This window comes from Ceratotherium simum, chromosome 19, assembly GCF_057802395.1.
Source record: "Ceratotherium simum simum isolate JZ-2026a chromosome 19, ASM5780239v1, whole genome shotgun sequence".
NCBI lineage: Eukaryota > Metazoa > Chordata > Mammalia > Perissodactyla > Rhinocerotidae > Ceratotherium > Ceratotherium simum.
Window position 1 is genome coordinate 5,544,927 of NC_141918.1, and position 144,179 is coordinate 5,689,105.

General features: G+C 38.7%; 1 protein-coding gene and 1 pseudogene across 3 annotated transcripts; one reads left to right on the forward strand and one right to left on the reverse strand.

Annotated features, from left to right (window-relative positions):
• Positions 1-43,842: 43,842 nt before the first annotated feature.
• On the reverse strand, positions 43,843-107,668 carry LCA5 (lebercilin LCA5). 3 transcript variants are annotated; one of them, XM_087443801.1, is made up of 9 exons: positions 107,448-107,668; positions 104,686-104,820; positions 92,208-92,596; positions 86,562-87,091; positions 53,724-53,861; positions 52,097-52,193; positions 51,243-51,385; positions 48,920-49,052; positions 43,843-47,020 (listed from the first exon to the last, which is right to left on the reverse strand). In XM_087443801.1, the coding sequence occupies exons 3-9, from the start codon at positions 92,404-92,406 to the stop codon at positions 46,161-46,163; spliced, it is 2,100 nt and encodes a 699-aa protein (XP_087299927.1). In that variant the 5' UTR covers positions 92,407-92,596; positions 104,686-104,820; positions 107,448-107,668; the 3' UTR covers positions 43,843-46,160. The 3 variants fall into 3 exon arrangements, with proteins under 3 accessions (XP_087299927.1, XP_004422112.2, XP_087299928.1); XM_004422055.3 differs by lacking the exon at positions 104,686-104,820; XM_087443802.1 differs by lacking the exons at positions 104,686-104,820; positions 107,448-107,668 and adding an exon at positions 107,016-107,100.
• Positions 107,669-121,323: 13,655 nt separating this feature from the next.
• On the forward strand, positions 121,324-125,538 carry LOC147914492 (thiamine transporter 2-like; annotated as a pseudogene).
• The last annotated feature ends 18,641 nt before the right edge of the window (positions 125,539-144,179 follow it).

Consider the following 144,179-nt stretch of genomic DNA (forward strand, 5'->3'; position numbering starts at 1 on the left):
AGCTAGCCTCAAATAAGAGAATTTTTTTAAAGCTGAAGGGAGACAGCTCCTTTAGTGCACGGCTGTTCTGATCATCAGATCCCAAGACGAGCTCGGCTGCTATTTCAAAAAAATAGCAGATGCTGCAGGTTAGCTCTCCCCCGTGATGGCTATTCACATTGATTTGCTGCATAGATTGATTGCTTTTGGCGTTTGCAACCCTCGTGAACAACAGGGGGGAAAAACCCAGTGGCTGGGCCAAATGCACAAATGATGAATGCATGTAGAAGACACATTTGGTGTCACTTTGACTTGCTTTGGATAACAGCACTTAAAAGTTGTAACAGCTGGATTCGAGTTTTTAGAATTAGGGCGTATTATTAATGGGGGAATTTGGACCATGGGAGTCTGAGAGGGAGAGCAAAGCTTATTTGAATGAGGGGGTTTTATGCTGTACCGTGGGCTGGCGGCAGCCAGGCGGACATGACACACTGCTCTGGCCCCTTGTCGCGTGACTCGCACTCACCTCGTCTTCAGCATCCTGCCCTAGCTCACAACGAGGGCGCTCTAATACGCGGCAGCGCAGAACCTCTTTTGTATTTATTGTGGGGATTCTGCAAAGTATATTGCCCAATAAATCTCACTGCCTTCTTCATGAGGACGTCCAGGAGAAATTCCTCACAGACTTTAGCAACAGGAACAGCTATGTGCTCTAGAGGAATGGTGAGATTTCTCCCTTAGGCACACCGCGTCTGGAGACTGCCCGGGTCTCTCTCCTGCTTTGGCCCCTGTGGAGCAGGCGCTGGGTTTAGGGTTACGATAGGACCTTCCATATGCCTTGTTCAATACTTAGATTCCTGGTTTCATTTTGCTATCTTTCTCTTGTTTTCTTTTTAGTTTCATCTCTTTTTCTCATATTATATGCATTTTTTTGCAATGTAGCAGAGTATAAATGTACAGTAAATACAGATTTTATTTTTCTAAGTGGCAAATTGTCATTTAAAATTTTGCCCAAGTGGCATTGTAGTTATGGAAAAAATATCCTTAATTTTTAAGAGATGCATACTGAAGTATATATGGGAGTAAAATGATGTCGGGCTGTGATTTGCTTGAAAATACTTCAACAACAATAAAAAGGATAGATAAAGCCAAGAATGGAAAAATTTTGAAAAGTGTTGAATCGACGTAGTTTGTTTACTGTTCTCTCAATTTCTGTGTATGTTTAAAATTTTTAATTAGAAAGTGTTTTCCATTTGGATCAAACTTCTGACGTAGCAGAAGGCCAAGCTATTTAACTTTTAAGTTTCCATCAGAAAATCCTTTGTTTATTAGTTGTTCATGTATTCTTCTGAACTTGGCTTGATTGTTGGGTTTTTTTCCTGCCCACTCAGTTGAAGCTTCAAGTGATAAAATTCCAGACAGAATGAAGGCAGCAAATCTAAAATTCAAGGCTACACAAGATGTGCCAAACTGAATGCAGAAGCCGTCACACGTGCTGAGACACATGCTCTGCTCTCCTCCAGGGTTAACCAAGTGTGCCTTTCTCAGCTTCCGCTTCTTCTCCCCTCCCCACCCAGATCCAGATCAGGAGGTTTAAGTCTAAACAAGCAGGCAGGGCTGCCTCGCGCTGCCCTAACTCGCAGAGTTGAAAGCACACAGCATACTTGTGCTCTTCACATGTCGTCGATGCTATTCAGTTTTGTTACTTTCTCTGTCTCTGTTTGGTTTCATCTCTGTATAAGATGTAAGATTTGAGATAAAGACTAGAATTTAAATGAGTGTTGGGAAAGGATGCATCTTGGCTTAAATATAAGAGTCTGAAAAGTCCATCGTGGGCACTAAGCTACCTTCTGAGGGAAACGTGGGTGCTAAGAGAAATTCATCATATGGCCTCAGAGCATTGTCTAGCCACTGAAGAGAACAGAGGAGGAGTAAAACAGCATCTGCTTTCTCTCTGCCCCACCCTGATGAAATGGTTGAATAAATGCACTCTGCTTATGGCCATGAAGAGCACAGGGGACTTCACCCTCCAAGTGCTTTCATACAGTGCTCAAGGCTTATTCTTCTAGTCCTGATGTTTTATTTCTTAACACCTGCTGGATCAACAGGCACCCTCAGGATCGTTTCTCAAAATTGTCTGAAAGGCTTCTGACTATGAACCATTATCACAATGCAACGCCTTAGGCTACTAAAAATAAAATGTTCTGATTGTTTTCAGTATTATCCACTAACTTTTACTTTCCATTTCCAAATTCTTCATTCTGGGTGAACTTTTTAAAGAGTCTGAAAGTGCTAGTTTTATTATGATTCACATTGGTAATATTTCACTTAAAAACCAGTGCTGTGCACGTTGTTGGTTAATAAGCTATGGGGAAATATTAGGTTGAACCATAGATATTGCCATTTTTATACTTCAAAAATGGCCACATATTGAAAATTTTATGTGGTTCAACTTAACAATGACCTCTCTTGCACACAAATTATTCTGTTTGTTATTTCAGTTTTCATGACTTTATTTCTTAGGTCAACCTCAGGCAGTTTCTATCAGTTATGGCCTTATGGGCACTTGCCGATTTCCTGTGTGTCATCAGCGTTCCTGAGCCATGAGGCAGGAGCTGCAGGAGCCAAGACAAGCACTTTGTCACCTGCCAGGTGGGAGGCAAGGAATGGAGTTCCCTAAAATTTTCAGTGAACTCTTTGGTGTTCATGTTTCCTGATTTCGTTCTCTCTCTTTGTGTTTGAGAAAGATCTAATAGCCACATAGAAGGCCAAGGCTGTTAATCTCTAGGGAGATTACCTACCTCACATTTGAAATTCTTGTCATCATAGGCCATGTTTCTCAAACTTGTATAAACGTATGTGTCATGAAAAACCAGAAGACCCTCGGTGAACATGGTCAGTTTTACTCTATGATGAATGATTTAAATCACCATTTTTTGTATTAAAGGAAACATAAATATACTATGGAGTAAAATGCAAAAGTCACATGAATTTTTAAGGTGAAATATGACACTTGAAAGACATGTTCTGCTTTTAGAGCTATTGCCAGCTCGAGAACGATGGGATGGGAGTTCACCATCCTCTGCTATTAGAAGGATGTTAGTGGAAGGTTAGAGACCCTGCGTAAGGAAATTCGTAGATGTGACCACAAAGCCCATGCAACACTTGGAGAGCTACACTGTAAAATTAGCACACAGTAGATCTATAATACTCTGTGGAGTGAGTGAGTGGATGTATAATGATGATGATGATGATGACAAAAAAAAAAAAGCTAATATTTATTGAGTTCTTACAATGGGCCAGGCGAAGTGTTGCTGCATGAGTGTCTCAGAGGTTGGCGAAATATGTCCCGCAGGCAGTCAGCCTACTGCCTGTTCTGGTCAATAAAGTTTTATTGGAACGTAGCCACACCACATCATTTACGTATTGCCTATGGCGGCTTTCACTCTACAGCATCATACTCGAGTAGTTGCAACAGAGACTACGTGTCCTGCAAAGCCTAAACCATTTATAATCTGGCTCTTTACGGAAAAAGTTCGCCAGTATCTGTATTAGTGCGTTTAATCCTGAAAGCAAGCTTATGAGGGAAATTCTATTATTAACTTCGTTACTGATGAGAAAACTAAGGCACAGAGAGGTTATTTAACTTACCCAAGGTCATAAAGCAAGTAAGTGGTAGGGCAGGGATTTGAGTCCGTCAGTCTGGTTCCAAAGCCCATATGTCTTAACTCATTATAGAGATCCTTCTAGATAAGAGGAAGCATATTCAAGGTCGCCTGAAAAAACAGACCCTAAGTTGATAGCTCCCTAGTAGATGATGTTAATATATCTATAACTAAGAAAGGTAGTGCCAAATCATGAGGAGGGCCAGCAGGAAACCTAGAAAACAGAATAAGGGCCGGCCCCGTGGCTTGGTGGTTGAGTGAGCGTGCTCCACTGCTGGCGACCCGGGTTCGGATCCCGGGCTCGCACCGACGCGCTGCTTCTCCGGCCATGCTGAGGCCGCGTCCCACATACAGCAACTAGAAGGATGTGCAGCTATGACATACAACTATCTACTGGGGCTTTGGGGGGAAAAATAAATAAATAAAATCTTTAAAAAAAAAAAAAAAAAAGAAAACAGAATAATAACGTCTAAGAAGATCACAGCCCCGTCCACTTGATGCCCACTCCTTGTGTGCCAGTGGCAAGTTCAAAGAGTCTGGGATGCCTTAGAGCCCTGTGGAAACCACTACTCCAGCTGTAGCCATCTCTTCCTGCATGTTTCATAAATCCCAGTTCCGTGCTTGTGCTTCCCCAAGTTGTTCTTTTCTACTTTAATGCCTTCTCGATACCCACAATGAAAGAGGCAGGGAATTCAGACATTATCTGGGAAAGTGTTAATAATGGTGAGGCGTGTCAGGTTTATACTGTGATGGTCATGACAATGGTGTTCTTCAACTTAAGATTAGAGGTCCTCAGAAGGCAAAGGTTATGACAACTTTGTAAAATTCTTAAGGTCCTGCAATGTGCATGTGAATATATCATAAATAGAACAAATGATCTTGTAGACGGGCTTCTGTTAGTTGGGATGCTCTGTTAATTGGTATTCCTGTACTTGTATAATGATCTCAGGAACTGTTGAGGTTGCTTCTTAAGTATTCAAAACCTGTGAATGAACTATGATGAACCGGGTTCATCATAGTTTTAATATTAAATGTACTTAACTCTGCCTGATTCTTTTAAAAATATACGATACACATATCGTACTATGGACACCCGTGGCTGAGTCTGTGGAGGAAGGAGTGTCCTTCATTGCTTGCCAAGGAGCTCTGCATAGAAGAGGGACAATGATAGTGAACACGGTGGACTGCCCTGTCCACCTGACTTTCTGTCAGGGAGTGAGGAATTGGGGGATGTCCGGCCTTGGGGGTTAGGGGTGGTGAGGATGAGGGAAGGTGGTCACAAGAACCCCTCTTACAGGTGGACGCAGATCTTGACAACCTCTGACTTTGAGCGATGAGAAGTTCTGCTCATTATAATTCTCTAAGTGATATTATTTTCTCACCCCACTGTACTGCAAATACTTCTCTGTACGTGAACTCTGGGCCCATTGAGTACTATTCATTACTCGCAATCTTTGAGGTTTCCTTTCTTCCAAAAAACCCCAAATAATCTGTTCCTTTAAAATGTTTGAGTCATGGGTCTACAGTTGTTTTGAGGGGCTTTACAATATAAAATTTATGTTAAATAGAGTTTAAGGATAATTTTTCCTTTCCACTGATATGGGGTGTGTGTATGTGCATGTAAGTTTGGTTGACAAAGGGATCTTATTGAAATAGTCAGAAATCTTAAGCAGATAAACCTCTTCATGTACTAGCCAGTAATAATCTAAAATATTTGCTCCCTCTACAAAAAATTATATATATATATATATAAAAAATCTATGTTTAGTTGAGCCTAGCGGTGTAATCCAATTATTTTCTGATTGTCTGATATTCTATCAGCATGAATATGGAACCACACCTTCAGCTGGTAGTTCTGTTGACAGTCTTTGGCCCTGGCTGTTCTCTCTCTTCAAGCACTGCTGCCTAAAGCTGTCGTTTAAATAAAAATAGCCCTTCTTCTTCATGTCCAGAAAGAAACTGCTAGCTATTTCTCTAGGAGTTAAGAAATTACAGTAACAATACAGTCAGGATTCTCTCCTCCTGTCTTTTCCCCTTACCTGCAAAAATCTTTATAAAAGGACATCTTGCTTAGAAAAAGCAGAGATTCCATAGCTGTCCCTGGGAGGGTGAATAAGTGAAGAGTTTGGAGCAGCATCCTTTTACAGAGAAGCCCTGTTTTATTGATCCCTGCATGTCCCCAGGGACCAGCAGTGTGCCTGGCACGTAGAAGCCTCTCACATTTGATAAATTGTCCCATTTTGCACATGATCACAGCTGGATAAATTTTGTCTTAGAACTCATTCAGGTGCAAGTGACAGAAAAACCCAACTTACACTGACTTAATCAAGAGATGAATTTCTGGCTCATGTAATTAAAATTCCCAAGACCAGGTCTGCTCTCTCTGTCTCTCCCCCCACTCCCCTCTCCCCCACCCCTGCCGTATCTCAGCTCCACTTCCCTTTTGGATGTTATCTCCATGTGTAACTCCAGCAGTTTCTAGTCAAGATAATTTTTCTCTTTTGCTAACAGTTCTATAAAAGTTGCCAGATTTAGTTTCACTGGACCACTTTGGAGCACGTGCCCTTTCTGAACCAGTCCCAGTGAGTAGAGGAATTTGATTCTCTGACTGGCCAGACTGGATCACAGGCCCAACCCTGGAGCTGTCAGTCTCACGTGGGTAAGAATGGAAAAGGGTTGGTTCCCCAAGGAAAATATGGGTTATTTTACTAGACAAAAGACAAATGGATACCAGGCAAACAACAACTGATTGCTCCATAAATATTAGAGCAGGTTGGTTTTTTTCCCCTTTTACAACACGTAAACAAATGTCTATGCTTTTCCCAAGTTTAAGAATGATTATAGTCATTCTTCTATTTCCAAAAGAGGGAAACTGTTCACATAAAGACTGTACAGAAAAGGGAGACACAAGAGAGGCGAGAGTCGTAGCCAGGCTGAGTTCACGTGCACACCCACCTATCCTCTTACCATGGAAAAGCCCTTCAAAGTTCAAGGCTCTGATATTTGGCCCAAATTACATATTTCAACACCTTATTGTTTGTTTTTGATGTCTGGGTTAGTAATATTAATGCAAAAAACCATCTGGGAACTTTTTCTTCTGTCCAATGTAGGTTCTTTATGGATAAGTAAAAATGTTAATTATTTAAGCAAAAATGTTTTTTAATAGGGAGATGCAATAATACATTTAATAAGGAGTTACATCACTGTGCTATCTACTTCTAGGCCCAAAAAAACAAAGCAGATTGCTTTGTATTCCTGAGGAAAGTGTGGAGATCATTGCTAGAAGTGCATTTTAGAATTTGCCCCAAATATTAATCTATAAATACCATTCTTTGTTATTAAGCTTTGTTATAGCATAAGGAAAAAAACCCTCAGGAAACCCTTTCAAATGATCTTTCATAAGATTATAAAATTTATTAAAATATTTTTACTTTTTTTTTTAACTTTTTTTCTTTTTTTTGAGAGGAAGATCAGCCCTGAGCTAACCTCCATGCCAATCCTTCTCTTTTTGCTGAGGAAGACCGGCCCTGAGCTAACATCTATTGCCAATCCTCCTCCTTTTTTTTTCCCTTTTTCTCCCCAAAGCCAGTAGATAGTTGTATGTCATAGTTGCACATCCTTCTAGTTGCTGTATGTGGGACGCCGCCTCAGCATGGCCCGACAAGCAGTGCTTCGGTGCACGGCCCAGATCCGAACCCAGGCCGCCAGTAGCAGAGCGCACGCACTTAACCGCTAAGCCATGGGGCACCTAAAATGTTTTTAGATCAAGAAAGTCACAGATTCACATTATTAACAGGGAAAAGGGAATTTAAAAAAATAATTCTTGACAATAACACATCAGCATAGTTAAATTAGCTGAGTTCTAGTAATTACTAAGAAATAAAACACCTGGATTCAATAAATCTTAAAGCATTTAAGCATGTAGTAAAGCACAGAGAGATGGGATAAAATGTGTAAATTTGAATTCTTATCCAATTTAAACTCACAAAAAAGGAATCATACAAAATACTCTTGGCTTCCTAGGCAGAAATGAGTACATCAACACCACAGGCTACGTGATGAAATGAGTACATCAACACCACATGGCAACGTAGTACATATTAATCCATTATGGATAACCAGTTAAAGGGCTTGATTACCAAATAGAAGACTATGCAAAGCAGCACTCTTCAAACTGGGGTGTGTGCATATCATAGAGTTCACGGAGCCTGGCCCTGTGAGACCTGGAGTGGGCAGCTTTAAAGGACCCAGATCCCTGCCCTCCGTGTGAACTCTTTCCTAAACCCCATCTGCCTATAGGTGCCTGCCTTTCATGTGCTCCTCGCCTACCTCTCAGCGCTATCATCTTTCTCCCAGTTTACTGAAGAAGAACAAACTTCTCCTCTTGAATCCAACCATGTTGCATTCTCCCAGGGTAGAAAAACCTTTCATCAAACCAAAGAGACTATTTAACATATAAAATATTGCCAGAGAAAAAGAAAAAGAGCATCAGTGAGAAATACCGAAGGCCTAGATGCTTTATTACATCCAAGTGACAAACTTATGAAATGATTTTTTCATCAAAGGTTTTTACCTATTTACCATAGAATTAGAATATTGAACTGTGAAAAGCGTGCTGGGAAGTTCCAATCAGCTAAGAAGTGTGTTCTCTCTGCATGTTTATGATTCTCAATAGTGACAATGAACTTGGTGATTTGTGTTATTGACCTGCGTCTCGACCTGTGTCTCCAGTTGCACATTTTGCATGGTTTCAAGGAAGAGATAAAAATGTCCATGTTTACTTGCATCATCAACTTTTTTCAAAATATTGTTGTATAACAGAAACCTGGTTTTTGTGTGTGTGTGTGTGTGTGAGGAAGACTGGCCCTGAGCTAACATCTATTGCCAATCCTCCTCCTTTTTTTCCCTTTTTCTCCCCAAAGCCCCAGTAGATAGTTGTATGTCATAGTTGCACATCCTTCTAGTTGCTGTATGTGGGACACGGCCTCAGCATGGCCAGAGGAGCGGTGCGTCGGTGCGTGCCGCGTGCCAGGATCCAAACCCTGGCCGCCAGTAACAGAGAGCTTGCACTTAACTGCTAAGCCACCAGGCCGGCCCCTGTGTTTTTTTTCACATTCACACAAATCTCCCGCTCATTTCACTCAGTCATTCTGTTTATTTATGTACTTAACATTGCTGTGCCGCAAATGCCCTTAACATCTATCGTTAATTCACTTTTCATAAATTCTACAATTACAAGGGACTCAATACCTTGTCTTTTCTGTGCTATTAATTCCCAATACAGTAAACTATACTCTTAAAAGTAGAACATCTACTTAGGTATGAGTGTATAACAAAATATTCTCAAAATGCAATCTAGGATGTAATACCCTGAATTTTAGAAAATCATCTTTATTTAATTAGGATTAGTTCTTCCACTCAGATGTTGATATTTTAATACTGTCAAATGTGCAATTATAAACTTAATAATTTTCAACCATAAAATGAAATTACTAAGCAATCCATATGTAATAATTCTCAAGTGTTTGTCTTTAGAGCCATCTGTCACACCTTTTTAAGGTCCTTCAAGTCAACCTAGAATATTGAACTTGGCATAAAATAAGCCTTTTGTTCACAGGTGAAGGAAAAATTTTTGCAATTTCCAGTTTTATGAGGTTGTTTTTATTAGGTTTTGTCCAAATCCAGCTCCATAAACAAGATGTCTCTATAAGAAAGTATAACAGGTGTAACTAACCATCAATTGTTAAGTCTTGATATAGCTTCAAGGCATATTTACGAGAAAGGGAGAAACTGATAGTCTCTTAGTCTGCCTGGCAAAATACTGGATTATAGTCTCGGCATCCCATCCAGTTTAGCATTTATCCTGGATATTTTAATATTTTACCCAAATATTATTATCAGTGGTTGCATTCAAGTCACCTGAAATGGGTTTGGTAGACCTCCGCTTTGTACTTCCAACTTCTGAGAGGCATGTGCAGTGAAGAGAGCTGTCACTTTAACACAGGTTAAATTGGAAGATGCCCACCAATAACCCATTCTCTCTCTATTAACCCTTTTTAGACTCAACACAACCAACATTTACGTATCCAAGACAGCACGCAGAGTATTTCCTGATGAAACAAAGTGTTCTAGGACACAAGAGGTTTAGGGACAACTAACTCCTTTGTAGTCTCAGGTGATGGTTAGGAGAAATATTTGATGCTGCTGCTCCCAGCTAACCACTCAATTTTCTAGCAACTTGTGCCATAATCTGTGCCATGACCTGGAGGATGCATGAAGCCTAGTCTATCAGTCAGCAAAGGCAGTGGCAAACGTGGTGTCTTAGTCTGCTTGGGCTGCCATAACAAAATACCATAGACTGGGTGGCTTAAACAACAAAAATTTGTTTTTCACAGTCTGCAGACTGGGAAGTTCAAGATCAAGTTTCTGGCTGATTTGGTTCCTGGTAAAGACTCTTCCAGGCTTGCAGATGGCCACCTTCTCACTTCATCCCCACATGGCCTTTCTTCTATGCTCACGTGGAAAGAGTTCTCTGGTGTCTCTTCTTATAAGGACACTAATCCTATTGGGTCAGGGCCCATATGACCTCATTCAATCTTAATTACTTCCTTAGAAGCTTTCATTCCAAATACAGCCACGCTGGGGGTGTTAGGGCTTCAACATGTGAATTTGGCGGGGACACAAACATTCAGTCTATAACACATGGGAAATGATAATTAGGTGTATGTCAAAAACATGCAAAAAATAGAGACTGAGCAGTCCTGCATAACAAACCACTCCAATCCTTATTGACTTAAAACAACTATTTAATGCTCACAATTCTGTTGTTCAGAAATTCAAGTCACATTCAGAAAAGAAAGCTCATTTCTGCAAAATGTGGTGTTGGCTGGAGAATCCATGATAGCTTCACTCATATGTCTGCTTTCTTAGCTGGTTGACCGGAATGGCTGGGGGCCGGCTGGGCCTCTCTCTCTCTTTCCCTTCAAAGGCTCTTATACTCCAGGGCATCTTTTTCTCCACATGCCCTCTCTTTACATGGATTCTTTAGATAGTTACTGGTTTCCCCTGTGATTAAAAACAGAAGCTATAGGGGGGCCAGCCCCATGGCTTAGCGGTTAAGTGCTCGCACTCCGCTACTGGCAGCCCAGGTTCGGATCTGGATTTTGCCCTTGGTCTCTAGGAGGTGATCTCTAAACCCTTGGAATGTCATCTCTGATAAGAGTGTCTGAGGGCCTTTTATATATAATACATATAAATACAAAACTTTTTAAATTGTATAATTCCTATTGAGATAGAAACATACAGTTATTTGGAAGGAAATATACCTAAATGTTAATGATGGGGTTTTGGATGATTATTATTCCTCCTCTTGTACTTTCTTGTATTTATGAATTATTCTTTTATGACTTGAAACATTCCTAAAATTCATGACATGGTTTCCCCCCTTCCCATGCTTGTAATGTACTGAGAGGATAACATTTTATACATCAAAACTAGCTATAAAAGTGACTTTTCTAGGCTTCCCAAAATTTCTGTCTTCTGTCGTCTTTTTTCTTCATTCTTTTCAATGATCTCAGTCAATGTCATAGCTTCAACCGCTGATTCTAACCACAGAAATGCCTCAGTTCTGTGTATCCGGCCCTCGCCTTGATCTTCGGTTCTAGTCCTGCAATGCCGACCACCTGCCAGGTAGTCAGGTGGAGCCAGGAAGCTCCATATGGCTGTCTTGTCAGCACACTCACTATACCCCAAACAAACTCACGAATTGTCCTCCAGGTCCACTTATCCTCCTGCTGTCTCTGTTCCCCTTCACGACACCATTTTCTCTAGATCATTAAGAAGGGATTCTCAGTTATCTTTACCCTACCTTATCTACTACATACAAACAGTTGTGATCATGTTCTATCTTAATGTTGCTCACATTTAATTGTTCCTTTCCATTCCTTCTGGCAAAATCCTAATTATACCTCTCACTTGGGCAATAGCATTGTACTTACCAAGCATTTCTTGTTTATTAACCTTAACCCTCACAACAGCCCTAAGAGGTAGGTACTCTTCTTAACATCCCTATTTTACGTTATCTTACCCAAGGTCACAGAGTTTATGAGCAGAGCTGGAGTTGAGCCCAGGCAGTCTAAGGCCAGAGACTGTACCTTCCAGCCCCACAGCCTCTAGAGCAGTAATGGCAACAAAAGTTTCTCATTAGTTCTCGCTACATCCCTATGTTGGTACTACCCCTATTGTAAAGATAGGAAAATGAAGGCTCAAAGAGGTTCAGAACAGAAACACCTCATGAGCTAAGTCACCCACCTACCTCCATCAAGATTAATCTTCTAAATGCACTGTTCTGATTATTCCTTTAAAAAGAAAAATATAAAAACCAATGCTCCTCATTGCCCAGAGAATAAAACCTGAATTGTCTAGTTGGGCATTCTGGGATTCCCCACTTGATGCCCACTCACCTTTCAGCTTTATCTGCCACTCCCTACTCCTGCTGGATGAGTCTCCTGGCTGACCCTCATCCGTGCCCCCACGTCCTGCCTCCACTCATTTGAGCTCAAACTTCTATTTTCACTTCTTACCACCAATTTCAACTGCCATGTGTATATTCTCCCTTGCAAAGGAGAATTTGGAATTTTCACTCAATGGGAGCCATATATTCAGTACATTCTAAAGACTATCAAGACTTCTCTGCCATTAGACAGACCCTGGAAAGACCCATGTTTCCAGGGAACCCATGTTTAGTTTTTCCAAAGTGCAAAAACTAGGCTTGACAGAGCTATCCGGTTGCTTTCTCTTCTGCAACGGTGCCCCATGGTGCATGTTATCAGTTCAATAGTATATATACAGAGAGTAATAAAATAAAATAAGAGGATTGTCAGTGAGTGTAGTGGAAGCAAAAGGCAGATTGAGTGTCCTTTAGCTATTAACCCTGAGAAGGATGACTTGGATAGTCCCAGCCTTGAGATCTCTTGTGCCCACATGGCTCTTTCATATTGGTCTTCTACTGTGGGCTAGGAGCAGTGGTTTTCACCTCCTCCTCCTCCTCCTCCTCCTCCTTCTTCTTCCAGATCTTTCTTCTTCCAAATCCTATTGTCAAGGAAAATCTTACCAGGAGGCTCGATGTGAACAATAGATTTAAAACAGGGCTGCTCTGCTGGAGGTGGAGTGGGGAGCCTGAAGCCCTTTTCATTTGCCCCCCACTTACCAATCCCCCTCCCTGCACCTGAGGAATTCACATAGACAGTTTTCAAGGGCTGTGTGGGCAGCGTGGGTGTGTGGTCACGCATGCTTGTTTAGAGGCGGAGTGGAGGGGAAGGTGATTCTCTCGTTCATAAAAGCATAACATGTTCCAACCCCTCCCCCCTTTTTTCTAAATTAATTTTATATTCTGGGCTCCTTAGAACTTGGACTGAATTGTAATCCAACAAATAATTGTTTAGGGCTTGCTGAGCTGCTTGCATGATGCGAGTTTCAGAGAAATATATGGAGCGGCCCCTGCCCCCAGAAGTTGTATAATCTAGTTGTGAGGCCAGGATTGGCATCTTCCTGAGAATGACTCCACATTTTTGGATATTCAGTTCTGATTTCTTGTTCAAAATTCAGTTCTAATACTTGAACTATCTGTCTGCCTCCTGGACAGTCTCTGTTTACTTGTCCCACTATCGCCTCAGCTCCACATATCTAAATCTAAAACTAGGCTCTTTCTCAGAAAATCCAGAGAGTTCACAGCATCAACATCAGAGTTGTCTAGTAAAAGAACAAAACCACTGATGCACAGTGAGAGGCAGCGGGGATCATCAGAGTGCCCAAAGTAACACAAATAATTGGGGACAGCCATGGGTTACTATTAAATATGTGAAGCCCATCATGTATGAGAGGGAACAGATGTGTCCTGGAGGGAACATACACTTACGTTATCTCAACTGGTCTCAGCTCCCTGATGCCTCTTGTTTTGTGAGCCTCTCTCTATGTTAATGTGATTACAGTATTAAAAAACAGGTATTTTATATATAAATGGCCTTTTATTGCAAGATAATGACTACGTCTGCAGTTCAACCAAAAAAAATAGAAATCTGTTCCAAAAATGGAGGAGAAAACTAGCCAGGATGGATGTTCTAAAAGAAGGGACTATATACATAAAACCATATTTACTAGAATTTCTAGACAATGACTGGAATTTCCAAGGGTAATAGTGAACTCATCCTGTCTGCCTGCTTTAACGACAAGCCCCTGCCTAGACTGTGACTTCATTGTATTTGTGCTGTAGAGGACAAGCCGAGGTTGCAAGGTAGCAGGCTGTTGCTCGGTGTAAAGGGAGAATGCCTAACAAGACAGCAGTCCAAACGCAGACTGGCAGTCTGGGAGAGCAGTGTGTATCCCTTCCCAATTCAGACATGGGCTCAGATGAATTCCTGCATTAGGAGGGAGGTTGAATTGAAAGGCCTCTAAAGTCCCTTCCAACTAAACATTTTATGAGTATATGAATATAAGTTCATTGGGAGGTCAGAGAGGTGAGCAACTGTAATTAGAAGGCATTTTAGCAGAGGGGCCTTCCTAATGGAGGAGGTTACTGGTGCTTGCTTTGAAGAATTGCTAGGTTTTGGAGATGGGGGGAGGAAAAGGCATCATTCTGGATGGGAAAATACTATGTCAAAGGTATGGAAGAGGCTGGGCAAGTGCAGGGGAATGAAGAGGGCAGCCGATGCTGATGGAGGAAAAAGGGATTACGATAGAAAGAGCCTCTGGAGAGAGAGTAGGAGTTGAACTGTGTTTGAGGCAGTGGTGAGCTTAGCAAACACCTGACAGCTGTTCGTACATCCTCTGATAACCTGACAGCTGCCTAAGGACATGTGAACTTTGCAGCAGCTCTGAAGAGAGGTGGAAAAGCTGGATGCTGTGTTAAAGCTTCTTCCCCAGAGCTGAAGACCGGGGTTTTCCTAAATGCAAGGGTGGGGCTGACAATCAGAACTCCCAATAGATCCAAACAAAGCAACCTGCTTTTTGTAGGTGTCTCGTGTGTGTACTGAGATGAAAGGGCCGCAAGGAAAATCTGTAAACATCCTTGTATTTCCCCACAGAGGTGAAAAAAGACTTTAAAAAATATTATAAAGATCCTTTGTTAGTGAATAAACCACCACCAATATGGTACAAGATGATTTATTAAGGAACTAAAACACTGGAAGCAAGCCTGTCATGGAATTGTTTCAAAGGGATCTTTAAGGGACTATCCATTTTGTAACTGTACCATTATAATTATTATATAAGTTCTATTATATATTTATATATAAATTATAATATAAAGCCATTACAGGATGGTTTGCAGTAGTGTGCAGCTTGGAGTGATGGTATATCCTTTGGACTTCAAGTGGCCAATCCCTGATGTCACCAGCCCCACCTGAGCCCTAGGGATAGGGCTGTGCATATTATGGCAGGTAGCCAAAGAAATATCATGGTGGTCCCATCAGCAATGCAAAAGCTGTGATGCTTCTAGGTAGTTTGCATGTTTCTATGTTTTGGGGTTATTGGGTTACAACTGTGTAAATCTGTATTTTTATTTTATTCCTTAAATCTAAACAAAGAAAAGAGAAAAAGGCAAAGAATGCATTCAGGGGCCGGCCCCGTGGCTTAGCGGTTAAGTGTGCGCGCTCCACTGCTGGTGGCCCGGGTTCGGATCCCGGGCGCGCACAGAGGCACCGCTTCTCCGGCCATGCTGAGGCCGTGTCCCACATACAGCAACTAGAAGGATGTGCAGCTGTGACAAAGAACTATCTACTGGGACTTTGGGGGAGGAAATAAATAAATGAAAAAAAGAATGTATTCAGAAAATTGGTAGTGGGACAAATTATGTTTCAACCAATTCATACTTTTGTAGTAAAGAGACCTCAAATCCAGAAATATCACTAACCTAGAACAGGTGAAGTCCCAAACAGTCTACCACTGCCATCCCCTTGTCTGGTGGGGAGGGAGATGGTGGTTGCGGGCACAGAGGAATAATCACAATGCTCATCATGTGGATAATGAGAATCCCCAGTAGTATAAAATATTAGCAACTTACGTTCATTCTGAAAAACAGACAAAAGACTTGTGGCTTGGGTTCTGGTGATACCAGTGTTGTTTCTATTCATTACCTACCACTATAGATTATTATCTCTCCCTGGATCCTGCCAGTTTATAACTGACCTTGAATTTACGGCAAATAAATTTTCCAAGACATTGTAGTTCCCCCCTCTCTTTTCAAATGTTTATACAGGTAGGCTGTGGATGAGATGAGGGGAAGGGGACACTCAAGGCAAGGGAAACAGCCTGCATAAAGACAGTGTATTCACGAAGGAGGGAAACCTGAGTGGGGAGCAGCCAGGCTGGAACAGATGATTTCTCCCAGGGAGGGGATAGTGGAAGGTTATGGAGGGATATTTTGGTGGGGCAATCTTGTGTAGTAGTGGGCATGCTGGGCTATAGAGTGGTGGGGTAGGGGCCAAGGAGGAGAAGTTGACACAGCTCACAGGTGGGTCTGTATGAGGAACAATGGAGGGAACTGGGTTGCTGCTGAGTGCAACAGTGGGGAGCAGCCCACAAGACCACCCTCACTTCTGACACCAGGTGCAAGTTTGGGGGTCCCCAAGACTACCCTCAATTTTAATAATTTGCTAGAAGGACTCACAGAACTCACTGAAAGCATAACCATCATACTCATGGCTATGATTTATTACAGTGAAACAATACAGATTAAAATGAGCCGAGGGAAGAGATGCATGGAGCAGAGTCAGGAAAGTGCTAAACTCAGAGTTCCAATTATTCTCTCTCAGTGGAGTATGGACAGTGTTAACATATTTCAAGATAATATGCAGGAAGTATTGCCAATCAGGAAAATTCACCCAAGCCTTGATGTCCAGAGTTTTTATCGGAGCTCAGTTACATAGACCTTGGCCACCCACATTGCTGGCCTCATATCCAGCCCCTCTGGAGGTCTTGGTGATGCTGCCTGACCCAAAGTCCCCACCCTAAATCACACTGTTAGACTACTGGTGTGGCCCAAGGCCCTCAGACACTCTTATCAATCAGGGATGACATTCCAAGGGTTTAGAGATCACCTCCCAGAGACCAAGGGCAAAATCCAGACCTCTCTTTGGGTAAAGTTAATTCTTTACTACACACTGAGGTAATACCATTTTCCCCTTTTTTTCCTTCTCTCTCTCATTTCTGTCCCTTCTTTCTTCCTTTCCCAAAATCTTTTAAGGTACGAAACAATCTATGTCATGAACAGCCTCTTCTCAGCTGCTGTCAAGTCAGGCTACAGCCATAGTGACTGGGCTCTAAGAAATGGGAACAGGGTCAGTGGTGTGTCTTAAACCTCAGCTTGACAGACTCCACAGAGTGCACTGGGCAAACCTCATGTGCCAGGTCCCTGGACAGTGTTATTCACAAAGACGACCTCTTCTCACTTGGAAAATTATAGCAAACACAAGTCACCTCAGAACCAAGGACTAACAGTCTGATTTCCCTGATGACATAGGGAGCGCCCCTCTCCACTATGGATGGAGCATGTTGAAGACTTATTCTGGGGCCATATATTCTCAAACAATGAGGTTTCTAAACAATATTAAATTACCCCAAAGAAAGTGACTAAGTGATTCAGGCAAGGCTGTCTCAAAGCCTTAGCACAGTTCCTTTGAAAGCTCTCTCAGGTGGCTTTTTGTTTTACTTGAGATTTCCTTCTTGCCTGTTTCCTTCAGTGACTGCTTAGCCAGAGAAGCCTTCTCAGATAGCGGGAAGATGTTTTATTTCTGGAGATTTTGCCACCTTGAGTCATAGCTCATCTTCAGTCTTCCTTAATCATCTTTAGAGATTTCTAATAGGGTTGCCTGCCTTAAAAATTTTTTTAATTCTTTGGAAAAAGCAGATTGGGCCCAGCTTTGGGCTTATGTGTACATTATAAATGCTAATGGGCTTTATTTGCAAATAAATTATTTTCCACAAGCACTTGTCTAACTAAACAATACAGCAAAAAATGAAAGGGCTTGAATTGACAAAAACAATCATTATTTGCAAAGTGAACCCCTTTCAAATGTGCTCATACCTACCCATATCTGCCTTTTGATGTTGGGGCCAAAAACCCTCTTGAATTAGGTGTTTTGCTTCCAGTGCATTTATCGCAGAATTATGAAATGAAATAAATAGGGAAAGTAAACAGCATTATTTTTAAAAAATGCAATTTGTATCTAATGTGGCCATGTGTGGTACTCTAACTTGTTATGTTGAACTGTAATTTGAAATACTTCATATCCTACATTTTAAAAACTAACCTAGGGTTTTCTCCTGCATTTTCAAAAGTCACTATTATATTTTCATATTGTCATTGACATTGATTAAGCTACCATACCAGTGTTCTGCTTTATATATTTTAATTAAATGTTTTATATTTTGTACTTGTACCCTGAGGCAATTTTAACAGGAAGGGGACAATTTTATAAATGGAATTTAAAAACATATAACATGAATGATGTGTTCCCTGCTGCATAAAATGTTTAAAAGCCAGTATTCCTGCCTCAAAATGTTTCCAGGCAAAGGAAAATTACAAGGAAAATTACATGCTTTAAAAATGTCAAGAGTAAGTAGTTCTCTTATTTGGTTTGATTTTTGGTTTGTTTGATATAGTCATGAAACCTCCTTAAAGAAGAGTCCATTTTTGCTGAATAAAAGGTATGAAAGTTTATTACATGGTTATTTACAATCATTTAAACATTGGAGACAATGTAAGTGTCCAAAAATAGGGGGCTGTCTCCATAATTATGTAGCATCCACACTCTGTGACCTACAAAAGTCAGATCATAAAATATTATGTGATGACATGGAAAATGTTTACTATGTGTTAAGAGAAAAAAATCAGATTATAATCACTATACACAGAATAGTCCTTATTTTATTAAGAAAAAATATGTAGAATATGAATAAATAATATGTGTAAATATGCATAGGAAACACTGAAAGGCTATTTATACCAAGTTAGTAGTGGTTCTCTCTACATGAACTAGACATGGTTTGGAAGATCATAAATCATTAAATATTAGAGTTGAAGAGACTTTGAGATCATTTAATTCAGTTACTCATTAATTCACCAGATAATTCATTCCCTTTACAGATCCATCCAAATATTTGGGAGTTCTTTCTTAAATGGAACTCCTGTCTGCCTCCCTGTAGATTCCACCAGCTGGTGCTATTGCTGCCCTCGGGAGAAGTGTGGAATGAATCCAATTCCTTATACATCACTGCTCTTCAGCTATTTAAAGACTGCTCTTCTTCCTACATCTTCTTTTCTTCAGGGTAACATCCCTACTTTATTTGATCTTTCTTTGTGGTTTCCTGACTCCTCTCATGGCCCTGCCACATTCATCTGGAGGTCCTCGAGTTGTCAGAATTCCTCTTAAAATGAGTCATCCAGGGTAGACCCCGTGTGCTCAGGCCAGAATCCAGTGGGCCTGGTGCTCCTTTATCCTCTAACCAGCAAAAGCCATGATTCATATCAACTTAAGTCAACTACAACTTTTCCAGAGAATTTCTACATGAGCAACTATTAAGGGCCATCTTCCCCAATTTGAATTCATTCTATTAATTCTCTGAATCCAAAGCAGGATCTACACAGCTATAATAATCTGTGATGCAGCTTCTGGCCTTTCTATTAATCCTTACTAAGCCATATCTCATTTGTTTTACTTCATAGTCTAGTCTATCAAACTCATTTTAAATCTTGATTCTGTCCAGCAATATATTACCTGTTCTTCAGTTTTTTCTTTCCCATATTGATAAGTAAGCCATCTCTCTCTTTACTCATCTCTGAAAACCATTTTTAAAGGCAAGGACTAGAAGTCTCTGACGTCCCAAATCTGCTTTCACAGAGGACTTTATGGGGCAGTATTTGGGACCCCCCCCAACACTCATTCACCACAATGGGGGGAAGCAGGACATGCCCCGAGGAGAGAGAGGAGGCCCCACCTGCAGGCACAGCCAGCGGCTGCGGAGGAACTCAGCCCTGAATTTCTTGCACTCGAATTCTAGTGCTTTTCCCACCATCAGGCACAGTGAAAAGAATACAAAAGCAAAAAGTGGAGACAAAACTAAAGAGAGGGGATTTTCCCCAAAGAAAGAAAACGTAGTAGAAGAATGAAGTCCCTGGTATCAGCCATGTTTACCTGCCCCTGACAAGCTGAGAGTCTATCAACAGAGTAATGGGTTGGTCTCTGCCTAGTGACCCCTACAAATGCCACCCATGTCTGGCCCATTTATTTGGAATGTGGCTTCCAGAAAAGTCCTGGGTGAGAGAGCCCATCCAGTTCCTAGGAGAATCAGTCAGCTGCGAATTTCAGAGACTCTGAACTCTGCGAGTTCAGAGACTCATTAGTACAGAGTCCTCCCTGGGCTCAGGCTGTACACCTACAAGGTGAGGAAAGTAACGTGACTTGGTCACCTTCAAGTCTTCTTCCATTGAATATTTTTGATATGAAGATAAGTTGATGCAGCGTCAAGGGGCGGTTTATGATTCCTCCTTGTTATGCTGTTCAAGGTTATCTGTGAAACACAGATTTGATGTTTCCAGAGCCTCTCCCTTGCTCAGCAATTCTTCCATTTATCTCAAATTAACTCCCTGCTTTGTCCACGCTCCTCAGGCACTGCTTTACCCTACTCCACACGCTCTCTGCCTCTGCGTGCTCCCTGCTTTCCTGGAAAACTCGCTGAGCTCTAAGCCGATGGCTCCGAGCAGATGCGGAAGCCTCAAAGGCCTGGATTCGCACGCTACACAACTGTGAATTCTGCGACTTACTGCCAAGGGACCCAGCCTATCACTTAATTTCTTACAGCCTCAGTTTACTCATATAAAATGAGGATAGCGATTCTCATAGGACTGTTGAGAGGATATGTGAAAGAAAGAGTGTAAAGTGTAAAATACGTTGTCCGGCACATAGAAAACACACAAATAGACGTTACCAAAAAAGAAATCTTGACATTTCTCTACTATAACATTTCTCTGTATCTTCACCCTCTGGTCTCAGAGGAAGAAGGGTCCATATTCTTTTTCTGAGGCTATCCCAGCTTCGCTGGTATCCATTACTGACTTAAAACACTAAGGAGGAATTACAGGTTCATGTAACTGGAGTCCGGAGGGAGGGCTGACTTCAGCAGCTCACCAGTGCCATGAGGAATTGAACGCTGCCTTTCTTCTCTGCCCTTGCTGATGTCAACTTCAGCTTAAGGTTGGGCCCCTCAGGGGCACAAGATGACTATGGCAGTTCCAGGGCCACATGCTTCATTTTTCTCATTCAAGCAGAGAATGAAAGTTGCTTCCAGAACTTCTCTCAGAAGAGCAAAGAAGCTTCTTTTTCAAAAACCTGAAGAAAATCCCTCTTATAGCTCACTGATCTAAATTGGATGAAATGCCTTCCCTAAACCAGTAAGTATGGTCAGTGATAAGTTTGTGCTATTTTAGGCTTGACTCTCTATTTCTAGAAACAGGGTGGAATCAAATTTCCCCAATGGATATAGGGTTTGGGGTACCCAGGCATCATTGTCCAGTTGCACAGTTCCAGGAGGCATGATTCATATGGATTTCTATTCTGGAACTGTGTTCTATGCCATTCACATAAAACACAATGGGAATAGTGTTCCCTAGAGTATTCAGCTGGTGGCTTTGGACTTGGGAAGACATACTTGAAATTAAGGGTAGTTACCACTAGAATGGGGTACTAGATACTGGGTAGGTCACCACAAAGTCCACTCCACCATGTGCCTTTGTGTCCATCTCTTCCTCCAACCTACGGAACTTTTCTGTTAACTTATCCTTTGTCTTTACAGCTCCCTTTTTATTAGGTCATTTGCTTATGCTTATTCTTCTTCATCCAAAATCAAAAACAAAAATTACAGTTAAGTTGAGTTAAAATTTAAAAATCAAATCTTCCCCAAATCTGCTACTCCATCAAGCTACCTTAGCTTTCCACCACAGTTACTGAAAGCACAGTCTATGTTCATTGCCCAGCTCAATAATCTTGCTTCTATCTCCACCACTCTACTCAATCTGCTCTCTCAGAGTCATTTCTCTGTAGACTCATCCAAGTGTCAGGCCACTTCCAACTTCTCTGATCACCACATCCTTCTCCTTGAGACTCTCTCCTTTTTATTCATTTATCTGATCAATATTTATTGTCCACCTACCATGTGCCACATGCTGGGGTAGATGCTGAGAATGCAAATATTGAAAGAAATCAGTCCTTGCCCTCAAGCAGGCTATAAAGGCTAGCGGGAAGACAGCCAAGGAAACAGGTGAGGGCCATAGTGGAGGCACATGAGAGGAGGAAGCATTTAAATCTACTAGGAATCAGAGAAGCTTCAAAAAGAGGCAATTCTGGGATTGTTTTGAAGAAAAAGTAGGAGTTTGTCGATTGGAAAATGTCAAAGGCACAGGGAACATCATGGTGCAATCAGGGAACTACAGGCGGCTTAGTATGGTGGCGGGGGAGGGGAGTAGAGCACGTAGGGAGGGACAGGATGAAGTTGTTCCAGAAGGCAGAAGCCAGGTCAGTCAAGGGTTTGGACAATGTGACATGGATCATGGGTAGCCACTGAAGAACTCTGAGCCATTTAATGGCATGATCGATTCATATTTCAGAAAGACCATTCCAGTGAAATGGTGGAGGACAGAATAGGCAGGCAGGCGCCCAAGAAGCTGGAGGACTCATACGAAAGGTGCTAAAGAATTCAGATAAAGACGATGATGTTTCTGAACTGCAATTGTGGTGGTGGGTGTACAGAAGGTAGAATAAATTCAAAAGATATTTAGGAAATAAAAATCTACAGCATTTAGTATGGCATGGGAAGGAAGGACGAGTAAAAAACGGGGAAACCAAGTGGGAAGAGAAATTCAATAACATCATCAATAACATCAAATACACTCACGCTTGGGCTCTGAGCCCTGCCCCTCAGCAGAGGCGCTTCCCAGTGACACAGCCAGAGCAGGCTCCCCACATCCTCCCCTTCACAATGCCGTCTGGTCCCATGACCTCGGCAATTACAGCTATGTCATAGCCCCAAATCTGCATATCTGAGTCTGACTTTTTTCTCAAATTCCAGAGCGAATTTTCAATTGCTTCTTCAGTGTCTTTATTTGGATGTCCACTTATGCATTCTAACTAAATTGTAATCATCATCCTCTCTCCAAACTTATTCCTTCTCCTCTGTTTCCTAATCTGTCAATGCTGCTGCTATCCTTTTAGCTGGACAATTTGCTGTCACCTCTGCATCCTTATTAGTTCATTCATTTATCCATCATATATTATTGAGCACCTAAAATATGTCTTGAACTCTTCTGTGTGCTGGATATAGTGATGACCTGAACAAAGTTCCTGTCCTTATAGAGCTTCATTCTAATGAGGGAATACATATTTTATATCAGATAAGTGCAATGATTTAAAATAAAACAGTATACAGAGCATAAGAGTGACAGAATGCTTGCTTTCCACATTCAATCAGTTAGCAAGGTCTTTCGCTTCACTTTCAATGTCTCTGGCATTTATCCTCACCCCTCTATCCCACACTGTCCAGTTCTCCCCTATGGCCTTTATCAAAACTCTATGAATTGGCAGTCTATGAAATACAAGAAATCTGAAGAAGAAATTTTAGTAGAATATCTCCAGACTTTAATGAATGTCTGAACGAAAATACCATAAATATAATTTCTTCCAAAAATATATTAATAATTATCCTTTTCTAGAATGAGACATTATTTTCCAAAGAGGTGCTAATTTGTCTTTCTAAACAAAAGACTGAATAGTTTGTTTTGTATCAGCTTACAAAAGGAAATTCCCAATTAGAGGAGTTTCAAAAGCAAATTAACCAGTTGAAATTTCCAAATATAGAACTATATGCGTTGAATCAATGACTTGTCCTAACAACCAGCATTTTGGTTTACTTCTGAATTATTCTGTACATGGACAATTCTTCAAAGTATAGATCTGGTAATGAGTGTAGTACTCATAGTCTACTATATGAGTAGATTTGAAACCCAATATGATTTCAAAATTGGCCAACTTTACCAAGGAAACATGAAGAAAGGTTTCCATGGTTTCAGAGAATCAATAGTGCCCTCTAAAGGAAATCCATGTGAGGTACATTCAATATCCATGTTTAATTCAGCATTTATTCTGCCAAAATGTTACTCGATTGTAATTCACAATATGGATTCAAAATTATAAAAAGAATGCAGGCCAGCCCTTGTCATAAGTGCCACAGGTAGCTGCCCAGGCCACTTCGGGACTGGTAGAGCAGAAAGGCCCTTCTTCAGCCCAAGATGCTTCTGCTCACCGTGAACTGTTGTCACCATCCTTGTGGAAAGAACCTGGGGAGGGAAAAGGTGATGATTTCTGAGTTGGGGGTTGGTCATCCTGGCCTTTGAGAGACCGGAAACTCAGAAGGGGATCCAGGTAGACGTCTTGGAAAAGTGTGCTACATTGAAGGAAAAATAGGTAGAATTGAGTGCTGAAGAAGCCTTGTCAGCTTTTTGCCCAGGGCCAATTCTGAAAACCTGTGTATTGGGAAGACAGCCAATCAGCTGAATGAGAAGAGGATGGGCAGTGTGTCTGGCTGAAATACATGAAAATTAAAAGAAAAAAGTGATATGAAACTTTTATGGATTTTTATTTGTCCATCTAATTTTGTGGTTCATTCTTAGATTTTTCCTCTAAACTTTTTGCGTGATACACAGGAAATTATTCACAAATTGCTTGATAATGTTACAAGAAATACTGGGCAAAACTTCATATTGTTATTATCGACTAGGAGCAGAGTAACTCTTACAGATTAAGAGCTGCCTTAGAGACATAAACAATCAGTAAATATGGATGACTGGTAATCCCAGATACAATTGCTGCAGCAGAGTTATTATTGTCCTAAAGAGATGGTTGAGAATGAAGTATAAAATATTTAATTTCTTCTGTTACCAAAACTACACATATAGATCATTGTGTATGTTTTTAAGACTTTGCCTTCAGAGTTCAGGTCCCATTTTATCAAACAATAAAGACCACAGGTTAGGCTGGCACTTAACACAAACACCTGCAGCGTGCACGACAGCTTACCTGCATATTCGAATATAACACTTCACCTGAGCCCCATGGTGACCTTGTGAGGTAGCAGGGCAACTATCTAATAGCAGAGCAAGGAAAAGATCTCATGGAGTACGAGCAGGATTGTGTGGGAAAATTAACTTTCCAATATCATTTTTCTACTTATTAATTGGAATATTAAAACACTTGAAGATATACTAGGTTAAATATTAACGGAAGTTTACAAATCGGCTGAGATGATCAGCCACCGGCAGCAAAGCTGTTCCCCAGCTTTCGGGACAATCCAGGCTAAGTGGCACATTCCAGCGGGGACAGCTGTGCTTAGTGGAGCCGGGTGACGGCACTGCACCATCGTCATCAGGTGTGACACCAGTCTCAAGAAATCTGAGAGTTACGGCAAATAGAGTCATTCTGAGCAGGTTCCTCAAACTCCGACCAAAGCTGGAAGGTTAGTCCCCAGAGCAGCAGGCCTGCGGGGCTGCTGGAGGCGGCTGGCTTAGTTGTGCCACCACAGCGACTCGCAGACCTCCTAGGATGCATCTGAACTTCACAGGCCAGAGTTAAAGGGGTTTTAAATGTTCATTTAGGTTTCCCCTCCAAAACGGCTCTTGGGAAAGACAGATCCCAGAAAGTATAGATTCCTTTGGATCTCCAGGGCTGGAGGTAACAACAAATCCCTCCTCCTGTGATTGATCCTTTTTAGCCAAGAGGCTATTTTAAAGTAGGTGCCAAAGACGTACTTCCGAGGAGTTTCTCACACCACAGCACGGCGCAGGGGCTGGCTGGGTGGGGGTCCTGGAGTCCTGAGGCCTGACTGCCCTGTCTCAGAGCAGCGGGAAATGTGCAGCCTTCCCCCAGCACATTCAAAATTCTGTTCTGGAACCAAGGCCCTGCTTCAGGAAAAACGGCTCTTGATAGAGTTTGCTGCTCTTGGGGGCTTCTGGATGGGTGAGCAAGAAAGCTTCTAGCCTGGGCAATACACAAACAGCCTAGGTACAATGCGGGGGTCAGAATCTGCCTGCCTTTCAGTGCCTCAGCCACTGAATAGAAGCAGTGGTTTCTGTTTTATGCACTAAACTCCATCTGAGGCCAGAGCCTGTGGCCCTCAGGAGGGGGCTGTTGAGTTCCTACTGACTCCATAACCATGAGTCTTCTCACTGTCACAAACCAGCTCCACTTGTCCTGTAGTTGTCATCACATTGCTCTGTACAGCTGTCAGTCCTTGTCACACACGTTTGGCCCGGACAGGAACTCCACAAGGCAGGCAGGGCAGGCCATATTATCCCCACTTTGCTGCCAGGGAAACTAAGGGAGAAACTAAGTGATTGCGCCTGAGGACACTCTGCTGGCTAACAACACTTGGCTCCACCTTATAAGCCAATGCTCTTTGCTTTATATCATATATCTACTCTTCTGGTCTTGTGCCATGTGTCAATGAGGCAATCTCATAAACAGCTAACACCAGTGGGAGGAGATCAGAAGTACTTCCTCTTGGTTTCTCTAACATCTTTCTAGAGACAATATCTCAAAATGTTCACTATCTTGGGAAGAATTTAAGGCTGGAAAGGACAGAATTTTCTCGTGGCTTTTAGGGGTGATGCAAAGAAGTGAGTAAATGTGCATCTTTTAAAGTATCTCACGTAGGATGTTCAGGAACACACCCACAGATCTTTTGGCTGTTCAAGAAAACTGCTCAAGATAACAGGATTCTGCTCTGTGCCGGGTCAGTCATCCTGGGAGACCAGGCTTGGGTACCACATCAGTTAGATCAAGGATCGTGACCTGTAGATAGACAGATATATATCGACACCTTCTGCCAGAACATGGTGATTATTCAATTATGGAGTCATTCCGGATGTTTCTTATTAACAATAGGGCAATTATTCTCACAAATTTTATTTCTGTTTTACTGGATTTGAGCACTGTTTTCCTGACCAGAGCAGCAGGAACAGTTTGGGAATAGTTGTGAAGTACTGTGAGAGAGGACAAGGAAAGAAGAGCTGACGGGAGTCAATGGGACTGTTTACCTACATGAGCCTTGGTCCGGAATATTCACAGCAAGCAGAATTGCTCACTGGGTCTTCTGATAAAGAGAAAGAGCATAAATCCTGAGGACTGTTTCTGGAGTCTCACCCATGACAGGGTCAAGCACTGGAGGCGTCTGGCCTCCATTACACTGGTTCATCCCAGTAGTGTGAGATCTACCAATCAGGAAACCATAACTTTCCTCAGCTCCAAAGACTGGAAAGCTAAAAATGACATTCCCCAGACGTGTTTATACCTATGGTTCTGGATGCAATGAGGTAAAGGCTATCCTCGTTTAGTTTAGGGCACTTTTTCTGCTGGCAACCAAGACTGTGGAGACGCCCAGCACAGTCTCCAGCTGCTGCAGGCGCAGCAGGCACCAGGCTCTGGGCTCCAGTGTCCAGCAGTTGTGGTGACAGTGGCTTTCCCATCCTGGCTTTTAATTTCCTGAACTGCGGCTGCGACAATGCGTTCTTGACGTCAGAGGGCCTCCTGGTTGTGGCAGAGGAAGTGGTACCCAAGGTGGACCCGTGGGGCAGTGTTCTGGAAGTCTGTCACAGGAGCCCGATCTAGAGCCTGCTTTCCCAGGTCTTCTACTTTCACAAGCACCTTGTTCCTGGAATTAAATCCTTGCTGTTCAAAATATCTAGAGTGCACTAAACTCTGATACACAGAGTACCAGGAAAAATCAAAGAGACCTACAGTAAACATGTCCTATTGACATTTTCACTTCAGTAATAAAGAAATAAAATCTAGGCAAACAAAGAAGTTACACAAGGGAGGAAATTTGAATTAGAATAATAGTTATTCTCTAGAACACCAAATACCAAGAGAATTGGAGTGGTGTCATATTCAGGAAATGAGGCACGCTCCTCTTAAGGAGTCATAACATGTGACTGCGCAGAAGTTTGCTTCACAGACTCTGAGAAGCTTGCAATAAAGATGCTTAATTTTGGGCCGGCCCCGTGGCTTAGCGGTTAAGTGCGTGCAGCTTCATGATATGCTCCCCAGCCTGCTCTTCCAACCTCATTGTTGCCACCCCCACGCCCCCCACTATACAGAAATTCTGGGCCCACTGCCCTTTCCCATCCTAGCTACTCCATTTGTGACTAAATAAAGTGAATGGGTAGTAGAAAGTCTATTTTGGCTAGAAATCCAAGCTAAGCCTCCAATTCACTTTAGCATGCAACAAAGCTAATATTTCATCCCAATCTGAGTTCTGATCTTTCTCAATTAGTTTATAAACTGGAAAGGAGAAAGGTATGGGTAATTACTCCCTCCAAACCTTCAAAATGGGGGCCATTAACTTTAATGAAAATACATTAAAGCAATATAGAAGAAGAAATTGACAAAACCACATTCTAAAAAGGAGACACTGTCTTTCAATCCCTAACTGAACAAAAGGACAAAGAATAGACCAGGAGGTAGAGAATTTTAACAAATAATAAGAATTTGAATGAAAAGATACATTGAAATTTGTGCACTACAAGCAGAGAGGATAAACATTCTTTTCATATATTCATGGAAAAATCTACAAAATTTGATCATGTACTAAGGCCCAAATAGAATTTCAATAAAATCCAAAAAGTGACAATGCTACCTGGCATATTCTCTGACTGTAAAAATAAAACTGGAAATTAACAACATAAAACAACAATAATGTAAAATTAAAAATTGATTAGAAATACTAAGTAATCCCAACTTTCTGGTTAAAGAGATAATTAAAATCACAGTTTCAGAAAGTTAAAATAAATTATAGCAGATGCCTCTGTGTACCTCACATCCTTCTTGATGTCACCTCTGATTCCATCTATATCTGTGGCAAATATTTCCACACAGGTTTCAACCTGTTTTGTGCAGCTAGCAGTGTGCCTCAAGGGTGAGTCATACTCAGCAGTCATGAATTCTCAACCAGGAAGTATGGGGAAGTTAAAGCCTTCAACCAATGGGGATGGGAGTCAATGGAGAAATTCTTCCTTTTGTCCCTTGGGGAGAAAATTCTACAACATATTCAGTACAGTCCTTGACTGTCCCTCTGGGATCAAGGACCATTTTCCCCTAACGATCATCAACTCAAGAATGCATACGTGCATTGGATTTCCCTCATTTCCCTGTTTCACTCTCCCTGGTCTCTCACTCCTGTTTCCTGGTATCACTTCCCAAATAAACTCCTTGTCCACAAGCTCTTGTCTCAGGCTCTTTCCCTTTCCCAGGAACACGAGGTTAGTCAGGCATCGTCCTAGAAAGCTCACCTCAGGATGGTCTGGAACCCAATCCACCAGTGAGCTGGCAATAAGAACCCCACTGTGATGGAACGAACTTTAGCTAACTGGGAGACAACTGGGAACATTACCACGAAAGGATTGCCTATGAGCACTGGAGATATTGAACTACAGAATTAAGACTAAAGCAAATACAGAATAGGGTAACAGAACAGAGTGTAAATGTCTTATGTCCCAATATTATGGAAATTATAAAACTAATAAAACTTGAGAAGAGAAGGGAGAAAGAAATAGGAGCTATAGTAAGTACATTAATTGCTTCTGTAATAGTTTAGAGTTAAAAGATATCATTCAAAGCTGATGACCCAGGAAGTAGAAATATAATAATATTTAACAATATAAAGAGTAAGAAAGATAATACTATCAACTAAAATCTGCTGTTGGAGAAAAGGCGTGAGGGGAAAGAAACAAGCAAATTTTTGACACTGTTGGAAAGACAATTAATAGATACTAGTCCAAATAGATAATAGTCCAAAGTAGTAGAGGACGATTAGGAACTAGAAAAAAACCCCACAAACCTTTCCTAACATCAAAAAAAAAAAAAATACACACACACAGGTATATGCATGTGCAAAGAAAACAAACCACATAGTGAAAGACATTTTAAAAACTGATAAAACAGAGTATATAAAATAATGCAATGGAACAAAGATCGAGCTTATCTGACTATCAAATGTAAAGTTACTTAATTTATATATTGAAAGAAAGATTTTCAGACTGGATCACAAAATAATACCCAACTCTGTGCTTTATATAAGAGACATATTTATAACAAAATAATCCAGAAAGGTTCAAAATAAATACTAGGCAAACACCTCCTGAAATAAAAATAGGAACAGAATCTTAATTTCAAAGAAAGTGGAATTCAGACCAATATGTAGTAAACAATACACAAAAATAAGGACTTTCTTAAACCCAATGGGCACAATTCATAGTGAGTGTATAATTATTAATCTTTTATGCACCAAATAATACTCCTGCAAATTTTATAAAGCAAAGATTACAGAATTGTAGCTACAAAAAAAAAATTCTATTAATATACTTCATCACATTATTAGACCTAAAGAGACAATCATATAATCCTATTCATCACCACCAAAAAAGCATTTGGAAAACAACTGAACAACCATTCTTGATTACAAACACTCAAGTAAAATGAGAAAAGATGATTATTTGCTTAACATGATAAAATAAATCTATCTCGGCCCAAAAGTCAGCAGCATGCTTAAAGGGAAAACAACAGAAGCATTCCTACCAAAAATTATGTACAAAACAATCATGACCACTGTCACTACTATTACATAATACTGTGCTGGAGGAAGGAGCCAGTGCAATCAACCAAGAGAAAGAAATTAGAGATACGTGAAATGGAAACAAAGAGCTAACTCCATCATTATTAAAATGATTACAAACCTGGAAAACTCAAAAAATAGCTTTTACGTATACAAATAGTAATCCAATAAAATATATGATGAAAGTAAAGTCGCTATTTACAATAGCAACAAAAAGAATAAAAACCTAGGAACGGACTTAACAAGAAATGTGTAAGACCAACAGAAAAACCACACAACAAAACTTTAAGACATTACCAAGGGATACAGAAGAACTGAACAAATGAAAACACATATTATATTCTTAGATAAGTCGGCCAGATATTATAAAAGCATCAGTTTAACATAATTTTAATAAAAGCACCAAAAAGTTTTTTAAAAATATTGGACAAGATGATTCTAAAGTTTATAAGGCAAAAAGCAATAATATACCAAGGAAAATCTGAAAAACATGAGATGAGTAGAGGATCTAGTGCCACTAGATTTTAAAATATAGTGTTTCAAAAGTTAAAACAGTGTAATATTGGCACATGAATAGAAAGGCAACCAAAGGAACAGAATAGGAATTCCAGAAATAGATCCAAATACATAAAATAATTTCATATACGATGAAGGTGGAATTTGAAATCAAAGTCCAAAGATCGACTTTTAACAAATAGTATCAGGACAATTGGATAGCCATTTGGAAAAAAATTATGTTGAAACCATCTTACAGTATATACAAGTATAAACTCTATAGAAAATGAAACTAAAAAATTGTTAGATGAAAATAATTTTTATAACCCTACAGTGATTCAAAATAAAAGACTAATAAATTTTACATAAAAATAAATTACTCATGGTGAAAATAAAAAGGACAATAAGCAAAATCAAAAGACAAGGGACAAACTGGGGGAAAAAGTTTCCAAGTCATGTCACAGATAAAGGGCTAATCTGTCTAACATATCAAAAAATCCTAGAAATAAAGATCGATAACCTAATAGAAAAATGGAGAAAGAATATGAACAGGCAGTTCAGAAATGTAAATGGAGGCTGGCCCAGTGGCGCAAGAGGTTAAGTGCACGCGGTCCACTGCAGCGGCCCAGGGTTCGCCGGTTTGGATCCCGGGCGCGCACCAATGCACTGCTTGGCAAGCCATGCTGTGGCAGCGTCCCATATAAAGTGGATGAAGATGGACACGGATTTTAGCCCAGGGCCAGTCTTCCTCAGCAAAAAAAGAGGAGGATTGGCAGATGTTAACACAGGGCTGATCTTCCTCACAAAAAAAAAAAAAAGAAATGTAAATGGCTCTTAACCACAATCCTACATGCAGTAAGGGAAATGCAAATTAAAACTATATTGAGATATCTATTAGAAGAGCAAAATAGGCACTTACATTGCTGATGAATGTGTAAGCTGGTTAAAACCACGGAAGATAATATGTAGTTAACAACAATGATATACCTTCTGGCCCATTAACTCCACTTCTGGGAATTTGTCCTACAGATATACTTAGATATACGTGAAACTGATGTACAGAGTTGTTCAACAAAGCATTATTTGTAATAGCAAAGACTGGAAGCAATGCACATGCCCATCAATAGACGACTGGTCAATTAACTCTGGTTATCCATAACAATGGAGTACCATGAAGCTATTTTTAAAAAATGAGGATGCTTTCTATGTAATGACATGAAAAGATGATAGTATTCGTTTCTTAGGGCTGCTGTAATAAATCACCACAAACTGGGTGGCTTTAAAACAACAGAAATTTATTCTCTCACAGTTCTGGAGACAAGAAGCCTGAAATCAAGGTGTTGGCAGGGCCACATTCCCTCTGGAGGCCCTAGGAAGGATCTGTTCCCTGCTTTTCCTGGCTTCTAGTGGTTGCTGTCAATCACTGGTGTTCCTTAACTTGTAGCCATCACTTCAATATCTGCCTCCATCTTCATATGGTGTTCTCCTCTAGATTACTGTTTGATTAAATAACTGGGTACTACAGGTAGCCAAGTTGACACATAAAACTAACCATCACAATCGCCCAGAAATAAAGTGAAAAATAAACCAAGATACACAATAGTGTGTAAAATATGCTACCTTTTATTTACAAAACAGGAAGAATAAGAATTCACATGACTCGTATTTGCATAAATTCTGGAAGGCTTCTCACAGCTAAACACGTGCATGTGTAACTGGTTAGATTATGGGCAAGGAAAGGAACAAGAATTTACAAAAACCTTTTTTTTTTTTTTGTGAGGAAGATCGGCCCTGAGCTAACATCTGCCAATCCTCCTCTTTTTTTGCTGAGGAAGACGGGCCCTGGGCTAACATCCATGCCCATCTTCCTCTACTTTATATGGGACGCCGCCACAGCATGGCCTGACAAGCGGTGCATTGGTGCACGCCCGGGATCCGAACTGGCGAATCCTGGGCCACTGCAGCGGAGCGCGTGCACTTAACCGCTTGTGCCACCGGGCCAGCCCCCCAAAACCTTTTTATATCATTTTGATTTTTGAACCATGGAATGTATTATCTAGGCAAAATGTTGAATTAAAAATAAAGAAGATGCAACAGTAAGATCTGCGGTATTACAGCAGGAAAAGATCATTAGAACAAGATGCAAAGTCCAAAAATAGACACACACACACTGAAAGTGGCATTTCAAACGAGAGGTAGAACTATAGGTGAATGCTGTGTTCTTTTGCTTATCTGTATTGTCTGTTTCCTCAATGGACTTGTTTCTTCTGCAGTTTCTTCTTCTTCTAGAAAAACAGTTTAAATGTCTTGAATCCCTTTTGGAAAGGTTAGGAGAGGCAAACGACTATGGATCAAAGCCTTTTGAGAATCAGAGAATTCCTCCTCTTCCAAAAAATATTTAAAAACTGATAGCCTCTCCTTTTTTTTTAAAAGATACATTTCTTACCTTGAAGGATTTGAAGGGAGGAACGAAAGGAGAAATGTCCAGCAACTTCCTAATTCGTGCAGTTCAGGTACTTATGAAACTCAGAATTAAAAGTGAGATATGATCTTTAAGGAAACTCTTTGACGTGATTTTTCTTTGCTATGATTGACTTATTTCTATTTATACCTTTTACACACTGAGTAACCTTGTGCAGACCCATGTCTACAAATTTCATACATGTGTGACTGAGTCTCAAATCTTCCTTCTGTTTGCTGGACACGTCCATATGGACGTCCCAAAACAAACTCAACATGCTTAAAATGGAACGACTCATCTCACCTCCTACCTCTCAAATCTGCTCTTGTCATATCCCCATTTCAGTCCTTGTCACTGTCTTTTTTTTTTTTTGGCCAGCGCTGGTGTTCTAGTGGTTAAGATTTGGTGCTCTCACCGCCGTGACCCAGGTTCATTTCCCGGTCAGGGAACCACACCACCCGTCTGTCGGTTGTCATACTGTGGTGGCTGCGTGTTGCTGTGATGCTGAAAGCTATGCCACCAGTATTTCAAATACCAACAGGGTCACCCATGGTGGACAGGTTTTAGCAGAGCTTCCAGACTAAGACAGACTGGGAAGGACCTGGTCACCCATTCCAAAAATATTTGCCATGAAAATCCTGTGAATAGCAACACAGCATTGTCTGATATATCACCGAAAGAGGAAAGGATGGTGCAAAAAGACCAGGCAGGGTTCAGCTCTGCTGTCCACAGGGCGCTAGGAGTCGGAATCGACTCCAAGGCACTAACACCACCACCATCATTTCCTCAGTTAATGGGAGGCCTCTTCTCTCTCCTCCTCTCCCATATCTAATTGATTACCAAGTGCTGTCAATTCTCTCTAGTGAATAACTCTACAATTCATCAATAGTGTGTGCCCATTGACTGTCTCATTATTTCTTTTTTTCCAGCTTTATTGAGATATAATTCACATACATCACTGTACAAGTTTAAGCTGTACAGCATAATGGTTTAACTTACATATATTGTGAAATGATTACTGCAGTAAGTTTAGTTAGCATCCATCATCTCATATAGACACAATAAAAGGAAAAAGCAAAAAGAGAAAAAAAATTTTTTCCTTGTGATGAGAATGCTTAGGATCTACTCTCAACATTTTTCCTATATATCATATAGCAGTGTTAACTATAGTCATCATGTTGTACATTACATCCCTAGTACTTATTTATCTTGTAACTGGAAGTTTGTACATTTTCACCACCTTCCTCCAATTTCCCAACTCCCCACCCCTCACCCCTGATAACCACAAATTTGATCTCGTTTTCTTACGAGTTTGGGTTTTTTTTCCAATTCCACACATAAGTGAAATCATACAGTGTTTATGTTTCTCTGTCTGACTCATTTTACTTAGCATAATGCCCTCAAGGTCCATCTTTGTTGTCACAAACAGTAGAATTTCCTCATTTTTGTTACGGCTGAGTAATATTCCATTGTAAATATACACCACAACTGCTTTATCGATTAATCTGTTGATGGACACTTAGGTTGTTTCCATATCGTGGCTATTATAAATAATGCTATTAACATGGGGGTGAATCTATATATATCTTTTCAAGTTAGTGTTTTCATTTCCTTCAGATATATTCCCAGAAGTGGAATTGCTGGCTTATATGGTAGTTTTATTTTTACTTTTTTGGGGAACCTCCATACTCTTTTCCTTAGTGGCTGTACCAGTTTACAATCCTACCAACAGTGCACAAGGGTTCCCTTTTCTCCACATCCTCCCCAGCATTTGTTATCTCTTGTCTTTTTGATAATGGCCATTCTAACAGGTGTGATGTGATATCTCATTGTGGTTTTGATTTGCATTTCCCTAATGACTAATGATGTTGAGCACCTTTTCATGTTCCTGTTGGCCATATCCAAAGATATCTTCTTTGGAAAAATGTCTATTCAGGTCTTTTGCCCATTTTTTAATTGGATTATTTGTTTTTTTGCTATTGAACTGTATGAGTTCTTTATATATTTTGGATATTAACCCCTTATCAGATATATGGTTTGCAAATATTGTTTCCCATTCAGTAACTAGTCCTTTCACTTTGTTGATCTGTTGAGAAATCTACTGATAGTTTTATGAGGGTTTCCTTGTGTGTAACTTCTCTCTTTTCTCTTGCTACTTTTAAAATTCTTTCTTTGTCTTTGACTTTTGACAATTTAACTATAATGTGTCTCTGTGTAGCCCTATTCCACTTCAGCCTATTTGCGGTCCCTTGGGCCTGCTGGATCTGGAAGTCTATTTCCCTCCCCAGGTTTGGAAAGTTTTCAGCCATTATTGCTTTAAGTACACTTTCTTTCCCTTTTTCTTACTCTTCTCCTTCTGGAATTCCCATAATGAGAATGTTTCTTTTCATTGTGTCCCGTAAGTCCTGTAGGCTTTCTTCATCTTTTTCATTCTTTTTTCTTTTTGCTTTTCTGACTGGATAATTTCAAATGTCCTACCTTCCCGGTTGCTGATTCTTTCTTCTGCATGGTTGAGTTTGCCTTTGAAGCTCTTTATTGAATTCTTTTATTCAGTTATTGTGTTTTTCAGCTCTAGGATTTCTATTTGTTTTTGTTTTTGATGGTTTTTATTTCCTTGTTGAACTTCTCATTTTGTTCATGCATTGTTTTCCTAATTTTGTTTAGGTGTCTGTCTGTGTGTTCCTGTAGTTCACTCAACTTCTTTAAGAGGGTTATTCTGAATTCTTTGTCTGGCAGTTCATAGATCTACATTTCTTCAGGGTCAGTTATTAGCGCTTTATTAGTTTCCTTTGGTGGTATCGTCTGTGTCTGGTTTTTCGTGATCATGATTCCTCACGTTGGTGTCTGCACACTTGAGTAAGTGGTCTCTTCCTCCAGACATCTCAGGTTCGCTTTGGCAGACAGTTCTTCACCAGTCAGCTCAGTTTGGGTTTCTGGATGTGTCTGCTGGCTGTAGGATGGACTTTGCTCTTGCCTAGATTCATCAGGCTTACTAGATGGCCGGGACTGGGCACTATACTCAGCAAAAGGAGGGCTATGGATTAGCTTCCCTGCCCCTGTGGGGCAGCAGGATGTGACCCAGGCCGGCATAGCTCATTGTTTGGGGACCCAAGTCAGACAGGAGTGTGCACTGAATATCCCGGTCAGATGAGGCCATCAGTTTTGCTCTGCAGACAAGGAGAGCCACAGGCTGTGCTCTCTGTTCAAGTGCCCCTGTAAGCAGGGCTGTTGGGTGGGCTCTGCAGCCTCCCGTGTGCTCTGGCAAGGTTCCCTGGTCGAGCAGGCTGAAGGCTGTCTTCAGCAGTAAGTGGGGCTACAAATTAGTTTCCCTGCCCGCGTGCAGTGGGAGAAGCAGCTCCAAGGCCACTAAAGCTCTTCGTTTATGGTCTTGACTCAAGCCGACCCGTGCCCCAGTTCCCTGGCTGAATAGGGCACTGGCTTTGCTCTGGGGGCCATCAGCTCTGCCTGCCCGCCTCTTGGCTGGAGCGTGGCCGGGTTACACAGCTTCCAGGTGTTCTCGCCGGCCCTTCTCGTCAGACGGAGCCGGGGGCCACGCTCCGCAGCGGTTCGGGCTATGACTACGCTCTTCTGCTGGGCACGGGCAGACCAGCCCCAGCGCTGGCACAACTCCTTGTTTGGGGGCCTGACTTAGGCAGACCCGCACCCTGCCGAGCTCCCTGGTCAGACTACACCACCGGCTTGGTTCTGCAGGTGAGCAGAGCTGCTGGTTGGGATTACTGCTCTGGGCTCTGCAGGTAGGAACTGGGTCTGCCAAGATCTGAGTGCCGGTTGTTGGAGGCCCCACCCCCCCTTCTCCGTCACAATATGATTCGCAGAGGATGAGCCCTGGAGATTGCCCTGCAGTCCTGGTGGGGCGAAACCAGAGCAGGGGCTCCCACGAAGTGACCCCAATGCTGGGCGGGGCTGGATGTTACCCCCGGGCTCTCTTTTCCCACTGGAGGAGCCATAGCCTGCTGCTGCACCCGCCTGGGGGAGGGGCTCTGAGGTCAGCGTGTAGCTGTGCCTCCTGCCCTTCCACTGCAGTCTGCCTGGGTCTCTGTGGTGTGGGGGGTGCTTCAGCCTCCCTCCCGTGTTCTGGGATTCTCTCAGCGGTGTCTTGTCCGTGAATGGCTGTTAGTTCTTCTTGTGAATGGGAGTGAAGTCAGGAACAGGCATTTTGTTGATGTCACTATCTCATTATTTCTTATCTGCAATTCCTGAATGGTTTAATCCATTTTCCACATTAGACGTTACTGTTCCAAAATGAAAATCTTATGTCATAAAAATCCTCTTTTGACTCTAGTAAATTGCATTTTATATAATAGAAGCTCCATAAAGTCTTGCTAAATGAATGAATACATAGAGAACTGGATGATGGGCAGTGAGTAGATTCAGGCCCAGTTATTTTCAGACTTATCAGCCATAAAACAATTGTTAGAAGAAATGCCAACCAGGTAAAGCCAGTTGCTAGTCCTTAGCCTCTGAAACAACTGTCCACATCACATCAGAGTATTTGAGATGACATTGTTTTCCTTTGTAAGTTTCTTATTTTTTTTTATGATTGCCTTCCCCCTAATTTTTGGGTTTTTCTGAGGCAGATTGGCCCGGAGCTGACATCTGTTGCCAATCTTTCCTCTTTTCTTCCCGAAGCCCCCAGTACATAGTTGTATATCCTAGTTATAGGTCCTTCTAGTTCTTCTATGTGGGACGCCACCTCAGCATGGCTTGATGAGCGGTGAGTAGGTCCACACCCAGGATCCCAACTGGTGAACCCCCTGGCAGCTGAAGCAGAATGCGCAAATTTGACTGCTGCGCCACCGGGCGGCCCCAAGTTTCTTGATTTTATTTTATTAAATCGACCAGAGACAATGATCGCACTTCATATGAAATTTTGGAATTGAATACACCAATAAATAATAATGATAATAATAATAACCATAATAGAATTTCTGCTGTACTAGAGACACAATGGAGATATATTTCCAAGTGGTAATTTAAAATTCAGAATTCTTTCAGCTCCAAATCCATATACATTGTGCAACACAAAGGAATGCTCTCCCTAAAACAGAAGTGACTAGTTCTCATCCACTAAATTGCTATTCAAAACACATTCTTTGTAAGTATACCTAAACACATCTCTGTAAAGCTAAAAGCATCCAGAGATATACAGCACTCAACCTGCTATAAATTTACATGCAATCCTGACCTGTATTTTTATGAATTAATAAAATGTTACTTGGGCAATCTGGGTTTTGCAGTTAATCAAGAGAATTGTATCTTTGAGAAGGTATCCTAGCAACCTCTCAGCAGCTAAGGAAAGACCCAACTGACAATATACATGGATTTAATTATGCTGCTGGTCTCCATCAAACTTTGCAGTTAATCAAAAAGATACTTAAAACAGAACGAGAAATTAAGCCACAGCTGAAAATGAGAACTAGTGGCAAAGAGGCATAAGGGAAGAATTTCATAACTAAAAGAGAAAGTTTTACTCTGGAACATTATCAATAAGCAGAGTAGCAATGAAACTGGTCAAGTTATGATTCCCCAAGGGAATTGGTAAAGTTATGATTGCAGTGGGGGTGTCAGAACCAATATATTAATTAGTCTAAGAGATTGCTAGTCCCAGGGCCAAAATTACATTGGGCTAATCACAGATTTATAGATATATTTGAAACTGGCAAGCCCACTACATTTTCAACGGCCCATCCAAATGTACATTTTATAGTGGCGATGCAGTTTATGGGACCTAAGCCCTGGAGAAATAAGTTTCTCTGAAGTGCACATTTGGAATATAGCTAATTTCATCACCACCGCCTCCTTCAACCACCATGCCCCCTGCCCCATAATCACAACCACTATTTTGCATGGCCCAATACTTGGCACCATCTTTATCTGTTTATATCTATATCCGTTTATAACAGACGACACAGAAATAGGTCTGTCCTAGATGAGATGGGGTTTTCTGGTAATAGATGCATAAATGGAGGAAGCGAGAGAAAAACAGATGGAGACTTTGTGTAGCAAACAAAATCCAAACTCATGAAAACATGATCTACTTTGTCTATAAATAAACACTTCCTCTGGATATATGTAGGAATTCTTGTTTATATATATGTCTTCGCAGATGCTAAGGAGTGGACACATGAAAAATCTGAATACTTAGTTTTAATTTTTCTTTTATTTAACATATTCTCTGTATATAGGCTATTTTCTTTTAGATAACTTTAATATTTCTTAAACCTCAAGCACAGAAACTACTTGCCTGGACCATTAAGTACATACACATACACACAAAAACACACTTTTCTCAAACTTGGAAAAAGCTGAACTTTTCAATTTAAGAAACTTTTGCTGTAACAAAAAGCATGCTCACAAAGAATGTCAAATTTAAACCACATTGTTTAGTTTTTCTTCAGGGAATGCTGTAGGACACCGTTTTGGAGGTTTTTCTGGAAGCTTGGGGATTATAGTCTATGGTGGAGGAGGAAGGACATATGAACTCCCCCGTCGTCTTGGTGCTGCTTCTTCCACTAGCATTCCTCTTTCCTGACTGGTTCAGTCCTCTGATACATTAGCCACAGTCACAGACTGGCTGGTGGTAGCATAAAGAAGACAGTGGTCTGTTTCTAGCCCGGACAGAGGGCAGTGTGAGGGAAAGAGATGCGTCCACACACTGCACCTGCACACTGTAATCCCACCCCATAGGGCTAGATGTGAATCTGCAACACCCTGCAGGTAGCATTTCTGTCTACATAGGAATCCTCCCACTTCGTGTTACCTTAGAGCAGCGGCTCTCAACATTGAGCTACATCAGGATCCCCTGGAGGGCTTGCTCAGATACACACTGCTGCACCCCAGAGTTTCTGATTCAGGGAGCTCAGAGTAGAGCCTCAGAGCTGGCATTTCTAATAAATTCCCAGGGGACACTGGCTGTGGCCCTGGGGGCACACACTTTGAGAACTACTGCCTAAAGTATAAAGCAAATGTGCCTATTTAAATAATGCTGAATCTGTTCTTCAAGAGGAAAACTGTGGTTCTTGTCCAGGGAAATGCCATTATTTCCTGCTTTGGACCAGGGAGTGCATATTTATTACAAAACTGGACTTCAGAGTTATCAGCCCCATTGATTCTGGACCCCAGTGATGTTTGAGGTGATAACATTAACAGGTTGTCCTGGCCTAAGTTCTTTGGTGCTACTGATTCTATTTCTCTACTGAAAATATTTTAGATAAAGAACAGATTTGTGCTGATTACTTCAACGAGATCTTCTGTAAGTGCTTAGGAGAGTAAGTATTGCAGATATCACTGAAATTAGAAGCAAATATTGAAGCTAAATTTAAGATTTGGGAGGAAGTTCTTATAGAAGAAAAAAAAGACTTCAACAAACCCATGTTCCTAGGTGTACTCATTAGTTTTCAGTATTCATGACTGCCCATGTAGGGTAATTCTGGGGTTCTTTTTATCAGAGTAAAAAAAATCTGAAGCTTACGATGTCCTGTTACAGATTGTGTGAAAAGTATGCCTAACCAGGATCAATATCAACTGGGACAGGAATTCTGAAATTCGACATTCAGGTCAGCTAAAGAGTGAGGAAAGGCAGCTGCCTTCGGCCCTGCTCTTCAGGGCCCCATCTAGCTGTACTGGCAGGAGGCTTCACCCTGAATTCTAATGCCTGCCTTCAACCACAGGACGAGCCTGATTTCTATCTCTTACTCCTCCATGGAAATGGCCAGTGAAGCAAAACTACGTGTGTAAAACCGCTTCTCCCACAGGCTGCTTGTTCACAGCAGCAGCAAAGTGCCTCATGTGGAAGACTATAACCTCTGCACTGGTCTGTAAAGACAAGAGCCACTTCAAAGATGGCAGATTATAGGGTAAAAAAATAACACGTTTTGTTTTTTAATATTGACAAGCTTCTGTTGTTAAAAAAGTTTGGGGCGTTGATACAAAAATAAAAGAAAATAGGTAATGCCTCACTATTTTACTTATAGTCTTCTCTCAAGAATACATCACCTCATTTGAGCCTCATAATAATCTTGTAAGAGATGATCAGCACCATTTCACATCTGGGAAACTTTAAGAAAAGTTAAATTATTGGACCAAAGTTGTAATTGGTTAAGTGGCAAATCCAACCCAACTCCCGACCCAAAAGCCAGTGTTTTTTCTACCCTACCCTGGCTACCCATTTCTAATTTTTTTGTTCTAGATCAAGGTAGAATATATTCATTTATATATGGATATTTATTTCACAAATGTGGCATTTAGTATGGGAAAATATATATCTGGATCTCTAAGCCTTTTCTATGAAATCTAACGTGTAGTTTAAATGTCTTGCGTACTCATCTTACCTACTGCTGAAATCGCTCACCCTTTAATAATACAGTAAACTTCACAGTACAACTCCTTGATGTAATCTTATCTTATTACAGAAATGGCTTGTTCCCAGGAATAAGGTCTGTGGAGGAAGTAACTAATGCTATCCCATTAAGAGCCTTTCAATGTTTTTTCCATAAGACATATTAACTTAAAATTTTTTAATTGGAAAGTGCAGTAAATGGTTTTTTTTGGTGTATACCCAAATTTCTTCATCAGGGGAAAGTGCCTCCCCCATTCCACAGAAATCCTGACCATTCCATCAAGAGGAGTCGGGGGAGGTAGTCCATCCTTTCCGCGCACAATGCCACCAGCTAGCCCTACAGGTGAGCACACAACATAAACTAGCCAACCAGACGTCTGCCAGAGCTAGAGGGAAGAGTCTCTCTTTTCGAGGAGGTGCCAGCTGAAAGGATGATGTGGTTTTGAGGGCACCAACTGCACTGTTGTTACCAAACGTAGAATTTACCTGGAAATGATACCCAGCAACCTCTCTTTTCGAGGAGGTGCCAGCTGAAAGGATGATGTGGTTTTGAGGGCACCAACTGCACTGTTGTTACCAAACGTAGAATTTACCTGGAAATGATACCCAGCAAGGCTAAGAGGTGGAGAGAGCAAGCACTATTATTTGAACCTCCAGATCAAACCACACTTTCTTGCGCTTTCCAAATTCAAGCCAAAAATAATTTCCTTATTTTGCTTAAGCTAGTCTCATTTGGGTTTCTGTCACTTACCACTTAAACAGTACTAATGCAAAATTTTCAAACACTTTATTTCCTTGGACTTCTTAAATTGAGACTATTGGATGCAGTCTATTACCTGTGTAATCTATCACTTATATATTACAATCTATTAGCTTCAACTCTAAAATGCGAGTAATAATAAGTACTTGAGAACAAACTTTCTGAGGATTAAATGAGGTAAAGCACAAACACAGAAACACCAACCAGCAGGCCTGGCATTCAACAAATGTCACTTCTCTCCCCCTTTTCTCCATTACCGTTCACAATGTCAACCATTATTTGAGCACTTCACAGTTCTAAGTGTTTTTCACGTATTAACTCATTTAACATATGCAACCACCCTGAGGTAGGCACTTCATTAGCCCCACCTTGCTGTGTGAGGCGGGGGAGCGGTGCAGATAGGTTTTGTAACTTATCCAAGGAAACACACAGACACCGTGGGAGAGCTGGGATACAAACTGTCACATTATGCAATCAAGTCCTCTGTTTTCTGGTTTTCACTTTTTTTGCTGCGAGGCTGTTAACTCTCATCTCTCCTTATGTCACTGAACCTCTCTTCAGAAAATCTTTCCAAAATTTACCTTTTCTACTCTCCTGTGGATTAGGAAACAAGCTCATCAATCTTACTGCACAGTTAATGCTGAATAAAGTAAGAAAAGTCCGAAGTGCAGCCCTGAGAGGCACAATACATTTAGTACAGATGTTTTATGGTAGCAAATTTGGAGGTTTAGAAGCGTTTTTTGCTGGTATCTTGTGCAAAGGATAGTGTCAATTTATTATATATACAAACCTATGCTCTGTTTTTTCAATTATTCCCTAAAAGAAACCCATAATTACCTATGATAACAGCTGATGTTTACTGAGTGCTTATATAATGTACCAGGCCCCCTGCCAAACATTAACCTAAGAATTCCATTTCCTCCTCATAACCACCTTAAGAAGTATTACAAGAGAGCAGTACCAGCTGACGGACCCATGGACCCTCCGGGAGCAGGAGGGAGTGCGGGGATGGACCAAGAGCTCCCTGTGCTCTGCATCCGCTCTGTGAGCGCAGGCCAGCGTGTGTCTCACTCCTGGCACCTAACAGGGCACCCACGAAGCACTCAAATAGTTAATGAATACATGATCTTTACTAAAAGGAGAGCACTTTCAAAGGATATAAAAAGGGACTTCAACGTGAAAAGGGCATTCATTGTGTAGAAAGGAAAAAGCTTTAAAGGCAGATCCTTTCTTGACAATTTATGGTATCTTCTTTAATCCTAAAAATCCCATAGTGTCACTGTAATACAAATGTCCCTGCCCCTTTTCATCAGGCAGATCTGCATGCTCTACCCAACTAACACCCACCCAGGGGTAACAGAAGTTTAGTATGCCTGAATATGAGATGAAGAGGAGGATCAGAAAAACAAGTGAGTCAGCCATGAAATAAGTTTATTTTATGATTCAATTTCATCCTTCTTACCCCCACCTTTTTTATATTATAAGCAATATATGCCATTATGATGATAGCTATTAAGGGTGAAAGGATTAATTAAAACTCTAATTATCTGATAAGACTAGTATACTGTCTAACCTGATTTAGGGCAAATTCATCTACTTCAACTAAAAATACTGGACAGAAAAAAAAAGGCAAATAATGAAATAAAAATTAACCCTGCAGGTCCTGTTTTCACTATATATTTCCTAAGTGACCTAAGGTATCATTCAAACAAAGAGTCATAGTGTGTTTTTAATTTTTATTAGTAAGAGTTCTGAGGACAAATAACAAATTTAACTTGATATTTAGAAAAAAAATGATTCACTAAGGTTTGTTCATAAAGAAAAACCTGTTCTGTACATTTTAATCTCCAATTTTAATGCTTAACACCATAATGCTTCTAAGTCTATAACTTAATTTTAGGTTTAATTTTAATAATTCTGTCTTCTTGCCTCTGGTTAAAGAGACTAGAAAACATCAGGTAGAAAAAAAGCAAGGGACTAATTAAAATGACCTGAATATAAAACTTACTAGAAAGCTTTTTAAAAAACCTTTAAAACAAAACGACCTAAAAATTATAATACTTTTGGCATAAAAATTAGCAGCTATGAACAAAATTAACATTACATAATATTTTATCAAGAACTGCATTACAATAACATTGTAGTTTACATATATTAGAATGATTTGCAACATACTAAATGCTTATTGATATCAAACATAAAAATCTCTTTATTAAAAAAATTTTTTTAATATAGTTTAGCTCTTTTGGGAGATTCAGTTCCCAATAAATGACAAGAACACAATTTAGAAGATGATAGGTGGTACATCTTTTAATTACAGACCTAACCAGGTAAGTCTTATCAAATAGTTATGAAATTATATTCAATATTAAGCATTTATAAGAACTCAAGAGAGTAACTCTAGTCCCCTCATCAGTATCTATGCTTGGCATCAGAAATCATACTATGAGCAAATATGCAGTAAATTCTTGAAAAAAACAACTCATTTTAAAACAAGTCCCAATCTACATTTTTTTATTCTTCCTCTGACACACTATTTCCACCACTCTTCATTTTAACAGTGTTTTCTCCTTGGTTGGTGGTGTATTACAGCTTCTTCAAGACCAACCACACACAGCATTATCCAAGGTCATTAACTCCTTTGCAGCTGAAGTGAGCTACAAACAGCACAAGACCAATGCATTTCAACGGAAAACCATCCACTTTACTCAGCAAGGCAAAGCCCCATCTCCAAAACACTCTATCCAAGGTTGCTCTAAAATTAGTGACAAGTCCAATAGTATTACACTATTGTTGTCTCTTTGGTTTGACAGTAAGTTCAAACCTTAAAAGGATATATTAAAATTTCCAAGTTACATTACTCTGGAAACATAATTGAGTTGAAAATCTTTCTAAATTGGGATGAAATTTCTTCTATGCTGCGTATTTGGTATGAAATCTCACACCCAGTCACTGAGTTACAAAGAGTGTAGGAGAACAAGGAGAGGAATCACTGATTACACTGTACCCAAGCCTCTGGGAGCCAGGACAGGGGAACTGCCCAGGCAAACAGACAAACGTTTTCTGAATTCAACCTAATATGTTAGCACAGTTGTAGGTAAGTGATTTAATGAGACTTGTAAATAGGAAATGAGTAGCATTTAACTGTGGTTACTTCCAGAGGAATGGGAAATCTCAACATTGTCACTGCTTCCACTTAAGAGGAGCTCAGCCTTGCCATGTAAGAAAGGGGCCCCGCCCCTATCCACAGAGGACAGGGCTCCTAAGTAGCACCGGTTCTCCACCACCTGGGAGCCACATTTCCCAACACAGAGCCTCTCACTCTTACTCTCCATTCTACATTCAGCGGGAAGACTGTACTTAGCTCAGTGAGACTATGACCAAAAATAAATAAACTAATAAATAGAGATAAAAACTGGAAATGAATATGAACACTAATGGAGTAAAACTTCCCATACAGCTGATTTGAGAGCTAAAACCTATTTGTAAAGAAAAACTCAGAACCAAGTAAGGCACATCTCTATCTCTGGTTTCCTTCAAAAGAGCTGCCTTCATTCTTGGCAAACTAGCCATGTGGTGTGATATGATCCACTTCTTTTTATTTGCACTGTATTTATCTATTAAAAATCATTCCTTAATAAGGACTTTTTAATATTAAAAGGTCTAAATGTTTATAATCAATACCGTATTAAAATATTTTGATATTTACAATTGGAGAAAATGTGCAGTCAGTCATCTCAGGGCTACTTCTTCAACTTCATCTTCTACAGAATCAACGGCTTTTACTGCTGGCTTATTGTCTGCATGTTTTAATCGGTGCCTGTTTGGATTAAAACTTCTTCCTTCACTGAGGAAAAAGTCATCATCTTCATCACGTTCTCTAGCCCTGCTGCTTTTATCCCCAGGGAGAAAACTGAGAGGGTCAAACTCTCCTTTGCTGGCAGCCAGGGAATCTGGGTCACCGCTTTTAGAGGAAATGGTGCTGCTGCCACTGGCACCAAATAGTTGTTCCATCAGATTAGCTTTTTTCTCTTTTCTTGTAATTAAATCTACACTATCTTTACTAAGTTTATCTATATTGTTTCTTTGAAAATCCAAAAGGCCACTTTTTTGGCTAAATGGATTTGACTTCTCTGATGTTTTTGCAAATGAAGGTACATAGCTGCCAAACGTAAGCTCATCTGGAGAGGCTGGGCTTCTAGTATTTCCTGGACTCTGACCATCTCCTTTAGTTAAAAGACTGAAGTCTTGCAAATGATGCCCATTAAATAATCTCTCTGAGGATTCAGAGAACTTGTATGTTTTGGCGCTTCTCTTCAGGGAGTGCAGTTTTGACTCCGAATCAGGTAGCAACGGCAGAGGAGGACATTTTAGGTTCCGAGAATCTTGGAGTTCTCTATTGATTTCATTCAATTTGGCAAGTAGCATTTCTCTCTTCAGTCTTTCTTCTTCCTCTTCTTCTAATTTATCAGTATTTTGAATCTGGTACATTTCCATTTGGTATCTTCCAGTTTCCAATGCTGGCTTTTCTTCTCTCTCCAGCAAAGATTTCTTTTCTTTCTGCTTTTTAGCAAGTTCTTCTCTTTCCCACTCTGTATGAAATCAGATTTTAAAAATGGGATTTTACAGCAGTCAATATTTTTAAATAGGAAAACAACTCTCATCTTTTACAAAACAACAGTCTTTATCTAATTTGGGTATTATCAGTACATTGAGGATGGATATCATAAATTTCATCTCTATTCTGGGATTCCAAAAGAATATACTTAATGTGTATTGCATTCAAGATTCACATTTATAAAAAAAATTTTGTTCTTCAATTTAGCAGTGGGGAAGAAGGTTCTCTGCCTATGTTTTATAACCTAATATAGTGTCGTACACTGAATGGAGGGTGCTGGGATGGATGGAGCAAAGACTTTTATTTTAAACTTAGAAGTAAATTGAACCTCTGGATGTCACCCCAAGAAGGACACAACATCACTTATGTAGTATTCTAACAGAAGATGCATTAACCTGAATCTAATTAAGAGAAAACTTCAGATAAACCCCAAATGAGAACATTCTATTAAAAAAAAATGAGTCTGTATTCATCAAAAATGTTAATCTCACAAAATATTTTTAAAACGCGGAGAAGCTGTTCCAGATTAAAGGAGACTGAAGCCATATGAGAACTAAATGCAATTCATGATCATATCCTGGAGGGATATAAAGGACAATACTGTGTCAAATGACAAAACTGTAACATGAACGGCAGATTAATGTGTTGTATCAAAGTTAAATTCCTGAAATTGAAAACTGTACTGGAATGATATAAGAGAATGTCCTTATTTTGGAGAAATACATATGGAAGTATTTTAGAGTATGGGCATGAAGTATACAACTTACTCTTAAATGGTTCTTTGGTTATTGTCCCCACTTTGCTATAATTTTGAAATTATTTCCAAAATGAAAAAATAAAAAATATTAAAATATGTAAGAATACTACAATTGATAACTTTAGTAAATGGCACACGTTCTCACTAATGTCAGAAATCATTCCATGTAGACTCCAGGAAAAAAATCAGTCAAAAAGGACAAAGAGAGGTGACAGTCTTCTGTTACTTTATTTCTTTTCCTGGGACCTAGACAGAACTGACCGTAATACCTAATTTTCTGTTCTACAGTTTAACATGTGACAGCATCTTCCTTTGTGCATTAGCCAATAGTGATGTAAATATAGCTTCTATTTCAACTGTTATATTGTTTTAAATACACAGACACACAAACACACAAATACACATACACTAATTTAAGCAACAATTAGGTCATGATTTTATGTTCTACTAACGTTAAGGGGAAAAAAAGGATTTCTCTGTAAGCAGCTACCATATAACTAATAAAATACAGTCAAAGGACTAGAATCTGGGATCCTTCTCACCTATACCTTTAAGACATTTTATCCAGATGGAAATTTATTCCTGAACTTCATTTCCAGTATCTGAAACTATGTGAGTTGGTTCACTAAACTTCCACACTAATGGTTGAACATGTTAAAGATTTACTTTACACATTAAAACCAAGAAAAATTAAAGGAATATATTCAGGACCTCACAATTCACTGATTTTAAAGCTTGGGCTAGTCTACAGATTAGAGAGTCTCAAGATGAAGCCCATAAAGAGGGCTGTCGTTCAGTTATCTCTTCAACAAGCTTTAGTTAATACACAAATATTTTTCCCCCTTATCTGAATTCTGCTTCATCTGAATTTTCTGAAGTAACTTGTCCTTATTCCCCGACCCCAAAGAGCAACTGACTTACAGTCCTCATTATTTTTCTTCCCATAGTAACTTCACTCAAATGTTTGTGACTCCTGACAGACCATCCTCTACCACTGAATCAACCTTTTCTTGTTCTGTACAACCAAGTCACTGTCCAGCTGAAGGGATCAGAAGTTAACCCCTTCTTTCCCGAGGGTTGCTGACGCATCACTTGCTGAAACAAATTCTTTCTTACCATCGTCCAGCTTCTCAACCTCCTGTTTTACAACATGGAGTCTTTGATCTTTAACAAACTTTTCTTCTGTTTCCACAATTGAGTTTAGAATCCCTGCTTCTTCATGCTCATTTCTCTCTTGAGATTCCAGGTCCTATTACACATTTTTTAAAAAAATGCAAGTTCACATGTAGGAAAAGGGGAAAAAGCTATTTAAGTATCATAGATTTATCTCGCACTAAGCATGATACCAACTAAGTTAGAAATAAAAGCAAATTTCAATTAATAAAGCAGTAAGTCACAAGTTACCATCCTTTGAAAGATGCTTCAAAAGCACACAAAATTATTTCTTAGTTAAAATTTTTAAAAAGCATTTATAAGACATATCAGAACCAGTATAATGGAAGTAAAGCCAATACCTTACATAAAATTCTGAAGAGACAAGTTTCAGAAGTATCCTTGCTTTGTACATTTCACAACAAAATCTGATTAATTCAGTTAACCAGAAAAGGCTATTAACCAACTATGGAGGCCAAGTGCGATGGTACTGAGTTATGACACAGGCAGTGACAAGTGCATTGAATCTTTCAAGTTTATACTATGCCCAAAGCGTCCAATTAATAAATTTTATAATATTTAAGTCAAATAAAAATGTAAACTTAAAATTCCTTGTTTCTTATGGTCCCTTTCACATGAGTGTATGTGTAATTTTTCTTAATAAAAGTAAAATACCTATTATTAGTAGACTTGTATCGTAGAGAATTGTCCCCTACAACACATTTTCTCCTTCTTCCTTTTAGGTATAGAATCCCTTGAGTTTTAGCAGGGCATATGGCTGCTCAACTGGAGACTACATTTGCTAGCCTCCCTTGCAGCTAGACAGGACACAATAGTATGTGAGTGGAAGTGTGTATGCATAAACAAACTCAAAAGCTGCTTGCTTATAAAAGCAGCTTATAAAAACCAAAGCTGTTTTCCCTCCACTTCCTCATTCCGTCTCACAGGGGGTTGAGCCAATTCCAACCACATACTCTTTAAGAAGGAAGAGCAAGGAGAGAGCGTGACTATCATGGAACAAGGCTGTCTGCCTGGACTACCCACTGACCTTCAGTCTATTACAAGAAACAGAAACTTGAATCTTGCTTGAGCCCACTGTATTCTGGGTCTCTTTACAACAGCAACTTAGCTTCTACAGCTCCCATTTGCTGAGGCCCTTTAAAGTGGCAGGATCAGTCTTAAGAGCTTTACAAACTTCATGATTAGCTATAAGCAGAACCTAGAAGGGTAACCCACCCGTTTTATAGATTAGGAAATTGAGGCTCCAAGAAGTAAGACAACTAAGACGTTAGAACCAGAATTGAATTAAAAAGCAGTGCTAACTCCAAGGCTATACTCTTTTCACTCTATCAGGTTGCTGCCCCTTCTGTTGAATCTTATAAAGACCAAGGTTTTTTAATCCTTTTAAAGAATTACTTTGCTATTCCACACTTTACCCTTTTCAGAAACACAAATTAACATGATCTAGGCTCAATCATAGTGCAAATATAGCAAGAAACATACTTAGCAGATACAGCTAACTTGTCTGAATTGTAAAACAAAAACGAAATAAACAAATAAAAAACTAGGGTACACACAGGAACCAAATCAGTCCATCCTTTCTGTTTTATACCACAAGAAGAGACCTCAGGGTCACTGAAAAACTTACATGGCACACAAATATATCATATGAAATATATAGGATTCCTGATATATTGGTTTTCTTGGAGTTTAAACTGTAAATACTAAAGATAAAACCCTCTTAGAGAAAAGGATCTTCCAGTCCTTTTAAATGAAGGTCCAACACAGACCCCATGAATTACACTCTAATTTCAATAGTATAAAGTCAGATTCCATCGCAATTACTTTGCTCAGCATTCAGCTAACCTGTAAAATTCTCTTGTATAGGAGGACAAAAAAATTAAATGTAGTCAAATTTTAACAAATCATTTGAAAACTACTACAACATTAGTATTAAACACAAAAGCAAGGAGGAGTTTTAGAGACTATTTGGGTACACAAAAGGTAAGAAACTTAGAAAGTAAATTTTTCTTCTCTTCTACCTCCAACCCAGAAGGTACAATCAACCTTTCTGAAGCATCTGAAAGATGCAATGTGAACTGAGAGTCAATCCAAAGGAATTTAATAAAATGCACAGATGTTGTCTCTTTCTCTTTAAAAGGCTAGTTGCACATTTACACAGATGTAGCACTAGCTTCATTGATGCAATTTTAAAATGTTTGATATTGTGTTTTTAGGAATAACTTCAAACCTATAGTTTAGTACCTAATCATACTGCTAAACTCACCAAAGTAACACGTTCAGGTTCTTCCCATTTGTTTTCATAACACACAACTGTTTGTGATGTTATAGGAAATTCTTCCAGCTCGAAGTCTTCACTGGTTTGTACTCCTTTTGTACACTGGTCTATAAAATCACTCTGGCATGCAGCTATCATGAAAATTATAAAAGAATTTTTCTAATCATATGGAACAATGCTAAGACACATGTAATTCAACTGCTATACGTTCACCATCTAAATGAGATAATTCATGTTTTATTCAGCTCCATGACTAGTCACTATTACTATTTTTGTTTCTACGATTTATTGGCATTTATGTAATCTGAGGACAATACTGACAGGTAAATCCTATTAAGCTTTTACAAAGTTCATGTTTTTAACATTTTGTAATTCACTGAAGAGAGAAGGTATACTTTTGTTTAAAAAAAAGTAAAGATGTGCATAACAATACCAAAATGTTTATGAGTGAACTGAAATGACAGCTGGATGTGATTTAAAATATTCTAGAAAAAAATAGATGAAATAAAATTAGTAACATATATAACTGTTAAAGCTAGGTGATGCATAAATAAAGGTTCATCATGCTATAATCTCTAGTTTGGGGTATGCTTATATGTTCATAAAAGTTTAAAAACAATAACAAGAAAAATTTTTCAAAATTATGTAAAGCATAATTTTAATGACCTCAAGGGGAAAAAACTGAGAAAGCTGAAAGAATTTCTGAAAATTAACTATAAGGAAATCGAAATGTTTTTCAATGAAGTTCTTTCCCCTTTGCCTTCATCCTACTTCAGAATTAATTTATTTTATTAATAAGCAATAGCCTACAATATGTCTTTCACCAATAATATCTACTATACCATTTTTTCTTGATGTAATTTCTTTTTCTTTCTTTGGAGAAGACTTTGGCAGACGATTAGAATATATGTTTTTTATATCCAGTTCTCTCTCCTTTTCCTGAAAACAAACCCAACACAATTAAGGTTGTAGAGTCTCAGTTTAAAACAAAACAAAAATCCTCACCTTGTCAGCTGGTACTTTCCTTACCAAATGGAATACAGCTAGTTCAGCTTCCCTCTGTAACTTCCAAACTACAGAAACGAACGTCTCTAGGACATTTAGGTTAGGGTAGAGCAATGATTCTCCCTAGAAGTCAAGAAAGACTTGCACTGGCAGTCAAGAAAATGAGAGCAAATACGGCAAAATTCATTTTCTACCCATCCTACCTGATAGAGCTAGTACTGTCCTAAACTGTCTTCCAGGCTTAGCCAAAGAGACAAAGAATTTAGTTAGCATCTCTCAAATGTGGGTTCTGAATTATTGATGAATTAAAAATCAGGCCATTTTTTTAAACACAAGTGTTCTCGACCATTTGGGGACTATGGCTTTCTCTAAGAATTTGATTAACAAAATGAAAATTCTATGCAAGATAATGCATAAAAACTCAGTTTTGCTCAAAATTTCAACCATCAATGACCTCTAGGTAGAATTAACACCTGCTTTAACAAAATTAAATAATTTGAATGTTTCCTCTAAACACTATAAAAATGAAGGACATTACTTGAAACAATTTCAAAAATAATCAATCATGGGGTTACCCGAGGAAGAAGACTGAATTATTCAACCATGAAACACAGAAAAACTCTAGTTCCCGTAATTTTCTTCCAGGACTTTATAACTTATTTCAGTTATATCACTCCTATTAGTGCAGTAAATGTTTCATTTTTAGCATGTATTATTATAGTGATTATATTAACGACAGTTTTCTAAGTGCCAAAGATAATATTAGAATTTTGTGGGGCCGGCCCCGTGGCTTAGCGGTTGGGTGCTTGCGCTCCGCTACTGGCGGCCCGGGTTCGGATCCCGGGCGCACACCGACGCACCGCTTCTCCGGCCATGCTGAGGCCGCATCCCACATACAGCAACTAGAAGGATGGTCAACTAGGACATACAACTATCTACTGGGGCTTCGGGGGAGAAAAAAGGAGGAGGATTGGCAATAGATGTTAGCTCAGAGCCAGCCTTCCTCAGCAAAAAGAGGAGGATTAGCATGGATGTTAGCTCAGGGCTGATCTTCCTCACAAAAAAAAATAAATAAATAGAATTTTGTAAATTATATTGTACCAACTGACAAATATGAATGGTAACAATGTTTTAAAATACTGAGTTTTCATCTAGTTATAGTGAGAAATAATGCAATTTTTTAATTAATTAATTTTTTTGTGTGCATGAGGAAGATTAGCCCTGAGCTGACATCTGTCGCCAATCCTCCTCTTTTTGCTGAGGAAGACTGGCCCTGGGCTAACATCTGTGCCCATCTTCCTCTACTTTATATGGGATACTGCCACAGCACAGCTTGACAAGCAGTGCATCGGTCTGCACCCGGGATCAGAACCTATGAACCCCAGGCTGCCAAAGTGGAGCGCATGAACTTAACCGCTACGCCACCGGGCCGGCCCCTAATTAATTTATTTTAAAAGTGCTTACCTTTAATTTGTGATATAGCCTTTGTAGCTCCTTTTGAAGAACTTTATTTTCATCATGAGCCTCATATGCCCTTTTCCTTTCAGCAAGCAACTGTCGTTGGAAACTGTTAGTACTCAGCTCAAGGTTTTTTGACAGTTCCTATGATGTGTATAAACACATAAAAAACGGTACGTGAAAAAAAATTCAACAGTAAAACATTGCATTTAGCATCAAAACGACGTTTTTAGTGGTACTGTACAAGACACATAAATCAGGGTGGGCTTAGTGTTCATGAACATAAAATAAACCGGGAAATAGATTTACAAACAATTTAGTAAGGTACTAAGCCTATTATTCCTTTCTTTGTTTTTCACAATGATTTGTAAATGAATTCTTAAGCATTTGCCTGAAATAAATATGGACAGTCATTTAAGTTGAGAGCAAAAGACAACCAAAGGATGTTATGAGAAACAACGGCTTTTGGGAATCGTTGGGCAAATAGATACCAATACAGCTGTGTAAAATTAAACAGCACTACTCAAGGTGCAGAGGTTACCTTGTAAAACATTTCTAGATAAAAACAATAGCTATTTTCATGGTCTTCAAACATGTTTCATGAAGTTTATGAAACAATTTAGGTTAAAATATTTTCTTTTAGGTGACATCAGCATCACGGCAGTGTTAAGTCATTACTTTTTTCTCTTCCCTTTGATTTACAACTAATCAGACATCTATAACCAAACAAAACCACCTCTGCACAGCACACTAGGACATCTGAGAGACCCATCCATCGGTGCACCCAAAAGCAGGTGGACTGGACCTCAGAGGAGGCTGCAAAGCCAGGGGAGTGGTGGTGACAGAGGCAGTGGCCATGGGCCAACATGACCTTTCTGGCAGAGGAGGTGGAGGGGGAAGGTAGTGAGTGGGGGGGTCTGTGTGGCATGCATGCTGCAGCTGGAAAAACCCATTGCTCTAAGGAGAGACCACAGTGACTAAGAGGAGGGAAAGGAAAGGGAAGACCGACAAAGAGAAGTGAAGGAATGTGTTTCCTGCTGTCTGCCCCCAGGGATTCTGGCAAGAGATCCACCCACAGACCTCTGGGACTCCCCAACTCAAGGATTCCCTACCAGGCCAAGGGCACATCCAAAGCCCCAAGTGCTAAGCACACACCTCCCCGAATTCTGCTGCCACCTCTTTTTTTTTCTCCACCAGCTTTTTTTTTATGTACGCACTCCTAACTTTAGCGTCAAGTCAGCTCTCATGAGAGAAACCAGAAACTTGGGGTATAGCGTCACCTTCTGGAAAACAAAAGGAAGGCTCCTTATTACCAATCTATTGAACTGTTAGAATCAAAGTAAACAAAGCCTTATCTAAATAAGGAAGGTGTTCACTACTTAAAATACAGCAGCAGAGACACTTTTCATCAAACACTATAAAAAATTATAGTAATACCGTATCACAAAAATAAAATGACAATTTTCCAGCAACCAAACCGAAAGACGTGGAATATTGCAATGTAACTGATAAAGAACTCAAAATAGCTGTTATGAAGAAATTCAATGAGCTACAAGAAAACTCAGAAAGGCAATACAATGATCTCAAAAATAAAAGTAATGAACAGAAGAACTTTACCAGAGATTGAAATTCTAAAAAAGAACCAAACAAAAATTCTAGAGCTAAAGAACTCAACAAATGAGATGAAAAATGCATTAGAAAGCAATGGAAATAGAGCAGATGAGATGGAAGAGAGAATAAGCAAGCTTGAGAATAGGAATTTAGAAATGATTCAGGCAGAAAAGGAGAGAGAACTAAAATTTTTAAAAAGTAAGGAAACTCTACAAGAACTATATGATTCCATCAGAAGAGCCAATATAAAATGGGTATACCATAAGGAGAAGCAAGGCAGAAGACAGCAGAGAACTTATTTAGAGAAATAATAGCTGAGAATTGCCCAAACCTGGAGAAGGAACTGGATATACAAGTCCATAAAGCTAATAGAACACCTTACTATCTCAAGCAAAAAGATATTCTTAAAGACACATTATATTAAAACTATCAAAAGTCAATGATAAAAAATTTTACAAAAGCAACTGTAACATACAAAGGAACCCCCATTAGGTTATCAGCAGATTTCTCAGCAGAAACTCTATAGGCCAGGAGAGAGTGGAACAACATATTCAAAGTATTGAAAGATAAAAATTGCCAGTCAAGAAAGTTATCCTACAGATATGAAGGAAAAATAAAGGCTTTCCCAGAAAAAGAAAAGCTACGGGGGTTCACCACCACTAGATGTGCCTTACAAGAAATGTTGAAAGGAGCTCTTCAAGCTGAAACAACAAGACAAAAGGACACAAAACTCTAATAAGGTAACAGACAGAACTAGAAATCTGTAACTCTTTTGTAGAATAATATATTAAATAGTTATAGCATAAACGTTAAAGGAAAAGAGCATTAAAAATAACAATAAAGAGCAATAAAAATAAAAATAAGTAGTATAGTTACTACAACTTGGTAACAAAAATCACAGCATAAAAAGAGATAATTTGTGACATCAAAAAATATAAATGAGGATAGAGTAAAAGGATGGCACTTTTATACGTGGATGAAGATAAACTGCTATCAGCAGAAAAAGGACTACTTTATCTATGAGATGCTTTATGTAAACATCATGGTAACCACAAAGCAAAAATCTACAGCAGAGACATACAACACAAAAAAAAGGTGGAGACTGAGCCAATCACCATGGAAAACCACCAACTGACAAAGGCAGACAGAAACAGAAGGGAAAAGAAACAATGGAGAGACAAAATAACCAGAAGGCAAAAGATAAAATGGCAGTAGTAAATCCTTACATATCAATAATCACCCTAAATCTAAATGAATTGAACTCACCAATCAAAAGGCACAGAGTAGTTGGACAGATTAAAAAAAAAAACAAGACCCAACTATATGCTCCCTACAGGAAATTCATCTCAGCTCTAAAGACACACATAGGCTCAAAGTAAAAGGATGGAAGATGATATTCCAAGCAAATGGAAACCAAAAGAAGGCAGGAGTAGCTATTCTTATATCAGACAAAACAGACTTCAAGCAAAAAGGGTAATGAGACAAAGAAGGTCATAATATAATGATAAAGAGGTCAATACATCAAAAAGACATAACAATCGTAAATATATACACTCCCAACACCCAAACACCAAAGAATACTAAGTAAATACTGACAGATCTTAAGGGAAAAATAGATAATACAATAATAATAGGGGACTTGAATACCCCACTATCAGCAATGGATAGACTGTCTAGATAGAAAATCAACAAGGAAACATTGGAATTGAACCACACTTTAAAACAAATGGACTTAAAAGACATATAAACAACATTCCATCCAACAGCATCAGAATACATATTCTTCTCAAGTACACATGGAACACTCTTTAGGATAGATCATATGATTGACCACAAAACAAATCTTAGCAAATTTAAGAAGAATGAAATCATGCCAACTATCTTTTCTGACTACAATGGTATGAAACTAGAAAACAACAACAAGAGGAAAGTGAAAAGATCTACAAATAAGTGGAAACTAAACAACACACTTCTAAACAACCATTGGGTCAAAGAAGAAATCAAAAGGGAAATAATAAATTATCTCAAAACAAATGAAAATGGAAATACAACATATCAAATCTTGTAGGATACAGCAAAAGTAGTTCTGATAGGAAAGTTTACAGCAATAAACACATATATTAAAACATTAGAGGGGCTGGCCCCATGGCATAGCTGTCGAGTGTGCGTACTCCGCTGCTGGCTGCTCAGGTTCGGATCCCGAGTGGGCACCAACACACCACTTGTCAGGCCATGCTGTGGCAGCGTCCCACATAAAGTGGAAGAAGACGGGCATGGATGTTAGCTCAGGACCAGTATTCCTCAGCAAAAAAAGAGGCGGATTGGCATGGATGTTAGCTAGGGCTGATCTTCCTCACACACACACACACACACACACACTAAATAAATAAATAATTATTAAAAAAAAATTAGAAAGATCTCAAACGATCTAACTTTATATCTCAAGGATAAAGAACAAGAAGAACAAGAAAGAAAGAACTAGGAAAAGAAGAACAAATTAAGCACAAAGTTAGCAGAAGGAAGGAAATAATAAAGATCCGAGTGGAAATAAATGAAATAAAGACCAGAAAAACAACAGAAAGAATCAATGAAACTAAGAGCTGGCTCTTCGAAAAGATAAACAAAACTGACAAACCTTAATCTAGACTAAGAAAAAAGGAGAGAAGACTCAAATAAATAAACTTAGGAATGAAAGAGGAGACACTACAACTGATATTACAGAAATACATAGAATCACAGGACACTACTATGAAAAATTATCTGCCGACAAATTACATAACCTAGAAGAAATGGATACATTTCTAGAAACACACAACCTACCAAGACTGAATCAGAAAGAAACAGAAAATCTGAACAGACCAATAACAAGTAAAGAGATTGAATCAGTAATCAAAAAACTCCCAACACAGAAAACTCCAGGACCAGATGGCTTTACTGGAGAAGAATTAATACCAATCCTCCTCAAACTCTTCCAAAATATCAAGGAGGAGGGAATACTTCCAAACTCATTCTACAAAGCCAGCATTACCTTGAGACCAAAACCAGATAAGGATACCACAAGAAAAGAAAACTCTAAACCAATATGTCTGATGAATATAGATGCAAAAATTCTCAACAAAATATTAGCAAACGGAATTCAAGAACACATTAAAAAGGAGTATACACCATGACCAAGTGGGATTTATCCCTGGGATGCAAGGATAGTTCAACACGTGCAAATCAATAAAATGAAAGATAAAAATCACATGATCATCTCAACAGATACAGAAAAGCATTTGACAAAACACATCATCCTTTTATGATAAAAAGCCTTAACAGATTGGGTATAGAAGGAACATATCTCAACATAATAAAGGCCATACATAACAAACCCACAGCTAACATTATAGTCAATGGAGAAAAAATGAAAGCGTTTCCTCTAAGATCAGAACAAGGCAAGGATGCCCACTCTCACCATTCCTATTCAATATAATACTGGAGATCCTAGCTAGAGCAATTAGGCAAGACAAAGAAATGAAAGGCATCCAAAATGGAAAGGAAGAAGTAAAATTGTTGCTACTTGTTGATGACATGATCTTATATATAGAAAATCCCAAACAGTCAATCAAAAAACTGAAAGAATTAATAAATGATTTCAGTAAAGTGGCATGATACAAAATCAACATATAGAAATCAGTTGCATTCTTTTACAGTAATGATGAAGCATCTGAAAAAGAAAGAGAGAAAACTATCTCATTCATAATAGCATCAAAAACAATAAAATACTTAGGAATAAATTTAACCAAGGAAGTGAAAGATCTATACAAACTACACAAATTTGCTGAAAGAAATCAAAGAAGACACAAACAAATAGGAAGGCATCCTGTATTCAGGAATTGGAAGAATTAATACTGTTAAAATGGCCATACTACACAAAGCCATCTACAGAGTTAACATAATCCCCATTAAAATACCAAAGGCATTCTTCACAGAAGTAGAAGAAACAATCCTAAAATGTGTGTAGAACCACAAAACACCCGGGATAGCCAAAGCAATCCTGAGGAAAAAGAACAAAGCTGGAGGTATCGCACTTCCTGATTTCACACTATACTACAAAGCCATAGTAATAAAAACAGTATGGTACTGGCACAAAAATACACAGAACACATGTTCTGTTCCAAACCAATGGAACAGAATAGAGAGCCCAGAATTAAACCCTGGCATATACAGTCAACTAATATTTAATAAAAGAGCCAAGAACACCCATGGGGAAAGAAGAGTCTCTTCAACAAATGGTGCTGGGAAAACTAAGAAACACATGCAGAACAATGAAATTGGACCCCTATCTCAAACCACTCACAAAATTAACTTGAAATGGATCAAAAACTTAAATATTTAAGAACTAATACCATAAAACTCCTAGAAGAAAATGTAGGGAAGAAGCTCATCAAATATTGGTCTTGGCAATGACTTTTTGGACATGATGCCAAAAGCACAAACAACAGAAGTAAAAAAAAAAATCAACAAACAGGACTCAAAAGCTTCTGCACAGCAAAAGAAACAATTAATAAATGAAGACAACCTACAGAATGGGAGAATTTTTACAAACCATATATTGGATAAGGGGTTAATCTCCAAACTACGTAAAAAACTCATACAACTTAATAAAAAACCATCCGATTAAAAAATGGGCAGAAGAACTAAATAGATATTTTTCCAAAGAGGACATCAAAATGGCCAACAGGCACATGAAAAGAACACCACTAATCATCAGGGAACCGTAAATCAAAACCACAATGAGATTATCACCTCACATCTGTTAGAATGGCTATCATCAAGAAGACAAAAGACAACAGGTGCTGGTGAGGATGTGGTGAAAAGGAAACCCTTATACACTGTTGATGGGAATGTAAATTCATCCAACTACTATGGAAAACAATATGGAGGTTCCTCAAAAAATTAAAAATAGATCTACCATATGATACAGCAATTCCCCTTCTGGGTATATACTCAAAGGAAATGAAAACAGGATTGACGAGATATTTGCACTCCCATGTTATTGCAGCATTATTCACAATAGCCAAGATATGGAAACAACCCAAATGCCCATCAATAGATGAATGGATAAAAAAGATGTGGTACACATACACAATGGAATATTATTCAGCCATGAGAAAGGAGGACATCTGCCATTTGTGACAGCATGGATGGACCTTGAGCACATTATGCTAAGTAAGATAAGTCAGACAAAGAAAAACAAATACAGTAGTTCCCCTCCTACCAGCAGCGGCTATGTTCCAAGACCCTCAGTGGATGCCTGAAACCACAGATAGTACCAAACTCTGTATGTCTTATGTCTTTTCCTACACATACATACTTATGACAAAGTTTAATTTATAAATTAGGCACAATAAGAGATTAACAACAATAACTAATAATAACTTCAGAATACGACTTTTTTTCTTTCCTTAGTAAGTTGAGAACTTTTACCTTTTCACTTAAAGAAAGCATTTTATGGCTTCTCTTTGGCATATCCAAATTGACAACATCACTACTCTTGTACTTTGGGGCTATTATTAAGTAAAATAAGGATTACTTGAACACAAGCCCTGTGATACTGCGACTGTCGATCTGATAACTGAGATGGCTACTAAGTGAATAAAGGGCAAGTAGCATATATAGTGTTGACATGCTGGACAAAGGGATGATTCATGTCCTGGGTGGGAGGGAGTGGGACTATGTGAGATTTCATCATGCTACTCAGAAGGGCATGCAATTTAAAACTTATGAATTGTTTATTTCTGGAATTTTCCATTTAATATTTTAGACACAACTGACCACTGGTAACTGAAACCACAGAAAGCAAAAGCACAGATAAGGGTTTGATACTGTACTGTATGATATCACTTATGTGGAATCTAAAAAAGTGAAACCTGTAAAAAGCAGAAAGTAAAATGGTGGTTACCAGGGAATGGAGGATAGGGGAATAAGACTGATGGTATTTAAAAGTACAAACTTGTAATGAGTAGTAAATAAGCCATAGAGATCTAATGCACAATATAATGAATATAGACAACAATATTGTACTGTAATTGTGTAATGTGATCAACATCTCTACGATGGCAATCATATCACAATATTTGGATGTATCAAAGAAACATGCTGTATACCTTAAATTTATACAAAGTTGCATATCAAATTTATTCAATAAAAAATATATTTTAAAATAACTTGTCAAGATACCATTTCTAACTTCTGGATAAAAAAATGCCTTTTATATATAAAAAAATTTTAATATAAATGGAATAAGTGTGTATTTTAAAGTATTATAAAATCACAAAGAATAGAAAATAAAAAACTGTTACAATCCCATCACCCTGTGATAATCACCGTCAAATTCTGATGTACATAATTTGAGAGTTTTATATAATTTCTCACTAAATAATATCATAAATGCCCCTTTATGTCAATATATACGCTAAACCACAAATTTTTTTAATATAATAGTATTCTATTTTATAGATTATCATAATTCACTTAACCATATTCTGCTGTTCAACATTAGGATCCTTCCAATTTTTCCTATGGTGAACACCCCAGTATATATAACTTTAAGCATATCTTTTATTATTTCCTCAGGGTAAATGTTAAGAAATGAAGTTTCTGGGTTAACAGACATTTGTACAATTTTAAGGCTTTTGAGAAACATTACCAAAATGTCCTCTAGAAAGATTGTAACAATTTACATTCTCTTCAAAAGTCTAGTAGTCTTTCTTTTACTACAGTCTTGCAATAACTGGATATTGTAATTTTTTAATCCATTGGATTGGCAAAAAAAAAGATATTATTTTAATTTGTAATTCTTTGATTACTACTGAAGTTAATTTTCGTGTTTATTGGCCATCCATATTCTTTATGAATGGCTTTTATATAGTGCAATAGGAATTTAAAAGACAATGACAAAATGGGGGAAAAGCAACATTGAAAAACAAGAATTTTCCAGAACTGAAGATAGGAAAAAAGAGATAGAGTTGGAGAAACCATCAAGACAAAGACTGCATCAGGAAAGAATCATCAATAGATGTTACTTTTAATGAGGAATAAGATATTTATATATTCTTAAAGTGGCTCTCCACACACTGCTTATCAGTTTCACTGGAAGGGGAAAAACAGTAACTGTACATATGGTGAACAAATTGAGCAACATTTTGGCCAGGTGACCAAAATTAACATCACCAGTGAAGAACAGGTGAACATCATGTGCCTCCAGATGTGATATCTTAAGAAGGAATAACATCACCTATTCAGTATTCTGGCCTAGCATGCAAAAAATTCAGTCTAATAACAATGAAACAGAGAAATGCAAATTAAGAATACTCTATTACATAAAAAGGGATGGGGTACCATATTCTTCAAAAATGTGAATGTCATAAAAAGACAACAAAATTATAGAGGAAGTTTCCAGATTAACGAAGGCTAAAGACACCTGGACAGCACAACACTTGACTCTAGATAAGATCTTGTACTAGAGGGGGGAACATGCTATAAAAGATATTATTAAGTCAAATGAAAAAATTGTATTGTGGACAGTGGATTAGAGAAAATTACTTGTATACATGTCAATTTATACCATAATTGTACTATGGTTATTCAAGGGTATATCCCTATTCTTAGGAAATAAAACCAATGTATTTAGGGATAAAGGGCATGATGTATGAAACTTACCCTCAAATAGTTAAAAAAAAAATTATGTGTGTGCATCTGTGCACACATACATGTATGTGCATATGACAGAGAGAGAGCGCGTGTGCATAAGACGAATGAAGTAAAATGTTAACAAAAGGTGAACCTGTGTAAAGAGTATGGGGGTGTTGTTAGTATTACAACTTACAATTCTCTGTAACCTTAACATTATTCCCATATACAAAGTTAATTAATTAGGGGCTGCCCAGTGGCGCAAGCCGTTAAGTGCGCGTGCTCCGCTCCAGCGGCCAAGGGTTCACTGGTTCGGATCCCGGACGCGCACCGACACACCGCTTGGCAAGCCATGCTGTGGTGGCATCCCATATAAAGTGGAGGAAAATGGGCACAGATGTTAGCCCAGGGCCAGTCTTCCTCAGCAAAAAAAAAAAGAGGAGGAGGATTGGCAGATGTTAGCACAGGGCTGATCTTCCTCACAAAAAAAAAAAAAGTTAATTAAAAAATTGTACCTTTAGATATTTTGGGGCAAAACAGGAAACCATTAAACTCAAAGAGAAAATGTTAAAAGCCACCAGAGATTAAAAGAAAAATACTTTCAAGTTCTAAAAGATAATAACTGTCAACCTAGAATCCAAGACCCAGTAAAATTATCATTCAAGAGTGAAGATAAATTATTTTCAGACAAAGACTAGAAAATTTTACCACTCAGAAGCCCTCACTGAAAGAATGACCAAAGGATATATTTCAGAAAGAAAGAAAATGAACCCTGAAGGAAAGAAGCAATAATGAGCAATGGTGACATGCAAGAAACAATGAACAAAAAACTTGGTAAACCTCATAAGCACTGTTAAAAAATCCATAGGTTTCAAAATAAGGTAACTTAAAACAGATAATATGAAAGATGACATGAGAAGAGATGGAAGAAAGTGTTCTACTGTCCTGACAGATTTTGAAAAACCAGCGATATTAATTGCTTCAGACTTCCTTAATTCAAGTACATACATCTTAAAAATTTAAGGATAAACTCTAAAAGAATAGAAATAGAATGTGTCACTTTGAAATCAGTAGATATGCAGGGTAAGGGGTAAAAGGCAGGAAGGAGAAAAAAGAAGCAGAGAGAAAAGACGATAATTTTGTTTTTATAGACAACCAACGTAGACCCAAATATCTCAATAATCACAACAAATGTAAATAAATAACTTTCACTGTTGAAAGAGATATTCTTATGTTGGATTCTTTTTTAAAAAATTTAGTCAAATATTGTACAAGCACAGAGATAAAACATGAAAACAAGAAAGATAAAAATTAAAATATATGAGGCAAAAATATTAACCAGAAGAAAACTAGTGCAGACCAAACAGGCTTTAAGACATAAAGCATTATTAGGGCGAGATAAGGAGTTATTATTTAATGATAAAAAAAAAAATTTCACCAGAAAGGTAAAACAACTCTGAACATGTTCTAAGTTCAATTCTGAAACTAAAAATAACACAGCTTCTAAACATGCTAAATTTTTTGGCAAGCTTTATCAAGAAGAAGAAGAGGTACATATTAGCATATTAGGAATAAAAGTGGAGCATAAAACTACAGAAATGACAAATATTTTAAAAATCATAAATACTACGAAAAAACCTAATGCCAACAAATACAAAATCTGAGATAAAATGAACAATTTTCCAGAAAAATATAAATTACTAAAAGTAACTGAAAAAAAATATAAGATTTGAATCAATCTATAACTATTAAATGAGCAGTAGGAAAAAATAAAGACAAAAACAAACTCACAAATAAGCACTAGATCCAGAAGGTTTCAGAAGTGATATCCACCAAATTTTAAGAAACAGATATTTCCTATCTTTTACAATCTGTAAACGGGAAAAAGGAAAAACTCTCCAAATGATTCTTTATAAGAATTTTTATAATCTTGATGCCAAAACTGGATAAGGACAGCTTGAAAAAATAAATCATAGGCCATTCTTATATATGAATATTGTTGCAAAAATCCCAAATATTAGCAAAAGGAATTCAGCAATGTACAAAAATTACATCACAACTAAGTAGCATTTATCCTAAGAGAGCAAAGAATAAGAGTAATTTAACAATAAAAATATACAAATGTAACTTTCCATGTTAATTCAATGAGGAAAAAAATACCTGACCATTTCAATAGAACCAAAAAAAAAAAAAGGGCATCTGAACATTTGATAAAATTCAACACTATCCATGATTTAAAACAAAAATCCTAGTAAGTTAGTAATAGAAGGAAATTTCTTCACATGTAATATATATAATATACACACACACAGAAAAGATCCAGAAGGATGTACACTAAGATGCTAAAACTGGTTAACATCTGGGAGTAAGAATGTTAAGTTTTTATTTTAGTTTTTAGTTTTCTCAAGGTTTTTTACAATGTACCTGTGCTGATTATATAAAAATAAAAATGCAATTTATAAAAATATGTTTAAATGAAAAAAATAAAATAGGAAGGAGATATATCTATCAACTTCAGAAAAGTAGTTACTTCTGAGGAGGGAGAGTAGAAGAGGGACGTCTGGAGAAAGTGCACAAGGGAACTTAAAGTAATATCTTATTTTTAAAAATACGATCTAAAGCAAAAGTAGCAAAATGTCAAGTAGGTACATGAATGTTTTAAATATTATTCTCTTTTCTGTATGTTCAAAATATTTCACAAGAAAAAAATTAAAGTGCTTTAAGAAATTAAAGATAGTGAATGGAAAAAGAAAATGTAAATAGCGGTTATCTTTGGCTGGAAGGACTATGGGTATTTTTTCCCCATACTTGACTGTAAATTTCAAAATGTCTTTAAACAAACATTTTAATAAGACAAAAAAATATTTAAAACAACTTTCATTGATTTTTTCTAAAAGGAAATATTACAGAATTCTAACTCTAACAAATTTTTAAAAAGCAAATCCAAAGGACAACTAATCTTACCTTCATTTTTTATTACTGAATAAAGAAATATATCCTTTTGTGCGTGTGTGTGTGTGTGTGTGAGGAAGATCAGCCCTGAGCTAACATCCATGCTAATTCTCCCCCCCCCTTTTTTTTTTTTTTGCTGAGGAAGACCAGCTCTGAGCTAACATCTATTGCCAATCCTCCTCCTTTGTTTCCCCAAAGCCCCAGTAGAATAGTTGTGTGTCATAGTTGCACATCCTTCTAGTTGCTGTATGTGGGACACGGCCTCAGCATGGCTGGAGAAGCACTGCGTCGGTGCGCGCCCGGGATCCGAACCCTGGCCACCAGTAGCGGAGCGCACGCACCTAACCACTAAGCCATGGGGCCGGCCCAAGAAATATATCCTTAAATAACAACATTGCATTTGTTAAAACAGGTCTATAAATGTCAATTGTTTTAATCTCTTCTCAGTGTTATTATAACTCAATTCTGAGGACTTATGCCCTTATGTAAGCAAGGATCCTAGCCCACCTTATAGGAATAGTTTTTACAATATTCCTAGTAGGTGGTCATTCAGCCTCTGTACAATACTTCTGGTGGCAAAAAGCTAGATAATTGAAAGGGTATTGATTTCATTATCACCAGACAATTCCAGTTATTAGGAAGCTCTTCCTTATGAATGAGCAGAAACCTGCTTCCCAGAAATATCCGTTAGGTCTGTACTGCCTTCAGGAGCACCCAAAAGCATATCTATTTCTCCTCTTCCACACAACAGCTCTTTAAATACTGAAGTAAGTTACATTTTTCCCTAATTTTAATCTTACCCATGGTTCCATGGTTCTTCCACTGTTTCTTATATGCCAGGTTTTCCTGCTTGCTCTCCATATGTCAGTTTGTTACCTAAAATTTGGTACCTGTTATCAGATGTGATCTGGCCAGTCAAATTAGTTATTATTACCTCCTAGGACCTGGGCACCACCAATGCTTGGTTAACTGTTTTTTTCCTTCTGTTAATTCTTTAAGCAGCTATATGATTATTGCTTCATCAACTAAAACCCTATACAGGCATACCTCAGAGATATTGCGGGATTGGTTCCAGACCACTGCAATAAAGTGAATATTGCAATAAAGCGAGTCACACAATTTTTTTGGTTTCCCTGTGCATATAAAAGTTATGCTTACATTATACTGTAGTCTATCAAGTATGCAACAGCATTATGTCTAAAAAACAATGTCTAAAAAAACAATGTACATACCTTAATTAAAAAATACTTTATTGCCAAAAATTGCTAACCATCATCTGAGTCTTCAGTGAGTCATAATCTTTTGGCTGGTGGAGGGTCTTGTGAAAAACACAGTATCTGTGAAGTGCAATAAAGCGAAGTGCAATAAAATGAGGTATGCCTGTACTTTTTAAAAATCTGAATTACTTTCAAGCCAGGTCTCCCCAGATGCTACCCATAAAATAGATGGAAAAAAATTGAGGACTTAACAGTTAACTTGACTAAATTTTATCTTGTTTGTTGGTGCCAGATTTTAAGCCTAGAGAGATCAATCTTAATCTTGTCATCCATCAAATTAGCTGTCCCTCCTATTTCTGAATCTGCCATGAATGCCACTTTATTTCACTGATCCATCCATCCATCCATTCCTTTAAGAAACACTAACTCTAGCCAGATAGTGTGTCAAATGTTGCAAATACAAAATCAAATAAGACTTGTTACTGCCTTTAACGAGCCTGGTCAAATTTACTGATAAACATGCTGAAAGGGACAGGGTCTAAGATGGCACCCCAATGCACCCACCTAGAAACATTCTCCCCAAGCTGACAGCTGTTTGTTTATTTGTACTCTCTGGGTTCAGTTACTGAGCCAATTGTAAAGCTTTCTAACATTATTTTCAACCAGTCCGCATGTCTCCATTAAAATATAAACATGAAAGATTTACTGTATCTACTATATACTATCTATACTATATCAACTATATATCAAGATATACTATATCTACTAGAATTCAGTAGGTATAGTATACACCTATAGAATATAGATGTATAATGTATATATTATATACTATATAAGTGGTATAGTATGGTATGTAGTATATACTATATAGTATACGATGTAGTATACAGCTTAGAATATAGATGTATATAGTTTATGTATATAGTAGTGTGGGAGATCAAGATTTGGCCACTCTGAAATATATCTCTTTACCTTGTTTTCTCTGAGGGACATTTGACCTCCCCCACTACCTGCCTAAAGAATTTGACATAGTAATTCCTTCCTGGAACAGATCTTCTATCCGATGGCTGTAATATAATGTAAAATAGATGTTAGAATAGAAAAGGCACCAACAAGCCCATCTTATCAGAAGTTCTGTCTCTGGCCACATTCTTTGGATGGCCCTGCAAGGAGTTGCCAGACAGACATTTACATTTATAAGGGAAATCTCCATTTGTAAAGGTATCTCCCTCTCTGTATTGGGAAGAGGAGGGATGACCTCGTTTCTAGAAACTTATCAATGTAAAAGGTAAGGCTTTAAATCTGCATAATAACCTTACTCTTGTTTACTGTGCTTTAGTGGTAATCTCCTGTAACTGACTCCCCCTACCCCCAACATCCTCCTTTGTCATTGGCTGAACATGGTATTTAAGACGAGAACTCTGCTATTGCGGGAGAAACGCAGTGTCCCTGCTTTCTCCCATGTATACATGTTATTAAACTTGGTATTATGGTATTATTTTCTCCTGCTAACCTGTCTTGTTAATTATTTGGCCAGCCATAAGAACCTTAAGGAAAAGGGCAGAGGGAGATTCTCCCTCTCTCCCGACAGTAGAATATAACATAGTATATCTTGATGTACCAATCTAGCAATCCTATGGGGAAAAAAGTAAGGATAGTTCTAAGTGAGAAAAATTTTCCAAAACATATTCAAAAATTTGGTAGAGATTGCCATTAAGTTTACTGATTACCAATTTCTAACATCTACCACTGCCTACCTTTGAAAACACTAGTACTTGCTTCTTCTCACTTTTCTTACCTCTCCTAGTCTTCCTAACTCCCCAAAGTATGCTGGCAAAGGCTCTGAAATCACATTCACAAGGTTCTTCAGTTCACTGGGGTATAATTCATCTGAATCTGGAGAGTGAGCCCAGTTAAATGAATTATCCATCTCTTATTATTTCTTTATTTGCTTTGAGCAGAACAAGATAAAAACAAACTTGGAATCCAATAGTTACGCTTCCTTTGAGCATTACAAGTAGTGGGCTTTGGTCTTATTACTCTAATGAAACCTCTGCCGTTTTCCTTTAAAATGTTTGCAAACCTTTGCTTACTCTGAGTTTTTGTCTTCCAACAAGGATTTTACTCCACAGTATTTAACACAGCACCAAAAATAAAACATTCCAGAAGTGGTTCCTGCTCAACAAATTGCATATAGAGAATAGGCATGATATGACAGATTTCAAAAAGCTATTTGTTTCTTTTACAGCATGTGAAGCATCTTATCAAAAGATAGGGTAGTCCCCTCTTATCTGTGGGGAATACATTCCAAGACCCCAGCGGATGCCACAGATAGTACTGAACCCTATATATACTATGTTTTTTCCTATACATACATACCTATGATAAAGTTTAATTTATAAATTAGGCATAGTAAGAGATTAACAATAACATAATAGAAAAATTATAACAATATACTGTAATAAAAGTTATGTGAATGTAGTCCCTCTCTCTCAAAATATCTTATTGTACCGCACTCACCCTTCTTGTGATGATGTGAGATGATACAATCCCTATGTGATGAGACGCAGTGAGGTGCATGATGTAGGCATTGTGATGCAGAGTGAGGCTACTACTGACCTTCTGATATGTCACAAGGAGGATCATCGAGCCATGACAATGTCAATAGGTGGATGTCAGGAGCAGACCACGTCTGCAGTTGACTGCGGAAAGTGAAACCGCAGCTAAGGAGACTACTATACTGATAAAATAGCCAAAGTTAATTTTAGTATTAATTCATGCTATCATTAAAAATTATGAAAAAATACAAATGTACTATTATAAGAGGAACATATTACTCAGCTTTTAAACATGTGATAAAATTCCAAAGATTTTACTAAAATAATAATAGAATAATAAAAAGAGCAACAGAATGGGAGACAGAAGACTGTAATTGTAGTCCCAGACATGTGGTTCTAGTAACCTGTGAGATTCTATGTGACCTAGAGGGCGGCAAATAACATCTCTCCGTCATAGCCTCCTCAACTTCAATCCTGGTTAGTTACGTAGTAGTTACGTATTAGTTAAATGCTTGAGCTGGCTAAACTAGTGAGTTCCCAATGAAGGTGTTTCAGGAGTTGCCTCAGATTGCTGGGCTGTGAGTTTCTGGAGCCCTCTTTAACCAATCACCACACAAAATAGTTCACCCTTTATCTGGCTGCCTGTGAAGAACTGTTAAAATTTGAAAAACAAATGGACCAAATCAGTAGTTCTATACTTTGAAAACAAAAGTAGAACCCTTGAAGTCCATTGAGCTCAATTTGAAAACCAATGCACTAAACCATCCTTTCAGACTCTAGAATACTACCATGCTGTAACGTATTTACTTTTAAATGATGTACTTTTCTTTAATTGCATTTCTCTATTTTTATTCATATATTAGGTGCTTGATAAATACCAGGCACTGAGCCAGACTCATTATGAATTGAACACTGTATATCACTACCTGTAAGGTTTTACAGACTGGAAACTGAGGTTCAGTTAATCAAAGTGATATAGCACATCAAAAAGCTAGCCCAGTATAGAACCAGAATTTGAACCCTGTTTGTTTATATAACATGTATGTGTTTAAATTTTCAAGTTTCATTAGGAACTTAACAGCTTAAGAGGTAGGTATTAGGTAACAGCATAATTAAACGATAAACTAAATAATTTATTTGGCCTTGAATTCTAAGGCAATAAATTCTGACAACTAAGTTGGCAAAATTCATCAATGTTTCCATATTAAAGATGCTTTCATAAAAATATTTTTTAAAATATGTTTTAAAATTTTCTTGGGTGATATTAATCACAAGGAAAACCAATTTAATCGTAAAAAAAAGAAGAATTTAACTGTAATTACTCCAAGAAAAACTATTATCCAGTAGCATTCTTTACAACTCTTCTATTAACAAATAGCCAAAAATGATTTTAAAATGTTTTACTGATCCAGAGACTTTCACTTCTAGGAATTTTCCATTAGCATACTTACATATGCAAGCAAAGACTTGTGTTCACTGCCATGTACATTTATACTACGCCCCCCAAAAATACTAATATATACATTAATAAGGAAAGGGTTCAACATACTATATCTATATTACGGAATAGAATGTAGCCTATAAAAGGAATGAGGCAGGAAAGAGTGACATCAACAAGATGGTAACAAAGGTCATTCTTGACTTCGATGTCCCTCACAAGAAGAACTAACAGCCATTCACGGACAAGACACCGCTGAGAGAATCCCAGAACACGGGAGGGAGGCTGAAGCACCCCCCACACCACAGAGACCCAGGCAGACTGCAGTGGAAGGGCAGGAGGCACAGCTACACGCTGACCTCAGAGCCCCTCCCCCAGGCGGGTGCAGCAGCAGGCTATGGCTCCTCCAGTGGGAAAAGAGAGCCCGGGGGTAACATCCAGCCCCGCCCAGCATTGGGGTCACTTCGTGGGAGCCCCTGCTCTGGTTTCGCCCCACCAGGACTGCAGGGCAATCTCCAGGGCTCATCCTCTGCGAATCATATTGTGACGGAGAAGGGGGGGTGGGGCCTCCAACAACCGGCACTCAGATCTTGGCAGACCCAGTTCCTACCTGCAGAGCCCAGAGCAGTAATCCCAACCAGCAGCTCTGCTCACCTGCAGAACCAAGCCGGTGGTGTAGTCTGACCAGGGAGCTCGGCAGGGTGCGGGTCTGCCTAAGTCAGGCCCCCAAACAAGGAGTTGTGCCAGCGCTGGGGCTGGTCTGCCCGTGCCCAGCAGAAGAGCGTAGTCATAGCCCGAACCGCTGCGGAGCGTGGCCCCGGCTCCGTCTGACGAGAAGGGCCGGCGAGAACACCTGGAAGCTGTGTAACCCGGCCACGCTCCAGCCAAGAGGCGGGCAGGCAGAGCTGATGGCCCCCAGAGCAAAGCCAGTGCCCTATTCAGCCAGGGAACTGGGGCACGGGTCGGCTTGAGTCAAGACCATAAACGAAGAGCTTTAGTGGCCTTGGAGCTGCTTCTCCCACTGCACGCGGGCAGGGAAACTAATTTGTAGCCCCACTTACTGCTGAAGACAGCCTTCAGCCTGCTCGACCAGGGAACCTTGCCAGAGCACACGGGAGGCTGCAGAGCCCACCCAACAGCCCTGCTTACAGGGGCACTTGAACAGAGAGCACAGCCTGTGGCTCTCCTTGTCTGCAGAGCAAAACTGATGGCCTCATCTGACCGGGATATTCAGTGCACACTCCTGTCTGACTTGGGTCCCCAAACAATGAGCTATGCCGGCCTGGGTCACATCCTGCTGCCCCACAGGGGCAGGGAAGCTAATCCATAGCCCTCCTTTTGCTGAGTATAGTGCCCAGTCCCGGCCATCTAGTAAGCCTGATGAATCTAGGCAAGAGCAAAGTCCATCCTACAGCCAGCAGACACATCCAGAAACCCAAACTGAGCTGACTGGTGAAGAACTGTCTGCCAAAGCGAACCTGAGATGTCTGGAGGAAGAGACCACTTACTCAAGTGTGCAGACACCAACGTGAGGAATCATGATCACGAAAAACCAGACACAGACGATACCACCAAAGGAAACTAATAAAGCGCTAATAACTGACCCTGAAGAAATGTAGATCTATGAACTGCCAGACAAAGAATTCAGAATAACCCTCTTAAAGAAGTTGAGTGAACTACAGGAACACACAGACAGACACCTAAACAAAATTAGGAAAACAATGCATGAACAAAATGAGAAGTTCAACAAGGAAATAAAAACCATCAAAAACAAAAACAAATAGAAATCCTAGAGCTGAAAAACACAATAACTGAATAAAAGAATTCAATAAAGAGCTTCAAAGGCAAACTCAACCATGCAGAAGAAAGAATCAGCAACCGGGAAGGTAGGACATTTGAAATTATCCAGTCAGAAAAGCAAAAAGAAAAAAGAATGAAAAAGATGAAGAAAGCCTACAGGACTTACGGGACACAATGAAAAGAAACATTCTCATTATGGGAATTCCAGAAGGAGAAGAGTAAGAAAAAGGGAAAGAAAGTGTACTTAAAGCAATAATGGCTGAAAACTTTCCAAACCTGGGGAGGGAAATAGACTTCCAGATCCAGCAGGCCCAAGGGACCGCAAATAGGCTTAAGTGGAATAGGGCTACACAGAGACATATTATAGTTAAATTGTCAAAAGTCAAAGAGAAAGAAAGAATTTTAAAAGGAGCAAGAGAAAAGAGAGAAGTTACACACACGGGAACCCTCATAAAACTATCAGATTTTTCAACAGACACTTTTCAGGCTAGAAGAAAAGGAGATGACATATTCAAAATATTGAAAGAAAAAAACCATCAACCAAGAATACTATGCCAAGTGAAGCTGTCCTTCAGAAATGAAGAAGGACTAAAGGCTTTCCCAAATAAACAAAAGCTGAGGGAATTCATCACCACTAGATCTGCCTTATGAGAAAAGCTAAAGCGGCTTCTTTGAGTGGAAATAAAAGGATGCTAATTAACATTATAAAAACATAAGAAGGCAGTGTAAAACTCAATGGTAATGGTAAATATATAGTCAAAGTTGGATTTATCCCAAATAAACAACCTAACTCTACACCTTAAGGAACTAGAAAAAGAAGAATAAACTGAGCCCAAAGTTAGCAAAAGGAAAGAAATAATAAAGATTAGAGCAGAAATAAATGAAACAGAGAACAGGAAAACAAGACAAAAGATTAACCAAACTAAGAATTGATTCTTGACAAAACTTTAGCTAGACTAACCAAGGAAAAATGAGAGAGGACCCAAATCAAAAAATTATAAATAAAAAAGGAGACATTACAACTGATACCACAGACATACAAAGAATCATGAGAAGTTACCGTGAACTACATACCAACAAACTGGACAACCTAGAAGAAACGGAAAAATTCTTAGAAACATACAAACTACAAAGACTGCATCAGGAAGAAACAGAAAGTCTGAATAGACCAATTACTAGCAAGGAGATTGAATCAGTAATCAAAAACCTCCCTATGAGAAGTAAACCCCAGGACCAAATGGCTTCACTGGGGGACTTTACCAAACATTTAAAGGAGAATTAAAATCTTTCTCAAACTCTTCCAAAAAATTAAAGAGCAGGAAACACTCCCGAACTCATTTTACGAGGCCAGCATCATCTATACCAAAGCCAGAAAAAAACACTACCAGAAAAGAAAACTACAGACCAATCTCTGGTGAATATAGATGCAAAAGTTCTCAATAAAATACCAGCAAACTGAATTCAGCAGCACATTAAAAGGATACTTCACCATGATCAAGTGGGATTCATATCTGGGATGCAAGGATACTTCAACATATGCAAATCAATCGTGTGATACATCACATTAATAGAATGAAACAAAAAATCATATGATCATCTCAATAGATGCAGAAAAAGCATTTGCCATAATTCAATATCCATCCATGATAAAAACTCTTAACAGATTAGATACAGAAGGAAGATACCTGAACATAATAAAGGCCATATATGATAAGCCCATGACTAACATAATACTAAATGATGAAAGGTTGAAAGCTTTTCCTCTAAGATCAGGAACAAGACAAGGGTGCCCAGTCTCACCACTCTTAATCAACATAGTACTCGAAGTCCTTCACAGAGCAATCAGGCAAAAAAAAAAGAAATAAAAGGCATCAAAATTGGAAAGGAAAAAGTAAAATTATCTTCTTTTGCAGATGACATGACTTTATACATAGAAAATCCTAAAGACCCCACAAAAAAACCTGTTAGATCTAATCAGTGAATTCAATAAAGTTGCAGGATACAAAATTAACATATAAAAATCAGTGGCGTTTCTATAACTAACAACGAATTATCTGAAAAAGAAAGAAAATCCCATTTACAATAACATCAAGAACAATAAAATACTTAGGAATAAACTTAACAAAGGAAGTGAAAGATCTCTACTCTGAAAACTACAAGACATTGATGAAAGAAATCAAAGACGACACAAATAAATGTAAAGGTATCCCAAATTCATGGATTGTAAGACTTAATCTTGTTAAAACGTCCATATTACACAAAGCCATCTATAGACTCAATGCAATCCCTATTAAGATTCCAAGAGCATTTTTTACAGGAGAAAAAAATTCCTAAAATTTATATAGACCACAAAGACCCCGAATCGCCAAAGCAATCCTGAGAAAGAAGAACAAAGCCAAGAGGCATCACACTTCCTGATTCCAAGCTATACTATAAAGCTACAGTAATTAAAACAGTATGGTACTGGCATAAAACCAGACAAACAGATCAGGAGAACAGAATTGAGAGCCCAGAAATAAAGCCAAGCATATACGGTCAACTAATATTTGACAAGGGAGACAAGAATACTCAATGGAAAACAGACAGTCTCTTCAATAAATGGTGCTGGGAAAATTGCATATTCACATGTAAAGGAATGAAACTAGACCCCTATCTAAACCACTCACAAAAATTAACTCAAAATGGATTAAAGACTTAAACATTAAGACCTAAAACTACGAAACTGCTAGAAGAAAACACAAGAAAAAAGCTCCTTGACATCGGTCTTGGCAATGATTTTTTGGATATGACACCTAAAGCACAAGCAACAAAATCTAAAATAAACAAGTGGGACCACATCAAACTAAAAAGCTTCTACACAGCAAAAGAAACAATCAACAAAGTGAAAAGGCAACCTACTGAATGGGAAAAAATATTTGCAAATCATCTATCTGATAAGGGGTTAATATCCAAAATATATAAAGAACTCATACAACTCAATAGCAAAAAAAAAAAATAATCCAATTAAAAAATAGGCAAAAGACCTGAATATGCATTTTACTAAAGAAGATACAGTCATGCATCATTTAACAATGGGGATATGTTCTGAGAAATGTGTCATTAGGCAATTTCGTCATTGTGTGAACATCACAGAGTATACTTATACAAACCTAGATGGCATAGACTACTACACACCTAGGCTATATGGTACTAATCTTATGGGACCACCATTGTATATGCAGTCCGACCTTGACTGAAATGTCATCACGCAGTGCCTGACTGGATACGAAAGGCCAACGGGTACATGAAAAGATGCTCAACATCACTAGCTATTAGGGAAATGCAAATAAAAAACACAATGAGATATCAACTCACGCCTGTTAGAACGATCATTATCAAAAAAAAGAGATAAGTAATGCTGGTAAGGATGTGGAGAAAAGGGAACCCTTGTGCACTGTTGGCGGGATCGTAAACTGATACAACCACTATGGAAAACAGTATGGAAGATCCTCAAAAAATTTAAAATAGAACTACCGTATGATCCAGCAATTCCACTTCTGGAAATATATCCAAAGGAAACAAAAACACTAAGTTGAAAAGATATCTGCACCTGCATGTTCATAACAGCATTATTTACAGTTGCCAAGACATGGAAACAACCTAAGTGTCCACTGATGGATGAATGGATAAAGAAGTTGTATATATACGATGGAATATTATTCAGCCATACAAAAACAAGAAAATTCTGCTTTTTGCAACAAGGGTGGACCTTGAGGGCATTATGCTAAGTGAAATAAGTCAGACAGAGAAAGAAAAATACTATATGATCTCACTTATATGTGAAATCTGAAAACAAAAACAATAACCAAACTCATAGAAAGGAGGTCAGATCTGTGGTTACCAGAGGCGGGAGGTGAGGGGAGAGGGAGTTGGAGAAAGGTGATTAAAAGGTATAAACCTCCAGTTACAAGATAAATAAGTACTAGGGATGTTATGTATAGCATGATGACCATAGTTAACACTGCGGTATGATACATATAAAAGTTAAGAGAGTAAATCCTAAAAGTTACCATCACAAGGAAAATAATTTTTTTCCTTATTTTGCCTTCTCTTTTTATTGTATCTATATGAGATGATGGATGCTAACTAAACTTGTGGTAATTATTTCACAATAAATGTTAACTCAAACCATTATGCTGTACACCTTAAACTTATACAGTGATGTGTATCAATTATATCTCAATAAAATCAAAAAATAAATAAAAATAAAAAGAATGAGGGAGATTTTATAGGTGTGTGAGTATATACATATATATTACATATACATATACATTGATATGTAAAGAGCACTAAGCTATACTTTTCAGTGAAAAAACAAGTATCAAGCAGTATGTATGGTACACTCCCATTTGTAGTTAAGAGAGTAAAAAGAGGACATACATATATATGAACTTGTCTATGGAGAAATGATTTCTTAACAGTGATAATTTCTTGGGAAGAGGACTACAATGATAGCATAGAAGGGACAGGCATGTTTCATTGTATACCTCTCTATTATTTGAATTTTTACCCTTTTTTAGTGCCTTTATTACTTTTTCAATAGAAAAATTGTTTTAAATATTAACACAAAATTGCTGTAACAACTATTCTATCTAAATGGGTAGTTTCTAAGGACCCTGCAAAGTTTATTCTCTGGCATGGTTTTAACTTTATCTTTCAATCATAGATCCCATAATTGTAAATGTTCTCCCACCGAAAATGATAAAAATATTTGTAAATAATATAATAAAATCTAGCCAATTCTTTGAATCATTATACAATAAAAAATTAGTAGGCTCTCTTGGGGCAACAAAAGACCCCAAATAGCTAAAGCAATCCTAAGAAAAAAGAACAAAGCAGGAGGCGTCACAATCCCTGACTTCAAAACATACTACAAAGCAATAGTAAACAAAACAGCACGGTACTGGTACAAAAACAGACACCCAGATCAATGGAACAGAATTGAAAGGCCAGAAATAAAACCACACATATATGGACAGCTAATTTTCAACAAAGGAGCTAAGAACATACAATGGAGAAAGGAAAGTCTCTTCAATAAATGGTGCTGGGAAAACTGGACAGCCACATGCAAAAGAATGAAAGTGGACCATCTGCTATCGCCATTCACAAAAATTAACTCAAAATGGATCAAAGACCTGAAGGTGAGACCTGAAACTATAAAACTCATAGAAGAAAATATAGGCAACCCACTATTTGACATTGGTCATAAAGGAATCTTTTCGGATGACATGCCTATCCAGACTAGGGAAACTAAAGAAAAAATAAACAAGTGAGACTTTATCAGATTAAAGAGCTTCTACAAGGCAAACGAAACCAGAATCAAGATGAACAGACAACCCACCAGCTGGGAGAGAATATTTGCAAAACATACATCTGACAAGAGGTTGATCTCTATAATATATAAAGAACTCACACAACTGAACAACAAAAAAACAAACAACCCGATCAAAAAATGGGCAGAGGAAATGAACAGACACTTCTCCAAAGAAGATATACAGATGGCCAATAGGCACATGAAAAGATGTTCAACATCATTAATCATCAGGGAAATGCAAATCAAAACAACACTAAGATATCACCTCACACCCGTTAGAATGGCTATAATCACCAAGACAAAAAAAACAAATGTTGGAGAGGATGTGGAGAAACGGGAACCCTCATACACAGTTGGTGGGAATGCAAACTGGTGCAGACTCCATGGAAAATGGTATGGAGATTCCTCAAAGAATTAAAAATAGAGATGCCCTATGATCCAGCTATCCCACTACTGGGAATCTATCCAACAAACCTGAAATCAACAATCCAAAGAGGCTTATGCACCCCTATGTTCATTGCAGCATTATTCACCATAGCCAAGAAGTGGAAGCAACCTAAGTGTCCCTCGACTGACAACTGGATCAAGAAAATGTGGTATATTTATACAATGGAATACTACTCAGCCATAAAAAAAGACAAAACCGTCCCATTTGCAACAACATGGATGGGCCTGGAGGGTATTATGTTAAGTGAAATAAGCCAGAAGGAGAAAGACAAACACTGTATGATCTCACTCATATGTGGAATATAAACCAACACATGGACAGAGAAAACTGTATTGTGGTTACCAGGGGCAATGGGGGTGGGGTGTGGGCACAAAGGGTGAAGGGAGTCATATATATGGTGATGGACAAACAAAAATGTACAACCCAAAATTTCACAATGTTAAAAACTATTAAAACACCAATTAAAAGAAAATTAGTAGGTTCTCAATGAATAATTTTACAAGCAGTTCCTTTTTTCAACATTAGAAATCTTTCACTTCTCCAATATTCAGTAATAGACATAATAAGAACTTAATTGTTTTAGAATAAATATGATTTACCATGCTAAAAACACTTTTGGCACATGAAAGTTTTAAAAATATGATTTAGACTCATCAGATTTCAGAACTGACAGGGGCCTCAGAATCATTACATTTAACACCTCAGATGAAGCAACTGAAACCTGGGAGTTGAGAGAGCTGCACAAAATCAGAGCTGGACAAGAACAGAGCTGGCCTCCTGGTTTGACCTCCATTATCCTGCCCTAATTAGCTTCATTTTTCAGAAATAATGCAGAACAGGTAGGTGCGGCAAAGGCAGGCCTTCTGGATGTGGTTTCTAAAGGGTGAAAGGGCAGAAAAACGTTTAAAGCAGGCAGCTAGCCACTCGAGTTAGGTATGGCAGGAAAGATGCAGGAAAAGGGACCTACTGGCCCAGTACCAGACAGTTCAATTCCAGTTCTGAAAACACTAGGAAAAGTAAGAGAAAATAATGCTGAATCGATTCTTACTTTTGAAAACGGTTTATAGTGGAGGACAATATTATCTTTATCAACAGGAAACACCTACTTGAGGGCAGCTCTAGGGTCAAGGGAATTTGAATACCAGCCTCTTACAGGAAAATCTACCAAAAGAATAAGAAGTCTATTCAAACTTTCTTTCACAGCTCCAGGATACTCAGGCTACTCAAGTCATTCCCCAAAATCTTTAGAAATTTCTAAGAAGGGAAAGAAAGCCCTGTTAATAGTTTCATTATGTTTTTCTGACAAGGTAATTCACTCTGTGCCAATTCAATGTTAAAACAGAGTTGGATTTTGTAATGTAGCAAATGTGTGCCCTACAGTTTACTGGAGTCCTTTTAATAATTATGTACATGCTATTACATTTAATCTTTTCATAAAACTCAGTAGATAATTTCCCATTTAATGATTACGGATTTTTACGATAGTTACAATTCATATTCGCTTTACGACATACTGCTGCTCATATCTGTGACTAATTCGCCACTGCATCCTTGGATCGGGAATACAACCCCAACTTGGAGTCTTTCTTACACGGTGTGACACAGAATTGATGCCTTTACCTTCAGCCTGTATTGGAGGCCAGTCCCAGGCCCAGTAAGCAGTGGTGCAGTTTGGCAGTCATTAAAAGAAACTGCATATTGGGGGAATCACTAATGAAACTGCTAACAAAGAACTGTTTATGTGAAATCAGTGATTCTCGAAGAGTGGCGCAGGGACACCTCAAGGTCCCTGAGACACTTCTGGGAGTCTGCAAGGTCAGAACTATTTTATAATACAATAAGTACCTGCTGCTTTCACTCACTGTCATGAGCACATAGTGGAGTTTTCCAAAGGTTATATAATATGTAATATTATATATTATATAGTGAAACGTGTCAACATTTGGAAAATCTGCCTAATGCAATGAACAAACATTTTCCAAACGATTAATGCATGATATTACAAAATCATTCATAGGTAAAACATTCATTCAAAGGAAAAGAAAGATCAATGGATTTTAATGTGACCAAGTACAAAAAGTTCACTGGTACAGTTCCAGATTCCACATTGCAACAAACCTTTAAAAAACACCATTTAGTAAGTTTTAATGTAGTATCAAAGAAGAATATCCAGTTATCTGAAAAGACTACTAAAATATTCCTCCATTATCTAACTCCTGTCGACAACTGTGTGAGGCTAAATTTTCTTTTTGTGTGTGTGAGGAAGACTCGCCCTGAGCTAACATCTGATGCCAATCCTCCTCTTTTTGCTGAGGAAGACGGGTGCTGGGCTAACATCCATGCCCATCTTCCTCCACTTTATATGGGACGCCGCCACAGCATGGCTTGACAAGCGGTGTGTTGGTCCACGCCCGGGATCCAAACCCGCAAACCCCAGGCCACCGAAGTGGAGCTCGTGAACTTAACTGCTACACCACTGGGCCGGCCCCTGAATTTTCTTTATATTTATCAACCATAACAACATACTGCAACAGATTAAATTCAGAAGCAGCTATGAGGACCCACTTGTCCTCTATTAAACCTGACATTGAAGAAATTTGCAAATACATAAAACGATGCCACTCTTGTCCCAATTTATTTTTGGTTTAGAAAACAGACACTTTTCGTGAAAAGATTTTATGATAATATGTAGTGAGTTGATTACTATTATTTTTAAGTAAATTAAGAAATATTTTTAAATATTCTCAATTTTAATTTCTCATATAATAAACATCAATAGATACACCATCAACAAAAGCTTAATTAATATGTATAACTATTAATATGGAAATAAATATATTAAAATGGGGCTGCTACTTTGATAGGATCCTATTCAATAAATTTATTGAATAAAAGCCAAAATAAAGGTAAAAAGCCAACCTTAAATAAAGTAACAAATATGTTGTCCGATTTAGCTGTCTACTCTTTGTAAAGAACTCAACAAGTTTAGCCCCATCAAGTAATTTTTCACCCCTGGTATATGGCCCGGGATTGGGCAGACCACATTGGACAAGGTAGGGGGAAAACAACTGTCAGGGGTGGCTGTCTCCACTCACACCTTTGGCTGTTTGTTTCTCTAACCACGTATCCACTTCTCTTAAATTACTGAGACTCTGTGCATTCTGTCACTTCCATCAACTAACAAAATGAGCCTGAACCCAACTTACCAGTTGATATTCAGAGAGAAGTTTTTCACAGCTCAATTATTTATAGGTAACCTTGAAGAATGCTTTTTTCCCCCTCCCCTAAGAAAAAAATGTAACTCACATGGAGAATAAGAATTGTGGCCTGAAATCCTTCCTGGAAGGAGACAATCTATAAACAAATAAACAAAGCTGCCTGCCACAAGTTCCAGCTTAAGGACAGACTCTTAAAAACTATGCCAAAAGAAAAACAAAAAAACACCAGACAGCCATCCTTATGAAAGAATAGCACAGAACTTAAAGATAGTCCTACTAGGATTTTACTGCAATTTCAAGGAATACTCAGGACATTCTTGGGTTTTAGTTAATTTGCAAAATAAAACAACAATCGAGCTCCTAGATTTCCCCCTTACCCCATTAGTGGTACTGACTATAGTCTACTGAGTTTGAAGAAAAAAGATTAACTCAGTGTTGGATGGAGTAAAATCTGAAAAACTGAGGTACAAAAACAAAAGCTAAATTACATACTAAGAAACTCAATAGTAAATATTTCAAATTCTGGACTGATTACTGAGATTAAGAAAGATACAATTATACATAATGGGCCAAGGCTTTAGGAAGTATAAAAAGATAAGCTAAAAAGTGAGAAAAATTACCCTCAGGTGGTTGCAGAGGCTCTTCCATTCAGAGAGAGTGAGTATGGTGTAACAGATGAAGTGAGACTGATTTGAGAGAAGCAGGTTCATAATAACATATTACATGTTGATTCCAAGACAATTTCAATCACAACAGAAATGAAGCAGTTTAGAGCTCCCAACCAAACTTTGAGGCTTAGAGCTAATAAACTCAACACTCCTAAAACTTGAGAGGAAATTTATAAAACCAAGCCATTCTTTCATTTGCCTAAAACATTCATAACACCCTGTGAAAATAATTATTACAACAAAAATAAGCTTTGAAATTTGAAAATAAAAGTTCAAAAGTAATTTTCTCATCTAGAAAGAATTGAGACTACAATTGCTCCAAAGAAAATGAAATATTAAGGTATAAGTCTAACAAAATCTTAAGGATTTATATTCTGAAAACTACAAAATGATGATGAAAGAAATCAAAGATGACCTCAATAAATGGAGAAATATACTGTGTTCAAGAATAGGAAAGTTCAACATAGTAAAGATGTCAATTCTCCACAAATTGATCCATGTTTAATGCACTTCCTATCAAAATCCCAGGAAGGTGTTTATAAACATAGACAAGCTTATTCTAAAGTTTATATGGAAAGGCAGAGGACCTCGAGTAGCTAAAATAGCTAAAATTTTAAAAACAAAGCATAACATGAGAGGAATCACTCTGATGTTAAGGCTTACTGTGTCACCTAATGGAGAGAGTGTGGATTGGCAGAGGGACAGACACATAGATCAACAGAACAGACTAGAGAATCCAAAAATAGACCCACAAAAATATGCCCAACTGATTTTTGACAAATGTGACAAATTCAATGGAGGAAGGATAGCGTTTTCCACAAATGGTACTGGAGCAACCTGGCACCACAGGCAAAAAAAAAAGCAAAATGAACCTCGACCTACACCTCACACCTTATAAAAAAATTAACTCAAAATGAATTATGGACTTAAAAGAAAAATAAAAGAGGAAGATGGGCACAGATGTTAGCCCAGGGCCAATGTTCCTCAGCAAAAAGACGAGGACTGGCAGTGGATATTAGCTCAGGGCTAACCTTCCTCACCAAAAAAAAAAAACCGTAAAATAAAACCATAAAACTTTTGGATAAAAACAGTAGAAAATCTTTGGGGCTACAGGCAAAGGGTGATAGGGATAGGCGAAGAATTCTTAGACTTGACACCAAAGCAGAATCCATAAAGAAAATTCTGATAAACTGGACCATATCAAAATTTAAAACTTTCCCTCTGATAGAACCTGTGAAGAGGATGAAAAGACAAACTACAGACTGAATGAACATATTTGTAAACCACATATCTGACAAAGGACTTGTATCTAGAAAATATAAAGAACTCTCAAAAATCAACAGAAAAAGCACAAACAATCCAATTAGAAAATAGGCAAAAAATATGAACAAAATGAATAGAATATACAGATGGCAAATAAGCACATGAAAAGATGTTCAACATCATTAGCCATTAGGAATAATGCAAGTTAAAACCACAAGATACTGCTGCACACCTAACAGAATGGCTACAATAAGAAAGAGTGATAACACCAAATGCTGTCAAGGACGTGGAGAAACTGGATCACTTATGCATTGCCGATAGAAATGTAAAACGGTACTGCTACTCTGGAAAAGAGAAGGGCAGTTTCTTACAACACCAAACATGCGCTTATCCTACAACCCATCAAGTGCACTTTCAGGCATATATTCCAGAGAAATGAAAATTTATGTTCACACAAAAACCTGTACATAAATGATCACAGCAGCTTTATTAGTTAATGGCTAAAAACTGAAAACAACCCAAACATCCTTCAACAGGACGTAGCATAACACTCTGTGGTATATCCATACCATGGAATACTACCCAGGAATAAAAAGGGAACAAACTATTGATATATGCAACAACTTGGATGGAGCTCACAAAAAAAATGAAATCTGCTAATCTCAAAAGATTGAATTTATATCATTTATATCATTCCATTTATATAAATTCTTAAAATGACAAAATTATAGAAATGGTGAACAGATTAGTGGATGCCACAGTTTACAGAGTGGGGAAGGCAGGAAGGTAGCTGTGCCTATACAAGTTGGTAACACAAGGGATCCTTGTGATGGAACTGTTCTGCATCTTGACTATGGTGGGGGTCACATGAATCTACACGAGATAAAATTGCACAGAACTAAATACACACACACACAAACAGAAGTGAGTGCATGTACAACTGGTGAAAACTTAATAAGGTTAACGGATGGCATCGATGTATCACAACCAATTTCCTGGTTGTAATATTATATCCTAGTTATGCAGTATGTTACCACTGGGGAAACTCAATGAAGGGTGTACGGGATCTCTCTATATAATTTTCTTACAAATGCCTATCAATCTACAATTAACTCAAAATAAAAAGTTAAAAAAACTTTTTTAAAAGAAAAAAAAGTAAGAATTGAGGACACTAAACAGTGAACAAGTATTTCGAAGACTTATGATTACAGATTACTGATTTTCATGCTCCCAAGCGGGCAGCCACTCAATCTACAACTTAGAATCCAGACTTATTCTGTTTTTCCATCTTCCTTCTTTCTCCTCCCTCTTCCATCACTACATCAATCCTCTTCATAACTGGCTATAAGAGAGAATCACACTGTATATGTGTGTGTGCGTGTGTGTGTATGCACCGTAATTCCATGTTCTATTTTTATACAAAGACACAGAGGGCTTTTATTATCACACTTATTAGCATTCTGTGCCCTTGGTTCTTAATTTCAAATCCATTATGTAGCACATTTTAATACTTTCCTTTAAAAATAATTTAAATGTCAGCTATTTGTCATTTATGACAATAACTGCTTCCAGCCCCTACCTCCATCCCACCTTATACATAAGTGGCCCTTAAAAAAAAGTTTCCATATGTTTGCTCTGCAGTTTGAGTTGATCACTGGTGGAGGCTATACAATAGGATATCTTCCATGTACTGAAACAGAAGACAACGATTGCTAATTTTGGAGAATAAGCTAGGCACTTTTTGGCTACTGATGTACACTGTATTTAATAAGCCACTGCCCCTGGGTATGGCATTGTTATATTGAGCATGGTATATTATACAGACGAAGAAGTACTATAGCAAACCATATATTAAAAACACCTAATTAATACATTTCAGAAAGCTAATTAATTTATAGTTCTGACTTGCCCTTGCTCAGAGAGCTTTCACAGAGAGGCATTATTCCCATACTTTTTCCCTACCTTTGCTTTCCAAACTACTTGTCAATTCTAAGCAATTCCAAGCCCTGACTCGGGGCTTCTGTTTGATGCATATATATTCACCAGGTAGCATCTAATGTAAGTTCTCTGTGTAACAGTCATGGGGTGGTACTCTTTCCTTCTCTCGTTTCAAGCAAAATATATTTTTGAAAGACCTGCTGTATTCTCAGACTAGTAACTCAATTTTCTTCCACCCACCTCTCATATCAGTTTTTATTTCAGGGAATAGGGACACACCCTGCCCCAAAAGATGCCTTTCACAAATGTTCAAAGACATAAAAACAGAAAGCATTGTTCACATGGCATTTCTTACACAATGGCCCCAAAATGTCAGTTTTATACAGCTATTATAGTATCATTTTCAATTTTAGAGAAACAATCAGAAAATCAAATAGTGTATTTCCCCAAAATGACTAAGCTCCACAAATTAAACATTCATCCATTAACATGTAGCCTATTAACGCATACAGTCTTTTGCATCTTCCTCTTAAATATACAATCTTAAATTTTTCCTAATCTCTTATTCAGAAAGATACTACTAAAAAAAAATAGTTTTAATTTCCAAGCAAATGCAGAACTGCAATAAGCAGTCTTAACAGAGCACATTAAATGCCCAATGAAAAACACCACGAAACAGCACAACCAGAAGCTGTAGAAGTTTTACCTTAATTCTTCTCTCGGTGTCATCTAATTTTAACTCTGCTGAAACTAATTTCTTTGCCAAGTCATCTCGTTCAGGTAGGTGTCTAGCTTCAGAGATCTTTTTCAGTTTCTGTAAGGAAAATTTTGTCCTAAATAGTTCACCTTCTGCATCTTTCACCCTTTTCTCAGTTGCCCGTTCTTTCTCTTGAGATTTTCTTAAGCGCTCTTTCAGTGCCGTAATCTCATTGTTATGACGAGCAATAAGTTGTGAGATTTCATTTTCTGTATCTTCAAACTTATTCAGGGCTTTCTCCTGTCTGTATTGTAGCCTTTTCAAAGCCTTATTTTCTTTTAGCAGCTCAGCTAACTTGACCTGGAGTTCAGTTACTTCATTCTGCAATTCATTGATTTTTAGCAGCCTTGCAGAAAGAACCCGTTTTGTAACAAGATCAGTATCTTTCCGAAGTGGCTCCCTATTGAGGCTCTGGGAGCGAAATCCCACTCGGACTCCCTTTCTGTTTGGTGGACCCTTAGGGCTTGGTTTCCTAGGGACTAAAAGAGAAACAGTAATAATGTAAAGTGAAAACTGTACCTAACTAATGTAGTATTATATATTCATCCTAACACAAGTGGATTCTTTAGTTATTACGTTCCTTAAAAAATGCTTTTACTATATTTAAATACCAGGTTTTATTTAGAGCTCTTAATATAATGTTTTTATTAAGAAAGACTTGGAATCTTTTAAGAAAGGTCAAGAATATTCTGATCCATCAAAATGACATGCCAATAGTTCACAGGGAATTATTTTACATTGCTTTAAAAGATGGCAGTATCAGGTTTTACCATTTTTTAACTTTATTATAAGATGGCAAGCCAGAATTCAAACATGGCCATCATCAGCACTAGCATGAGGCCTAATAAACACTGGACAAAACATTGTAATATTCAAGTCATTTGTGCCAAGATATTTAGGATCATTATTTGAAATGTGGAAATGAATGTTTTCTCTAAATTAATTAGAACTCTTTTTCTTTATTTGAGCAAACAGGATGACAACATGTTGTACAGTGAGAAGATTTGGGTTTGGGACTCAGATTTACCACTTAATAACTCCTTGGGGAATTCAACTATACTTTTCCAGGTCTATTTTCCCCACCCATAGAATGAAGATAACACCACCTACACAACTAGGTTGTTGTGAGGATTAAATGAAGTATGCATTTAAGACAGAAACTTCTCCACAAATATTCTCTGTCAGTAGTAAGAACTTAATCCCATTTATCAGTGATTAAAGATAGAAACCAGTTTAGCAGTACAGATGTGATTCTAAATGCTTTCTCAGGGGCTTTCTTTTGTGTGATGTTCAAATAAAAACATCTGACATAATCTGAGAACAAAATAAAAACAAAAAACTACATCCTAAAAAGTATAGGTATATGAAATCTTTCAAGTATACATATTAAATCACATTTCACAAAAATTTGGAATGTTACTATTTTTACTAAAAGTTCATTAAACTTAGGCCTCAATATACAGAGCACCTGCCCTTTAAGAGACATCTGGAAGTCTGCCACAGTTGAGAATAATGAACATTAATCTCCAAGGTGACTACATTTTTTCAAGAAGGAAATACATTCCAGAGTTAAAAAAAAAAAAAAAAAAAAGAAGCAAAACTAGAACATCCAACCTTTCCCTACTGATCTCCCAGCCAGGGATATCCTGATTCCATTATGTAAACAAGTAAAGAATAACAAGTAACATTTACTACTTAACATTACAAAGTTTCACTAAAAAGATGGAAGATTTTGGGGCCGGCCCAGTGGCGCAAGCGGTTAAGTGTGCACGCTCCGCTGCAGCGGCCCGGGGTTCGCCAGTTCAGATCCCGAGGACGCACCGCTTGTCAGGCCATGCTGTGGTGGTGTCCCATATAAAGTGCAGGAAGATGGGGATGGATGTTAGCCCAGAGCCAGCCTTCCTCAGCAAAAAGAGGAGGATTGGCAGATGTTAGCTCAGGGCTGATCTTCCTCACAAAAAAAAAAGATGGACGATTTTAAAGAAGGTGTTTTGAATGTGTACTGATTTGGGATTCCAACTCCATAAATGGTTGAATACGGGAAGGGAAGTTGTAATAAAAAGAAATGAGGGAAAACCTACTTGCAACTTTGAAACTATGCTATCCAATATAGTAGTCACAAGCCACACGTGGCTACTGAGAAACTTGAAACGCGGGTAGTCCAAACTAAGGTATGCCATAACTCTGAAATACACACTGGATTTCTTTTTTTTTTTTTAAAGATTTTATTTATTCATTTTTTCCCCCCAAAGCCCCAGCAGATAGTTGTATGTCATAGGTTCACATCCTTCTAGTTGCTGTACGTGGGACTCAGCCTCGCGCTGGACGGAGAAGTGGTGCCTTGGGGCGCACCCGGGATCCGAACCCGGGCCGCCAGCATCAGAGCGCGCGCACTTAACCGCTAAGCCACGGAGCCGGCCCTACACACTGGATTTCAAACACTTAATTCAAATAAAGAATGCAGAATGTCCCATACAAAATGTTTTATATTAACTATATTTAGAAATGATAACATTTTGGCTATGTTGGGTAAAATAAATTATTCAAATTAATTTCACCTGTTTTTCTTTTTAATGTGGTTACTAGACAATATAAAATTACACATGTGGCTTGCCTTTGTGACTTGCATTATACTTCCAATGAACAGCACTGCTTCAATTTTAAAATGAAGCATTCATCATTTCAATTTTATTTCTTTCCGAACATACTGAGTTAACAGTTTTGGTACCTATATGCTATTATGGAATATGTACTCAGCTCTTAGAATGACAGAAACTTTACATATTAAAATGATTATCCATAAAGATGAATGTTAATCGTTCCAAATCTCTGATTTTCATGTATAAAATTACATTGTTCAGCAAATAAGATTTCATACAAACAAACATGTTTGAAACATATGAAAAGTTAAAGCCTATATAAGAATTAGGATAAAAATTTTCCACTAATATTTTACTTCAACTATTTAGTCAGACAGAAAGGGCTTCTACAACCAATTTTTTGACATCCTAAAAATCTGAACATTTATTTTTAGCATATTCTATTAGTACGACTACCAACTGATCATTAAAAGTACACCTAAACATGAGGCCGGCCTGGTGGCATAGTGGTTAAGTTCACGCACTCCACTTCAGCGGCCCAGAGTTTGCAGGTTCGGATCCTGGGTGTAGACCAACACACGGCTTGTCAAGCCATGCTGTGGCGGCCTCCCATGTCCCACATAAAGCAGAGGAAGATGGGCAAGGATGTTAGCCCAGGGCCGACCTTCTTCAGCAAAAGAGGAGGATTGGCAATGGATGTTAGGTCACAGCTAATCTCCCTCACAGACACACAAAAAAGTACACTTAATCTGAACTCAAAAATTATCTCCCATCTTTCATCTACCTTTTTATTTTCATTTTTAAAACTATCAAGATGAAATATAGTGCTAATAGGAGTGAGAAGAAGAAAGATAATTGACTGTCGTGTATATCATTCTTCATCTCCCCCTTGTAAAAGTCACCACCAAAAAGAGGGTGGTAAAATATTGCTTTTTTCTTCCTTCACAGGTTAAAAATAAAATATGACTCATTTAAAAAACATGTAGTAAAGATAAACTATGCATCTACCAAAAACTCAAGATGTTTATATTACTGATAAAACAAGAAATATAATAAATACACAAACATGTGTAACCTAAACTGTTATTAAACTTTATCATTATACATATAACTTCTGATAGAGCACCAATTTCATTTTTAAAAATAATAAAATATGCTGAAAATTAAAAAGGAGGAAGAATATGCTATCAAAAACATGCAAATCTGCGGGGCCAGCCCCGTGGCATAGTGGTTAAGTTGGCATGCCCTACTTCAGCAGCCTGGGGTTCGCAGGTTTGGATCCCGGCACAGACCTACACACCACTCATCAAGCCACGCTGTGGCGGCATCCCACGTACAAAAAAATAGAGGAGGATTGGCACAGATGTTAGCTCAGGGCCAATCTTCCCCATCAAAAAAAAAAAAAAAAGCAAATCCTCAAGTTCAAGTGTTCAAGATGCTATTTCAATCACATTTGTTCTTTCCTTAGTTTGGTCTACACTGGTGATTGCAACTTAAACCAAGAGAAATTAACTTAGGGTTTAAGGAAAGGTATCAGTTTGATTCTGTTGCTTGATCTGAGGTAGACAAATTACCACAGATTTTAATTCAGAAGACAATGCAAAGCAGAAAACAGTACAAGTCAGATTGAAGACAATAATTAAAATTTTTATGGGTGATGCCGGAACTGTTTCATAGCTTTTTCTCAATTATCTTCTCAAATAAGATAAGGCTTAAGAAGTTCTGACTCCTTATTTGGGTGGTGTCCTAAACTGTTTCTGGAGAAAAAGTAAAAAATTAAAGTATTCCTACCAATCATTCCCTAGATATATAAATTATTTCTTGGGAATAAATAGGATCTTCTAAGGTTCAACCATAATGTCTGTTTGTTCTTAATTATATAGCAAAAGTTTAATATCAGATCATGCTCTCAACCACAAAATCAAAACAAGAGGCCTGCACTGACACAGATCTGGAGGAAGAGACCAAAAAACTTGCAGCATTGTAAGAAAGAAAGAAAAAGCACCCCACTGTTAAAAGTATGGACATCCCTAGGAAGCTAGATAAGGGGTCCATAAAAAGGTAGCTTTCAAAAGGAACATATATTCTTTGCAGATTTTTAAAGAGCAAATATTACTTTTCAAAGTAAAAATTTACAAAGGCAAATTTAATTACACCCCTGCTTAAATCTTTTCAATGGCTAACTATTCCCCCACAGAAACAGTCAATATATTAGCACAGGACTCAAGGTGTTACATGACCTGGCCATTTTCCTTTTCAGCTCCCAAGGTTACCACTCCCTGCCATGCAATGTAAAGGCTCACCATTCTCAGCTACTGCTGTTATAACTGTGCTGCATTTATTAATGCATACTATAATTACCTTATTTACCTTAGCTTATTTTTCTATGGTGTACTTATAGTCCTTACACATTTTGTTACTTAGTACATTGGGGTTTTCTTGACCAGGGATTTATTAGATTAAGAAGAGATTTCTAGAACATTACCTAATCAAATATGTATTAATACCTAGTTCCAGACTAATAACATTTTAATAAGAAAAATTATTTGTAATGATTAATCTTGTTTCCATTATAGCACAGTTTAACAGAAAACAGACTGGTGGTCCTGAGTCCCAAATTCCATTTCTAGGTTTTAATTTGAACAAAAATGTCCCTTACCACTTTATATCAGTGCCTTTCACTACTTTTTAAAAATGCCTTTATAATACCTCAGAAACCCCAAGACAAGCATTTATTTAGGTAGAAAACAAAATGAGAAGACTTAGTTATGGTTCTTCCTTCTGTATATAGTATGACTTTCAATATAACAAAGGATAATACACAGTACCATAAAGAACATTTATATAAATTCATAAAAATATATCCTATTCAAAATGTAAATCAGCCAATTTCCATGCATATGTCAATATACATACTAACAGAAGAGTTTCATTCATCAAGCTTTCTTTAAGCACTCAAAATGAGTCTTCTAGTCTACCGGACTCTAACACTTACCAAGGTGACGCACTTGGCTATCTGAAATTTGTCTTTTAGGATTTTTTCCCTTAATACTCGTGGGTGAAGAGGAATTGACCAGCGATGACCGGCCAGAAGACCGCGGTGTAGTTCCAAAATCAGATGAACAGTAAGAGTAACGGTGTTGGCCTGCCTTACTTTCTTGATCAGTATCTGGACTTCTTCCTCTTTCCCCCATGGTTTTGAAATATGGTCTCTATTTACATAATTTCACAGATTTTTTTCTCCTGAAAAATCCATGACAAGCGTGAAGAGCATTTTTCAGTCTTCAGATTTTGTTGATAATATTCCTGTCTGTGCAGTTTGTTTTCTCTACGGATCCGCAGTTCACAATTCACATTAATAACCAGAAGACACACTTTCTGCCTCTACAATTAAGGAAGGGGGAGTGAAACACATCATATTTCATGAAACAGATTTCTACAGTTAATTACAACGAAAGATACTAAAAGCTAAATAATATACTGCTTACAATTTTTCTACAATTCATTTATATTTTCATGTAGTTATTTACAGTATTTAGGGAAAAGACAGATGGTCGTAGCCTAGACAGAGAACACGTCAAGTACCCGACATATAACTGCTTCTGAATAAATGTTAACTGAATTTGATTCTCTTGAACCTTAAGATTTATATCAGCACAAATGCTAGATTTTTAACAGGTGAATAATGATCAAATCACCAGTTTTTTCTTTCTTGGATGGATAGTGGTGGTGGTGGTAAAGAACAAGACTGCTAATAACAAAGAAAAATATCTAAGATTAACTACATAAAAATGTAAAACTAAAGTACATAAAATATTAATCAAATTAAAACACCTGATGAAAAACATCTGCAACATGACAGAAAAATGGTTACCATCCTTAACACATAAATAAATACCTTATATCACTCCATAAGAAAAATACGAGGTCAAAAGTTAAAGGAACAAATACATGTTAAGACCCATGATACACACATAAAAATACTCAATCTCAGACACCATTTTTAAAACTATCAAATTATCAAAGATTTTTCAAAACAGCACTCAATGCTGCCAGAATGGCTATCAAGAAAAGATCCACAGAATCTTTGGGAAAAAAGTTGGCAAGATGTATTGAAACTTTAATTGTGCTTTTAACCTTTGATCCAATAATTCCATTCCTGGATACCAAGAAAATAACCCTAAAAATAGGGGAAACGTTATGCATAAATGTTTAATGCAGTGTAAGTTATTTTTTATAAAAAAGAAGCAACCTAATGTCTAACCGTTGCAGAATAATTAAGAAAAGTACTGTAAAAATCAATACAGCATAATATCATGCAGCTGTAAGAAATGTTTACAAAAAGTTTAACAAGGAAAATGCTTATACTATTATGAGGAAAAATAAATTCAAACCAGTGTATATAATATGATTTCAACTACACATATTCATTCAAAATACTGAATATCTTCCTATCTGAATTAAGGAACTGAAAAAAAATTACAAAGCAAGGGATACATATACACCAAAATAGTTATCTGTCTGGGCAACATGAATTTTAGATGATTTTATCTCTCTCTTAATATGTTTTTCTTTTCTAATAAAATGAAATTGGATTACTTTTATAATTAGAATAATTGTTTTTAATATTTAGAAGAAACAGAAATCCCATTGATGAAATCAGTGTTAAAAGTATAGTGGTTCTAGTAATATATGAAAAAAGATATATGCACAAGGCAGCACTACTATTGTTCACTGCAGCACTACTGGAGTGGTAAAGGACTAAAACAGTCAAAATGACCATCAATAAGGAACTGGCTACATACACTATAAACACCCACACCATAAAGAACAGAAATATGAAGCTACTAAAGCAATGAGGAAGCAGAGTTTAGGGACAGGGACAGGGGCCAGACTTCTTTAACTTTTAAAAGTTATAACTTCTTATAACTTTTGTAGACTTGACTTTGGAAATTACAATTTTTAGAAATCAGACTTTTTTTTGTAGGGGGAGATTAGCCCTGAGTTAACATCTACTGCCAATCTGCCTCTTTTTGCTGAGGCAGACTGGCCCTGGGCTAACACGCGAACCCATCTTCCTCTACTTTATTTGTGGGGCGCCTGCCTTGTGGGAAGCACAGCTTGATGAGTGGTGCATAGGTCTGCGCCTGGGATCCGAAACTGCAAATCCTGGGCCGCCAAAGCAGAACACGCAAACTTAACCACTATGCCTCCGGGCTAGCCCCTAGAAATTACATCTTTAAAAAGCAATTCCTTATAAATCAAAAGAAAATCAAACAAATGAGTCTAACTATATATACAGTTGGTGGTTAAACCACACAGATTAACCAGTTCAAACGACTTTAAAACACAATAATTTGACTTATATCCCTAGTGAGAAATATCCTACTGACCAAAAAAAGTGCAAAAAATCTTTCCAAAAACTATTTTCAGGGGCCGGCCTGGTGGCACAGCAGTTAAGCGCACTCGCTCCACTTCTCGGCCCAGTATTCGCAGGTTCGGATCCTGGGCACACACCAATGCACTGCTTGTCAAGCCGTGCTGTGGCAGCATCCCATATAAAGTAGAGGAAGACGGGCATGGATGTTAGCCTACAGCCAATCTTCCTCAGCAAAAAAGAGGAGGATTGGCATCGGATGTTAGCTCAGGGCTGATCTTCTTCACACACACACACAAAACTATTTTCAAAAATCATATTGCTGGTATTGTTATTCTCAGACTAGCACATAAGCACTGTAAAGCAAATGAGTAATTCTGTTGGTACGGTTAGACATTAGCATTTTCAACATGTGACGAAACAAACATAAGCTAATATAAGTATTAAAACTCTGTAGTCCAAAATTTGAATTAGGAGTGTCAGTATGAATTTATGATAGTTTTTTTAAAGAAATATAAAATCTATTTCCTAGCTCTGTCCATTGAAAAATCCTAGAAACAACAAACTAGTAGCAACAAACATTCCTAGCACCCAGATGTAGTGTCTAAATACTATTTCCCTTTAAAAGAAACTAGAGCACCCTGTAAAATGTCTAATTCCATACCTGAGGGAGGAAACATACAAGATGAATCTAAGAATCCAGAAATTTGGTCATACTAGAAAGCAAGGAAGCTATCAGACACTCCTGATGCAGTGTCAATAGGGCTCAGGAGCCAACTTGAAGAAGCTCCTACTGTAAGCCAGACATGCGACAATTTCATAATCAAGAAGAATATATCAGCAAAAGATTAAAACACTTTAAGTATGTTTAAATCCATGAGGTCATATGATATTTTAAGAAACCAGTCCCCTTTGGAAGATGCTAGGGAACCAACTCATTCATCTGAAAATCGATATATAAAGACAAAAAAAATCAAACATGTATCTTGCCTATACACTGTTACAAGCTGTATCTCAAAACAACAAAATAGTAGATAAGGGGTATTATTTCTTTACAGAATTATTCTAGCTACTAAATGAAAGGGGAAATATTAGAAAGACAGAATTAGAATATTGCCATTTTGCAGCCACTAATGAAATAACAAAGCTAGACAATGATCGCTAATGGCTGCTGACACCACAGAAAAGAAACAACCAGACACTGTACCTCCAGATAGGACACAACGATACCTCTGACGTAATCTGCTCCCCCTACAAGAAAATTAAGTCTGATTCTAATCTAACCTCTAAATGTAAATGACAATTTACAGAAAATACAAGGGACAGATGTACAAGGAAGCAACTAGCAAAATCCAGACTGAGGCAAATTCTATAGGACAAACTGGTTTCTTTAACACATAAACTGCAAGCAGAAAAAGAAGAGATAGGGAGATACCTATATGTCAAGAAAATCTTAAGGAAAACAAACAACTGCAATCTGTGAACCTTATTTCAATCCTGATTCAAACAAATTACTTTTAAACAAAAGTGAGAAAATTTAAACACTGACTAGATATTTCATGATATTAAGGAATTACTATTGTTTTAGGTGAGATAATGATATTGTGGTCATTTTTTAAAAAGAATCCTTATCTTTTAGAGATATATGTTGAGATATTTATAGATAAAATTAAATAATGTCTGGAGTTTGCTTCAAAATAACCCAAAGGGAAGTAGGTAAAGGTAGAGACAAAGAAAGATTGGCCATGAGTTAATAATTATGTAAACTGGATGATGGAGATTGAAGCTTCATTATTCTAGTATCTCTACTTCTGTATTTGTTTGAAATTTTCCTTAGTAAAAAAGATTTTTTTAAAAAGCAAGCAAACAGATAAGCAAACTTGGAACTCGGATTTTACCTCCTGGTATATTAGTGCCTGGCAATCTCAGTCTGTTACAATTAGCTATTGGATCTGAAATCAGCGATTCCAACAAACACTAATATCAAAAAACATATAAATTGGCCTGAATCTTTCACTCCGCAATTATAAAAGAAAATATTTACACATTTTAAAAAATTGTCTAGAAAAAAAGGATGATGGATTAGAGCAATTAAGTGGCTCTACCACTTACTAGCTATGTAAATCTGAGAAGTCACCTAACTTCTCAATCTAAATCTAAATCTCAATTTTCTCATTTGTAAAATGGGAATAATAATAGTAACTTCCTTAGAGAATTGTTGTGATGATTAAATGGGATAATTCAATAACTATCACCCAATAAGCACTCACTAAATATCAACAATTATATTTACAATTCAAATATAACAACAGGCCCATTTAGAGCCAGTTTGAACAGACCCCATCTCTTATCAACAAAATGATTAAGGACTGTCTTTCAGAAAAACTGCAAAGTCACATAGGGGCACATGCAAAAGAAGAAATCATGAGCTGAAACGTCCTCAGAACCAAAGATCCTCCTTCTACGGACTCCAAGGACCGGGACGTGAGCAGAAGTTGAAAGCCAGACTCTTCTCAGAAGCGAGGGGTCCCTCACTCAGGAAGATCCGGTGTTAAAATTCCTTCCCACCTTCATCATAAATGTTTAGAACCTCATCATAAATGTTTCAAACCTTACCATAAATACCTGAAGCCCACCAATCAAAACCTGTCCCACCAGCATTTCCACATGCCAACCTGTTTTCCCTAACCTCTTAAATTTTGTCCCAAATCCTGAATCGGGGAGAGATCTGAGGGCCCACGCCCCCTGTCTCCCTGGAGATCGATCTTGCAGAATAAAGCTAATTTCTCCCCTCAAAGGCTGGTGCCATAATTAATTGGCTTGTTCATGTGCATCAGGCAGAGAACCCCAATTTTGTGTGGTAACACAAACATACAAAACGCTCACTAAATTCTGACTGATGTTCCTTGTCAAAGACTTTCAGTTTTAATTCAAAAAATATAATTAAAAGTTGATTACATGGTATAATGAGGATTATTTCTGTTTATATGCATGTAGCAGAAGTGGCTCCCCATGACCTATCTCATCTAAGTCAGAGGTGCCACCTAACTTTTCACTGCAAAGAGCAAGAATCCACAAAACATTACTTGCCACTCATATCCTATGTACCAGCACATGCTCTCTCCCTCCGCCCCAAATATACACATAAAGTTAAAAAAAAAAAAAAAAAAAAAAAGAAAGAAAAACAAAGGAAATATCCACAACCCCGTTATACAAGTCCTACTCCCTGGGAGAACTATTTTAACGGCTTCTACTTTTATGCTTATACTATTTCTTGAATTAACAATTTTAGACTATGAAAGATGAGGATTTAACTCATGTCTCATTTTAAATGGTTCAACATGCAGCTACATATTGGTTATGCAAGGTTTTTTCCTTAGAATTCGTAAGTGTCCTTTTTTCTTATTGAGAGGAAAACATATCCTTCTTATCAGATCACTGATATCTACCAGCTTTGTAGTCATTCTATCTACAGCCTGAAATCCATTCCATTCTTCCTCTCAAAGATATTTTTCTTGGAGACCAATGATTTCCTTTCCTCCTTAATTGGAGATCAATTAGATTCCCTAATCTAACTTAAACCAACTACTTTCTAGACCTGATACATCACTGTCATTCTGGAATTACTTTTATTGTACTCCCGAGTTAATCCACTATTTCTAGTAGCCCATGTCATCATCTTTATTAGTAATCATCATCATTTTACTGGTCCATATCCTTAGGTTACTTTTTGAGAAAGGGTATTTGGGTTAGGAGGTAAATGTTCTGAATGCCTGAGAATGTCTTTAAATCGCCCTCATACTTGATAGTTTTCATAGGTTCCAAACTCTAAGTCAAGTCGTTTTCTCTCAGAACTTTGGAGACACTGCTCCACTGCCTTCTAAACCCCCCAGAGCTGCTTGTGAGATGTTATAGTTCTTCTCTTAATCAACATATATTTTTTTGAGCCCTCACTATGTAACAGTAATGAAAGCAACAACAAAGCCTTGCCCTTATGGGGTTTACACTCTAGTTATGCTCGATTCTCTTTCCTTTATAGGTTATCTTCTTTTTTTCTTCCCTAGGAGCTTTCAGGATGTTCCCTCCCATAATACTGAAATTTCACAATGATCTGCCTAGGTGTGGGTCTTTTTTCATTGATTATGTTGTCCTTTTCTCCTCTTCCTTTTAATCTGGAAACGTTTTCTCTTTAAGCACTAGAAATGTTTTTATGTTACTTTTTTGATAATTGATTTTTCCTTTACTCTTTTTTTTTTTTTTTTTTATGATTTTATTTATTTATTTATTTTTTCCCCCAAAGCCCCAGCAGATAGTTGTATGTCATAGCTGCACATCCTTCTAGTTGCTGTATGTGGGACGCGGCCTCAGCAGGGCCGGAGAAGCGGTGCGTCGGTGCATGCCCTGGATACGAACCCAGGCCGCCAGCAGCGGAGCACGCGCACTTAACCACTAAGCCACCGGGCCGGCCCCTCCTTTACTCTTTTTGAAACTTCTACTGGTTAAATAACAGACCTGCTCTGTCTTTTTGCTATTTTCAAAGAGATTTACTCAATTTGTCTTCTAAACCATCCAGCTTTTTTTGAATTTTTGCAAACATCTTAGTTTCCAAGAACTCTTTCTTATTCTCATTTTTTAAATAATTATTCTGTTCTTACTTTACTGAGGCAATATATCTTCATTTCTCTGAGAGCACTAAATAGACATTTTATGTCTATTCTGTGTAATTCTGATACAGAAATTATCTCTGTTTCATATGGTGACAGTTTTTCTGTTCATCTTAGGCTTCTTATTTATATACTGCTGGTTTTATGTCTTTGAAGGTAATTTTCGGTTGTCCATTGATATGTAAGAAAGAAGAAAAAGGAAGAAGGAATGGAAACTGTGTACTTGTGAGTAGGGCTCCAGACAGGCACACTCTGCTTTAGGATGAACAGCAGAGAATCAGCCATTATGCAGGGGACTCCCCGAAAGCTAGAATGAGGAAGGATTACCACCAGACACAAATGTCCACCATGGCAACTCTACTTCTCCTCAGTGTTGTCTTTGTTTTTATTTCCTGAAGAAATTACCTCTGTATTTTCTGATGGGAAAGGGAGGGAGGGATGAAGGGCAGGGAGTATTACACTGACTGTCCCTGTGCACGGGCTCGGGTAGGAAAGGAGGCACAACTATTCCATACATAGTTTTTCAATTATTCTTCCTTCCCATTTGCAATCATCCTTTCTCTCTGACTTTTTAAATACCAAGATTCTCTGAGACTCTGTTAGATACATCAGAATCTTTCTTTGTTGCAATTCCCTCTTAAATATTTGGGAAAATAGTTTTCTCTGTTCTAATCTGTCTCAACCATCATTACTCTTTGCCTCTGTCAGAAATGTGTTACAATCTCTCATGGACTGCAAGTATTCTATCACCCCTTCAATGTATAGGTTTACTCTTTTTTTCTAAATATTATTTTAATGTTGTCTCCAAGGACGGGGGGACAAATACATATGGTCAGATCTACATCTTTAACAGCAAATATAAGTCATTTTTAAGCCAATTATTTCTAACAATTATTCTCACCTTTTTAAAACAACTTAATACAAGCAAACACTTTTCCTAAGTCCCCGAAACTACTATTCAATTCATGCACTCCCTGGGTCAACAAAAATTACTGATGACACAGATGCCATTTTAGACAATGAAGGAATCAAGATGAGCAAGAATACACTGTGAGTTCTTTTAGGGCAGGGTCTGGCTCTTCCATCAAAGAGAAACAATTAAGAAAAACAGTCACAATAAATTATTTATGCATCCTTTATAGATTCCCTAAAAATATTACATGCTAATTACATGAAAACACTTTAACAGTGATAACAAACTCAAGAATAGCCCCATAGGGAGCCGGCCCGGTGGCGTAGCGGTTAAGTACGCGCACTCCGCTGCTGGTGGCCCAGGTTCGGATGCCTGGCGAGCAACGATGCACCGCTTGTCAAGCCATGCTGTGGCGGCGTCCCATATAAAGTGGAGGAAGATGGGCACAGATGTTAGCCCAGAGCCAGTCTTCCTCAGCAAAAGGAGGAGGATTGGCACGGATATTAGCTCAGGGCTGATCTTCCTCACAAAAAAAAAAAAAAAAAAAAATAGCCCCAGAGACACTAGAGAATATTTTCTTATCTTTGCCAAACTTCTAATTATTTAGGATCTATTCTGAAATAAGGCAGGTATTTCTAACCTACATATACTTGTATCACCCCATACTATGTTACAATTCTTCATGACAACAAACAAGTGTTCTTTAGAAAATATAGCCACCCAAAGATCTAAGCCTTCCTAGAGAATGGAAACTTAGACACTTGTGAAAATTCATTTTTTTTTTTTTTGGTGAGGAAGATCAGCCCTGAGCTAACATCTGTTGCCAATCTCCCTCTTTTTTTTTTTGCTTGAGGAAGATCAGCCCTGACCTAACAACTGTGCCAATCTTCCTCTAGTTTGTAGGTAGGTTGCCGCCTCAGCATGGCCAAGGAGTGGTGTAGGTCCACACCCAGGATCCAAACCTGCGAACCCTGGCCACCGAAGCGGAGCCTGCTAAACTTAACCAGTATGCCACCAGGCTGGCCTGAAAATTCACTTTTAAAAAATTCATCCTCAGCACTTATAGAAACACTGTTGCCTGGCTGATAGTGCTGTCAGAAAAACAGTCCAAACAAGCAAACAGGCAAACAAAAGTTAAAGAAAAAAAGAAAAGACATGAAATATTAGATCAAAAGAAGAAAGGAAGAAATAGATAAACATGAGGTAAGGCAACTATTAGAACAATAACTATTAATTTTTATTACAAAGTATGCACAAATAAAAAAGTACTACAGCTTAATAAGATTACATAACAATTTAGCACTGGAAGGAACCCTGGGGAATCACTCCTTTCTTTGCATAGATTAAGGAAATTAAGGCCCAGAAAAACAAAGGGACTTACCTAAGATCACAATTTATCAATGGTCACAGAGCTAAGTTAGTAAAACTTGAGATGGACTACAAGTTTTCTTTGACTTGAGCGACCTATTCAATATTTCGATATCAACAACCAGAGAAGGATCTCATCTCTAAAGCCACCTCCATCTGCATCTATCCCATACCGTTGCCGCCTCCCCACACCCCCCACCTCACCCCACCCCTTACTCAAACTGAAGAAGCATTTCTGCTCCTTTTTAGAGCTAAACCTTTCACCTGTCTTCTTTCCCATACCTTCTCTCCATCTCAAGGATTGTGCCCTCTCTACAGGAGCATTCCTATCAACAAACAGGCTCTAATAAAGCTGTAGCTTGACTCCATGTCCTATGGCATCTACAATCCAATTTCTCTACTCCAATTTTCCAATAAAATTTTTTTGAAGAGTAATCTATAATCTAGAATGTTATCTCTACTTCTTTTCCAACCATTTTCTTATGAATTCACTCTAGTCAGGTTTCCATCCCTGCCATTCTCCTGAAATAGCTTTTGTCAAAATAGACAGTGATGTTCATCTTGGCTAAATCCAATGGCCAATTTTCCGTCCTACTCATCCTTGACCTCAGCTGCATTTGACACAACCAAACATTCCCTCCTTCCTAAAACACTCTTTTCTTACTTAGCTTCCATAGCCATCTGCTTTCCTGGTTTCCTTACCGTCTCACTGGCTGTCTCTTCTCAGTCTCCTTTGTTAAATCTGCCTCCTCTTCTTGACATCTAAATGTTGGAATACACAAGGCACCACATATTGGCCCTCTTTTCTTTACCTACACTTTCTCCTTAGGTGATCTCATCTAGATTCATTTACCTTGACTTCCAGATTCATATACCCACCTTCCTATTTGACAACTCCATCTGGGTATCTAAATATCATTTCAAAATTACAGGTCCAAAACCAAAACCACGATCTGTCCCCTCTCTACCCCTACTATTTCCTATTTTTCTGATCTTATTAAATAGCACCTCCACGTACTAAATTACTCATGTTGCAAATCAAAGGATCATTCTGGATTCCTTCTTAACCTCACATCCCAACCATCTGTAAAACCAGATGGTTTTATCTCCAAAATATATTCTAGATTGGATTATTTCTTACCCTCCCCACTGCTACTGCCCTAGTCCAAGCCACCATCTTTTCTCATGTGAACTTCTGCAAACAACCTCCTGATACCCAGCATCATCCTTGCTTCCCCAGTCAGAGAAAGCTACTTGACACAGAGATCAGACAGCATTGCTCTCCTGCTTAATACTCTTCAATGGCTTCCTACAGCCATCAGATTCCTTAACCAGATCTGCAAACTACTACAAGATCTAGCCTTTCTGCCTACTTCTCCATCCTTATTTCATGTCACTCTTCCCCTCATCCGCTTTTTCAACCAAAGTGGCCTTCTTTTGTGCCTCCAACATGCCAAGCTTGTTGCCAACTCATGTACTTGCTGCACCCTTTACCTAGAAGATCCTTCCCTTAGAACTTCACAAAGATGGCTCCTTCCTCTCATCCTGTCCTCAGCACAAACATCACCTTCTCAAAGATGGCTCCCCTGACAATTCTATGAAAGTGAGCCCAGTCACTCTATCTTATCACTTTGTTTTGTTTTCTTCATAGACCTTGTTACTACTGGAAATAATCTTACATTTATTGTTGTTCTCCTCCTACTAAATATAAGACCCATGAGAACAGAAATTTTGTCTGAACAGAAATCTTCAAACAATTGCATAACACTTACTTAAATCTCAAAAATTCCTAAGAAGGGAGAAAAGTTAGCAAATCAAAAAGTTTTGCTCAGAGCCATTACCATCATAAAGTTGGAAGATTCTTAATGGGTTAATTTTAAATAAGTGAGATGACCTAATAGGGTTTCAGACAAAATAAATTTCACCTGTAGTTAAAAGAATAATTTCTATTTGACTAATATAAATTCATCACAATATTAAGTGAATAAAATTATTTTCTCTTAAAAAAAAGTTATTTAGTTTAACAGAACACTGAAGATTTATTTTCCATGTATAGTTCTTTAGCTAATTTAAACTAATTCTTTGTGACTCAGAATGAATCTGTTGTTCATCTGTTTCCACTATCTGTACAGGGGTAACCAGACAAAAGCAAAAAAGAAAAACTATAAGTCTTACCCAATTTCAATTCATAAGAATTGTTTATTTTCTAAAAATGGCAAAGAATGCTACTATGGCAATGCTAGAAAACTATCAAATCTAACCTTTGTCATTTTTCATCCAAAAATAAACTTTCTTTCTAAAAAAAAGTCCCAAAGATACAGGTCACACATAACAGGTCATAAAAAGACTACCATCAGCTCCTTCAGTACCAGAACACCTCCTCTATATCCAGTTTCAAATGAATCTGAGAGTAAACCTGAGCTATAGAATCCACCGCATACGGAATATCATAATGATCATCTGATTTGGGTGCCGTTAAGAAAGGTTCTTAGTTTTAAGGAAAAAACTGTATAAAATCAAAGAACTGTTAACTTCCTGCTGTTCCCCTGTGTTCAGCTTCTTTGTATAAAACATTGCTGCCTGGCTACCTCTGCTGCCAGCAAAGGAGCTCACAACAGGCAATTAGATAAGTAAAATAAAAATAAACCTAGAGAAAAAGATATAAATAAGGAGATCTCTCTCCCCAAAAAGCAAAATAACTAACTAACAATGAGATAAAGGTAAAAACGATACTGCTGCGTTGAAACTGCAACCGCTTCTCTCCCACAAAGGAGAAAAAATGATCAGAAACAAACAAAACCAAGTAAAGTTTTCCAATTCCTCTACTGGTATGTTCCAGGATATTCCTAAGCATTTCCTAATCCTACATTTATTTACCCAACACCTACTCTTGCTTAAAAATAAAATTATTTTTAGATTTTAAGAATGGTTTCCTAGATTCTACATCAGATCACAGTAAATCCTAGACTTAAAATTTAAGGCATAATCAGCTTCTTTTAAACAGCATTTTGAAATAATGGGTCAAATTAAAGCATCTTAACTACAGTATATATTCCCAAAGTTTAGTTAGTCAAATGAAAACATCACAGAATATTCATTCATTCATTCATAAGACATTTAATGAACATCTACTCAGTGTCAGGCACTTAACTATGGATGGAGCTGGAGACACAAAAATAAGGGGCCAGCCCCATGGCGTAGTGGTTAAGTCCAGCATGCTCCGCTCGGCAGCCAGGGTTCGAGGTTCGGATTCCAGGCGCAGACCTATACCACTCGTCAAGCCATGCTGTGGCAGCGAGCCACATAGAAAAAAAAGAGGAAGATTGGCACAGATGTTAGCTCAGGGCTAATATTCCTTACAAAAAAAAAAAAGGAGGAGGAGGAGGAGGATCTTGACATCATACTAAGTTGTTTGGAAACAAACCAAGGATCTTCAGTAGGATTAAAATGATAAGATCTGACATTTACAAAGTCCATCTCCAACCCAAGAATTAGAGGGCAACGAGGCTGAAAGCAGAAGCTGGTTTTGAAATCAGGTGACAAATGATAGTGGTTTGAACTAAGGTAGGGTAACTAGAGATATAGAGTGCAGAATTGAGTCAGAAATGTTTATCAAATAAAACCATCTGGACTAGGTGACAGATTATATGCGGAGTATGAGAACAGAGAAGAAACGAAATGAATTCCAAAGTTTGGGCTTGCAAAATTTCGTGAAGATGGTAACATTCAAAAGGACAGGTTTGGTGGGGAAAGGCGATGGGTTCAATATCAGACATACTAAGTTTAGGATGCCTGTGGGAAATCTAAGGTAAAATCAAAAATTAGCTATATAAATTTGGAGCTAACTCAAGAGTTCCAGGACAGAGATAAAAAACTGAGAGTACATTAATAATGGGGCTGGCTCTGTGGCGTGTTGGTTAAGTTCAGCACACTCTACTTCGGTGGCCCAGGTTCACCGGTTCAGATCCCTGGTGTGGTCCTATACCACCCCTCAGCTACACTGTGGCAGTGACCCACATACAAAATAGAGGAAGACTGGCACAGATGTTAGCTCAGGGACGATCTTCCTCAAGCAAAAAAAAAAGGAAAACTGGCAACAGATGTTAGCTCAGGGCAACTCGTCCTCAGCAAAAAAAAGTTGGGAGTGCATTGATAAAATATAAATGGTGGAAGCCAAGACTACTAAAAGCCTGAGGATGAACTAGCCAAGAAAAGAACAGAGTGAAGAGAAGGCAGAAGACTGAATTATGAGGAAACAAAATAATTAAATGGTGGGCAAAGGAGGAGGATCCCACAAAGGAGATGAATAATGACAAGCAGGAGAAGAATCAAGAGAAGGTAGCATCTTTATCGTAATGGACCTCTCCTGTGTCTTACAGAATTACAGTTCCATGATTAACAGAAGAGACATGACTGACAAAAAAGAAAAATCTCGTTTCCAAAGTCACCAATTACTTTTTGATATTTGAAATGACACTTTGTCAACTGAGAGAATCAAAACAAACTCTTATTTTCTACTATGTGTTTAGATAAAGATATAAGTCAACATGCAACAAAAATCTCCAAATGAACTATTTAGAACAGTAATATAAAATTCAAATGTGGACCTACAATTGGAAAAAATATAGATTAAAATAACAACCATGGTAAAGACAGAGAGCGAAGAGAAAGTAAAGAATCTCCTTTTTTCAGTTTTACTGTTTTCCAAACTGCATGTAGCTCCCTCCCGTAAAAAAAAAAGAAAAAAAATTTAAATGACTTTTGATCCCAAAGAGATAGCGAATCCAAGATCTTAACCTGAAGGCAAAGGATGAGCATAAACACAGATGTGCCCCAGTGTACTTTCCTGGGGAGAGGAGCCAAAACCTTCTTCAGCCTTCCAGAGGGGGGTCCACAACGGAAATGATGAAAAAAATCGCCAGTCACTGCAGCCCATGGAATAGCTCACCCAAACCAAATTCCAACAACAAACCCACTTTAACAAAACCATCCAATTTTTTAAATTTACCTAAGTATAGGTAAGGACATCTCAACAAAATTAATCCTCACAACACATCTACTATTTCCATTCCCAAATGGAAAAAAAAAAAATGATTCTAGTACTTTGTTACTAGTCAGTAATTTGTTACCAACTGATGTCAATCATTTGTCCAAGGCCACAAAGCGAACAAGAGGGGTTTAAACTCAGGGGAACTGGACGGGTGCTCTTCATAACTGTTTAACACTGTCCCTTGGTCCTCCCAAGGTAAACACCAAGTATCCGAGCACCCACTCCAACTCAGCTATGCCCAGAAGGCACATTTTTGGCCAACTCCCTTTCCTCCTCTCGTCGCAGCCCCGAAGGATGTGTCCAAACTTCACAGCTAGGACAAGCGAGCCTTTCGACTCTAACCAGTCTTGATCTCCTTTATTTATCATCCGAGAGCTACCAAAAGCCTCACAGCCTCCTTCTCCTTCTTCGCCCCGTGCCTCCTTTCTCACCTTCAGTCTCCACAGGCCTCTAGGGTTTTCTAATAAATCCTAAGCCCTTCTTCCAGATCCTCCTGCGATGCGCTCCCCTCCTCCTCTTCCTGATCCCAACAACTCACCCTTCCCGAACTCCTCCTCCTCCTCTTCCCTTCCCGATCCCCCACCTGTCGGTCCACCTCCCCTCCTCCCGGCCCTCTCCCAGCTGCCAGGCTCTGACTTCTTGTCCTAGGACTGTCTTCTCCCCGCTCCCCAAATCCTCCCCACCCCTAATCCTTTCACCCCTCCCGCGTGAACAGCTCCACTCGCACGCCCCCCTCCACGAACACCGTCTCGGCAGGCCCCACGCTGCAGGCCGTCTGCCCTCGCACCCCCACCTTCCCGAGTCTCCACGCCCACCCAGCCCCGGCCCCTCCTCAGCGCCGACGCGGCGGCCCGCCTCCTTGCCTTCTCTCCGCCGACCAGACTCCCCGCTAGGGCCTCGGCGTCCGGCCGTCAAACAGCGGGTGCCCGGCTCCTGCGGAGGCTGCGGGGCGGGCGCCGAGGTTGCGCGGTGCGGGAAGTTTGAACACAGGCCGGCGTAGGGGCGGGGACGGCAGGTCCCGGGTGGCAGAGGCGCGGCGACCCCAGCTCCAGGGTAACGGAGGCGAAGGCCCAGACTGCACTGCGGGGCGGCCGCAGCGAATGGTGCCCGCCCTCGGTCTCCTATTGGTCTCTGTCGCCAAGTGACCCTTGCTATTGGCTTCAGTGGAACTGGAAGGCGGGACGACGAGTACGGGAGACGGCGGCCATTGGTTGGCCGCTCTAGTTGTAGCGGCGGCCGCGCCGAAGCTCCTCGCAGCGGCCCGGCCTTTTAGGCTGGCGCGCCCGCAGAGCGCGCAGGGCCTTGCGGGGCGGGAGGAGGAGGGCGCGGGCGAGGGGTAACGGGGTTCGTGAAGTGAGCTGTAGAAACTGGCGACTGCCTAATTGAACACATTGAAAATTGTCTCGAATCCTTTCTGGAAATCGCTCGGTTTTAAATTAGACAGAAATTATAAACAAATAGCGAGTTACTTTTCGGTCTTAGCACTGAAATTGCCGATTTTCAGGAGGATGTGGACTTAGTGTACTTAGCATTAGCTCCTGCCTCGAGGTCCTGGCGTTCGTAAATGACGAACGCGCCGTGAGTTTGGCTTGAAAGGGATTTTTGAGTTTTGGAACCGGTTTGAGGTGAAGTTTTTTGAAAGGCAACGTCTGTGGTGCAGGTCAGTTACCTATTGAGAGCTGCTGTGTGGCATATTTTCCCCTTTAAAAAATTGACAATGCAGTAAATGGCATTAACTGCAGGAGGCACGGAAGATAAAAAGAAAATCCTCTCTTCGGTGAAGGTTATTGTAACCGTTTCTGACCCTTCTGGCTGTCAAGATCCTTTAACACCGTACTCCGCTGTCCTCGCCGTTGTTTGTTTCTCGAGAACTGGCTTTTACCTCCATTCTGCAGAGAATCTAATTCTCGAAGGCAAATGCGCTCTAATCAGTCTTCTGACCGTAAATTCTAGTAATTTCCTTTCTTGCTTGGCCTCGTTTCCCCCACTTTGCACTGTTTCAAAGCGTTCATTTTTATCCTGTCAATAAATTTTACTAAAAGTTACAGACTAACCCACCTAAACAATACCATAAGTAAATGTAATTTTCTGTATGCGCAGGGTATCAGTAGAGGATAGCAATCTGTTAGTGAAAGATAAATTAGGGTGAGTAATCCCTAAAACTGCGCTAAAATAACTTTTCATCCGTTTGCTTAAATCTGCTAATACTCTTCTTTAAAATAGTAGCTCGTTGGTTATTATTGACTCCGTCAGAGTTAATACTATGTAGTTTAATGAACGCATCGGTGGATTACTTTTAAAGGAAGTTGGTATAAAGAGTCAAGAAACATGCTATATTTAGGCGAAAAAACAAACGTCTTTCCCCAAAGAATCAGATGGGGGTTGCTAGCGCTCAAGGACAGGAGAAGGAAACTGACGTTTATTCAGCATTCACAATGTGCTAGGCAGTATCTCATTCCATCTTCATTCATGAGTCCAGACAGGTATTGTTATTCATCTTTATACCTGAGGAAACAGATTCAGGGAGGTTAAAGTAGTAAGTGGTAGGGCCAAGATTCAAGCCTAGGTTGGCTAAATTCAGGTTTCAAACTTAATGCCTTAATGTGTTTCACCCACAGGTTAATAGAGTTGCTGGAAAGCAAGAAAGTATTTAAAAGGTCGGGATTCTCAAAAAAATTGTGTAATTGTATGTAACACATTTTCAAGATCTTTACAATGTGCAGTTTTATTCACTCCATCATATTTGGAATAACAGTGACTATCAATTTGTTTGACCTTGAAAAAGCACCGAAAGAATTCGTAAACCTACAGAAGTAAAAACCAGTTTATTGAACTAATTTTTAAAAGGTAACCCCAAAATATAAGATAATTTCAAATGTTTTTATATTATTTTATCTGGTTTTAATATAATCTTTTTTGATAGGATTAGAATTTTCTGAGATTATACCATTTGTCATTTCCTTTCACTGTATACTACATAGGATTCTGCTTTTCAGAAAAAAGGAAACAAAGCTAACAAAACTACATTTGTATATTTCTGCCACTTGAAATTATATTTAATAGGAATCAGGCTTCTTATTGTTTTTAAATATATTTTTGAAAGAAATTATACTAATAATCATTAAGAACTTTGGACTTTTATTTTTAATATTCCTGGGCTTACCTTGATATTGCAATATCTCCAGATTTGTTATATTGCTAACTGCATGTTCATTTCCTGCAGAACTTTTTTTTTTCCTGCAGGACTTTGATTGCCTTGTTTAATGCTATGTGGAGATTATGCAGATATTAATTAAAATCTTCCTAGAAATGCTTACCAATAGAATTATTCCCATTTTTCATATGGGGAAACTAAAGAGCTTGAACAATTTGTTAGAAGTTTCATAAAATTAATAGGCAGAGTAATGAGTTGACTTTCTAACTGTAGACAGTTAGAATGTGACTATCATTTAAAAGGGGCATACATAAATAATCATATCTTGAAAACACACCAATATAATTATCCTTAGCTAAAGTTCAATTGTCCATTTAATACCACTCTTAAAAAAAAAGCAGTCACAAATTTATATATTTTACCTAAATATGTGATCAGTAATACAAAATTCAAAAGTTTTAAATCTAACTTCTTGGTGTCCATATTTTAAATTTTAAATTTATTAATAAATTCCAGGTAAATCGTAAGTTGTCAGCATATAATATTAACTTTTAAACAATATCTAATATGCTAAGTATTTAAAGACATTGAATGGCTTAGGAAAACTTGAGCTGGGTGTAAAGAGCAGTAAAATTGGAGACAGAAAGTGGTCTGCTCTTATAGAAACAAGTTTAGTCTAGTCGATTGTTATTATTTGCCTTTGCAGTACAGAAAGCTGACACCCTTTGATTTTTGCTTTGTTTAGCTAGAGGATAAATCTTTTTTGATCACTTGAAATTTACAAGTTAATTATTTTGTTAGTGGAAAAAGAAATAAAACTTTTGAGATGTTTACTAATATTTTTCTTCTTTCATAACTGGTGGGTAAATCATTAATAGTTTCTCCATTTCACGCAGTTTATTAGAATTTGGTGGGCTTTTGCTTTTGTTTTGCATAAAAAGAACTAGACCAAAAGTTGGTTTAAGCTAGTTTTTAATACATGTTTTCAGATTTTCTTACTCCACAATTACATCTTTAAGTAAATTGACCTACAGATCAAATACTATCTCCAAGGCAATAGGTATAGCATTGAAAGAAACCATAATTCTGTTTGTATTCACATTGTTAGATTTAAAAGAGAGAGTGTCAATACAATTTCCTTAGTAGAAAATTGCCCTGTTCTTAACTGAAGATAATCCACAGGAGATTCTGTTAAAATCAGTGACTATGTTTTTAATTAACAATAAATATTCTAGGTAAAGAAAAAAGTGTTTTTACTACTTTGGAGTTGTAGCATAATAAAATAGCCAGCTATTTCTCCAGTGAAAATAGGAAAATGCCACAACAGAATTGCAATGGAAAATTTCTAAGTTAAAAACCTTCGTTCATTCATGAAATACATATTGAGTACTTATTAGGTACTCGTGGGAAATACAGAGATGAAAAATGAAGTCCTTGTCTTCTAGCTGCTCACTGTCTAATGAACAAGAGTGATAAGTTTCTCTGATCGCAGCTACTGTGTAATAAGGGCAATTATAAAGGTATGCCTGGGGTGCTAAGAGGACTTGGAGGAGTGGCTCTTAACTCAGCCTGGTGGCCCAGATATGCTTCCCACAGGAAGTAACTCTTGAACTGGAGTTTATGTTACGTAAAAGCTAACCAGAGTGGGAAGACATATGAGGTAGAAACAAATCAGGACACACCCAGGCATTAGAGAGTCAGGGCAAGTTGTTTAGTAAGATGTGATGGGGGGAAGACATGATGGGCAAAGGTGGGGGCACACTGGGAGAGGGAGTGGCAGAGATATGGCCAGAGAGGAGTTCAAATGCCTTTTTCAGAAGCTTATATTTAGGGGCCAGCCCAGTGGTGCAAGCGGTTAAGTGCAGGCACTCCGCTGCGGTGGCCTGGGGTTTGCCGGTTCGGATCTCAGGCATGCACCAACACACCGCTTGGCAAGCCATGCTGTGGTGGCGTCCCATATAAAGTGGAGGAAGATGGGGGTGGATGTTAGCCCAGGGCCAGTCTTCGTCAGCAAAAAAAAAAAAAAAAAAAAAAGAGGAGGATGGGCAGATGTTAGCTCAGGGCAGAGCTTCCTCAAAAAAAAAAACAAAACAGCAGAAGCTTATATATAATCCCAAAAACCATAAGTAGTGACTAATGAATTTTTGAACAGAGGACTGATATGATTTGATCTGCATTTTAGAAAGATTATCCCACTGGATCATGCAGGCTGAGACTAGAAGCTGAAAGGTCAGCAAAGACCTTCAGGAAGGGACTAGTAACATGGGCAAGAAATGAGGAAGGCCTGAATCAACTAAAATCAACTGAGCACCTTCTATTCCTGGCCCTGAGCTAATAGTTTTACATACTCATTTTAATTCTTGCTACAACCCATTTTCATCCTTACTACAACTCTTTGATGTAGTAGTATTTTTATTATTATTTCTTTATTACAAGTGAAGCCTGGGGCTGGAAGAGGCTAAGTGCTTAGCCAAGGTTACAGTTAGGAAATCGAGGACTAGGGATTTAAACCCTTGTCTCTCTGCCTCCAGGACCTGAGCTTTCTACTACCTGTTTTTCAAACCGTGGTTGTAACTCATTAATGAATCATCAAATCAGTTTATGGTTATGACCACCTTTTTTAATAGAGTAGAACAGAAAATATCAGCATATATTGTATAAAAAGAAAGATAAGTATCTTTCTTATTTTAAGATAAGGATAAGGATAAAAAGAAATTTTGTGAAACTTTTGTTTCAGTTATTTTTATATAGATGTAATATGTATTATTTTACTATGGCTCAAAGTAAAAAAGTTTGAAAATGGCTGTACTATGTTATACTGCAATCTAGTGAGGAGAGAAATAAAACGGATATGTACTACCAGTGTCACAAGACTGGGTGACCGATTGTATGTGGGAGTTTGATGGCGGAAGAAGGCGCCTCGGTTGACCCCAAATTCCTGGCTAAGACACTTGGCACCCTTCAGAAAGACAGTGACTACAGAAGTGCAAGTGTGATATGAAGGACAGTAATGAGTAGTTTGGGGACTATGTTTGAGGTATCTATGGGACATCCAGGTGAAAATGCAGATGGCATTTCTTAAGAAGTTAAACATATGTTTCTGACATGACCTAGTAATTTCACTCCAAGGTATTTACACAGGAGGAAAAAAGTATATATACAAAAAATACTTAACAGTGTTTACAGCAGCTTTATTCCTACTAGGCCAAACAGGAAAAACTCAAAGATCTATTGGCATGAGAATAAATTTTTAAAATATAGTATATACTTACAATGTAATGCTGGTCATTAATAGAATTAACTACTGATCAACATGGATGAATTTCAAAGACACGATGTTGAACAAAAGAAGTCAGAAAAGAATATATTCTTTATATTTCCATTAATAATCAGTTCAACAACAGGCAAAGTTAATCTATACTGGTGAAAATCAGAACCATCGACAATGGGGATAGGGTAGGGATTGACTAGAAGGAAAGGAAAGAGATTTTTAGAGTGATATAAATGTACTATATCTTGACTGAGGGGGTAGTTAAGAGAGTGTTTCCTTTATAAAATTCATCAAAATTTATACTTAAGATAGGTGGTTTTCAGTCTATGTGAACTTTATCTCAATTTTTTTAAATGGCTTAGTGAAAGAAAGTTTGAATTGTGTTATATAATAGAAAAATCTAGAAGTAGACCTGGTTCCAAATATGGTTGGATCCAAGTGCTCATAGTCATTAAATTTTGTTTCCTCTTTATCTCTTGCATGTACTTTTCTATGTGTTGGTTTTATATCAGGCAGGCTTTCCCTGCCAGGTATTAACCACTGAAGCTCCAAACTTACATTCTATTCACCTAGCAACCCCATTGGAAAAAGAACACCTCTTTTCTGATTGGTCCAGCAGAAATCCTGGTATTAACTCTGATTGCTCATACCTGAAAAAGAACTAATTACTGTGGCCAAGTGGTTGCTTGGGGTGGGGGAGGGGGAGAGGGTATGATCAAGTCACCTGAATTTTCATGTTCTCCCAGAGGCGCTGAGAGACATGGTCCTCCAAAGGAAAACTGCAATGCTGTTTTAGGAGGAATATTGGACAAAACCAATAGATGTCCCCAAAAGTGGTGATGATAATTTTAGTCAAAAGGTTCATAGACAAGTCTGGTATACTTGTTTTTTAAATTCATTTAAGAAAAACACATGTAATTCTAAGTTCCCTAGTCTGTAAATACAGATAAGATCAACCAAATTTTGTTGTCTTTTGACCCCCTCTGCTTTATAGTACCTCCACTGTCAAAAGACTTCCCCACCAACAATTTCTTGGACTTCCAGAGTGTCTCATACTTACAAACTCATCTGCCTTCACTGGTGACCCTTGCTAGGAAAGACAGCAGGACTGCTGCTCTGTCACGCAATAGTCTATCGCATTTCTTTCCAGAACCCAGCAGTTTCCATTGGTGGCTGTCACTGACTCACTTAGTACCACCACTTATGCCAAAGTTGGACTGGAATAGAGCCAGTTAGATGCTTATTGTTCTCAGATCCTAGCCTGCCTTTCTATATTCTATTATGTGATGCTGGGGCTAGAACTTAGCAAACTACATTTCCCAGACTCCCTTGCTGGTTGGCTCACTGTTAGGGTCTGCCAAAAGGAGGCATTAGGGAAAGGTTGGAAGGTGGGGTTTGGGGAGAAAGAAGTTCCTTCTTGATGTCCCTGTTCCTGTCACTATTACTCCAGCAGCAAGAGTTGGCTCTAGTCTAACATGTCTTGTGCTGCTTCTGGAACTAGATTCCTAGAGCTATCCCCTAGGGGTGTAGACCCAGCCCTGTGGGGACTTTTCTCTGAGTTCCTAGGTTCCAGTGACCCCACCTCTATTCTTTTGTTCCTTTAACCATGCAGGTTAACTGCTTGCTGCAGTTACAAATGTCTGGGTTATCTCAGTGTTCCCTTTGCGATCTTTCAGTCTTTCAACACTTATGTACCAATGCCCTATATTAAATGCCCTCTGTTGAAACCTAGTGTTGTTTCTGTTTTCCCAACAGCATCCTGACTGAACTAGTATCCTACAGCCAAATTTTGGAGGTGAGGGTGAAATGCCCCCTTCCTATGTGTTACTCTGTGAGATGGGTCCCAGTGAATTGTTACTCGCTGAATGTTTAGCATTGGACTGAATGTTTGTGTCCCCTAAAATTCTTATGTTAAAATCTAATCCCCAACATGATAGTATTAGGAGGTGGGGCCTTTGGGAGGTAATTAGGTCATGAGGGTGGAGCTCTCATAAACGGATTAGTGCCCTTATAAGAGGCCAGAAAGCTAGCTCTCTGCTCTCCGCTATGTGAGGATACTACAAGAAGACAGCAATCTGAAAACCAGGAAGTGGGTCCTCTCACCAGATACCAGATCTGCTGGCATCTTGATCTTGGACTTCCTAGTCTCCAGAACTCTGAGAAATAAATTTCTGTTATTTAAGCCACCTAGTCTACGCTATTTTTGTTATAGCAGCCTGAACTGATGAAGACACTTGTTATGCCCAGATGTTTTATATAATTTAGTGAAACAGTGCTTTCATTTCTCATGCCTTATGACACAAACACAGTAGAGAGCTGGTCTGTGATGGATTTGAGTAACACACTGTGCTATATAGACAAACACTATCTTCTCTGACAGCTCTTGATCGAGATAGCTGTGCTTGACTCTTTTCCCCCTGGAAAAGTTCTTTCCCAGGAGGATTCTGAGGTCTGTGGCTCAAGCTGAGATCCTCACTGCATGGAGTAGCATCTACAGTCCATATGACTCAGGACTGAGGCTGATGCATTGATGGACTCAGCGCCCACACAGAATATAAATGAGAAGACAATGAATGTGCTCATTACCAGGTTTGTAGCCTACACTGTTACTTTACCTCCTCCTCGACTCCCCCCAGAAACGTGAACAACAGCAAAAGGGAAAACTCCACAAAACTTTTACCATCTTCCAGGGAGCAACTAAAATAAGAGATGACCAAACAAGTATTGAAGTGCCTTGGAGTAAGATCTTATATTTGTATAGCATTTTGCAGAGCACTTTCACAAAGATTATCTCATTTGATTTTAAAACAACCCTGAGAAATAGGAAGGGCAGATATTTTCCACTTATTGTGGACACACTGTCCACATTATTGTTTTGTAGTAAGACTTGGACACTGTAAAATTTACAGTTACAACACATCTCAATTCAGACCAGCCACATTTCAAGTCACATGTGGATTATGGCTACCCTACTGGACAATATAGGGTTAGATTATTTATTATTTAGAGTCGTATGATAGAAAGTAGTGGTCCCAGGTAGCCAAGCTTTTGAAAAAGGGAAATAATGGTCTGGAAACCTAGAGACCTGAATTCCAGACATGACTCTGCCCCTTACTGGTTGTGGGATAGTGGATAAGGCATTCTTCTTTAAAGCTTGCCTTCTAGTTTGTTAAACAAAGCAAATGGCATTAATCAGATGTCTTTACTTACTTCCCCACCCCCCACAGCCGAAGACTTTCCTCCAAAGGAATCTTGCATGGAAGCCCAATATTTAAAACATAGGAAGCATATTTAAAACATAAAAGCTGCTTCTCCATTGAAGAGGGCATGGCAGTGGGGAGGGGAGACGGCACACATGGATTACAACCTGTTTAGTGTGTATACGTGTTTGTGCACACACATGCACACACACAGGCATCATCTGAGGGGGTTCTGATGAACCCTTAGGGCATATTTGAAAACCCTTGGAAGAAATCATCTCTAGGATCCTTCTCATTTTAAAAACGTCTATAATTCAGTAGATACAAGTCCTCAGGCGTGGTTGACTCTCAGTCAGTGGTTAGTTCAAGATTTAACCCAGAAAGAGTACTATTCTAAGTACAGTACTGTTCACAGACAACAGTGTATTGGTGTTTGACTCACATTTTTAGTTTCAGAGAATCATCAATTTTTATAAATGGAAAGGGCTCTTTAAGATCAATTATTCAAGTGGTTTTCTGATTTTTTTCCCTTAGTAACAGAAGCTTCTCTTCAAACAGTACCTTACACAGAAATCTAAAATACTGTATGATGTAGTCAGGGCGGCCCTGCAAAGTTGAAGTTTTAAGATGTAAGGAGACAGAATCCTAACAGCTCAGCACCTCCCAAATACCCCCTTCCAGAGCAGCCCGGAAGAATCCTCTCTCAAATCACCAAGGCAAACCAAGGCACAATTTTAACAACCAGAGTTTAAGCCCAGCTCCAACCCTTTCATCGCATGAGTAAACGCAGGCCCAGTGAGCTGCTCCCAGTCCCACCACTAGTTGGTGTCGGAGCTGACAGAGAACCCAGTTCCTGATATGCTAGAGCTCCTTGGTGCTAGCTCACAAGAGCCAATTGTTACATTTCCAGAAATTCTGCAAGCCAGTTGACATCACGTTGGTAGCTGGAAATAAGCCCTGGTGAAAATATTTACAGCATAGAAATCAGCAAATAGTTTAAATCAAGGCTTTCCCTGGAGAGCCGGTTGTTAAACCCCACCAGCACACCTGTGAGCCCAGTGTCCGAGTCCCGGTCTTCACAACGCCACAGGCTGAGAACAGATGCACTGCCTTTTAATAGGAAACACAATTTTAAGTTAATAAAAATTTAAAATAAACTCAAGTAAAAATTGTGCTTGTACATGAAGAACTTAATACCTAAAACAGCAATTTTTCTCAATATTTACCACTTGCTATTGTTCTGTGGGTACTGGTTCCTTTGATCCTTTCAAGCTGTTCCTTAGAGTCTTCAGCGACTTTGGGGATTGATTATAACATTAGGTGAGCCAGGCAGATCTAAGCTTTAGAACATTAGTTAAAATTCAAGCCTAAACATAAAATAAACAGAACATGAGAGAAACTATCGAAACTGCCGTTGGAGTAGCGAATGGTCTGGGACACGTTTTCTCTCAATCTCCCTCTGGTGCTATTTCCGGCTAAGACGGTATTAGAAGGTCCGCGTAAACAACTGCAGGTCTCCCGGCCTCTCGGCCGGCCTCGTGCCCGCGCGGTTGTACCCTCCCAACTGAACTGCTGATCACACCCTCACAGCACGCCTCGCAGCGCCTCTCCCTCCTCCCTCCGCCTCTCTCCCGTCCTGCGCGGCGCGGCCGGGCTCTCGCCGGCCTGTGTGGGCATGCCTGTGACGTCAGACGCTCGCGCTCCAGCGGGCCTTTTGTATCCATGGTGACGGATGAAAAATAAGCCGCTTTGCAGTGTTTTGGACTTTAATCCATGAAAATGATGCATGCTTTATTACTCAGGTGACTTTCCCCCCTTCTTTCAGATCACTGAAATCTTGAGTTATTAAGGAGGAAGTAACACGCTTCTTTTCCTTTCTTTCCTTTTTATTTTAACCTTTTATGCTTTGGTAAATTCAAATAATCTTCTTTGATCTCAGCTCCTGAAAATTTTTTCTTGATCATTAAATCAATAGGAAAATAATTTCAGAAATATGATTCCAAAGGAAAAGAAATTATAAAAGATGTTATTTAAAGTGCCTCCTCCGGGCTGGCCCAGTGGCGCAAGCGGTTAAGTGCCCACCCAGGCCGGTTGGGATCCCCAGCGCTCACTGATGCACTGCTTCTCAAGCCATGCTGTGGGGGCGTCCCATATAAAATGGGGGAAGATGGGTATGGACATTAGCCCAGGGCCTGTCTTCCTCAGCAAAAAAAAAAGAGGAGGATTGGCAGATGTTAGCTCAAGGCCCATCTTCCTCATAAAAAAAATAAAGTGCCTTCTCACTACATGTATGTAAGTAACTTGTATTAGGCTAAGTAAAGCATGGAGGACCCACCTAACAGGAGGGAAAACATGACAGAAACTGTAAAACCTTTACAAAGTAGTGCTGCTCAAAATGTTGGCCACTTAGCACTACTGGTACCTGAAATCGCCTTGGTGGTCTTCTAACAGCTAGAACTTAAGTTAGCATGAGGGAAAGGAAGCAATATCACTAGTCTCTAAGAATGCCTTCTGGCCTGCATGTAGCCTAGATAATTAAGCACATTTTGCTTTTGCAAAATACATGATCTGCTAGTTCTATGACTCTTGCTTACATACATCTCCTCAGCTGTGATAAGATAACTTTGTTCTTTGAGTTCCCCAGGAACATGACAACCTCCAGAGAGAAAAACTCTGTGTTGGCACCCATCAGGAATGACAGAAGAAAGAGATAATGAGGTGCCTTGAAATCCGCCACACCAGATGGTTGATATTCCTAAATCCCCTCCTTCTCTGCCCATTTCCCCTATATAGCTGCCTCAAGATTCTGTATGATTTTAAGACAGTTCTTTAGGACACTGGTCTGCCATCTTCTGATTATGCTGGCTAGTATTATAAGCTTTCCTTTCTCAACCACCAATTTGTTTGCAATTGATTGGCACTAGACTGCAGTGAGCAGAACGAGCCCCTATAGATATAGTATTGAATAAGTGGCTTCAAATATTTCTGAATTCAGGAAAGAGAAAATAGCAGACTGGTGGTTGTCTTTAGCACCTTGCTAATACTTACTAATCATTTTTTTAAAAAAAACAAGAGCAGACTTTTTGTACACAACCTTTGCATGCAATAGTTTTTAGCTAAAATGTTATAACTATGTTTAAATTCTATCAATTTTCATAGTTTTCTTCCATTTATAAGTGACACTGACTTTCTAGTGATTGTAAAGTTTCCTTATATTAAAAAAATGATGTAATCAATATTATAAGTGGTACAAACAAATAGCAAAAATCATAAAGGTAGTAGTCATGGGAAACTCAGTACTCTACAGTTGTGCTACAGTCAACAGCCAAGATCCTGCCTCTTTTTCTGAGGTGAGGGGGCATTCATTTATACACTTTTCTTAAGTTAACTATTATCTCTCTTATTTTCCTACTTCAAAAGTCTGGACACTTAATGATCAGTGTATCCAGAGGTGAGTAAGCCTTGAGAAAAACATTAATATTATATGAAATATCTAGAATAGGCAAGCTCATAGAGACAAAAAGTAGAAAAGAGGTATCCAGAGACTGGAGAGAGAGAGGAATGGGGAGTTATTGTCTAATGGATACAGAATTGGGATGATGAAAACATTCTGGAAATGAACAGGGGTGATGGTTATACAACCTTTTGAATGTACTTAATGTCACTGAATTGTACACTTAGAATGGTTAAAACGATCAATTTTATGCATATTTATGTATAGTTTACCACAATTTTTTAAAGTATTGCAAATTTATGGCTGTTGTTATCCTTGGTGAAAGAAGTTTTAGTGAATTGACATAGGCAGAAGCTAGTGATGGGTCACATTCTGGCATGCGAGTTTAGTGAAGCTGACATGCACAGGATGCCTTTCCCGAAAATTCAGGGGATGTGTGGCAAGTCTGGGCTATGGTCGACTATCATAACCATGCAGTTCACTATATTGGATCCTGAGACAAGAACAAAGGACCTGACTGTATAGGCTGACGTAAGAAATCAGACAGCAGGAAGCAAGATTCCACTTGTCCTGTTTGGCATCACTGAATTCTGTTTCTTCTTATCAAGGGCATAGTGGCCTATTGCCTGCTCTTAGTGACAGGATAAGAGTGGGGTCGAGGTCATGGTATCTGGACCAGGTAGCAGCATAGGGAGAACAAGGTAGCAATTTCATATGCCTTGGTCCAGTCTATAACACCAACATTAATAATGGGAACAGGGGCCGGCCCCGTGGCTTAGCGGTTAAGTGTACGTGCTCCGCTGCTGGCGGCCTGGGTTCGGATCCCGGGCGCACACTGACGCACCGCTTCTCTGGCCATGCTGAGGCTGCGTCCCACATACAGCAACTGGAAGGATGTGCAACTATGACATGCAACTATCTACTGGGGCTTTGGGGGGAAAATAAATAAATAAATAAATAAATAATTAAAATAATAATAATAATAATTGGGAACAGAAGCCTGGTAGACTCTGACACTATGACATTACTCAGGACATTTAGGAAAACCGTAATAGTTGGATGAATTAAGAAGACTTTTTTTCAGATAGTAGAAATTAAACAATAGAAATAGTGGAGTAAAAATTATTAAACTTGAAAGTGTCTCTAGCCTTCCCCTTTCCCACTTCCTGCTGAGTGGAATGTTGCCTGGGATTTTTCCTGTTGCCCCAGAATTTTGGCTACTGCCCAGAGCTAAGATCATTCTCTAAAGATCTATAAATAATTAGAACTCAAAACCTTCCACCCAGGGCTTATGAAAAAGTGCGGAACAACCTTGCTGCTGTCAGCCACCACCCTAGGGAACTCCTCTTTTCGTCTTCACCTCACCAAAGGAAAGGCCTAGTGGGTGGGAGTGAGGGGAAGAAATCCAGGAGAATAATTCATAGAGATTTGTAAGGTGCCTTGAAGAAGGGGAGACTGGCATCTCGCTCTCTGACTGATGCCTGCTAAGTTGCAGCCCCTTTGTAACTGTGCTGCCGTTTGGAATAAAGCATTTGAGACAGTTCTTTGAGAGAGTTTTTCATTGTTCATGGGGCATCCATAGACACTAATGTCCATTTCTAGTCTAGAAATTTCTGAAGGGAGTAGAAAAACCACTACCAATAAAGCTTAAAGATACGGTATGCCTAGAGGAAGGTGAGGCCTCCTGTCCCCAGTGTGGTTTGCCATGACCTTAAAAGACATGGCAAGGACGTGTGAGGTTTCATGAGTCCATGTGGAGGTGTGGGGAGTTAGAGGAGAAGCAGAAGAGTACAGGGCTGCCCAGGAGGCTGCTGGGTGGTTGAAGATAACCCAGAGAAGAAGTTGGGAGGGTGAACTGCTGGTCAACCCGAAGGAATTCTGGTTTGCCCGCTCTGTTCCTCACAGCAACAGAGAGGACCTGGGTAAAGCCAAGCATTGCCCCAAGGGAACCCCACCTCCCTGCTTGGAGACCATCTCATTCTCTGGGGTGTTGGCGTCAGACAAGAACGTGCTGAACCAGAGTGCGGCCAGTGATGCCTCCCCGTGGGCCGTTCGTGTAAGCAGGTGGGTGCTTGCCCTGGCCTCCAGAGCCAAGGGCACCGCCTCCCCTGCTTCAGGTGTGTTCAGAGTTCTAGCTTCTGCTGCCTGGGGGAAGGAAGCTAGATTGAATCAGAAATAAGACTTAGATTTTAAAACTGGACTATACTTCAGAACTGGATCTATGCAGAAATAGAAGTACAATGATGTACATCTGAAATTTTTACAATGTTATAAACCAATGTTACTGCAATAAACAAAAAATTAAAAAAAAAAAAAAAAAAGAACTGGAAAGTAACCCGAATGTTATGGAATCTGTCCAAGATGTTAATCTGAAATTCAATAGAGCACAGTTGAAAGCAGTGATTGGGGGAAAAAAAAGATACTATTTTTATAATATCCCACTGAGCTAAGACAGCTCAATTAACATACAGAGTCAAACTATATACATAATTTTATATCGTGATTTTTCACTTAATAACAACTTTCTCATCTTAAAAAATCTTCATAAATATCATTTATAATAATCTCATATTTCCATTTTATAGATATATCATAGTTTATTTAACCATTAATCTATTGTAGGACATTGGTGTTATTTTCAAATTTTAAGAATTGAATTATAATTTTTCTTCCTTTAAAAGTTATTATTGGGCTGGCCCGGTGTTTTAGCGGTTAAGTGCTCGAGCTCCACTACTGGCGGCCCGGGTTTGGATCCCCGGCACACACCGACGCACTGCTTCTCCCGCCATGCTGAGCCTGCATCCCACATAAGTGACTAGAAGGATGTGCAACTATGACGTACAACTATCTACTGGGGCTTTGGGGGAAAAAAGGAGGAGGATTGGCAATAGATGTTAGCTCAGAGCCAGTCTTCCTCAGCAAAAAAAAAGAGGAGGATTAGCATGGATGCTAGCTCAGGGCTGATCTTCCTCACAAAAAAATAATAAAATAAAATAAAAGTGATTATCATTATCATTATTAAATATCCACTGATCTATGGACAAAGAGATTCTGACTACCTAGTAGTTCATTAGAAGACAGTTTGGGGCATTGATACACCAGCCAGGAGTTTTGATGATGTGTTCACTGAGCTGGCAACATTAGACATTCTATCTTTATGGTGTTTGCCAATTTGTTTGGAGCTGATGGCTGTAGTCCTACAGCATATAATATATCCCTGCCTTCACAAGGGTGGGAGTTTGTCTCTGTTTCATTCCCTGCTATATGCCTAGCACCAAGAACAGGCCCAGCACGAGGTACGCACTAAAAAAATACTTTTTAAAAAAATCAATGAACGTAATTTTAAGTAAGAGTGGGACATAATTAATCCTCAATTTCCCTTCAGTTTTTGCAGACGGCGTTTACGAGAACCACCTAAATAGGTGGTTAGGGCAAGAATGGATCTAACAAGCAGTAATGAGAGGAGGCAGGGCCTATAGCGAAGACAGAACAAGGGGAAGAGGGACCTTCCAGGTCCTGGCATTTGAATAAATGTTGATGTGATCCTGTGGCTTTTTTATTAAGATCTAAATTAATTAATCCAATTAGTAAGATATCAGGCTTATAATAAGGTGGCTGAGGGCCGGCCCCGTGGCTTAGCGGTTAAGTGCGCGTGCTCCGCTACTGGCGGCCCGGGTTCGAATCCCGGGCACACACCAAGGCACCGCTTCTCCGGCCATGCTGAGGCCGTGACTCACATACAGCAACTAGAAGGATGTGCAACTATGACACACAACTATCTACTGGGGCTTTGGGGAAGAAAAAAAGGGAGGAGGATTGGCAATACATGTTAGCTCAGAGCCGGTCTTCCTCAGCAAAAATACGAGGATTAGCACGGATGTTAGCTGAGGGCTGATCTCCCTCACAAAAAAAAAAAAAAAAAGAAAAAAGAAGGTGGCTGAAGCCAAGCAACGGCCATATGGGGGACATTATTTCTAGTGTTGTCAAGTGGTGTACTGGACAAACACGTCTGACCCCTGGCCTCCCACGGTCTCAGTGAAATAACAGATGAGCCATGAAATAAATTCTTTAAAATACTTAAATATTAAAAATAACATTAAGGGAGGGGGTATGCAACAGAGATAGCAGTTGACGAAAAGTTTGAGGAAATTCTGGAAGATAGAAACAAAAATGATCAGACTGAAGGAGCAAATAGAAGAGTGAAAAATTACAGTGCAAAACTTCATAGGTGCGAGGAGGCGGTCCTAGAGGGGCCCAGAGAAATTCCAAGTGCAGAGGTTACATCGGCAAAGGTCGGTTCCGGTTGGGGATATCATCAGTGTAGTTAATTAAAGAAGGGCGGAGGTAATTGGGTCCTTCCCGCTCCCTTTTCCCTGTCTTTCCCCTGGGTTTATGTATCCAAACTCAATTTATAGACACAAACATACAAAAGCTACTTAAAGCCCTGAGACAATATCAACATTGTAAACTTCAACAATTAAAAAAATAGCAAAAATCAGGAAGGACAAAAGTGGAGTATTTGTAAGTCCTAATTTCGTCATCTTTCCTACCACTGAGATAATGAATACTATCTAAAATTAATAGTCAAGAAATAGAAGTGAAATATATTATTTGAGGTTAAAGCGTACCTCCACAAACAAACGAACAAAAATCCCTTAAAAACATTCAGTGGCTACTGATGAAAATGATTACCTCTGGGGAGAGAGACTTGGCATAGGAGGTGGGAGAAGGGGCAAGGAATCTTAGACGCATTTGTATAATTTAAAGTGTTTTCTAAGTTTTGATATTGTTTTAATAAAAACTAATTTTTAAATGCTTAGTAAGATGAAAATGTAAAGACATACAGTAAAATGTTAATAGTGGTTGTTTTTGAATGATAAGCATTATGGACTTTTTGTTGTTGTTGTTCTCTACAATTCTACATTTTCCAAGTTTCCTATCTCCGTTACTTCTGTAGTAGAAAAAAATTGTTATTAAGAAAATGTCCTGACCATGGGGTTGCTGTAAAATATTATACACACAAATAAAGAATTTAAAACAATATTTAGCTGAAGAGAGGAGAATCAAGGAGGCCAGGAGGGAACGCTGGACTTTGCAGCTACTGGAAACCGGAAGACGCAGAAGTTGGAACTGAAGAGAGGAAGCTGGCACCAGTTTCAGAAAGGAATAATTGCCAGATGTACACTGGAATGGAGAGTTTGACCAGCCATGGAGTTTACTGAGCCACCTCTGGAGGTTCCCCCACTGTATCCTCTGCTTATCTAGATTTTTCTGTATGATAAGACATGCATATCCATTTGTCCTCCCTTATTTATCACAACCAGATAAAAATCTGACCACCACAGAAATCACAACTGAGATCTTCCCCACAGGACACACTCTACCTGGAGCTGCTGCTTCCTGGTTTTGCACTCACTGGTCATGTCCGCCAGGCACCAAACATGATCTTACAGAGTTCGCTTCATGATCACCTGACTGCTGCTCCTACTTGGTCAAGGATTCCGGGCTGTGCAGGCTGTTGAGTTCTTCTGTGGAATGGTCACCACATATGGTGTGGTTAGTGCAGAAATTATCAGACGGGAACTGGTTACTGCAGGAGGTGCCTCTGCGCAGCAGCCTCCATACTGGCACAACTACCAGTACCTCCAGCAAAACTGTCTTATTTGTACTTCCATGTCATGACCGTGGCATCTGTCTCTGTGCCTTTCTTTTAATACTTTTTCTGCCAATGTCCTGGAAGAGCATATTCTTTCATGCAATATCCAGCAAAGATTTTCTACAAAAGTCAGTGGTCAAGGATGCAGTGTTAATTGAGCATCAGAAGGGTAGCATGCCAGCCTACTTCAGAAATAGCCATCATTTCAAGGAGCCCTGATGAAAGCCATTTGAGAATTTTTGTGCAATATTTCCAAAATTTGAAGGACTGTTATGCAGGGGAAGGAGACTATCCTCTACCCACTCTGGGTCCTTTCTGGCTGGGCTACAAATCAAATCGAAATGAGACTGAATAGCAGAAGAAAATCAAACAAAGTTTAACAACATGTATACATGGGAGAACCTCAGAAAATAGAAACTGAGCAACTCATCATTCTGACTAAGTTACTCCCTTAAGTATATTCAGCTCAAGGCAAGGAGGGTATTGGGGGGTATTGGTTTGGGATTTCAGAGGGGAAGAAGACAATTCACATGGAGATGGAAATGCAACTGTTTGTGAGACAACTCTTTACAGGGCCCCCTATAGAGAATGTGGCTGGAGAGACAGAATTTTTGGTAAGATGGGCTTGTTGGTGCCTTTCATATCGCACCTATTTTACATTATAATACAACCATCATATGGTAGTGGCTCCTTCCTGGAACAGGCCTTCTGTCTTAAATTCTGTAGGCAGTTTTGGAGGAGAAGCTCAAATGTTCTTCCTGAGTCTTCTGAGCCTTTATTTTCTTCAGTTTGGAATAATCTGCATACCAGGGTGGCGCATCTTGGGGTGGCCTGCCCCAAACACGATCAGTTACTTTTTGAAGGACTTTTTTTGACTTCTGGTGGGCTTTTTCCGCTATAGGCTATAAAGACATTCTAAACTATGTACAAGTTTTTTGCAATTACAAAGCCTCATACCCAAATTCCTTACTATATAATGGAGTAGTAGAAGCTATTGAAATAGTAAGGGAGCTATGGCTGCCTTTGCAGTGGGCTCTCTAAGAGTCAGCTGGGATATTTTTTGACCAAAGTCTTTCTTCTCAAAGTGGAATCCATGAACAAGCAGTGTCAGCATGCCTGCGAATCACTCAGATCTCAGGCCTCACCCCAGACCTACAGAATAAGAATCTTCATCCCAGGTGATTAGTATGCACAGTAAAGTTTGAAAAGTACTGGTTTAGGAGAATCCAAAGTTGCTTTGGGAATGTCCTCAGCTTCAGCACAGAGGCTCTACGTCTTATGAATTTCACAACTAACTTCTGAGCATGCTATACTGATCATTTGCTATTCAAGGTAGGTTAGATGCTTCTCATAATGATAGCAGTATTTCAGATCACAGTTACTCTAAGCATGAGAAGCTATCCCTAGGGTTTGGAATCAACCCCTTCATTGCCTTGGTGATTCAGACCCTTTTATTGTGATTGCAGTAGACCAGAGAGGATTCCATCTCCCAAGGAGTATTCAGTTTTGGATGTGGAAACTGCTTTTCCTTTGAGAAGCACTTACATAATCTACACAGCCAAATGCAGCAAGAAAAGACAGTTCATAACTGATGTGAGTGAAGGAACAAAGCTCTAGTTTTACTATCTTATCTGCGATGGCCTCTGCGTTTGTACCTGCCAGTCCTGATATTACTCTCATCAAAAATACAGAATGTTGGGGCTGGCCCGGTGGCATAGTCGTTAAGTTCATGCACTCTGCTTCAGTGGCCAGGGGTTCACAGGTTCAGATCCCGGGCGCAGACCTACACACCGCTTATCAAGCCATGCTGTGGCAGGCATCCCATATAAAGTAGAGGAACATGGGCACAATGTTAGCCCAGGGCCAATCTTCCTCAGCAAAAAGAGGAGGATTGAGGATTGGCAATGGATGTTAGATCAGGGCTGATCTTCCTCACACACACACACAAAAATACAAAATGTCAAGGAAGATGGTGTTTGTAGGTTTTCTTACACATGGAAATACTTTGCAAGACTGGATTCGATGAGCCTCTTCAAAATCGTAACAAAACCTCGTGTTTAAACGAGATACACACATGTTCAAGTGAAGTGATTGCAAAAGAAAGAGTTTGTCATTTCAATGAAAATAATCCATACTTGTGGCCCCAGTGAAGAGAAGGGACCCAAAAATTTAGTGTGTGTTTTGTTTTTGGTTGTTTCTTTGCTTTTTACCACTTGAACGAACATGCAAACATCATGTATCAAATCAAGAAGGGTGAGTCCTGCAGCCACGATGGACAGAAACCATCAGAACGCCAGAGATCCTGGGGGACAGTCTTGTAAGACTGAGCCATTCTCCTTCCTCTTCCATTAAAAATCTTTGATAACATACAGCTTCCTGAGAAAATTACATGGTCTGGTCCCATTTTTTAAGGACTCTTCTTTCTGAAGAAATGTTACAGTTGTTGTTCATAAGCTATTATTTGATATATCATTGAAACCAGCAAACAGTTAGCCATTGATGATTAAGCAGCTAGTAACTATGGGGGATTGGAATTTGCCACCTCAAAATATGTCTCTGCCTGAATGACACTTTGGATCCCACTCCCACTAACTGACCAGAGGAGTTTGGGATGGGAGGCCTGCCCCCAGAACAGGATCACCATAGACATCTCCGGGTACCTGGGTGGGTCCGTGCTAAGCCCATTCTTAGTTATGGTTACCCTTTAGAAGAGACATTTACATTTGTAAAGGAAATCTCCATTTGTAAAGGTATCTTCTTCCCTGCACCAGGAAGAAGGGAGGGATGGCCTTACCTAGAAACTTATCAGAATGGAAGGTGAGGACTTAAATCTGCATGATAAACTTACGCATTGTTAACTGCGCTGTTTAGGCAATATGCTATCTGACTCTCACTAGGTTTGTATAGGTAACATCCCCCTGGAGCCAGGGTCACCATGGTAATGGGTTTTTGAGCTATTTTTTTCTGGAGCTGAACCCCTTGTCCACTTCAGGCCAGATTGAGACCACCAAACCATCAACTGGGCCCACACAGGCGTGTGTCCCATAAGCAACCTTTTGATGGCAAGAGGTTGGAACTCCATCCTCAGGGCATGCTAATGCAGCCATTCTGTGAACATGGGTCCTACGAAGAGGCACGAAGTCTGACTACGCTTGCGCAGATCATAAATTACCTCATCTTTCCTCACCTCCAATCATTTCAGACCACCTTGCCTCCTACCCCATAAGTATCCCTGAGTCCCTATTTTCAGGGAGGCAGATTTGAGACTTGTTCTCCTGTTTTCCTCACTTGGCTGCCTTGTGATTAAACCCTCTCTCTCTGCAATCTTGTCGTCTCAGTGATTGGCTTTCTAGGCAGTGAGCAAAAATGGACCTGGTGAAGTAACATCATTATCCATTTCCCTTTTTTTTTTTTATGAGGAAGATCAGCCCTGAGCTAACATCCATGCCAATCCCCCTCTTTCTGCTGAGGAAGACTGGCCCTGAGCCAACATCCATGCCCGTCTTCCTCCAATTTATGTGGGATGCCGCCACAGCATAGCCCGACAAGCAGTGCGTTGGTGCATGCCCAGGATCCAAACCCGAGCCGCCAGCAGCAGAGCGCGCACACCTAACTGCTATGCCACAGGGCCAGCCCCTCATTATCAATTTCTTAATGGTCATTTCTTTATTATGTGGTTCGTTGAGAAACTTCAGCTCATGAGTACAACTCTCAGTGGCCTCTTATTTTTCTTGTGACCACAGTACATGTATTAATACTATGCATTATGATTGTTGTCTTTTTTTTTTTTTTTGTGAGGAAGATCAGCCCTGAGCTAACATCTGTGCTAATCCTCCTTTTTTGCTGAGGAAGACTGGCCCTGGGCTAATATCTGTGCCCATCTTCCTCCACTTTATGTGGGATGCCGCCACAGCATGGCCTGACAAGCAGTGTGTCGGTGCGCGCACCTGGGATCCGAACCCAGGCCGCCAGCAGTGGAGCATGCGCACTTAACTGCTATGCCATAGGCCAGCCCCTGGCGGTTGTCTAATGTATAAAAAAATTAACTAGGAATTTCTAAAAATGTCTAGAAGCTTTTTATATATAAGAAATTCCAGGGGTGGGAGAGAGACATAAGTTTTAAATCACGAAGTTTGGCTAAGGACATAATGTATGCAAAAATATTAATAGAACCTTTCTAATCTTCTTTTGACAAATTCTACTGACAGTCATTTGAGAGTTCTTGTTTCTGGAGTATTCTTTGAAATTCAATAGAGGATTTATGGAGGAGTCGGCAACAGGGAATAAAGAATGCTGATTTGAAATTTGTAATTCAAATGTACTCTTCTCTAAATCCTAAAATCCAGTAAATAAGAATATAAGTTAAAAATATAAAATTTAATAGCTTTCATATTGAAGAGTGGTGTGGTTAAGAGCACAGACTTTGAAGTCAGAGGTCAGAGAAACTCGGCTCTGTCACTCAGAAGTTGCAAATTGGGGCAAGTTACTCAGACTCTCTAAGTTTTAGTTTCCTTATTTGTAAAATGGAAACCATAATGTCTACTTCCTCAGATTGTTTTGAAAATTAAATAAGATAATTGCTTAGTAAACCCCAAGGCCAATGAATGTAGATATTATTATTACTATTATTATTATTATTATATATCTGGCAATATCTAGCTAGACAATGAAAAATAAATATTGTTATTACAGATATTGTTATTATATGTCTACCAATATGTGGCTAGATAATGTAAAAGACAAGATATTTCATTCACAATAGTCACACCCCATGACCTACATAAGAAAAAACTAAAAATATACCATGTCTCTGGAAAGGAAAACTGAATAATTTAAAGGTGTCAAATCACCCCAAATTGATTTATAGGCACACAGACATTCCAAAAACCATTTCTTTAAATTTTTCAAAATGATCTTAAAATACATTTAGATGAATAAACAAAGTTTAAAAATGAAAAATAATTTTTATTATAGAACATGTCCAAATATTAAAATATTATAGTGCTACAAAAATTAAAATATATGGTAAAGAAAACTTCAAATCAAAGAAAGAAAGAGGGGGCCGGCCCCGTGGCTCAGTGGTTGGGTGCTCGCGCTCCACTACTGGCAGCCCGGGCCTCGGATCCTGGGCGTGCACAAATGCACTGCTTGTCTGGTCATGCTGAGGCGGCGTCCCACATACAGCAACTAGAAGGATGTGCAACTATGACATACAACTATCTACTGGGGCTTTGAGGAGAAAGGGGGAAGAAAAAGGAGGAGGATTGGCAATAGATGTTAGCTTAGGGCTGGTCTTCCCCAACAAAAAACAGGAAGATTGGGATGGATGTTAGCTCAGGCCCGATCTTCCTCAAAAGGAAGGAAGGAAGGGAGGGAGGGAGGGAGGGAGGAAGGAAGAAAGAAAGGATCATTCATTAAATGATTCTAGGACAAGGCATGGGTTTAGGGATCTTTATTTATAACCTGTACCTCATATAATTTCATCAAATACATACCAAGTGAATCTAAGAATTAAGTGTAAAAATTCAAAATATAAAAAGCAAGCATAAAATTAAATATTTAGTCAATTTCTCCCAGGAGGAAACTTCCTAAAATTAAAAATGGTGAAAGAAATCTCCATTAAACACATGAATGAAGGATACGAACAGACGATTGCCCAAAGAGACATTAATACAAATGAGGAAAAGTGTAATATTGTTAGAAGCCTTGAGAAAAATTTCAAAATGAATTATTAGATCTAAGTGGATTCAGCTTTCTTCTCTCCACTTATTTTATATTTCAAGAATAAAAATACTGAATGCTGGGAAGGAGGTAATAGAACAAGCACTCATACTCTGGGGACATAAACTGGCTTAAACCTTTTTCTTAGTAATACATCAGAAGTCTTAAAATGACAATATCCCTTAACCCAATAATTCAACTTTTAGCATTTTTCTCCTAAAAGGAATTCCTAAACACAAAAATTGTAAAGTGCAAACATAAAATTATCACAAAATAGATTATAAAAGAAAATTGAAGGAGCCAGCCCCATGGCCTAATGGTTAAGTTTGGTGAGCTCTGCTTGGGTGGCCCAGGTTCCTGGGCACCGACCTACACCACCCATCAGCAGCCATGCTGTGGCGGCAACCCACATATGAAATAGAGGAAGATTGGCACAGATGTTAGCTCAAGGTGAATCTTCCTCAGCAAAAAAAAGAAAAAAAGAAAATTGAAGATATTATAAATAATGTGATTAAATATATTATGGTTTATGGTTAAATTTTGGAAAACATTAAAAATGTTTGTAAAAATTTATAATGATAAGAGAAAATAAATATAATAATTTTTTAAGAGGATTTGAAACCATTTTGCGGCAATGGCAGTCGTTCGGCAAGGTTGCCTACTGAATTATGGAAATGGGAAGTGAAGAAGAAAAATGGGAGAAGGTCGATGCAGAATTTGATCACTTTGTGGTAGACATGAAGCCTTTTGTTCTAAAATTACCCCCCAAAAAAACAAAAAAAAATAAAATAAAATTACCCCACAGGTCAGAACAGCAGAGGTGTGCACTTTGGATTAGAAAACTGTGTGAGCCTTCAGGAACAGGTGCAAGAATCAGGAGCAGGAAGAATGGGAACCCGTATGCAAAACCGTTACTGCATATGCTTAAGTGAGGAGTGCTCGAGGGCCCGTGTACACACCGACCTGAACCAGGGACACTAAAAACTTTACCTTCATATATGTCCATCTATTTTGATGTACCAAATCCAGCACGAGCAAAAGGTTCAAGCCCAGAAGAATTACTGGAACAGGTAATGGGTGAGCTGGGGACAAGTGAACACAAATTAAATGAATCATGGAAGCTTTCTTCTGGAGAAGATTACTCTTTTTTTTTTTTTCCTTCCTTTAAAAACATTTTTTTATTGTGGAATACTTTTTTACTTTTTTTGTGGTATAATATACATAACAAAACTTAGCATTTTAACCATTTTTTTAATTGATGTATTAATAGTTTATAACATTGTGAAATTTTGGTTGTACATTTTTGTTTGTCAATCACCATATACATGTCTCCCTTCACCCCTTGTGCCCACCCCCCCACCCACTCACTTTGCCCTTGGTAACCACAATACAGTTCTCTCTGACCTTGCGTTGGTTTATCTCCCACATGTGAGTGAAATCATGCGGTGTTTGTCCTTCTCCTTCTGGCTTATTTCACTTAACATAATACCCTCCAGGCCCATCCACCTTATTGCAAATGGGACGATTTTGTCTTTTTTTATGGTTGAGTAGCATTCCATTGTATATATATACCACATCTTCTTGATCCAGTCATCAGTCAAGGGATACTTGGGTTGCTTCCACTTCTTGGCTATAGTGAATAATGCTGCAATGAACATAGGGGTGCATAAGCCTCTTTGGATTGTTGATTTCAGGTTCGTTGGATAGATTCCCAGTAGTGGGATAGCTGGATCATAGGGTATTTCTATTTTTAATTTTTTGAGGAATCTCCATACTGTTTTCCATAGAGGCTGTACCAGTTTGCATTCCCACCGGCTGTGTATGAGGGTTCCCGTTTCTCCACATCCTGTCCATCATTTGTTGCTTTTTGTCTTGGTGATTATAGCCATTCTAACAGGTGTGAGGTGATATCTTAGTGTTGTTTTGATTTGCATTTCCCTGATGATTAGTGATGTTGAGCATCTTTTCATGTGCCTATTGGCCATCTGTATATCTTCCTTGGAGAAGTGTCTATTCATTTCCTCCACCCATTTTTTGATCGGGTCGTTTGTTTTTTTGTTGTGGAGAAGATTTCTCTTTGTTGCAGTTGCCAACTGATGTCCACAGAAGGCTATTCTGCAGATGGTATATGACAATATTACCTGCTGCTCAGATGAATGCGAAGACATGAAATCTAAAATTCATCCATGTTAATAAATGCAGCTGTAGTTCATTCTTTGTTTTGTGGCAAACTTTTAAAATCAGTGTATAACATACATACATCAAGACAAAAAAATCTTAAGTGTAATGCTTGATGAAGTTTTACAAAATGAATGGTCTATATAACCATCTTCCAGATCGAGATAGAGAAAATCACCAGCTCGCCAGAAACCTCTCTCTTGTTCCCTACCAGTCGTTTATCATCCCCCCAAAAGGTAACCACTATTCTGCACTATATCACCACAGATTAGTTTTAACAGTTTTTAATTCATGAAGTGTGTTCGCTTTTTTCTAGATTATTTTGCTCAATGTGATGTTGTGAGATTGATCCGTGTTGTTGCACTTAGCAGTGGATTATTCTTTTGATTTTATTATTGTGTGAATATATCACATTTATATATCCATTCTACTGTTGTTGGATGTTTGGGTTGTTTCCAGTTTTTGGCTATGACAAATAATTCTACTGTGAACATTCTTTTATATGTCTTTTAGTGCACATATGTACACTATGTTGACTAGGAAGTGTAATTACAATAGACACTGCTGGGCCACCCCCGTGGCTTAGTGGTTAAGTGAGCGCGCTCCACTACTGGCGGCCCGGGTTTGGATCCCGGGCGTGCACTGACGCACCGCTTCTCCAGCCATGCTGAGGCCGCGTCCCACATACAGCAACTAGGAGGATGTGCAACTATGACACACAACTATCTACTGGGGCTTTGGGGGAAAAAAGGAGGAGGATTGGCTATAGATGTTAGCTCAGAGCCGGTCTTCCTCACAAAAAAAAAAAAGAAAGAAAATCACTGGCTTCTGTATATAAGAAAAAAAAAAAAAGATACTGCTAAAGAGTTTTCCAAAGTGGTTGTAGCAGTTTACATTTCCACTAATAGAATGTTAAAGTCTGTGGCTCCCCATCTTTACCATTACTTGATTGGTCAGTTTCTTTTAGTTTTAGCAATTCTAGTATTGTGGGGGTGTGTTTTAATTTGCATTTTCCCTCATGACTAATGATATTAAGCACCTTTTTCTATGCTTGTTGGCCATTTGGGTATCCTCTTTTGTGAAGTTCTTATTGTTCTTTATTCAGTTTTAAATAAAAAATGGTTTGTCAGTCTTTTCTCTATTGAAAAAAATATATATATATTTTTGTGTGTGTGAGGAAGATCAGCCCTGAGCTAACATCCATGCTAATCCTCCTCTTTTTGCTGAGGAAGACCGGCTCCAAGCTAACGTCTATTGCCAATCCTCCTCCTTTTTCTCCCCAAAGCCCCAGTAGATAGTTGTATGTCATAGTTGCACATCCTTCTAGTTGCTGTATGTGGGACATGGCTTCAGCATGGCCGGACAAGCGGTGCGTCAGTGTGTGCCTGGTATCCCAACCTGGGCCACCAGTAGCGGAGCACGCACACTTAACCACTAAGCCACGGGGCTTATTATTCAGTTTTTAATAAAAAATGGTTTGTCAGTCTTTTCTCTATTGAAAAAAATATAATTTTTTTAAAAGAAACTAACTTGAGGGGGCTGGCCTGGTGGTGTAGTGGCTAAGTTCTCATACTCCGCTGTGGTGGCCCAGGGTTTGCTGGTTCAGATCTTGGGCTCGGACCGACGCACCACTTATCAAGCCATGCTGTGGCAGCATCCCATATACAAAATAGAGGAAGATGGGCACAGATGTTAGCTCAGAGCCAATCTTCCTGAAGCAAAAAGAGGAAGATTGGCAACGGATGTTAGCTCAGGGCCAATCTTCCTCACCAAAAAAAAAAAAAAAAAAGAAAAAAGAAAGAAACTAACTTGAACATAAGAGTATAATAAATGTGCAAAATATTAACTGTTTGTCTTTGGATGATGGAACTACAAAGAATTTTGTATTTATTTTTTAAATATATGTCCTGATTTGTCTGTCATGAACATATTTAACTTTTATAATTAGAAAAAGATAAAGTACTTTAAAAACTCCAAAAGTAGCATATTTACTTTTACAGCCATTCACACTTGCTGCCTATGTGAGAAATATACAAAATAACAATTGTCAATTTATATTTCTTCCCTGACCACATGCATAATTATAGACACCTAGATGTCCAAGTAGAATGATATTATATACATTTCAACAAATTTTGACAAAAAAATGAAATTTTTTAGTTTGAATCAGCAGATGAAAAGAATATCTGAAATTTATATTTTTTAGAATCTTTTATAGATCGTTTCAAAACTAAGTGGTGATAAGATGATTGGAATAAAAAGAAGAAATACAGAATTATAACTGAAAGTCAAATTTAAATTTTTATTAAAATTAATACCTATCTGTAATTTTTTAGCCTTTTTAATTCATGCTCATTTTAGTGATTTATGACAAGAAGAACTAAAATTTGTGACTATGGAAAAGATGTTGAATTTTCCAAATTATTATTAAAATATAAAAGATTTAAATTCCTACTGAGCAACAAAAAGCATACAGCACAGGTTTTCAAAGAACATCTGTAACATGGAAAACAAAACAAAACAAAACAAAACAAACACAGGGAACTATTAACAGAGAAATGAGAGAACTGGAGCTATTCCACTGGGAATGTTCCCAGATTGTAGCAACCATCACCAGGCAATAGCCTTCCAAGGGTAATTATGTTTGGAATATTTACATTTGGACTAAATGCGCACTGGAGGAAAGTGCATTGTAATTAGTAGTGGATAAACTTGCTAGGACACAACCTTACTCCAGCCAGCAAACATTAGATATCCAGAGAATATCTTTTGAATAAGTAAATTTTAATATTTTATGAGACAAATATTCATTTATATGTCTCATTTGGCATGCAAAACTTTTTCCGGAATGCTTCCAGGAGAAAAGTTAGCTTGATTGCAGGGAGTTTGGAATTAATCAGGCTGGAATGGATAGACTATTATGTCTATTACAGTTTATTATTCTGAACCTCACTGATTTAGGACTTATGATCATTCAAACGTGACTGGGCTCTTGTTTTCCTTGGAATCATCAAGGAAGAAAATGTTTACAGTGCAAATTAATCTCATAAATGAGAATGTCCTAAGAGAGAAAATTAATTTAAACATGTCAGCACATTGTTTTGCTAAGAGAGTCAAATAAGTTTCACTTGAATGAGCAATCCATGCAAGGAAGGAAGAGACACAGCCGTGGGGGAGGAACGACAGGTGAGAGGATGCGCGCAGAGCCCGCGCTGTAACTCCTCCAGACAGCCCGGCTCTGGAGACTGACGGACTGTAGAAGCAGTTTGGGCACAGCCATCTCTACACAGAAGATTCCACCTCTGTAAAAGGAACAGGCGCCGGCTTAGGGCGTGGCGCACACACTGCGACAGCACTAGATCCTGACCTCAGGAGCAGCTTTCCCTGGGTGCATAAATACACGATATAAACGTCATTTTTAGAATCCTTTTTGAAAGGAGGGAGCAATTTACTTGAGGGTATTTAAACCACAGAATCCGTTAATTAAATAGCGTCATACATTTACTTAAAAAAATGAAAACTCTACGTAAATTCTCTGTGAAAAAAGAAACATTCCTAATTGAACTTCTGACCCAATGGTGAGGCAGCTGTTGCTCAGCAAAAGATTCTGATAACAGGGGCTGGCCCTGTGGCTTAGGGGTTGGGTGCGCGCGCTCCGCTACTGGCGGCCTGGGTTCGGATCCCGGGCGCGCACCGACACACCGCTTCTCCGGCCATGCTCAGGCCGCGTCCCACATGCAGCAACTGGAAGGATGTGCTGCTGTGGCATGCAACTGTCTACTGGGACTTTGCGGGGGAAAAAAGAGGAGGAGGATTAGCCGTGGATTTTGGCTTACAGCCGGTCTTCCTCAGCAAAAAGAGGACTGGCACGGATGTTAGCTCAGGGCTGATCTTCCTCACGAAAAGAAAAAGAAAAAGAAAAAAAAAAGATTCTGATAACAAAATGAGGTGAACCTATAAGACATATTCTTAGCACTTTGGGTATTTTTCAATTTAGCTTTTTATTATGAAAATGCTCAAACATATGCAAAAATGGAGAGACTAGTATGATGAATCTCCACGTATCCATCACAGAGTGAAAACAATTATCAAAATTTTGGTGGTATGGGCTTTGATTAGAATTACTGCTGCTACTAGGGTGTGTCTCTCTCTTTCACCTTATTATCTGGAATACCAAACACAGTCATGACACATATATGAATGGATTAATTAAAGAACAAATTTCAAATTAAAAGAAAACAAAAGGATTTAGTCCAGAAAGTTGTAACGGGAAAAAAGGGCTAAGACAGCTGCTGGGAGAATATTGCACTCTAACTGGTAGACCAATTTGATGTAAGAACTGGTGAAATGAGTGTAAAATAGAACAAATAATGATCCAACCATACATCCACCAAAAATTAAGTAGACTGATCCACTTTCCAGAGCCCAGAATGAAAGGAGAAAAGAAATGAGTCGACATGTATCAACTTTCCAAAGAATAACAGAGAAGCTATTTTGGGTCTGTAAAAGAAGGGCAAATCAGGAATAAGGAACGATTGGAACAGTAACGGTGCATTGCAGATGCAAAAAGGAGGGAAAGAGGATGAAAGGGTCAGGAGCAGGGAGGGATGACTGAGACGGATGGGGGAAGACAGGCCCTCAAGGAAAAGAAACGGGAGGAGCTCCCGGCCGGCGAAAGGGCCCTGGAAGCAAAACATTCCAGTAACAAGCGCACCTAGTGCCCACATCTTGGCCTCTCATCTCTTTCCCCGCAGAAAGGAACCAGAGCTTCTAGGTAGAATGGTTGATTCCAGGGCTGGCACGTGGCTACCATATTGAATAGCACAGGTTTAGTCTATTCTCCTCGTTTTACAGACTAGTAAACTGGGACCCAGGGAAGTTATGTAACTTTTCTAAACTCATACAGTTCAGAGGCAAAAATCAAAATTAAAATCCACATCTCCTGATTACTAGAAAATTGCCTTTGCACCGTGCCATATTATTTATATGTGTGTATATTTATATTTATACAATATTTAATATTTTGTATTATATTTATATTTTTTATATTTATATTATTATATTTGCTTATAAAAAAGACACATTTAAAAATGAATACTATACTGTAGGCTCCATGAGAACAGGAATTTTTTTTTCCTGATTCACTGACATTTTCCCAGTGCCTAGAAAAGTGATGACAGGGGCTGGTCCCGTGGAGCAAGAGGTTAAGGGCGCGCCCTCTGCTGCGGCAGCCCGGGGTTCGCTGGTTGGGATCCCGGCGCGCACCGACACGCTGCTTGGCAAGCCATGCTGTGGCAGTGTCCCATATAAAGTGGAGGAAGATGGGCACAGATGTTAGCCCAGGGCCAGTCTTCCTCAGCAAAAAGAGGAGGATTGGCAGATGTTAGCTCAGGGCTGATCTCCTCACACACACACACAAAAAGTGATGACATTTATTAGGTGCTTATGAAATATTTGTTGAATGAATGAATGCAGAGGCAAACAGTTACAAGATGCCAAAATCATCAGCTCTGTGATTATTTTAACAGAAGCTAGATGAAGGCAGGTACTATATTTTGTTCACTGTCCTATCTTAAGCACCTAGAACTTGGGCTGATATCAACTATTTAAGTAACTTTTGAAATAGTTGTGAAATGGTGAACTATTTTTACCACAAACTTTATTTTGGTCAAAGGCAGCATGATTTGGTAGAAAGAGCACCAGACCAGGATAGGTGGTCTGGGTTAGGGTCTCAACTCTGCAATTAACTGGCTTTGTAGGTTTGGATAAATTACCTCAGCTCTCTGGGCCGTGCTAAAATGAAAGTTTGAACCATATTTCCAATTCCCAATTCAACTCTCATACTCTAAGACTAATCTCCTCACACCCTTGCCAAAAAAACAATATTAATAATAATTTTGCAAGACTACAGACCACAGCTTACTAATTCACTGATTTTCAAATATATGACATTCTTCTTCTGAAAACTGTCATATCAGATAGGTCATGAGGGAGCCAAGACACGAAGCTGGGTTACAACTGCTCTGCACAACGATTTTCATCATCTAGATCACAGAAGTAAAATGCTGAAAAACAGACACCTTGATAGTGGTGTAAAATAGATCTGGTAACAAAACTGTCTAGCCCCTGCAGTTAAATGTGAATTGTATCTAAACACAGATGTTTCTTTCAATTTCAGAACATTAGAATATGGAGAGCTGTGTAATGTCACTTAAGCATAGAGTATGGTGGATAACATAAACCACTATCACTGGCTAAACCATTTTCTCACAAATAAACTTCACTTAGTCATTGGTTCTCCTTCTACCTAGCAGGGTAAAACACATCACAGCCAATAGAGTCTAGTTTTTCAAGGAATTCTACTGGTGTGCTTACTGTTTTCATGCACTGCCCACCACCACTAACACTCCCAATCTGAATTGTCTTGAATGGAAATAATATTAATGATTCGTTTTATTATTTGTTGTTTGTGAGTCAATTCTTGAAATGTTATCATATTTAGAAAGTGAGGACAATTTGAAGTCTGAAAGGCAAGTTGGATCAACTATACGAATTGCAGTTTTTTCTGTTCTCATCATTATTTTTAAGATTTCTTCTATCAGGGTAAGCAAATTGGTTGGAATTCAAACTTGACATTAAAAAGATAACTTAAGTTCTTTTTTTTTTTTTTTCTGTGAGGAAGATCAGCCCTGAGCTAACATCCATGCCAATCCTCTTCTTTTTGCTGAGGAAGACAGGCCCTAGCTAACATCTATCGCCAATCCTCCTCCTTTTTGTTTTTTTTCTCTTTTTCTCCCCAAAGCTCCAGTAGATAGTTGTATGTCATAGTTGCACATCCTTCTAGTTGCTATATGTGGGACGCCGCCTCAGCATGGCCGGAGAAGCGAACCCGGGCCGCCAGTAGCCAAGTGCGCAAACTTAACCGCTAAGCCACGGGGCGGGCCCCATAATCTACGTTCTTATTTTGAAGCTTGAAATATGAAAGGTTGAATAGTGGCAGTATCAAGAAAGGGCAAAATCATGTGTTTTCAGAATAGGTTATGATGTTTACTCCTTCATGGCATCATAACATCATATTAATATGATGTTCCCTCTTCTTGCAATGAATTTCTCTCCCACTTGCCTATCTGTAAAATCTCACGTATCCTTTAAAACCAAGCTCAGGCATTACCACCTGTTACAGATTGTTTACAAAATTTCCCTCCTTACACCCATGACCTTGGCTGGTCACCTCCCACACTGACTTTTGGCTTGGCCAATGAGAAAGTAGCAAATGTGACACAAGCAAAGACTTGAAAAGTGATGACACTTCCTTTTTGAAACTTACCTTCTCTTGCTGTTTTTGGAACCCAGCAACCATGTAAAGAAGACTAGCCGAGCCTGCTGCGTGCTGAAGACGCGTGGCCCAATCGTCCCTGTTGCACCAGCCACGCACCAGCTATGTGAGTGAGGCCGTCCATAAACAACCAGACCCCAGTGACATGCCAGCTGAGTACAGTCACATGAGTGAGTCCAGGTGAAACCACCCAGATATGTCCAGCCAAAATCGCTCATCTGTAGATTTGTGAGCTAACAAATGGTTATGCTTTTAAGGGGCTGTGTTTTGAAGGGGCTTTTTATAAGCAAAAATTAACTGATATAAAAATTTGTTTCTATAAGTGGGGTGTTGCCATAACAAATATCTAAAATGTGTGACAGTGGCTTTAGGACCAGGCAGCAAGTGGAAGCTGGAAAATCTGTGGACCAAGGCTGCTGGCAAAGACTGGAATAGTAACAAGAAAATTGTTAGCAAGGGCTGGAAAAGTGTTGAGCAAACTATTAGTGATGGCTGGAACAACAGTAGTAAACTGCTCCAGCAGGCTGAGAAAACGATGACCCATGTTGTATAGTAGGGAAACAATTTTTAAAACTGTCACCTGTGGTACTTTGGAAGATAGAAAATACACCTAATAAACTTGTGGAACTGACTAAAGAGACTCCCAGGCAGTGCCAACTGGTTTCTGCTAGCTATATATTAGAAAGCACTGTGAGAGAGAGATGAAGAAGGAATTGTTCGGTTTGTAAATAAAATTTAGAAGACAGTGACCTTTATGCCTGGCAGGAGAAACTTTAAGAGTATAAATATAAAACTTTAAGAATATAAAACTATATTTTATTCAATTTTTAGTTTTTTTAATTCAATATTACTTTGTACTTTTCCTCGAGTTTGCAAATTCTGTGTCTTTTACTAATTCTGCTATGATGTTTTATCAGAAAATGCTAATCTCTGAGGCTACAGATGAGGAAACCAAAGCTAAGAAATTTGCCCAATTACACAGCAAGTAATAAAGCCAGGGTTTGATCTCGAGCTATCTGGATTCAAAATTAGTACTCTTTCCTTCTTCCCTGTTTCCCAAATTCTTTCAACAAGGAGAGCCTTTCAATATATGAGTTAACTTATAATAAAGTGTACACTATATTTTCATTTATAAAGATTTTCAAAAAATACCCAAGAGTTTCATAGGACAGAATCCTTTTAGTATTCAAGACGGGTGATAGAATGATACATCGTGTATGAAGGGCTAGAATATGCTTTCCACCTTTGTGATGATAATAGAGAGGAAATGACGGTGCCCTGAGGTTGGTGCTGTTGAAGGTGGACTCTGATGTCTGACCAAGGATGCTCTCCTGGTATAGCTCCTGCTGCTTCTGGGTTAGCATCTTCCTCTTTTTCTGGATAAGCTTTTTCTCACTTTCTATTTGGAAAATTCCCATTTAGATTCATGAAATGGAATTTTCCCTGGCAGGAGAACAGGAAGAAATGGATTTTCAACAACAGGAGGATATAATATTAAACCTGCTTAGGAAGAGAGGAATACATTTAGTTAAGATAATTGCCCCCCCCTTTTTTTACCCTCCACAAAGGAAAGAGAACTTTATTCTTGGAGCAATTTATATGTTATTTTCCCTGGAATCAGAGAGCATAGATGATAAATTTCTTTAAATCCTTTATTCTCTGAATTCCCTCATAATCTCCATTCTCTTGGGATTTGGAAAGGAGAAAATTCTCCATCTCTTTAAAACATAAATAAAATAATAATTAGGCCTCCTCCAATGACCTTTATGCATGGCAGAAGAAAATTTAAGAATATAAAACTGCAGTGTATTTTATTCAAGTTTTAGATTTTTTAAATTCAGTATTAGTTTGTACTATCCTTGAGTTTGCAAATTATGTCTTTTACTACTTCTGCCATGATAGTTGATTAAAAAATCAATGCTTATCACATGTAGTTGTTTTGTCACTTATCAAATGTCTTAAATAATGTAGAAGAAAGAGAATGAGAGCACAACCTCATAGTTTATCATTTTATTTGGTATCGTTATAATGCACCATTTCTCAATAAAGGCATTATTTATTAGCATTTTGGTCAGGAAGACAATTCCTTGTGTGAGACTGTTTTGAGCACTGCATTAGTTTATCATCCCTGGTCCCAAACCACTAAATGCCTGTAGGACCCGAGTCATTGTGATAAGCAAAAATGCCTACACACATTTACAGTTACCCTCTGGGGGTATGGTATTGTCCCTAATTGAGTGAGTTTCATTGGTATAGTGCAAATTTGAAAAATTCTAAACTCTCTCTTTCTCTCTTCTAAATTTCTCCCGAAGATTTATGGGAGTCTCTAGGGGGCATCTCACTTTTGCTCATGAAATGGTCCTCTCCTCTGCGACAGGATGGCAGCTAATTCCTTCTTTCTGCTTCAACTTTCTGCAGTGATGTCCAGCTGGTCATTCCTAGAGCTTTTTCCTGTGTCAGCTCTTTCCAGATATACATCAGTACTACTTGCTTCTCAGAACCTGCATGTTTCCTCCACACTCCTATATTAAGTGAGATGAGTGGTATGCCATGGTTAGTTTTGAGGTGAGGAGGATGGAAAGCAGGGGGGTAATAGAGCTGAGAGCTCTCTCCTTTCATCCCAGAACCTGTGTTCAACACTCTCCTCCCTTAGAATGAGTTACTTCCCAGGAGCATCTCGGTGCCTACCAGATTCTGGATTTTCTGAGAGCAGGGACTTCTGAAGAACAATACCCGTTATTGCCGCTGTCAAATATCCGAGGCTTGGAATTATATTGACTCATGCGTTAAACCTGCTGAACTAAGCAGCAACCTCTACTAGACCTCTAGACACACTCAAAAGTGTCCCATCCAAACATAGCCCTAATGAAATTCTCAGGCTGAGACGCCACTATAATTGTAGCTTTTAAAAACTTAGTTGACATCTCAACTATGTTCTCATCTCATGCTTCCAATTGCTTATAATCTTCTATCGTCCCCAACTCCATATGTTCATAACAAAACTATTATGTTTCCTGTCAAAGCTGCTAGAAAGTCTTTCCAACTTCTTAATATTTGTGGAGGAGGGGAGAGGACTCGGTAGTATAATCATACTTCATGAATCCCAGGTGAGAAAATCTGAGGTAATCTTTGACTCTTCTTTTTCATATTTCTTATTAGATACTAATTATTATATGTTAATAATTCCTTTTTGTGACCTGTATGTCACTAATTTCATTGATTTGTTTATAAATATTTTCTTAATTTGTCAAATTATGTTCTTTTCACATTGCCATACACTTTTTTCAGAACTTTATTGCCTTAAAACTGGATTAATCAACTGTCTTGTGGCTCAGTTTCTCCTCAATTTATTCTTTCTACTATCTAATCTCTCAAACTAATTTTCTGTTGGACCACCATATATACCTTCTGTACCTATTTGGTCACATAGTCTTTGAAGTTACCATTTTACAAATATTTATTGGATTTCTATTATGTACCAGACCTTGCCCTTCTCTTCCTTCTTATTTTTTTTAAAATTCTACTTATTTAATATGAAATTTATCCTGATTACCTTAATCCACAGGTTCTCTCCTTTCTCTGAACTCTTATTCCACAATAGCTAATAGTTAGAATTACAAAGTTT

Coding starts and splice junctions, on each gene's coding strand:
- LCA5 (XM_004422055.3), bottom strand. CDS start 92,406: ATGGGGGAAAGAGGAAGAAGTCCAGATACTGATCAAGAAAGTAAGGCA. Junction 87,092..92,207: donor TAGCCAAGTGCGTCACCTTG/GTAAGTGTTAGA, acceptor TTTCTCTTTTAG/TCCCTAGGAAACCAAGCCCT. Junction 47,021..48,919: donor GGTTGAGAAGCTGGACGATG/GTAAGAAAGAAT, acceptor GATTTCATACAG/AGTGGGAAAGAGAAGAACTT.